This window comes from Perna viridis, chromosome 4 (genome assembly GCF_037379345.1).
Source record: "Perna viridis isolate PV_CMFRI_1.1 ecotype Kerala chromosome 4, ASM3737934v1, whole genome shotgun sequence".
NCBI classification, from domain to species: domain Eukaryota; kingdom Metazoa; phylum Mollusca; class Bivalvia; order Mytilida; family Mytilidae; genus Perna; species Perna viridis.
The window spans coordinates 27684545-27826656 of NC_142448.1; the positions used below are offsets into that span (position 1 = coordinate 27684545).

Here is a 142112-nt window from a genome sequence, read left to right on the forward strand (position 1 = left end):
GCAATTTTGATCCACAATTTTGTGCCTGTACTTACAATAATAAAACCAATAATACTTAATGGTTATCGTTAGAAATTTAGGGGTCATGACTTCTTTCGCCAAATATGATTGTTTCTCCTGTATTAAGTTTTTATTTTTTTTTATGTTTTTTATGTTTTTTTTTCGTCCAAACTTCATTTACTATATCATATTGTCATAAATGACTTCATTTAACCAAACAAAACATAAATGCTACTTTATATCAAGAACAATACATTTTTGGTCTCTCCAATTTGACTTTCAACACAAAAAAGAAAAATTAAAAAAAATAGTCCACGAAAATGAGGTCAATGGGCTTTCGATTTCATAAATAACAAAAACAAAACAACAACAACAACAAAATAAGATAAAACTATAAAACGCATGATAAGTTTTTAATATAGTTCATAGGGGTCGCTAAATTAACTTGTTTCCTGTTCGGAAACTGACTCACATACCCGTAGAACATTCCACCTCCAATTATCTATCATAGAAAGTATTTTTTAAATGAATGTTTTTAAGTAAAAGACCTTTTACAATAATATATACTGAATATTACATGTCAAAGTCTTAATCCCATATTGTATCAACCCGAGGCTCCTATATTACCCAAGGGCCACTGGCTTGCGGGGTGATATACATGTATATAGGTCGAGGGTTGATACTGCATGTGATACAGATTTTGACATGTCATATATTTTAACTATACTTCAAGTCTAGGGGTGTGATGTAGGTCTATAGGTGTGATATACGGTATACAATATAGATTTTGATTAACACTTATAATGCATGTACAAAAAATATATTTTAATCTAAATGGGATATATAGTTCCAACGCCACTTACCATTAGCTCATTGGAAATATATATTTCTATAAGAATTTGCAAGATGATCGAAGAAATACCTTAGTAAAAGTCTTATTATTATATATTTCAAAAATCTGTGTGTCGTAAGCAGAATAAGAGGAAAAAAAGATCCCAATCATCATCATCATATAAAAAAAGTCGCAATGGATTTGGTATTATTTTGCTCACAATTTTTGTTATGAAATTAGGTATAACTGGGAAAAGTTACCTTATAGCTCCATTGAAAAATAAGCTTCGATTGATTTCTTTATTTCTATGATTTTATTTACTACTAATACTAGAACCGAAAAAAGTCTCATCTGTGAACCAAATTCATATTTAAAAAATATATTTTTTTTTCTGGAATACATGTGCTTCCCAATGTATTTTATTTAAAATTTCTTCGCGGCATATAAGAATTTTACCCTTTTCTGTGTAGTGAAACCATTTTCATAGGAAGTAAATATGAATTTTGGCATCATTGGTACATGTACATGTATATATGATTCGAGTATAGAAAAGGAAACAATCAATAAGAGAAAATCAAATAAAAAGTAAAATATTTATTATAAAAAGAAGACCAACCGGAATATTGAACAAAATTGTGATCTTTATAATTATGAATTATGAAAAGCTAGCGGTCCCAAACCAAAATATGTATATTATTGTGTGCTACCTTTAAGTGAGAAGGTACATGTATAATAACAGATTAAAACGAAAATGCAGATGCAATCATTTCAATTGATATACGGGAATATCACAGACCAACCCAACCAAGTGACTATCGATAGCAAAATATATCTTCTTTGCGATTACATTTTTAAGACATTTCTTTTATCTTATATTTTACTACTAAAGACCTTCAACGACCATATTTGTAAGCTTTTACATTTTTTTCGAAAGATGGTACGTACTGCGTAATGTTTTAACACTTCACTTAATATGTGTCTTCACTTATTTAACCAATGGATGTGCATCAATTTGTTCTAAAAAATTTTTTCTCTCATCATTACTGTAAGTTACGATTAGGCAAAAGATCCTCATCCGGAAATATAACTTTTTACGCAAATTTTCCTGTCTATTCTGGATAAACGGTACTTGATAGTGAAATCTGAGAAGAATGTTCCGTATGTGTAATATACCACATGTATATACAAATGCCCGCGCCTACTTAATTTTTGAAGGGTTAAAAAAGTAACTTTTATTTTGTTCACGCCTCTCTGATACACGCATACAGAACATGTATATAGCTAGTTAACGCCTACCAAAATTTTAAAAGTTATTCCAAACACCATGTGACAAGCATATCTATCTATATTTCATTTTAGATGAAACGTTTACAGACCCAGCAAGCTGAACACGCACATGCTTTGGGTACTATCGGTCATTAAATCAAAAATCCTATTTTAGAGTCATAGGAAAATCAGCTTGAACCATTCACATTTGACCGCATCTTGATATTTTGATTTTTTCTTTAACTTGAATTCTGAATACACAAATTTAACGCGTAAAACCGCAAGTATTATATATATTGTCCATTCGTTCATTGCTCTGTTTGTCCATTATCATCTTATCGCAATTCCTATCGAATATATCCGCTCTTCAAAAAGCTCTCTTCTAAATATAGGATGAATGCTCTAATTTTATATTAAAATGAAGTATCTTGTTTCTCAATTGGGAATTGTTATCTCCAATGTCGAGTTATCAATGAGAAAAGCAACTAAACAGGGTTACAACATAGCCAAGAAGGATTACACTATCTTTGTATTGGGTATTGGGTGCAGATCCAATCTTAAGGGTCTTACGTTTGTCCAGAACATCCCCCTTGTCTAAATTAATAATAAAATTCGGTGTTCCGATTGGCTGGAATAGACACGTCAATCCATTGTTGGAAAAGCTTTATAATTCTTGCTCTCCCCCCGAGAACCAATATTATGAAACCAAAGAGAGCTTTCAATTGTATCAAAAAAATATTTCTAATTGTCATTTACGCATCAAATATGTTTGCAAGTATCGTTAGTTTTCTGGAAGTAAACAATATCTTTCTTTGCCTGCTCATTGCTGTTGTTGTTGCTATTCGCTGGTAAGTGTTTTCTGTTTTTTTTTTTTTAACATTTTAACTGTATTTTTCTGTATGTAAGATTTCACACTGAAAAAAAAACAATACCAAAATTATTGAAATAATATTACAAAACAATAACTTTTTGCGTGACTTCTTGTCTAAAATAATGAAAATAATCCCTCTAGATTTTTGTAGCAAATACTTTGAAATAGGACATATTAACTGTCATTTTTAATTTCAAAATTCAGGCAACTGAAGAAACACTACAGTGTGTTTGAGATGTTAGGAATTCCTGGACCAAAACCGAGTTTACTCTGTGGGAACTTGAAAGAAATTCTAGAAAAGGTAAACATATAATTATATGTCACATACAACTGCGTTTTGCTCTATTCCAATGATTTCTTCACATTAATGATGTGCTATTATATTATTATGATATTTCTATGAAAATTTGTTTTAATAGAATGGTCCATTTCACCCAAATATAAACAGTTATCCAACCAAATACAGAAATACAGAAAAAAGCGCTAGTGATGAAAAGACTTTTATTTCATATTGATAAGATTCCGGATTTATTCATTGTAGGGTCAATTAGAGGCAGTGAAAGAATGGAGAAAAGATTTTGGTCGGGTTTTTGGGTAAGTACCTAAATAATACTAAGTATATACATTAAAACAAAGTGTAATTGTTTTATATGTTGAATTACTTAGGCGGTTTGTATATTTTTTTTCAAATCCTAAAACATATCAAATGGAAACTTTCACCAAAAAATAAAACAAAAACGAACAAAAAAAACAAAAAAACAAAAAAAAAAAACACTGTAGTACAAGCTTTTAAAATAATTTAAAGGATTTTTCTAGAACATTTTATAGAAAAAAGACTTTGGTATAATTAAAAGACCATCTTGCTATTTCAGCTACTTCGAAGGTTACACCCCAGTTTTATCAGTAGCTGATCCAGAAATTGTAAGAGAAGTTTTGGTCAAAGATTTTCAAAACTTCTCACATAGAAAAGTTAGTATCATAAATATATCATTAATGAAATGTAAACATAGTTTTATTTCGGTTCAAATTTTGAATAATGATAGCAAGATTTAGTTTTTAACTGAAAAAAAATGAATTATTTTTTTTCGTATTGCTTTTACTAACTTAATCATACAATTTAATCCATGTTTCTAATATTGTAGTCCTTTCTTTTTTGCAGCCTTTTCCACTAGCACCTCGTAAAAGCCTTGGTCTTTTTCTGGAAAACGGTTCTCAGTGGAAACGCAGTCGAACAATCCTGACGCCTGCTTTCAGCACAGGTAAACTGAAACAGATGTACGGCACCATGGCTGATGGAGTGGATAAGTTGATGACAAACCTTGATAGGAACGAAACTCAGACTTCTGTTGATATTTATGAGTATCTATTTTTATGTCTTTTATCCCTCTATTTCTTTCCAATATGACACGTTTGTTGTCTTTGATAATTTAAAATGTACGTGAATATTGATTTTACGGTATTTGATCATTGTCGAACATTGGATAGTTTTGGGTGCTTAATGTGGGTCTGTGCAAGTATGATATTGTCAGACATTGTTGCAATTACTTACCTCAAGTCAAATGAAATCTCCTTGAAGAGGACATGCCAATGTATTTTCAATCTGGTATTCAACTGTAGATAGTTACCATCTCTGTCATTGTTTCCATAATGTTTTCTTTTTTACAGTTTGTTCCAATGTCTTACGCTTGACGTGATTGGCCGATGTGCCTTTGGTTTACAGACAAATGCCCAGAGTGACACCAATGATCCATTTCTGGTTAATATCAGAAGTTTATTTGGGACACTTAGCAAGACCCTTATTCTTCCATTAGTCAGTAAGTGTCAGGAGTAATACATATCTTTTAAAAAACCGCAAATATTACAAAGTATACAGTATAGGAAACAAGTACTATCTTCAAAAAAAGGTAGCCGACGCAGTAAAATTTTGTTCTTTATATTTTTCAACATTTCATTCAACGAAATATCACATACCCCGCAATTTCAATTTTCTATACTTTTTTTTCTCGAATGCCACTGAGTTATCAGTATTTGACCAATCGGGAAACAGATTTGCGATCGGGTGACTTGGGTTTCCATAGAGGAGCGTCTTTAAGGTCAAATGGTAAAAAGCGAAATTATACCGACTGCGTCGGAAAAAACTATAGTTTATTATAGCTTTACCATATGGACCCATAGCCATATAATGTTTTGTATTACCAATGTAAAAAGCACACTTTTTCTTATCAATTTTGTTGCTTAATAAAATGCAAATGAAATATGGAAGGGAATTATACAAATCAATCATGATTTGTATATTAATAATTCTTATAACTATTTACAGTGTTGATCCCATTTGTGCAGCATTTTATCTTTGCTCTGAAGAACGTTGTTATGTTATTTGGTATGAACCCAGTGGTTTGGATTAGACTGCAGATGAAAGAGGTCATTGGAATTAGGAAGAGCATCGGGGTAAGCTTTAACTGTAATTTTGTAAGAGTCAGGCAAAATGGAAAAAAAGCAGAAACATGCACGTAAAAAAAAACCACCAATCTGACAATGTAGTTTCACTCAAGGATGACTTTTGTATTTATAAAGACCACTTTTTGATCTGTGCATCATTAGATTTGATCAGGAATTTTTAATTAGAATGTTAGAAAGTTGAGATTTTTTGACAGAGTTATCTACCTTGAAATATTCATTCTATTGAAGTGCATTTCAATGAAATTATAACTCAATTTACCAAAATGATATGGAAAATCTTGTCTTATTTCTTGAATCTGATGGTGCAAATAGTCAAATTAACTTTTATAATGGTGTTTATTCTCATAACATGCTTCATTCACTGCCTGATTCTTATAGTGACTGACACTTAACTGAACAAAACTTTCAGTCCTAAAACAGGTTTCACTGCGCTGTACTTGGAATCATGGTAAACAGTATATGTCTCTTCATTTCGGTTATGATTTGTCTCCATAAATAATAAAGAGATCGATCTATTTTAATCCATAACTTTGAAAATGTTGAAAATGGTCAGTTAATTGCGTTAAAGCTTGCAGTTCAAAAACCTAAATTATATCATCGCGAATAGAACACTCATTACTGAGAGAGATTCTTTATGTCTTCATAAAAAATAACCATAAAATATTCATCTTTTTAATAAGAAACATTCAAATAGTGAGATAGATAATTCAATATTTGGCGTTTCATTGCAGACGACTGGCCAAGATTTCGATTTAGTGCATCAAATGATGTTCGCCGACTGTAAAGAAGACAATAAGATGACAGAGCGAGAGATTGTTGCTCAAAGTATGACTTTCCTGCTAGCCGGATACGAAACCACCAGTGCGGTGTTGGCTTTTTACACTCATTTACTGGCAGCTTATCCACATGTCCAGTCACGTTTGTTTGAAGAAATAGAGCAAACAATTAGCGATGTAAGTCCAACGTTACGAAAACAAAACATTTTGCTAATTTAATGAAGTCCTAACCATACAATATTCTTTTTTGACAAAAATTAGCATAGACCCATTTGTGATAAGTTTATGAGCATGATCACTATGCACTTCCGCGAGGTAGGGCTTAAGTAGAACAAAAGAATTTTCCTCGCGGAAGTGTATATTGAGCATGCTCCTCGACTATCCGATCTATTTGATTAAATGTACAGGGATGTGTTTCAAATTGTAAATATTATCTTTGTTTTACAGGGCCCGGTGACATATGACTGTTTGTCAGACATGTCTTACTTCAACATGGTGTTCAACGAAGTTTGTCGACTCTACCCAACAGCATCGCAGTGAGTTTAGTCATATATACTTATTAGTATCATTTTCTGTAAGCATTTTAATACTTAATAAAGGTGTCTTAATTTTATCTATTAAATCATGTTGGAGTATTCCAGGTTTTCTTAAATGAATCGTAACCTTGATTATTCCTTTCATCGTGCTACATACAAGTATCATCTTTCCTTTTCCTCAATGCTCTTCATTCTCATTCAGACTTGTTACCAGAAAAGCTGCACTAACCAGGATTTACAATGATATAACAATTCCTGCTGGAATGAATGTACTGGTAGATGTCTGGGGACTTCATCGCGACCCTGACCTCTGGGAGGACCCTGACACCTTTGACCCTGAGAGGTATCCATTTTACTTTTCAAGAAGTACAACATAAAAGCGCTTGGCATCTGATGGCACACTTATGAAATTCATATAAAAAAAGAGTCCATTGACCGAATTACATAGAATGTATACTGCTTTTTAAGCCTTTAGAATACACAAAAGTCCTATTTTTCCTGGAAAAATTGTCACCTATGATGAACATGTTTGTGTTAATTAAATTTTCTATAATGAAAAAAAAAACCTAGAAAACTTAAATGTAATTTTTTGTCAAATAATGAAAATATAACAAAAGCAAAAATAGTTATATGGGAAATATTTTAGGCGTTGATATATTACGAAATTGACAGGGCTAAAATGTGAACAAAATTTGTTCAATGGCCTAAGCAAAATATTTTAATATATTGTTAAAAAGAATTTCTTTTTTTTGTATAACTTCATACGCTGAAACTTTTAATAAATACGGTAATTGGTTACAATGCGTCAACATTTAATTTAACATGTTTTTAAAGGTTTTCTGTAAAGAACAAAAACAACATCAAACCGTTTTCCTTCCTACCATTCGGAGCAGGACCAAGAAGTTGTATTGGAGCTAGGTTTGCCATGTTAGAGTCTAAAACAGCCATTTTGAGGATGCTACAAAAATATATATTGGAGATACCAAAAAATGAAAAGGTTTGTAGAATTATTTCATTGACGTCCAGAAATTACAATTACCATTTATAAGATAATATTAGCATACTATAACATGTATCTTTTATGAAAGTTATTATAATTACTGGTACAGTTCGTTTAGATGTCGAGCAAAAAGTCGTAGAAATTCAGCTATGTTTCTGGAGACAGATCGGATCCAATATCCCAGGTTATGGGTTGGGACATTTACGAACGCCATCAATTGCTAGCGAAGCAAATCTGAAAAATTTTTTCGGAAACTCATGATTTCAGACAAAATTAAGATTTTTTTTATAGATTTGACGGATTTGCGTAAAGTATATATTTTGTTCATTAAAATGTGGAGTGAACACCCCCTCTCAAAATCCGCTACAAAACACGTACTTGCTCATAATAGAGACAAGTTTTTACTATATAATTAGAACTTGTGAAATGTTTGTTCCATTTTTGTACTTTTATTTATTTTAGGAAGACGTAGAATTAATTTGCCGTGGGGCCATAGTGCCAAAGAATGGTGTTCATGTCAGTCTGAAGCGCAGAGGATCTTGTCCATTCTAATAACTTCAATGATAATGTTTCCAATTCAAGGATGCAATATGAAGACGTTAGTTAATACAAAGAGAAACTCCTTCAATCTGTCATGCGCCGTTACTAGAGGATAATTTACTAGGAACATTGATGTTGACATTGAAAGTGACAAACTGATGTTTACATCCAAAGTATTGCTCCATTCTAAAGGGTTCCAAGATAAGTTTATACAGGGTAACGAACTGTTTGACAGCAATGTCGTGTGAAGGCTATTATTGACAGAGTATAAATACTCATTTTTGTATGCAAAAAGAATCTCATTTCTGGTCAGCTTTTATCATGACTGTATATATGTATTTTCTGTGGATTGTGAACCAGCTACATGAACTCGGTTTTATCATGACTGTATACATGTATTTTTCTGTGGATTGTGAACCAGCTACATGAACTCGGTTTGAATGTTTTTACCACTATAACCACCATTAAAACAATAGTTGCATTATTGTTCTTAGTACCTTAATTTATTGACCAGCTGTCGTATTCATGTATTTCGTTAAATGTAAATCTGTAATACGTGTAATTGTATTTTACTTAATTTATGAATTGATATCAGTATAAATAATATATACTAAAAGTATTTTTCCATGATCATGTGAATACTGATAATTTTATGTGTAATATCCAAAAAGGGTGACAACAAAATTACCGAACATTAATCCGTTTCATAATCAGGTCAGATCCAAAATAAATCTGGCAAAATAGATATTACACCACCGGAGCATCCGGTACCGCAATGGTCCAAGATACTTACACGACATAATCCCTTCTACTAGAAAACTAAAAGAACCGAAAAACGATCACTGTGTTCGGGTGCACAGTGTCATGTTATTTTATCGTTGAACCCCATTCGTCTTGATGAAGTTTTTTAACGGATTTGTTTGTCACTATCATTGTTTATTTTTGTTGGATAGTTTCAGATTTCCGGTTGTACTAATAATAAGTATTATAAGTAGAAAAGCAGTTTACAAAGTGTAAAACAAATTGAACTGATAAATTTTACAACACACTTTTTCTAACATTTTTATAGTAAATAAAAATGAACAATACAAAATAAAAAAAGACGGTTTAAGAACAATTCACCGGGTATTATAGTATCGGTTTTACTTGCTGTCTTGAGAATTCTTTCACTTTTAAGGGCGTGGCTGTAAAATAAATAAATTCTAATTAAATAAAGCAATAATATATAGCACATATATAATTCTCTACAAAATAATAGTGTGAATCACACACACACACACACACACACACACACACACACACACCAGTTTAAGATGTTTCCCTATCTCATGTCGATACAAGATATAGATCTTTCATTGTTTCTTGTATCAATCCATCTTGTTACAATTAAGTTGAGGTCAATTTAACGAAAACGGGTCGACTTGTTCTTCTAATATGATGTACTTCTAAGCTCTAGGCCACAACCATTGTAAAAAAAAAATTGATAAAGACACGACCAACATATCGTGCAACTCATGGGCTGCTTCTATTAAAAATATCAAAGATATGAAAAAATTTGTCTTATTAGAATCGAAATAAATCACGGAAACTCCATTTTATTATTTGTTTTACCACGGAAACTCCATTTTATCATTGTTTTACCACGGAAACTCCATTTTATCATTGTTTTACCACGGAAACTCCATTTTATTATTTGTTTTACCACGGAAACTCCATTTTATTATTTGTTTTACCACGGGCTGGCCATTTATGTAGCATTGTAAAATAACAACATAAATGGTTAGCCCGTGGTAAATCAATGATAAAATGGACTTTCCGTGATTTATTTCGCGTCTGTTAAAAATATGAAGAAACTAGTCCTGCCAGAATCAAAATAAAGTACATTGATCGTTGTCTGTAGGATTCTGATCTTATGCAAGGTAGTATTTCTAAAACTGTCTGGATTTCGTAGGAAAACAGTACAAAACAAACTCATTTAAATATTCATAATTATTTACCACATTTTTCATCTTAAAGAATATAATACTTAAACCATATGTAACACCCCTTTCGAAGTACTGGTCGCGTGTATACGACGAGCGGAATCGTTGATCAGCCATTGTGACAGATTTCACGAAAAACTTATTGGCGGATCCAGGGGGATTCCTGGGGCTAGACCTCTCCTTTTGTTGGAAATTTTGTGTTGATTTTGCCAAAATGAGTAAATTATAGTTTGGATTTTTTTCAGGACCTCTTTCCGAAATCTCTGTGTCCGAGGCTTACAGCTCAATCATATTTGTATACACTGTTTGCCTATTCGATTTTTGCTTCTGATGAAAAACACGCATAACGCGTGCAGTTATTTTATACTGTCTTTTTTTTTAAACCAATGATGATATCCAACGGAGAAGAAACCACATAAGCCGAAACTATCTTCCATAAGGCGAAAACACTTCAGAGGGTTGGAGTGTATTTGATATTTCACATAAGGGAGCATCATATAGACCTTTTCGTGTTAACTATTGGGTGATCCATGAGCATATTCAATATACACTTCTGCAAGGAAAATTCGTTTGTTCTACCCAAGCCCTACGTCGCAGAAGTATCTCTCACACATGTTCATTGATTAAGTTAAACACGAAGAGTCTGTTATATTGAGGTCGTCGCAGAGACGTAGATGAACAAGTAGAAAGTATAAGTTCGATATTGCTAAGCTGTGTTGAAACGGTTTACTGTATAAGTGATCATAACTCGTGCTGCAGCAGAATCTTTTCTGTCAGTAAGATATCCAAAACCATAGTATAGTCGGCCATCCAATCACTCTAGTTTTCGCTTCTAGTACGACACTTACCCAAAACGCTGACAAACAAGAATCCACAATTAACGATTGTTATGTTCATCCGGAAATTTTAGCTGAATGAAAGTTGTAGTAAAGTCGATGCTTACTGATACATATATATGATAAATATAAATTCGGACATACCCTTGCACACAATGCGGGATCTTCATCACTCCTATCATCACAATCCGCATCGCCATCACAACGCCAATAGACTGGTATGCATCTTCGGTGATGGGGGTCGTTGCATGGATGCTCATGTTCATCACAAGCTAAGTCGCCTGAAATACGAAAAGATGTTGGCGGTTATAGAAGTGATCATAAATAAGTGATCGCTTACAAAAAAAACGTATTATCGGTTCTGCAGATTTTCGTAAATCATTGAGTATCGTTATTTCAATTATCTTTCTTAGCATGAAAATTTCCTGTTAGAAAAGGGAATATGTAATATATAACCCTTTTTTCGATTACACTTTTGTGCTCATGTAAATTTGTTCACTTGCGTCATGAAAACCACTCATTATTTTTTAAAATGACACAAGTAAAGATGATTAAGTCATACGTTTGTTTTATCCCATTCTATCAACAGTCTATTACAGACGGAATGCTGGACACAACTGTTGTTAATTTTATATTTCACTCACCACAGCCTTTCTCGTCTTTTCTATTATTACAGTCAAAATCCCCGTCACATCTCCAGTCATTGGGTATGCATTGTCCGCGACGTCCGCATGAAAACTCACCTGGACCACATCGGGATGCTTGAAAAACACAGAAAAAGTAAGAATTTTAGTAAGAAATCAAGTGGTCCTCGAAACAGTCTGCGATTTCAGGCTCCCATAGAAGTAATTCGTACATTATGTTAGAATTGCAATAATCAATTTGATGTAATCTCTACTTAGTAGTACTTTATTTCTTACCTTCAATAAGAGCAAGCGAGGAAATAATAACCAAAGAAACAACAGCTATTCCATGATAAGTAGCGAGTTTGGACATAGTAGCTTCGTTTAAACGGAACAACAGGGCAACACAATAGTTTGTCGTGGTAATATGTGTCAATGGGACCGACTTTAATACTAATGACTTCAAAATGGTTATATTACAAGATAAAAAGTGTATCTTTGGAGGAAACGACCGCTTGAATAATTCAAATGATATTTAAAATAGGATAGGATGAGGTGACACTGAACTGTATGTAATCTGGTACAGTTTTGATATAACTGCATGTATATCTATATACATGTTCAAAAAGAAAAGATAATTGTAGATCATGAACAAAGTTCGATGACATCAGTTTAACATTCTTGTAATTTTATTTAAGTATAGATGACATTTCGGTCATTGACGATGGTAAAAAAAATCACAACAATGGTTCTTTTGAGCGTTTTTTTTTAAAATAAGAAGTACAAAAAATGCGAAAAGGTAGAATTACAGTTTTAGTGTTTGAATTTGGAAAAGCTTTAAGACGTTCGGTTTGTAGATCGGTTTCTACAAAACTACAACTGAAAGGAATATACAGAACAGGAGCAGGTTTATTAATAAAAATCTCAAATTGAGATTTTCCTTAAAATCTTCCTCAACTCAAATTTCAACCAATCAGATCGCTTGAAATTGAAGATTTGAGGAAAACCCAAGGATTTTAGGAAAATTTCAATTTGAGATTCTTTTTTTTATGAAACCGGGCCTTCCATCTTGAAAACAAAGTAAGGATTTGCTATCCCGTCTTTTTTATAACTTTTTTCCCGAATTATTATTACAATAAGTTTTTGGTCTGTTTTTGTTTACTTTCTAATACATGTTAAAAATGAGACATGATTGACAAAACAATGAAAATCCTATCTCAAACTATAAGATATAAATTGTACATTTTTATGTATATTTGTCTTATTCGGCTAGAGCAAAAAAATATATGAAACCAAAAAAAAAAAAAGCATTTTTTCCGGGACGTAAACTTTTCTATATTTTAATTCATCGTATTATATTTTTTTTGAAAGTTTATAGGGATCCACTGTTCATTTCCTGAGAAAAAAATATATGGTAATTATTTCAAATAAGATAAAAGACCAGAGTTTGCGCTCGATCATCGAAATAGAATACCGCAGCCGTTATTACATATATTAACTTGATCTAGACGAGTTCAGTAGTCGACCGGGTATTGTAATTGTAGCCGATAGTGAGCTACCGTAGACCGTTACCAAAAGAATACAACAACTGCTGTATCAAAACTCGATATTGCTATAAAGGTTACAGACCACCAATTCAACCAATGAGCATTTGGAACGTACGCAAAAATAGTCCTACGCAGAAATTACCCCTGTTCCTCATAGTGCTGTGAAAAAAGTTCTCATATCATTTAAAAAATTTAAACAGTTTCTGAAAGGAAAAACATTTCTGTACATTTTATAGGTGCATTTTGCTTCTTGTGATGTGAAGCCTAATCTCCATAATGATGAAAACACTGGGATTTCCCATGCTATTTATAGACACTTCACTTCCGGTGACCAGTACTGCACTGCAAGTCTGCTAACCCCACATGCCATTCTGAGGATTGTGAGCTGACATATGTAGAATCATGCTGATATATAGTCCTCTGCAGGTTAAAGTTAAGGTAAAGTCCAGAGAAGCCATTGAATATTGTGAAATTAGCATAGAAGCCTATGGGAAGTGGAATTAGTGGTTTCTAGCCTAAAAGGGTAATTAAGGGAACCAAGATTCTAGCGGAAATAAAAAGAATGTATTCCAGGGACAAGACCAGACATGGAAAACAGACACACCCAACAAAGAACATAAAATAACCAAAATAATACACACAAAGTAACAACAGTAAATGAGTAACTCGGACTCCACTAAAAGCTGTGAGTATGGACTAGGTGCTCCGAAAGGTGTAAGCGTCCTTTCATTTTCTAGATACATCCGCCAAGTACTCATAAAAAGTCAAGTCCGGGGTAGACGAAAGATGAAAGGAAAAATATGACAAGTTGAACAAAACATAAACTTCGTCCTCCTCGACGGCCTGATAAAATAGAATGAAAGCGAATGCTACACTAGACCTCGTCTACAGTGCCTGATCTCAAACAGATCGTCAACCTTGTCCTGAAAAGTATTCACTATGCAAACCAACATCAACTTTAAACAATAAATTAAATAGTCACAACACATTTTAACTCGAATCACCTATGATCTATATCTATAAAAAGGGTGCGAGATCCTTAATTGGATAGACGTGAATACTTCTCATTAATGTGTAGTAGTGTTTTGCTGCAGTTCAACATTTCTGATTCTCAAAGAGACATTTAATGTGTAAGTAAATATAAAGAGTTCAAAAACACAAAATCTGAATCTCGTGTTTTATTATACCGTAATGTTTTATTATTCGGAGGTCATCATCACTTGAACTTTAACCCTCGTATGACATTTATCTGAACATATCATTCACCAAAGATTCTTATTGTTGTCGTAGACAGGTAAATTTAAGAATAGGGTGATATAAATAACCTGGGGTTCATTTCATAAAACATTCGTAATACGTAGGTATGTGCGAATCAATGAAATTTACGTGCACATAAGTCTTACGTAAGCTTCTTGAAATGGAGCCTCTGGTTTGCTCAGAGAGGCGACCAACCAGAATCAAATATAATTGTATCAAAATGTCATACTTTCCATAGAAAACACGTTCAACAGTGCAATCCATCACATTGATTCATTTGTAAATCATATTATGTTGTTTTGATTTATTCATAATTTGCGTGCGTAGATATGGACTTGCTTGTGTTCTTGAAAAAAAAAACACATGTGCTTCAAATCACATGATAATCATTGCACTCATTTTTTTACAATTCTTATATGAATAGTTTTGCCTTTTGAATATGGAGTGACTGTATGAGGCACATATATGACAAAAATACATAAAACACACACACGCACACACATTATAACAGTTTTCTGTCTTATTTTTTGTTCCCCATGTTATTACCGCATTACCCTTGCGTTGACTGGTACTTTAGTCGTCATGCGATATCTCTTATCGGATAACAAGTAGTTGTTCATTCCACTTATGATAAAATGGTTGTGACGAAAGTTAATTGAACGAATGTCAGTCCTAAATATTAGAAATATAAACCCTTATATATTTATGTGCATGTAGTATGTAAGAGTTCATTGTCCTTCCATTATGGGTGATGAACAGTTAAGATTCACTGCAATTTTCGTGAGCAACAAAGGTATGTTTCACACCGATAACCAATAAATTCATGTTCATACCTTTCATCAATCTCCCAAGAGAGGGAGCGAAAGAGTAATCAAGGGAACCAAGGTTGAAAACAATCCAGGGACAAAGACCAGACATGGAAAACAGACATACACAACAAAGAACATCAAGTAACTAAACTAATACAAAGTAACAGCAGCAAATGAGCAACTCGGACCCATTAAAAACTGGGAGCATGGACCAGGTGCACCCGCCGAGTTGCTCATAAAAGGTCAAGTCCGGGGTAGACGAAAGAGGAAAGGAAAACTATGACACGATGAACAAATCAGTTTTCATGGTGCAGATGGATACATCATAACGATCCATGAATTCATGATGGCGACCATAAAAGCAAAGGTATACTCAAATCCCGGACTATGAAGCATGGTCCTTCATTTGTAAAGAAAAATGGTCCTTCATTTGTAAAGAAAAATGGTCCTTCACTTGTAAAGAAGAATGGTCCTTCATTTGCAAAGAAGAATGGTCCTTCATTTGTAAAGAAGAATGATCCTTCATTTGTAAACTATATGTTTTTGAAAGGTTATTTCATGCACAGCAAACTTAATAATGCATGTTTTGTAATCCTGTAAATAACGTACAATTGTGATGGTTTATACATGAAATCAAGATAACTGCTATTCAAGTTTTGTCCCTATTCCAATGCACCCTACAAGCCTGTATACATTACATAGAAGTAGATGTATTTAAGGGTCGAAAGATACGTCAAGAAACAATATTCTGACTCATAGCAGTCTTCATCTTCACAGAGGCCCATTTACACTTTTCATGTGTTTTTTCAGTAAAACCTTTAGGTACAAAAAATGATAACTAGAAAATAAATATCACGAACTGGAAAAATGACGATCACCCCCTTCATACCACGGTAGCTGGAACTTAATTCTAATGGCCAACATTAATTTAGAATGAGATTCCAGCAATGTTATTGGCCCATGTTTTGCGGGTAAAAAAGCTGTAACTTATAAAGTTTAGTAATACTTTGTGTTAAACAGTCGAGTAACACAAAATGATGACAACGTGTGCCATTCCCTCTGTTTGAATATACTATAAGGAACGAACTTCAATTTTGTTTATGGTGTACGGTGCGATGTTATGGAATGGTATGATATTCTAATAACGTTTTTGGTATCGATTGTAGTTTTCCGTTTCATTTTCTGTTAAACAGTCTGAAATCGCTTGCATCGATTCTCAAAACTTCTGGTAATGTGCAGATATCTTATCAGTCTATCCTGTCTTACCCACAACATGCAATCAGCAATAACCTGTTTTAAAAGTTATGATTATAATATCCTGATGTAGTACATTCTAATATATTCTATTGAAATTGATTGTATTCAAAGACCAGTCCACCCGTCGACCACGATTTTGATTTCCCTTGGAAGGTCACTTAAGACCAGTTTGACAATATGCACTGAGTCCCAACCATCCTTGGGTAGCTGTAGTACTGATATTGAAATACATCTAGTTCAGGTCAACACAATAGCAAATAAACAAAAAAAAACTATAAAAACAAAAATAATAATACGAAAAATAAACTAAAACAACAACAGTAGAAATTTTGACAGAAAAGTTTAAATTAAAATGAGAATAACTGTGCATACATGTAGCTTATCAGAAAACAACATTTGGGGTTTGTCACGAAACTAAATAAACTACTTTCACAAAAAAACTGTTCATAAGAAACACATCGTATACGTAAGACATTTTTTAAAAAATGTAATTAATATGGTTCTAACTAATTTATAAATCTTTTCAAACAAAAACTATTACTGCATTTGGTGCCAAAAAATTAAGCAAAAAAAAAGAAACAAAAACAAAACAAAACAAAACAAAAACAAAAACAAAACAAAACAATGCTAAACAAAAAAACCCCAAAAAACAAAAAACAAAAACAACAAAAAACATAAACAAAACAAAACCAAACCGACCTGTCTAATGTAATCAATTGTAGCAATTATAGCAAGAAGTATATAACAAAACTTTGTTAGTATCTGTCCAATTCAACAAATAAGTGTCCTTAGGGTAAAACAGCAGGTTTCTTACATCTTCATGTCTGAGAAAAATACATACATGTACATGCTATTATTACTACTAATTATGTTGTCATATAAACAATTACATGTATTTATTGGCGTAATATACCTTATGTTGTGTCCTTCACAATTATATAATACAATAAATGCTATAAAGAGGTTGAAACTTGAAATAACCAAGTTAAACATTACCGACTGAACACTTCGGATATGGGAAACTTCTTTCTGCTATCGTTGGCGCTGGTTCTTTTCATTGCATTGTGTTATGGTAAGCTTATCATGGGTCTATTTTTTCTTGAAAAAATATTTTGACAAATTTTTTTTTTTTTGTTTTTGTTAAGATTAAATGGTTCTTTCATAATTATTTAAGTTAAAGGCTTATTTTTTTTCTCTCTTTTTAAAAGTTGTGGTATGTTTTTGTTTTTGTTGTAAATGTAAATTTCTAACACCCAAAAGTCCTTTATGATATACACAAAATTTGTCAAATCATTAGATTTGTTATTTTGTTTTAGAAAGTTTATACACCCAAATTTCAAAATCAATGCCAGGTATAAGGTTTAAATTACAACAAATTGCAACTGAGTTTTATTGATATAATACATTTTTATTACTATTCTGTCACCAATTGTTTCCTTTTTAGGACAAGAGACACAGGTAATCAATATTTGTTCACTGAAAAGTGAAACAGGGAACTGCAAAGCCCGGATGACACGATACTTCTACAACGAAAAGACTACACACTGTGAGCAATTTACGTATGGTGGTTGTGGTGGAAACCAGAATAACTTTGAAACTATATTTGAATGCCGTAAAACATGTAAGCACACATTATATCATACTTTTTCCTATTCAAATCTCAGTCTCTATAAGAATCAGGCAGTTGGTGAAACATGGTATAAAAAACCACCATTTTGAAAGTTTTAGTTGACTATTTGTACTATCAGAATCAAGGAAAAGAGATATGACAAAATTTTCCACATCACTTCGGTAAACTGAGTTATAATTTCATTGAAATGCGTGAAAATGAAGATTTCTAGGACACGCCACTCAGTCAAAAACCTTATTTTTCTAATATTCCATTGATTTTTTTTAACAAATCAAGTGCTGCACAGACCAAATAGTTTGGGTTTTTTTTTCAAGTAGAGAAATGTTCCCTAAGTGAAGTTAAATTGTCAGGTCGGTGGTGTTTCGACATGCATGTTTCTGATATTTTCCATTTTGCCTGATTATTACAAAAACTAACTTTTAATTGCTTTGCTTTGCATTTATTCATTTATAGAGAGCAAGATTTATCAAAAGCATCTTTTCTTCATCTTTGTCTTCGTTTCTAACTATAACAGAAGAAAAAGAAACATCGTCTTGTTTGTCTGGTTCTTCAACACGGTGTTGATCCATAGATCCTCGTTTATACCTTTGGTTCTGATACCTATTCTTTTTCTATATTGACATATTAAGAGTTTGTTTTTGACCTTGATGTGATTAAGATTGATTTTTCTGTGAAGAGAAGAATGATAAGCATGTCGTATATCGTGCTGTTCACTTGGAAATAATATCCCAATTAACCAATGCTTCCCAAGATCTTTCTGAGCAATTCTATATTCAATTTGAAAAAAAACCTAATATTTATGATATTCTTAATAAAAAAACAATTTGTATTATTTTTAATGAAAACAAGTGTGAAACGTAAAAAATCCCATTTGATTTTAAGGTGGACAAACAATGCCAGCTAATACTATAGGTGTTGGAGTTCCAGTCCTGTGAGAAGCCTAGCCTGTACTTAATCGGAGTTCCAGTCCTATGAGAAACCTGTACTTTATCTAAGCATCAACAAGGAGAACTATGGAACTTGCAAATAAAGATCAAGTTTTGATATTTGTCATTTATCATGAATGGACTAGAAATAATATCTTTCTTCCCTATTTAAAAAAAAAACAGTGAAATATAGGTAGTGCATTATTTTTACACGCATACGCGTTCAATTCACATTAATTTAACGAGTAGATCTATACTCAAAGGTTCATTAATAAATGACCTAACATTGATAAGCAAGATCCATATGAAATTTGATTAAACATGTTGGAGGGTTATAGTGGCAAAGGATGGTTTCCAAATTCTGATTTTATATATCTGATTTGCATGTTTACATACTTATGTAAAGCACTAAAATAATGGCAAATATTGATATTCGACAAATCGTTAAACATAAAAATTAAAAAAATAATTTGTAGTGTTTTCTTCGTAAATATTTATGAATTATCTCCCTTAAACGAAACAATAACGACCCAATATGAATTGTGCACAATTATCTTAACAAGACAATTATTTTAACAAGACTTGCAAGCACCAAATGTTTGGGCCGGGTAAAAGATATTTTTTGACACAGAAAAGGAATTGGGATTTTTTAAGCTATAACTTTAGAAAAGTTTGTTGGTAATCATTAGTGACTTGCAGATTGGGATTTCACATTTGGTAATAGAGGACGAAGTCGTCATAATGGTAATAAATGTGAATTAACCTTTGACCTAAGAAGCCCTGAGAGCCTGATTTCAGTTTGACAGAAAGTTAACCTGTTATACCAAGAGTAATATAAAGCAAGGATCTTTCAGTTTCATATCGGTAACAAATGTTTATAGCTCACATCTTTAATAAGGGTTTATTAAAATATGAAGGAAATAAATCCTAATTGTAAAACTGTATATGGTATTATAATTTAAAAATATTAATGATTTACTTTGTCCTAGTTACACCTGCCTCATATTAGTTCTCAATGGCATGGGTACTACATTTTTTAATATAACACTCACCAATTAAGAAGTTGGAATTTAGGTAACATTTGTCATTGAAACTATAGATGATGTCTCAAAGTGGCATGTTTTGCCAAGAAGTATCGAAAAACATACTTAAAATATGTATTACTGTTGCTGAGAATTAACTTAAATGTAGAAAATGTGGTGCAAGTCACTCAAGTGTCAAACTGAGAAAGGTAAGTCCACTGTTGTCGGATTGTTGATGACATGTAACCACATAGATTTAGAATGGTGTGTCAGGGTAATAGTTGCAGAGATTTTGACTTATGTAAAATGTGACGCATGTCAGTCATCAGCCAAATGGAGGTCAATATCAGGTGAATGTTGTTCGACTCAAGCACCAAAAAGTATGAGATCAAATATATACCCACCAAGAAGGATACATAGACCGAAAATGGCATTTAGTGTATTAAGTTTTAAGACGGTGTGCATGCACAAACCTAATAGTTGGTGGTACATGACAAATTATAATGTCACTTTTTTGTTATATTTTTGGCAAGGAAATTATGTCCACACCCAAACAACAACTTAATATTTGGTAAATACATTCATTATGACATAGTTTATCATATGTGAAAATATACAGTTGCTTCTTTAGTGGGAAGATATTTTTGTGGATGTAAATATGTCAAAATAATAAAAAAAAAACCAAAAATTTACCATTCTTGACTGTTTATGTTAAATAACGTCAAATTTGTTGCACCATTTTAACATCATTTAAACACATCGTTAAAAAATTGGGGCATTTCATATCACGAATGCATCCTTTCTCAAAGTTGAATGATACTTTTGATTAATTGCTACAATTTACAAAATATGAAGAAAGCATGGAAATTTATTGAAAAATGGGAGATTACTCTTTAATTTTGTTGTTTTGTAGTAGGTAACTTTAAAATACATTTTCTGAGCCACCCATAGTCAATATGAAACAAACTTTATATTATCTGGCATAAATATGATGTTAACATTACATAAAAAAATATGTTCAGTAGGGTGACATTTACCCCGTGTCATCCATGTCAAAGGATCTGCATGATTCTTACATGGACAGTTATCAAATAGAGACTACACTGCTATCGATGTTGCTCCAAGAAAGAATTCATATGTGTTTCATATCAGGTGAGACAAAAATTAATAAAGAATTAAAGTACCAAAAAAAAAAAACACTTTTAAAAAAACTTTATTAGTAACTATTTATACTAAAAAATAAACATCATAAAACAATCAATACGTCATAACTCTCCAACTTACATCATGAAAATATCAGATAACTAGAATATTATATGTAATACTGAGAAAAAAAATTGGCAAAATTAAGTGCAGGCAAAAGCTTTTTTGCCTAACGGCAGCTACGTGCCTGAAAGAAAATAATTGCAAGACAATCCATATTTACTTCTAAAGCCCGCGAAATGTTCGCTCCAACGACCTATACATACTCCTGAGATAATTCGAATGATTAACATAACATCTATTTTTTAGAGCTTCGAATTTGCATCGTCATTGTTAAACCAATATATTAAACAACATAAAAAAGAAAAGGCGGGAAAAAAGTGTCATATTCAACTCACCCATGCAATGAGGCATTTATAATCGGACTAATATTTTATAAAGTCTGCAGTAAATAAAAGCAGGTTCACAGTAACTCATGCAGCATCTTTAAAATCATATCATATTACCAATTCAACAATAACCTAAGTGACTGTCCTTATGATATATCAATAACCTAAGTGTCATTTTATATTATCTCTCTTATTAAATAATGATGTCACTTTCCGTATATCCGTTACACCCTTCATTTCGTGCGTTATAAAGCTAGGGTATCGTGGCTTCGAGCAGATTATTTGACTGTTTTTAAGATACAAACCACTAAAATCCCCAAAATCTTTCGTAACACAGTGTTAGCCAATCAATTGCACAATATGAGTGACATTCATAGGTACGAGGCCTCATTTAATTTCGTAGCGCATTTCAACAGACCCATCTGACATATAAATAAAATTCCACCGCTTCAAACTCAATAAAACTTCACCAATATGGAAGCATGTATAAAAGCAGATTTCTACAAGAGTGCTAGAAAAATTCACCATCATTTTTTCATTTATAGCAACTTTGCTTCGGAGACCCCGTGGACATGAAAAGTGAACACTGCCAAATGTTCTAAATTTTGACCTTCAATAGGACCAAATCATAACTTCCACATAAAATTACAGAATGAAAAAAGATGCCCTCTAAATTTGATCCTTGCCCTACATTTCTGCAGTAAATACTAAGCAATATAGTTTATGACAGCAAAGAAAAAAATCAGGAAGAAACACACTAAAAGTGGAAGTCAAGGGGAATTAATTGTGATCTCGTACCATCAGCTGACTGTTCCTATACTTGGTTTAATTGTCGTCTTGGTGCTAACATATATATACTCAATACTGTTAAACCAGGTTTGCACTTATATGTGGTATTTGTAATATACGACGGACTGAGGGGTTGCTTGAAGTCATTGGCTATCATTTAAGGTCCCTTACGGACGGTGTAAAGCATCAAAGCGTTTACACAGTCCCCCGGCATAGTCATACCCGTGAATGTGGGTCATGGAGTATTCGGGGTGGGGATTAGTTGTCATGTGACCACGTTCATTCATTAAATTCATTAAAAGCAGCACACGTGATTTAATGTCGATCCGTGACCTAGTGATCCAATTCGTGATCTGCACAGCCTACAGCATTTGCCGATTCTTTGACCCAGCAAAATACTATTTGGGATAAAATCAACTTTCCAGTGCAAAAAATAACACTGTGTTTTCGATCACCATTCTCAAATTTTGTAGAGTCGGAAGGAAAGGATTTATTTTCATTTTTATTTAAATTTTGAAACGAAATAAGTCATAGTTACACCAAATCAGAATACAATGAAAACCAAATCTGCAAAGACTAAACATGTTATAGACTTAGTCGATGGCCTAATCTCTTTTGGGATTCGGCGCTGGAGATATTTTTTTGTTTTGACGGTGTTGGTCAAAACATAATAAAATATATCCAGCGCAGAATCTTAAACAGGGATTATCCACGGCCAAGAACATACTATCGGCATGTGTGTTTACTATCAATTATAAATATAAACAACCATTATTTCTAACTCTTTGTTTCCATCAAGGATAGACAAAAAGTCTTTGGCTTTATTTTCTTCTTCAAAATTGCATTTTATTACTTAAAGTTGAATATGGTCCATATTTCTTTACATTTTGCTGGAGGAAAAACTTGGGTCCAAGGTTAAATAGGACCTTCCTTTTACATATCTTTTATGAGTTTATGTTCCATACACGTATGCGTATATCATACATATGAACTTTTTGACGTTTTGTTGCAAAACACATGGCATTAAGGAATATGTTAAGTTGGGGTAGTTTCCATTAGCTGCCCATTACTGTACCGTGAAGTTTCGGGGACTCTACTTTGTACATATAGAGGTTATGTACACGTAAAAGTACAGTGTACATGTAAGAGCTTTTAGTTTTGCTATATATGTACATGTCAGACTGCATGTACTGACAATTCTTTATATGATTTTTAATTTAACCATTTTCTGTTTATGACTTCGTGCCAATAAAGTGAAGTTTGTACATGTACATAAAAATATAATTGAAAAATATATATTTAAATATTGTACACGTAAAGTAACTAAGTTTTGTTAAATTGTGAAGAAGATTAACAGGATTTAATGAAATAAAGATTCTAAAGAAAAGTTAATGACAGTGTTGGGAAGTGTTGAATGTTCATACAGGTTGGGTTGGTTCTGAAACCAAATAATACTGGCAGTACCTCTGGATATATTGCTGCAAAACAAGTAATGTAGTATACAGTTTTTGTCAACGGAAATATTTTTCAGGCTACAAATGTATATAACTATTTAGTAGTTGATGAAATTGTTTTGTACAAGTTTTAGTTGAAATGTTGATTTTGAAGCGTTAGCTGTGAGCCAGTATCGAAGGATTTAGCTTTAAAGTCCTTCGTATACCGGCATTGTAATTTTGTTTCATAAGAGTTTCGAATGTTTATCTGTTGAGTACATGACTGTAACTGAGAATTTTTTCCATTATGCAGTTTTATTCTCTTTTGCTAGAGAACTGTTTTAACTAGGGCGAATGTAAAAACAAAGACCTTCTAGATGTAAATTCTTAGCAAATCACACAGTACCAAGTTGGTCCTAAGGAAGAGTAATTGACAGACTTTTTAAGGAATTGGAAATGGAGCATGTCCAATCCCGGAATCTGCTGCATATATATGTATATATTTAATATAATAGTGTCACCATAAAAAAAATTGCGATCGTACATGTATATTGGTATAGTGTTCACAGCGATGTCCGTGTCGTCGTCGTCCATATTCACCTGGTTTTCGTGCGATGACCTTAGTTATGGTTGATATCTTTTTTTTATGAAATTTATATTATAACTACTAAAGGAAGGCTCGTATTTAATTTGGAGTCATGGTTCCAACTATTTAAAAAATAGGGCCATTCATGTACTTGACAGATACCGCAACGTTGGTTTCTGCTAATCTAAAAAAAAATCTGAGAATCTAGAATTAAAGCAACAAATTTTACCGTTTTAACCTACATAAAGTGAAATGGGCAAGTTCAACACATGCAAGTACACCTTCAAGAAAGAAGCATTGTAATATGTATATGACTTGTCTTTTGGTTATGGTAAGCCATTGTGGAGTTTATTCTCCATTTATTGATATCAGTAGATATTTAGTAATATATGTTAATGGATATTTATCAACATGTGTATAATTCAATTATTGATAACAATAAATGGAGGAGTTTTCTAGATAATGCAAACACGTTCAAGACAAAATGTAAGTATGTTCAAATCTGCTCTTTGGGCAGTACCAGTCTGCGTCCATACTTGCCCATCGGGCAATACCAGTCTGTGTCCACACTTGTACCATTAAAAAAATAAATGAAAATAAAATTGACGTGTATATTTATATAAAGTACTTTAACGTATAAGTTTCAAAGCTTAATTAGGCTAATTACTTTATAATGTGTTGAATTATCCGTGGATATAGTAGAAATAATCCTTTTTAGATATGTAACCAGTTAGTGTTATCTTGCCAGTTTAGGAGTTAACCGAGAAAAAATATATAATTGTATTCCAAAGTGTAACTTAGAATACTTAGGTGAATTGTCCATATTAAAATCGCGTTTATTTAAGAAATAAATCACGGAAACTCCATCTTATCATTTTTTTTTACCACGGGCTGGATATTCATGCCCGTCGTTATTTACAATGCGACATAAATGACCAGCCCGTGGTAAAACACTGATAAAATGGAGTTTTCGTGATTTATTTCGGTTCTAATAGGACTAGTTTCTTCATATTTTTGATAGACGAAGCCCATGAATTACACGAAATGTTGGTCATGTGTTTATCCCTTTTTTTACCATGGCTGTGGTCTAAAGAGCTTTGAAGTACGTTATATTAGAATATTTCTTCCTGAAACCCACTTTGTATAGTGACTGCAAAAGCAAATAAACAAACAAATAAAACCAAACCAAAACAGGTGCGACCTTGCAAGACCAATTCATTCCTCTTAAATGTGTCTGTGCATGCAAAATTTCAAACGGTTGTCTTTCCAAGCACAAAGTACTATTGGACGATGTCAATATTTTCGTTAAAAAGGAAACATGAAGAAGTTTTTATTTTCGAAGAAATTAAGGTAATGTCATTTAAAATGTGTAAATATTTCAAAAAATAAAAATTAATTGTTATTCTTTTCCATTTATTTACGTCTGTTCACTTTTCAATTGAACAGTTGATAATGTCTAAATCTTTTTATATTGAAGGTTCAGAACTATAATGATCCATCCAAGTACGGGAGAACTTGGAACTGACCTACTATGACAATATAAGCAATCATTCCCTTTACATTTTTCATATTTCAATTAAAATTTTATTTGTTATGATCCTCGTATTAATGAAAGAGTAATCAAGGGAACCAAGATTATAGCGGAAATAAAAAGCACGTAATCCAGGGACAAAGACCAGACATGTAAAACAGACGCACACAAGAAAAAACATAAAATAACCAAAATAATACATACAAAATAACAAGAGTAAATGAGCAACTCGGACTCCAGTATAGACCAGGTGCACGGTAAGTTAAGCATCCTCTGTTTTTCTAGAAACACCCGCCGAGTTACTCATAAAATGTCAAGTCCAGGGTAGACGAAATAGGAAAAGAAAACTATGACGCGTTGAACAAATCAATTTTCATGATACATTTGGATACACCTTAGCGACCCACGAGTTCATAGTGACGACCACAAAACATCTGTAGTGGTGACTTTAATCTTGGAGCAACACAACCATGTTCCAGAGGCCTAATTGTAAGAAATCTAGAGCGATAGAAAAAGTGTGCGTTGTTACGACAAGCTATGTCATAACGTATGAGTTGTGATATGAAAATTCTTTACGCAGGTGCTGAAGGGGTGTTGCCTCAGATGAAAGGAAAGTGGACAATACGGAATGAATATTCATCGCGTTTGTCGTATGGTTTGGCTAATAGTTTTCCTTTATCACCGATCTCTAAGTGTAGGTCAACCCTACCGGTGCACCTGGTCCATGCTCCCAGTTTTTAGTGGAGTCCGAGTTGCTCATTTACTTTTGTTAATTTGTATATATTATTTTAGTTACTTTATGTTCTTTGTTGTGTATGTCTGTTTTCCACGTCTGGTCTTTGTCCCTGGATTACATTCTTTTGATTTTCGCTAGAACCTTGATTCCCTTGATTACTTTTTCAAGTTATTAGGCTGACTTCACAGTGTCTGTAGTAGCCATTATCTCAAGTTCTTTGGGGGTAGATGCTATGTATAAAACACCCGAACGTTTAAACCGTATAGAGGAACGTTTATACCGTATAGTGGGAAAGTTTTGCAAGGTTTTAATTTTTGATATATTCGCGAGGTTTGGGAAATCCCGAATTTAAAAGATGGCCAAGTTTAAATCCAGATATTTTATACATCGCATATAACTTTCATTCCCTTTAATATGAAACGCAAAAAATAAAATTTGAAGAGAAAATTTGACTCCTCTATTCATAGAGCAAATCGCGGATTTTGGCGCGAAAATAACTGGCTATACGGTATTATTGTCGTGTTATTTTCTCACACACCTCGGTCTTATCAGCGTGTCATCAATTCAGAATGAAATCTCACCATGTCTAACCATAAACGCACGTTTTACGGTTTTAACGCTAGCGTTTCTGTTTTTCTATCGGCTAGTTTAGTTATTTAACGGACATTTTGTGTGGTAAGCCGCATTGGGTGGCGTAAGTAAGTTACTCTGAATGAATGAACACAAAACTTAATCTATGTTCCAACATGAACATTCAGCGCTTAAATGATAAACCTTAAGCCTTAGTCAGTCTCAAGAGACACAAGTCCACCGATTTCTTAATCAGTAGTGAGAAGCAAATGTTAATACAGCAGTTGTTGTCCCTTTTTGAAAACGATTTTTAATTACTCCATTTCGATCACAAAATAAAAGAAAAACTAAAATTGTAGAAAAAAATTTAGATTGTCCACTTTAAAAATACAGGTGGACAGATCATTCCATTTCCTCTTTTATATGAACAAAAAAAACAAGCGCTTCGCGTTATTACGCGAAATTGTTTTAAGTCAATGAAAACGATCGCAGTGGGCTGCCGTACGTTCGTGGCTGACGATAACTTATTTGATAAAGAACTTGTGTTCAGAATTTGTCAATTCTTTGAAAAAGTTGATTATTCACATTTCTTTTCTCTTCAAAATAAAAATAAGGACTACTTGTTTTAAATTATATGATGGCTATATTTATTGGTGTTTAAAAAAGGTAGAACGATTTCCTTTATGCACTTTCTAAATTAAAGATCTTGATGTAAAGTTTTTTATTTATAGAATTTTTGACACCTATGAGAATGCATAATCTCAAACGTCCCCGTTGGTCAGTAATAATCTTGAAGTATTTACTGTGATAATCTATCAGTATGCTTTTCAATACCAAATAATATGTATTAATCTTCAGACCTTAATATATAGAGAGCTTAACATTACTGTTCAAACTTAAATGCTTTCAATTTATTCCAGTTACCTGGATTTCTGAACGTATACACGGACAGTAAGCATCAAATTCTATGATGTATTTGATATCACAGATATACAATGGGTAGCGTCACCATCCATTTAAAAAGAAGAGTATTCATTGACAATAAAAGTCAATGAATATACTTAAATACTGGAATTAAATCCTCTAGAAAAGCAGAGAACGCTAACCCTACCAGTGCACCTAGTCTATGCTCCCAGTTTTTAGTGGAGTTCGAGTTGCTCATTTACTTTTGTTACTGTGTATGCATTATTTTGGTTATTTTATGTTCTTTTTGTGTGTGTCTGTTTTCCATGTCTGGTCTTTGTCCCTGGATTATATTCTTTTGGTTTCCACTATAATCTTGGTTCCCTTGATTACTCTTTTACGTATTGATTAATGCATAGGTTTTGGTCTTCCCCAGTTCGTTTCGAAAACGTACTTCGATTGGCGAATTAAAATTAACGAAGTTATATTTACTTCATATAAAAGTCATGGTTTGAACACATTGCATTAATGATGTTCAACTCTAAACTCATCTTTTGATTCTGAAGCTTTTTTCAAAGGAGGTTATGGACTTTAAAAAAAGAAGAAAATCCTCTACATCACATCGGGTGTCAATTTCGTGATGGTAATTCGTGCATTTTTTTAAACAAGGTATCATTTTAATTCAGAATAACACGCATGAAAAAGTAGTAGGTCAGAAAGGGGAGACGGAAAGAAGACATTGGAACTTACCTGTCTGTTGAAGAACATGTGTGCTTAAGTGCTGCACTTAAATGTAAAGATCATGTCTAGAAGGTTCGGTATCAATATTGATCTGTTCTTCCAGAAATCCATCTACTTGTTTGTATGTTAAGGTTGTCAATTACGTTCGCACCAACGTGAACAGAAATGAAAGATTGTGCAAAGGCTTATGTTTTTCTGATACTAAATCAAGAGAATTTTAGTTATTAGCCGTCAAAATATATAAATCGTTGAAAAGATAATATATTTTGATTTTCTCAATTTTATTACACCTGTATCTGTAAGGCCAGCAGAAAATTGCAATGTTTCTTAAATATTTGTCACGTCCTAAAATCGAATCTATCCTGTGATTATCAGTATTGACGGTTGAATATTTTGTTTCTGTTCTGTTTTTGTTTTTTATTCCAAAGTACATGTCCCATGAAAAACAACACGCAAATACACATACATGAATGGAAATAATAATAATTCATCCTTTTCATAACAAAGATTGTACTGTATGAAGATTGTATTGTAGGAAGTATGAAACAAGACTTATTGCCTTTCTTAGTCTAACACTTGGTATGATCAGTGCTTTAGAATCATTTTATAAAATCAGGGTAAAACCTTGACGCGGTTTTTGTCCTCGCTCTAAACATTAATTTTGTCTTACACCTGGACCCTATTATGTTGTAAATTTATGATGGGACCAGTTCCTATAAGATCATAAAAACGTTCTTTGTTAATAATTAGATGAAAAATAAAATAAATCATTTAATATTATTGTCATTTAATGATCGTGGACTTGTTTCTTTGAATAAAAAACATACGGGTAAGTGTCGTTAGGACTTGAACATATAACATTAAGAAGCAGATCGTTGCTCCTGAAGCACTTTATTGATAACAGACTAAGAGCACATGTTCTTGGATAAATAGTTCGTGCCAAAACTTTGAGGCATGTATGACAAGTAACTAAGAAGTGATTTTTCCCATTGGCGGCCAACATAATCTACAAGTACTTTTGTTTTAATCTTAAGATGATAATTATTTAAGTGAAAGAATTATACATATTAATCTTTTGATCCTATTATATAATTGCTGTAATATTACAGTACAAAGGTTAACATAACTTATTGTATAAGGTTAATTCGTTTCAAATTAAGTTTAATCCACGTTCCCTAGATTTTTAATTGCACACATTCAAGTACTAAGTTCTAGAACGCATTTAAAATAAGTCTTAAGTCAACAAAAGGACACGTGCTCTTGATATCAAAATATGTCTCGCATTGGGCTATAAATTCCAGAAAATAAAGTATATGTTTTCTTCTTTTCTTATTTCAATTAAGTTTTGTGAATAAAAAAGAAATTAATGAGGCCATTATTTATTTCTGTAACAAAAGATGCTGATTTACCAGTAGTCATACTCGTCTGAATCCGAATTATATCAGGTTTTATTTATCATATTTATCAGAATTTGCAGCATTGTAAATTTCAAAATACATAAAACTACTTGTATACTATTAATGTCTGGGTTTAAATCTTCCTATATGTTTGATTTTAATGCAGTTAATGTGAGGTTACTCCTTGAAACACGAGTACAGTATATTGGAATTTGTAATTTATTTGTAATTATATATATATATATATATACATATATATGATTGGTATTTTTGTGTGTTATATATTATATTCATAAAATTTGATTTTCCAAAATAATTATCTGTGAACAAAATTGACTTATTAACCATGTCGTCCAATGCTTTAAAAGCATTTTGACATAAATTTGTGAAACACTAACCGTTAAAGGAAATCTGTTCAGTAATAAAATAATGCCAAAAATACACTAATTATAGGAGTCATATGCAGTTCTGAGGTGTACAAGGATGGGCGTTGTGTGGTTCGTATCTCTGTGGGTATAATTATTTTTATATTTCCTTTTTTGTCGTTGTCAATTTATTTGTTATCGGATATGTGTATACAATTTTGAAGTATTCATAAATCGATAGCCTTTTCATTGGGATTTCGGTATTTCTTCTGTTCTGTTCTTTTTCATTCTTTTCTGACCTAAATTTGTGTGTAACATTTCATTTCTTCTTTCTTAATATCACTCTTTAATGTTAGTTGACCGTCATCTTTTCTAAACTTTGTTTTCTAAAACCTTTATTTAGCATCATTGTTGTTTCTGTCATCATCTTAAAAATATGTAGGAATATTATATAGTCAACTTTTATATTATAACCTTTATATTCACTCTTTCGTTCCTAATAATTACAATGTTTATTTTCATTTCAGTAAAGTAAAATATATTTAAGTAGTTGTCTTTTAAGAAGCATGTAAATGCTGTAATATGTAATACCCCAAATAGGATACACATTTGTATTCATGTTATTAAGTTGCTTTTTTAAGTCTTTATAATGAAGTGTAAAGTTATTCATTCCAATCTGTTTGCTTTTAGGAGATGATCCACTTTAGATTATCTCCCCGAATTTTGAATTATATATTTTGTACCTCAGAAGAGCGATGGTTATCTTAAAAGCCACATATTGATTTCTGTTTACTATAAAAAAAAATTAAAGAAAATAAAAATAAAAATGTTTAGGCTTTCCAACAATTCATATTTTGCATGATCCTTATCTTGAGTGCTACTTAAATTCAAACTTAAGAAGAACTACAAGGCATAGTGCCTTAATTCCGAAGTCTTGATACGTAATTTGATCGAATTAATTAAACTCGAATTAAACATTGACCCTGTTTTTCTAAAGTTATTAAAAATGTTAATAAATTAATTCACTATAGATAATCTATATTAAACAGACCATTTTTTCATACAGTATTGAACAATAATTAGATTAATCTTTTAAATATGATACACTTTTAAAAGTACTCAATGTAGTTGTTTTCTCGGGAATTGTAAATACCCAAATCGAGGAGTGTATCATGTGTTAACAATGTTTATTTGGTTGAAGTATAATCCTAATGGTAATGGAGATAATATCTCTCGAAAGTGGTTGATAATTTTTAAAGTGTAGTTGGTGTTTCCAAGAGTAAACTACATTATCTGTCTAAAACTACAACAGTTTAAGGAATTTTTAAAAGTTTGTTTTCTAAGTTTTGTTTTCAAATTTTGTTTTCAAATTTTGTTTTCACAACTCATAGACAGCATTGTTGATACAATTTTTGACAAGTAATACTAATAATTAAGCTGATATTTTCTAATACAACGTCTTTAAAATGTTGAACGATAATTCTTTTTTACATTTAATATGTATAAATCATAGATAATAACTAGAGGTAAAAAAGACAAATCATTGTAAACTTGTTACTTTGTTTTATTATAAACAAAATACAAGTTTTGCTATGCTGCACAAACACTTAAACGGTTTAAAATAAAAACAACAACGAACAAGTAACAAATTAAAAAAAAAACCAACATAAAATGTACCAAAAGCAATCACAGGTTATACTAAAATTTGCTTAGTCTGCAGCTGGCAAACATGTCGAAATGATGGATAATATTTGTTAAAAATGAATATCATAATGCAACAAGTAATATTAATCCAAAATGATAACTAATAACATTTCAAAATATCATCAGAAAATTCCTTCACACAAAACCATTTTGAATATGAAATCAACAATGGTTGCATGTGAATGCTATGCTATTGTCCAATAATGCCTTTCAAAGTTCGTTACCGCTGTCCCATTGTATTGATATGCCTATGATCGGTTGGTGAACCATGCTGTAATCGTTGCTGATACAACAAGGAGAATCATCATTGGGAAGGAATTAATGACTGAAAGTAAATGATTTAAAAAATTACGGTTGTGTATACTAGCAAGAACTAGTAATATCCCTAACGAATCCTTACAAATGATCAATTCTTAGACATTAGCAAACATTCGTACTTAACGCGCCGGCGTAAACATCTCTTAAGGACGTGTAGACGTTCGCAAGCAGTCGTTTCGATTAGTAAAAGGAAATGAAATTTACACGAATGTCCACGAATCTTGTTAACAACAATCTAAATTTGATATTTTTCAATATATATAAACATGTCCAGAATAAAGTACGACAATTGCGTAGTTATTTTACTTTTTTCCTCCAAAATCTACATCGCTTACGTTTTGATTTAGGAATGTTCGTAAATTGAAAAAAAAGTTTCAGTTATAAAAAGTATCAAAATATCGATTTGTCTTTGGTATGTGTTATCTAGAAAGTAAAGCATTGAAATATGAAATAAGTCAGTTGAGACCACTTACTGTGGGCTGAGCTTGGACACTGGGTCATAAGTGCTGCATCACATGTGGCATATCCTGTTGTTTCATCACTTCCATCATCACAATCATTATCACAGTCACAAACGAAGGCTTGATCAATGCAGGATACTGCGCCAGACTGACAAGTGAACCAACCGGATGGACATCTCTGTAATCAAAGTCATGTGTCAATGTTTGAATTAGGTTTGACATAGCACTTGTTAATATTTCTGCAAAAGGCTGGTAACTCATGGTCCTTGGGGTATCTATATGTAATGAAATACACTTTTCTTGACTATTGTCTGGAGTTTTTGCCTATTAGTTAGGTAGTTTTGTTATTACACTTCATTGTTATATATAATTTGACGTTTCAATTAATGTTTTTTTTGTAATTTTCAGGAATCTTAAAATATTATTAATACCTGAACGTATGCTCCCGGTGCTGCAGTGGGACATGCGTTACTGTTACAGTTGCCAAACTCACTGGAATCTCCAGAGCAAGGAAGACCACCGTTGGCTGGATATGGATTCGAGCATGTCCTAGCACGTGAATATTGACCTCCACCACAGGTTACGGAGCATGCACCCCAAGATCCCCACGAACCCCAAGCACCATCAACTAAAATGGAAGAAAAACAATCATGGTAAGGGTTCTAATACAATTAAAACTAGGTTCGTATAAAATTAAACATTTAGATAACATTCTAACAACTATAGTGTGATGATAGTCTGTCTTAAGCCAGTCCCTACTATCCACTACAGTTTGTGTTCAGTAAAGACTGACCTTAATCAGACTGGTTTGATGGAAGACATGTTTCACAAGACTCTTAATAAAATTCAAGTTTAGAATTTGTTTGGAGGATTTTTTGTCCCTTTTTGTTTCGTTGTGTTTTCTATAATCACTTGAAAGTTTAGTATTCTACAACTCTGATATATTGGTAGGAGCTCACTGTTAAAATGAGCTCAATCCTGAGTTTAGACCATCCTCTTGCTGATTTATATCATTTTAATTTAATTACCCGGTCATAGTTTCTCAGACATTGTACTTGTTTTTCTTTTCTTTTCTAACCATAATTAAAACTTAAAAAGTCAGTTGCAACTCCAGAGAATCACGACGACAAATATAACGCATGGTTTTAATTCAAAGCTGACCTAGATATACTCATTCACTTACTTATACAAACTTGTGTGTTGCAGGTTTGAGTTTGAGAGGAATCTCCAGCACAGTTAGCACCACCATACTGAGGAGCGGGGTTTGTACATGTTCTTGTTCGATCTTGACTTCCGCCTCCACACGTGACTGTGCAAGTAGCCCAGTTAGTCCAATTGGTCCAATCTCCATCGACTAAAATTGGAAAAAAAATACCCTAAATGCATGGAAATATAGAAAATCATGACTGTGCCTATTTCCTGTATTAGACTACAAGTTTTTTTTTTAAACATAAAACCTTGGGCAAGCTTTACTGATAAAAAATATTTTGCAAGCAGACCAAAAAAAAATAAATAAATAAAAAAATCAAAGCAATATGTCATGATGAGAAGAAATATGCGAGACATCCGTATACATGCTAAACATTTTTGATGTGGTGACTTACGGAAGACGGATTGATATATCTTTTTTAATATGAATAAGTTAATATGAATAAGTACAGAAATAAATAATGCAAAAACACTACGTAGTCCTTACTTGGGCAGTGATGAGTGTTACAGTTCTGTCTGTCAGACCTTGCACCAGAGCAATCATTTCCTCCGTACTGGGGTGTAGGGTTTGTACATGTCCTACTTCTGTCCTGAGTACCTCCGCCACATGTTACCGTGCAGGTATCCCAGCTCGTCCAGGAAGTAAATCCACCATGTACTAATGAACAATAAAGAAATAGTTAACAGTAGAGAGGACGGACTAAAGCTAAAAGATGTTTAATTGATTATTTCCTATTGCTCGAATTTCCTGTTAAAGTTTAATTGTTCGGTCGATGCTTGGCATTTGGTTGAAGACTCAAGTTGTAATCATACCGCATCTCATATTTTCATATTATTTAACATTATTAAACATTACAACAACAGTTCTGATAACTTACTTCAATAATTTTTTTGCAAAAAACAAATTAACATTTATTGAGTGCAACGAAATTCAAATATTTGCGATGATATGAGATTATTTTTCAAACAGGGTATGTTCAGAACAAATGTCATAAACACTGTTTATATACTAATAGTATCAGTAATCACCAACAAATATTTACAAACATGTAAGGTTTTAGAAACTTTTGGTAAGCTCTCATTATTATGATAATGAACTGATCACTGTAGAAGTATTTTATTGTGTATATACCTTTTTACGGTTTCAAAGTACTTTTGTTGTTAGTAACTGTGAAGTACACACTTCTAGTGCACCCATTAAACGACTTTAATTACAAAACATAAAGAAATAGCACTAATATATGCAATGCAATCTTGAAGTTACTTAATGTGCAATCGTTACATGTGGATAACAGATATTTTCCTTGTAAATATTAATTGTACAAAATAATCCTTTTCCAATAGAAAATTGTTTTTCTCGGTTCCTTCTGTATGTGTATTCGCGCGCGCCCCCGTGTGTGTGTATGTGTATGTGTGAATTCATTGTTTGATATTTGTTTAAATATGAACTGTTTCCGTGGGTTTTTTGTTATTTTAGTCTGCGTTTAAGTAAAAAAAGACATAAAATTACGTTACTTAAGACGTATTATATCATTGATATCATGATATCTTACTTGGACAGTTGTGTGTGTTACAGGCTTGTGTACCAGAGCTTGCTCCAGAACACTGCAATCCACCATACTGTGGTGCGGGGTTGGTGCATGACCTTGATCTAGATTGAGAACCACCACCACAGCTGACAGAACATGACCCCCATGACGACCAAGATGTATATCCTCCATTTACTAGGTAAAGGAATAATTTATTTTATTTACTTTCTTTTCAAATTAGTTTTTAAGACATTTGTATAGGAAAACTGCAAGACCGAAAATTCTCATTAAATATTTTCATTTGGATCTAATAAAGGCTAATATTACTTGCAAAGAAGGTTAAAAATGATTCGGATAATTTTGATATTCTACTGAATCCAACAGCCTTTACATGGAGTAGACAATTTTAATTGAATAAAATTTTACCATATAAAATGCTTTGACGCCATCACCCATAATAAATATTTATTATAATCGTTTTCCTTACGTACTTGGACAGTTATGGGTGTTACAAGCTTGTGTACTAGAGCTTGCTCCAGAACACTGATTCCCGCCATATTGAGGTGCTGGGTTTGTACATGATCTTGACTTTGATTGCGAACCTCCTCCACATGTAACAGAACATGAACCCCAAGACGTCCATGACGTATATCCTCCATGAACTAAGACAAAAGAAACCCAAAGCATTGTAATAATCTTAAATGATGTATGGAAAATACAGGGAAAGTAACCACCTTATTAATATCTAACATTTTGTCATCGTAATCATTGAAAGGGGTTTTGCTACAAGTTTGAATTAAATTTCATGTAGCTAAATCAAAACACATCCTCACACTCATAATCGAAGGATTGAGAAAAATTAGCTGTTCTTCGCGTGTTTCGTCAATTAACATATTGTTTCACTTAAAATGTTTAAACTATCATCGGTTCCTTACATTTGGTTCTTTAACGTAGTTTTAATTTGCTATTAAGTTTTGTTCAAAATATTACCTACTAATTACTTTGCACATTTTAACCACATTAGTTGCCAATATCACTTTTCATTTTTTAAACAAAACAAAAACAAATAAAAATCATTTAAACAACTGTCGAAAACAATAAAGGCAAATGTTTATCTATGATTCCTTACTATTTTAATGTCAATAAAGTCTCAGAAAATTGAGAAAATATTGCTCGAATTTCCTGTTAAAGTTTAATTGTTCGGTCGATGCTTGGCATTTGGTTGAAGACTCAAGTTGTAATCATACCGCATCTCATATTTTCATATTATTTAACATTATTAAACATTACAACAACAGTTCTGATAACTTACTTTAATAAATTTTTTGCAAAAAAAAATTAACATATATTGAGTGCAACGAAATTCAAATATTTGCGATGATATGAGATTATTTTTCAAACAGGGTATGTTCAGAACAAATGTCATAAACACTGTTTATATACTAATAGTATCAGTAATCACCAACAAACATTTACAAACATGTAAGGTTTGAGAAACTTTTGGTAAGCTCTCATTATTATGATAATGAACTGATCGCTGTAGAAGTATTTTATTGTGTATATACCTTTTTACGGTTTCAAAGTACTTTTGTTGTTAGTAACTGTGAAGTACACACTTCTAGTGCACCCATTAAACGACTTTAATTACAAAACATAAAGAAATAGCACTAATATATGCAATGCAATCTTGAAGTTACTTAATGTGCAATCGTTACATGTGGATAACAAATATTTTCCTTGTAAATATTAATTGTACAAAATAATCCTTTTCCAATAGAAAATTGTTTTTCTCGGTTCCTTCTGTATGTGTATTCGCGCGCGCCCCCGTGTGTGTGTATGTGTGAATTCATTGTTTGATATTTGTTTAAATATGAACTGTTTCCGTTTTTTTTTATTCTAGTCTGCGTTTAAGTAAAAAATATATAAAATTACGTTACTTAAGACGTATTATATCATTAATATCATGAAATCTTACTTGGACAGTTGTGTGTGTTACAGGCTTGTGTACCAGAGCTTGCTCCAGAACACTGCAATCCACCATACTGTGGTGCGGGGTTGGTGCATGACCTTGATTTAGATTGAGAACCACCACCACAGCTGACAGAACATGACCCCCATGACGACCAAGATGTATATCCTCCATTTACTAGGTAAAGGAATAATTTATTTTATTTACTTTCTTTTCAAATTAGTTTTTAAGACATTTGTATAGGAAAACTACAATACCAAATATTCTCATTAAATATTTTCATTTGGATCTAATAAAGGCTAATATTACTTGCAAGGAAGGTTAAAAATGATTCGGATAATTTTGATATTCTACTGAATCCAACAGTCTTTACATGGAGTAGACAATTTTAATTGAATAAAATTTTACCATATAAAATGCTTTGAAGCCACCACCCATAATAAATATTTATAATAATCGTTTTCCTTACGTACTTGGACAGTTGTGGGTGTTACAAGCTTGTGTACTAGAGCTTGCTCCAGAACACTGATTCCCGCCATATTGAGGTGCTGGGTTTGTACATGATCTTGACTTTGATTGCGAACCTCCTCCACATGTAACAGAACATGAACCCCAAGACGTCCATGACGTATATCCTCCATGAACTAAGACAAAAGAAACCCAAAGCATTGTAATAATCTTAAATGATGTATGGAAAATACAGGGAAAGTAACCACTTTATTAATATCTAAAATTTTGTCATCGTAATCATTGAAAGGGGTTTTGCTACAAGTTTGAATTAAATTTCATGTAGCTAAATTAAAATACATCCTCACACTCATTATTTAAAGATTGAGAAAAATTAGTTGTTCTTCGCGTGTTTCGTCAATTAACATATTGTTTCACTTAAAATGTTTAAACTATCATCGGTTCCTTACATTTGGTTCTTTAACGTAGTTTTAATTTGCTATTAAGTTTTGTTCAAAATATTACCTACTAATTACTTTGCACATTTTAACCACATTAGTTGCCAATATCACTTTTCATTTTTTAAACAAAATAAAAGCAAATAAAATCATTTAAACAATTGTCGAAAACAATAAAGGCAAATATTTATCTATGATTCCTTACTATTTTCATGTCAGTAAGGTCTCAGAAAATTGTGTTGATTAAATTGTATGTTATTGAATGAGTTGACATCAGTGAGTTGCTTTTGATACTAATTGTGATCTTAACAAAACCGCTTGTATGGGTCCACGGTATGTCGTTTTCCAAACAAGTATGTCTTACTAGGACGGTTGTGTGTATTAGTCTTATCTTGGAGCAAGATCCCCATGAGCTCCAAGCAGAAAATCCACCATTAACTATCGAAATATAAGGGTATCAGGCCCCAGCCTTACAAAACTTATGAATTACCTAAGTCTGAGAAAATTCTTAACTGCCATGGTAACTCCAGTCAAAGTCATTGAAATTAATGACGTCAAAAACCGTTAAGAATTTTCTCGGACAAGTAATTTTCAAGTGTTGTGACGCTGGGCAAAATGATTGTATTTAGTTTGTTGCTCGTCTGATCAGTCGACAGATATTGTATATTGTATCCCATACCCATATAGCAGATATCTTTGATTAAGCCCTGCATTTTACAAGATCACCATTCTAAAACAATAATTTTGAAATACCCCAACGTGGCAGCGGCCATAAGAAAGAAAATGTTGTCAGTCATACCAAACTCATAGTCATGGCATGACGCCGATGGATGGAAAGATTTCAATATCGAGGAAGCATCTTGTGTTCCTTTGTTAAACTATCAATATTACATTATTTTTGAAATTGATAAACTTTTTTCATTCCAAGTCCGTTTGTGACATCAAACTATTGTTTTATCAGTATTTATTTACTTTTAAATGCATTGCTGTTTACAGGTGTTAAAAAAACGGAAACGTTCTCTTATCTTAAGAGGATATTTTATTTTAAAGGGGATGTCATCGATCTTCCAGTTGCAGAGACGTTATGTTTCCAGTAATTTCATGTGTGTGTTTAACTAACAACTACATCTTTGGTAAGGTTATTCGAGCGTTACTTTTAATATGAAGAAAGCAACAGTTCAAGTTTTTTTCGTTAGCAATTAGTTAATACACTCTTCGTGAGACAATAAAACAAAAGTTATATGTGTATTGTTTTTAAGTAAAGGTCTTCCACTGAATCAATTATGGTTGTTAGAATTCGGTGACAGATAGTATAACATCATTGTCTTCACATGTACAGATTCAAATTGAACACAACTTTTTACGACAGTCTAACACTATAATAATGTCGGGTAAACATATTGGCGTGTATAAATTTAGAGATTTTAAATAATTATCGCCCCACAGCGTAAAAACAAATATCATGTAGTATTTTTCGTTCATATTTATATCTATCGTGGAAATAGCGAACAGTGGAATGTTTCAAAGGAAGCCAAGACCGATTCCAAAATAAAACTTTTTTTACACTTAGACAATAAGGTGAGTGACATTGACGAGCGATTGTATAAGTCACAAAATTCACCTATACCAATATGGTTAGTGTTTTATACAGTCTAATACAATATGTAGTACTTCTTAAAGTATAGATTCTATGGTTTCATATAAACAATGAACCTTTCAGATCTACCTTATATGTTTTTCTTGGACAATATCAAATACATGAATCTATAACTCTAACTACAGGAAGACAATTACTTTAACATATAGCACATTCATCATCAGTAACAAGTTAATACTACACAACAAATAAACACTACAACTTAATTCTGAGAACTGTTTGCAATTATTAAGCAAATGTTAAAATGTGATACTTAGAATAAAAGACAAGACACATTCACACTTACTTGGACAGTTGTGTGTATTACAAGCCTGTGTACCAGAACTGGCTCCAGAACATGGGGCACCTCCATGGGCAGGGGCTGGATTAGTACATGACCTTGATTTTGACTGCGACCCTCCTCCACATGTTTTGGAACAAGATCCCCATGATGACCATGACGAGTAGCCACCATTAACTAGAATAACAAATCAATATTGTATTCTTTACCGTTGATATATAAAGTTGTAATCATCATTTGCTTAATGGAGAAAAAAAAACAAACTTCAATAGTCAGTTTGGTAATAGTTTAATATGAATAATTCTAATTTCTACATACTAGGACATGCGCTCTTGGTGCACGATTGTGATGCAGTTCCACTTCCCGAACAAGGAGATCCACCATACTGAGCAGCTGGGTTGTTACATGACCTTGTTCTTGTCATGGTTCCACTTGCACAGGTCACAGAGCAACTTCCCCAGGAACCCCAACTACCCCAGTTTCCATTGACTGAAATGGAAAAAAATAAGTGCAATTCACTGAAAAATTCCTGTCTTGTGGTATTTCGTACACTGGATTGTGTTTGAATAGTTCAATCAAGATTATTTTTCCACAAAAAAAGCAGGCAAAGACCATATAAAGGTTCATAGAAAAGAAGCCAATTGAAAGAAAATGGATATGGTACATATGTCAAGGAGACAACATCCCCACCGGGATAAAAAAAAAAGTCAGCTCAAGGCCACCCATAGGTCTTCAATGAATGACGAGGAAAACATCACACCACTGGGCGGGCTGCAGCTGCCCCCAAAACAACATTATAGACAGGTACAGCGAAATAGCATATTTCAATCGAATTATAAAAAAGTTTGTTAATTTTATTGACCCGTATATATGTCAAGACTACATTAGTTTAAAAGAATGATATTTGAACAAATCAATTCTTGGATGTTGCTTTTTCTTTTGTAGTTGAAGCACGATAACCGCATTGAAATAAATGACCTAGAACATTTATCTTAATCTTGTCATTTAATTTGATTGACGGCGTAAATCAAGTTTGACACATTGATTTATGTAGTTTACATTAAGTTAAAGCTTACTTGGGCAGTAGGTGGCGGAAGTACAAGATGCAGTGGCGGTGGCGCTACCTGCGCACTGCTTGCCGTCATATTTTGGTGTTGGGTTGGTACACGTCCTCGTTTTTGTTTTAGTTCCAGTGGCTGAAGAGCCAGAAACTGTACAAGAAGTTGAACAGGCTCCGTAACTTCCCCAACTAGCCCAACCACCATCAACTGTAATAAAGAAATTTTATATAAATGAGACAATAAAATAAACATAATCAGCTAAATTTATGTCCTTCGTTCAAGTTTTGTAAACGTCTAAAATTTGATAATTTAAACTTTGAATTAAATACTTTTATAAAACAAAACAACAAATCTTGCAGAGTCAGAGTTTATTTAACTCCCGAAATGTCCCAGTAAACAACCTGGGTAAATGCCCGAGCTGGTAGGCTTTAGTAAAAAAAAGAACTTATGTCCGAAAATATACACGTACATGCATCACTGGAAAAACTTAATAATACTTACTTGGAGGTGGAGTGGCGCAATCCTCTTCTGCCACACCGTCACCATCGTCATCTGTAAATTGTATGTACAACATGTTAATCTAAAATCGTACCTTTCCGCGGTGTACTGAAGTTCAATTTCTGTTTTAAGGAATTTAAAAGTAACGCTGTTAACCCCCATCTTTTTTTTCATTAAGTATCTTTATAAGAGATATTTGAGTCCTAATTGCGGAAACTTGTTTTTTTTTAATTTTTAATCCTTAATTCAAATATATACCATATGACTTCTCGACACAAACCTTTTCCTCTGTTTTCTGTTGTACATAATTCCTCGTCGATTTTTCCGTCACAGTCATTATCAATTCCGTCACCGACTACAGTTGGAGTAGGCACGCAAATCTTAAAGTAAAAGCATCATAAAATTTTAACAGCATATAGTTTAAGGGAACAAGGTGAAATGTCATCATTTGTACAACAATAACACGCCTGAAGATAAAAGACAAAATGCATTATTTTGATATGAAACCCAATAACGCATACAAACAACGATAATAACGATAAGAAAAATGAGGAATCCATGATCAGAACAGTGATCAAAACCCATCTTTATGGAAAATTTCAACGCCATAGAAAGGGAAAAAAAGGAAACGCGTCGATTAAAATAAAAATTACTAGCATAGGTTTTATTTCAGTCGATTTTGTCGAGTTAAACCAATAATTAGAAAGAAAAAAAAACAGATTAGAAAGGAATTAATAGGACGATATCTATTCTTATTGTGAAGATTTCATTTGAATGTTAACAAATCCATCTTATGACGGTCTATATTCGGATAGTGTCTTGAGAGAATCTTAAACTGGCCTTTACGTGAGAGGACCAAAAACTACTAAAGAAAAATTAATATCTCATCGTTAATTTTTGATACCAGATAGCATTACTGGCACTCCCTTTTTCAAGTCATTAAGAGAAAAGAAGGAGCAAATCTGTACAATTAGTTCTATTCTGGTTCCTTACGATGGGTAGTCATAGTAATCAGTTAAAAGGTAAAAGGGAACCGTCATAATCACCAAAGAAACTAATCAGTAACAATGCTATAAGTGCAATACTTTTTATCTACATAGATGCTGCCTAGAACAAGATTACAATAGATCATGAGGAATAATTAAAAATTGATTTAAAGTATCAAAAACGAATTGTCGTAAGTACTTTTATCTTATCGCTTATTAGTAGTTTTATGACAGTACATAGCGAAATGATATAAGACGACTGTATAGCTTACCGTATTTACGGGTGCCATTCTCATACCAGTTGGGAAACCATAAGTCTCATATTTTGCTTGACCGTACAAATAACCTCCAAAGATTGAAATAGGAGAAGTATGTCGGATGACATGAGATCCCTCTGGAATCTTAATATACCCTGCCACGTAGTCAGTTCCCGAAATTGAATGATATGATGTGCTTGATGGAAAGGCATTTCCGTTGTGTCGAAGACCACTCTTTTCGTTTTTCTTCACGACAAACATGAAGTAACTGCTGTAGGACCCGTATGAATATTTAGGAGTGCTGAATGTGTAATCAGCACCGTATTGTTCCATGGGTGGTATCAACATAAGCATAGGATCAGACTCTTCGCTTGACGATTGCTGACTCATGCAGAACTGGAAGACACTTATAGGTTTGTCAGCAACAACCTTGTTGTATCTTCCTGATGGAATAGTTTTTTGTACAAAGGTTCCTTTCTTTGAGATGGTGAATGAAGAACTGTATCCACCAGAGATTGTCACTCTGGTGTTGTCCTCGCTGGCAATAAATTTAAAGTAATCTCCAGTTGTTCTCAAAGGGATTGGTACTGTAATGAAGTTCTTTCCCCATGTATCAACAGGAGTCAACATTTCTACAATGTGATCGGATGATCCTCCACTACCAATGTTGGTTCTTTGGTTACCTCCTAAAACTCCAATCTTTTTGTTTGCTATAATCTTACTGCCGGTCAGATCTCCATAAGTTTGTATCTGCCAAACTTCGTATTTGTTCAAAGATGTTGTTAGGGTGTTGCCTTTGTAGTAATTTTTTCCGCTCCAAGTGACGTATCTAGATCCTATATGATCTGACAGGGTAATTGAAACGGAGGTAGAATCTTCTACACCAAATACAACGATCTGGCATTTGTAGGATGAAGGATACCAGGATACTGTATAATATTCCATACCAAGAACATCAACAGGAAGTGCTAAGTATGCGTCACATGAGTAATACTCTTTATTTACTCCATAAACGATGACTTCATTGTCTGCCTTTACTTGGATACCTACAAGTTAATTTTCAAATAAAGACTTATGATTGACTGATGTTCCGGATTTTGAATAACATATTAATAATGTACCAGGATTACCTTACATGTTTTATCAGTTACATATATCTGTAGAGGATAAAGACCATGTGTCAATTTCACAAAAAGTGGTAAGTATGAAATTGATCGTAAATTATGACGTCATAATGCTATTTTTGGTTGTGACGTTATTACTTACGATCAACTTTACACTTACGACTTTTTGTGAAATCGACGCCAGTGGTTTATGCAATATTTGTTATATACCCACTTACAAAGAGGGAGTTCTTAGTGATAGAGGTATATGCTTCGTTTACCTAAAGAAAAGGACAATTCAAGAAAAAAAAGATAAATTCCTTAATTAAATGTAATCACAAACTGATTGAATTATACAAATTAATTTGGACAGAGGCTGCGTACAGAGGATGACTGAGTACCCACTTTACTAATGGTAGTTGACAAATATTTTGTTACTGGGTTATGTAATGAGATAAATAATGTCAACCGTGGCAAATCTGCACTATCGAAAAGGTCATTTAATTTTTATTGTCATAATATCTTTTGTTGGATATAAAATCTGTGGTGCAAAGAAAGGAAAATAAACAACAACAACAAAAAATGAAGACAAAGGCAAAGTACAAAGACAATCATAAACAAAATAAAGGGACACTTTCATTGGAAGAATTCCGATCAGTTGACAACATATTATTTTTTTTAATAAATCCGAGACCTTTAAGTGCTATTTTTTCAGCGATTTATAATCTTACAAAAATGACTGCAATGGAAAAATGGAAGAAAAATATCTAAAGAATACTCAATATATTGGGGAAAACTAAGGGAGATAGAAACAGTATTAAACTCTTACCTTTGTTGGATTTGACAGTGCCAAACATTCTAAGATTGTTATCCATTTTAAGCTGTTTGACTGTCCCTGCCGTAACAGTAAATTGGTAATTTATGCTTGATGAATACAAGGGAGCTGTTACGACAACATTTACGTTTGTGGTACGGGGAGTTGTAACGAAAAGTTCTGTTTGCAAACTTTTGCCGCTGTTTTCGCCAAATCCAATGATAAAAAGTGTGCCTCTGTTGTCAGGAGCTAAAATCAACAACAAAAAATGGATTGAACAGAGATCTAGACGATCGATATCATTAAATAAAATATAAAAAATAAAACTTTCAAAGTCAAATTTCGTACACTTTTTGATCGAACATGCAGATATTTTTCACTTGAAATTCATGTGGTAGTCGATGTTCACATGAAATTCATGTAAACTTTATATGAAAGTAACGTGATTTTCACATAAAATTCACGAATCTTTTGTGAACAATTCACGTAAATGTCACTTGAAGGCTTGTTTCACCCGAGTTTCACGTAAACATTTTGTGAAATTCGTGTGAAAATCATGTGAAACAATTTTACCTGTGTATGATATAAATATTACATGGGAACAAAAAAATCCTGAGGCTGGAATTTACCATGTACCATCCGTATTATAGGAACTGCTTGGTTCCTACATGGACAACCTCTAAATTTGACACTATTGATTTTATCATACGTACCATTTTGCGACGATATCTCATCGATAAAAGTCCCACAGACTAACAGCAGAAACGCTGCAGCCTTTGCACCTGAAGGAGAACAGAATTTATTATTTTATTATTGCTTTGAAAACATTTTGAAAAAAACAACCTTAAGATCGCATTTTTGTGATTAGTATGCAATAATAGAATTTGTTATTTGGTTGTTACAGAAAAAAAACCGGTACGTTTTTTTAGTTATCAGAAAGCAATACTTTCACTATAATCTGATACTTTCAGATGAAATGCTGCGTTGATATCATAATAAACGATAGTATTGCCCATATGACTTATATTTAAGGGTATTCATGATTTTAAAAAAAATCTCTTCTTGGAAAGATAATATTTTGAGCGAAGAAGAACTTCTTTCTATTATGTTCTTTAAAGGTTTATAAAATAGCCTTTAGTAATAGCCATATTTCTTTTTTTTTCCCGTTTATTTTAAGTATTAGCTTAAAGACTGAATTGCTCATATTTCAGTTTCCTACCTGCTTTCATAATTATTAACAGATGTCAAACGTTACAGACGTTAGTATCTGTTCTCTCCTTCTCGGCCTTTTTTCTGGTTACCATAACTTCTAGTGCTCTATTTATACCAAGATTACCGGATTATTGTATTATGGTCACCCTTACTTAAATTCATCGTTATACCTGCTTTTTTAAATCTCAGATTGACCCAATAAAATATTCACAAATAGAAACTTTTGATGCCCTTCCAATATTTGATTTTGGTACTAATTTAATTTTAGAAATGTGTTACTGATTATTTATTAAAGATTTACAATCTCTGGTGCAATCGTCGGTGTACTTTAGCACTTAATGTCGAATGGAAAAAATAGTTTTATTGGAGGAAATTGTGCGAGTTTTATTGGTGGAAATTGTAATGTCTGTGCGTTTTCTTGATAACTTAACTTGATAAATAATGTATTTTGAATGTTAAATGCCATTTTTATTTATTATGCCAAGTATTAGATGTTCAGAATTTTGGCTGTTTATTTTTTTTCAATCATGTTCAAGAGTATTTTAACCTATGTATATTTCCTCAGCATTCTTTTCACAATTTTTTTTTTGAATAACAGAAAAAAGTGAAAGCTTTGGGCAAAACAAGTTGATTTGTTGATTAAAAAAAAGAAACACAACGTCAAACCACAAACATACTGGGTAAGTATGTACAGTATTCTAGCTCTTGATTTTTTATAGCTGCTTTCGTTTTTTTTTTTTTTTTTTTTCCATGAACCTAAATATGGTTAACAACAAAATGACAGAACACTTATCCGATTCATAATCAAGTCAAGTCCAAAATAAATCTGGCAAAATAGATATAGATGGTCATGATTAAGTGCAAACACTTTCATCGAAATGGTGGGTTAAATATAGGTTTTACAGCGCGCTTAACCACACGTTTAAAATATTATTGACCGGTTTGTTTTATTTGAAACGTGAAACTTTTGGTTGTACTGCAAGGGATCAAATTCTTTACATAACAAAACTAATCTACAGAAAACATTGTAAGTCTTTTTGCCTTACCAAAATCTAAGAAGAAAAGGACAAGATAATCATTTGAAATAGTTTTATAATTACAACAATAATTATCAAAACATAGTTTAGTCCAAATACGACCTCTTATGCTTTGCCGGATAAAGTCACAAGCATTTTCAGGGGTATGAATTAAACACAATGTATTTGAAATAGGATATATTACAATCAAACTTTTTTGATTTTATGTTTCTTTTCTTTTCTTTGATTTTATCTTATTAGATTTATTTTTGCTTATTTGCGATTTAAAACATTAACGTTTCATATAATGGTGCAATACATGCGTTTAGGGTGTTGGTTGAAAACCGATACAATTTTCCAAATCATGAAAAGTCAAGTCCGGGATAGACAAACGAGGAAAGAAAAACTATGACCCGTGGATTAAATTAGTTTTCATGGAGAAGATGGATACACTATAACGATCCATGAGTTCATGATGACGACCATAAAACTTCTGTAGTGATGACTTCAATCTTGTAGCAACATAACCGTATCCCAGAAGACTATTTGTTAGAGTTCTAGCGATACAAAAAGTCTGCGTAGTTTCGGCAAGCTCTGGCATAACGTATGAATTGTGATATGAACACTCCATACACAGATGCTGAAGGGATGTTGCCACAGATGAAAGGAAAGTTGACAATTCTAAATGAAAAGTCATCACGTTTGTCGTAAAGTTTGGTCAATAGTTTTCCTTTACCATCAATTTGTAAGTGTAGGTCACGATATGAGGCTGACTTCATAAAATAATTTCATTGATCATTACTGAAACGAGTACACTTTTTCGTCCAATATAAGCTTTATCAAGACTAGCTTTATACTATGAAGGTATCTATGTTTTTATTCTCAATGGAATCGTGTAGTGATTAAAAATAGGTTAAAGAGTAATCAAGGGAACCAAGGTTATAGCGGTAATCAAAAGAATGTAATCCAGGGACAAAGACCAGACATGGAAAAGACATACACAACAAAGAACATAAAGTAATTAAAATCATACATACAAAGTAACAAAAGTAAATGAGCAACTCGGACTCCACTAAAAACTGGGAGCATGGACCAGGTGCACCGGTAGGGTAAGCGTTCTCTGCTTTTCTAGAAACACCCGCCGAGTTGCTCATAAAAAGTCAAGTCCGGGGTAGACAAACGAGGGAAGGAAAACTATGACCCGTTGAATAAATCAGTTCTCATGGTGCTGATGGATACACCATAACGATCCACGAGTTCATGATAACGACCATAAAACTTCTGTAGTGATGACTTCAATCATGCATGCATATTCGTCATTAACCTACTATTGAGTTCAGTATTAAAAGTGTATTAAAAGCTAAACATCTTTTCGTGTAAAAATACGGATATAAATGACAATTGTCAAATTCTACATGATAAGAATGTTAGGAAAAGCATACAATAGAAAATTTTGCATTGTAATGTAGGTTTAGTGATCCCGGAAATAAACAATAAAATGCAGATCGGTATTCGGATTTCAATACCTTCTCCATCTCGGAAATTCCGAAAATGAAAGCAAAACTAGAACAAGACCCATAAAAAACTGTCGAAAGCGAACCCTACAATGTCTTAAAACCTTTCAAAACCAGACACTTGTCAAAAACTCTTTGTATCAGTTAAATAGTGTATTGTGAACCTTGATAACCCAAAAACTTGCCTAAATCAAACCAATTTCAATGTCCAAAGAGGCGCTCAGTTCAAATAGATTTCTGAAGGCGTTTGTTTTCAGTTGCATTATTCTCTTTAGAGACATTAAAATTCAAGGTCCCATCAAAGTATACCAACTCGCTAAGATATTGGAAAGTGGTCAACCAGACCAAAGAATGAACGCTGATTCACTGCATACATGTTTTATCTAAAACAAAGTACAAGTGATGCTATGCTTCTTAAGAATACAACAACAAAAATTAACAATGGTTTAAAAAAAATAAATCGTTAAAAAAGTTTTTCTTCTCAGACGTAACGTTTCGGTTGTCGCCGGCAATCATGTTTGAAATAGTGAACACTAATACAATATGATGATGTGGTTTCACAATCAACAAAATAATTTCCTTCAACATTTTAAATAAAATTTCTTTAATATTAGACTGTGAAGTAATGCCATTGTCCAGTTCTGTACTTGTTCGATACCAATGTTCCATTATACTGACACGTTTATAAATTATGAATGAACCATGAAGTTATTCCCGCCAAAATACAAAGAAGAACCATTACTGGATTGGTTGTTTTAACTGAAAGGAAATATGTAGACATATATGATTGTTTTGTTATAAATAAGTACATTATGCATTGGTAATTTTTTTTGTAGTTGTTGCAAATATAACAACAATTCTGTCTGTACATTTTACATAACGCTTGGTTAGTGAACCATTACAGCTTTCTCGCTTTTTAGTGGTATGATACCGAGTTCAGTCATTTCCTGAGAAATTGATTACTTTAAACTATTTTATCATATTATTATTCGAGTGCTACATACTACATTCCAATACATTCCAGTTTCGACGGAACTTCTATAAATCTATCTCCTGAAATTGTTTAGACTACACTGTAATATTACTCATATGGTAGTTAAACAATAAATTAACACATATTTATTTCGTTCACTTAAACAGATGCAAGACTGAAAATAGATAATAGTTAATAATAAGAAATAAAAAAATCAACAAAAAAAAACAAAACAAAAAAACAAAAACAAAAAAATACGGGTATACGGAGAAAATCTGAGTACAAATAAATACAAGTTCAATAAACCATTTTTGATTTACAAATAAAAAAAACTTCTTTTTTCGCATAAAACTTTCAAAGCAAATTAAATAATTTAATTAAATAACTTAAAATACCTTTGCTTAAATTGGGACCACTTACTGTGCGCTGAACTTCGACATGCTATTAAAATCTGTGGGTCACACGAACCATATGATGATGATTCATCACTTCCGTCATCACAATCAGAGTCGCAGTCACAAACAAATGCTTCATCAATACATGACACTGCTCCAGCTTGGCAAGTAAACCAGCCGGTAGGACATCTCTGTGATATAATACAGGTTTGTAACAATGTTATTCAAAATACGACACATCAAAAGATGGACAATTCTGAGGCATTGATTAAGTGCATTTCCAAATTGTGAAAGGAGGGTCTAAAAGCGCAATGCAGATAATCGAAACTTTTAAGCCATATTTGTTGAAATGCATTGTCATACTTTATCGGTTTTTAGTCATATTATTTTCACCAATTGAGTCTGGTCTCATTAATTACAAATTGTAACTTTTTGAATGCTAAATATCCAATTCTAATATTTTTTATTCTAAAATGAATATCTGATTTTTTGCAATGCAAAATCGATTGAATTTTAAGACGAATAATATAAAAATAAAAGAAAGAGCTTGGTGGATTAGGGTATTTAAGGAAGTGTATTATACATATTGCGTTTTTGTCTCGAAGTCCACAATTTAATATGTTGAAGTATAGATATAATGACATCTTAACATATCTAATAAAATAATGACAACAATAGTACCTGAACATATGCTCCCGGTGCTGCAGTGGGACAAGCATTATTGTTACAGTTACTGAATTGACTTGAATCCCCAGAGCAAGGAAGACCACCGTTGGCTGGGTATGGATCAGAGCATGTTCTGGCACGTGAATATTGTCCTCCACCACAAGTGACAGAGCATGAGCCCCAAGACCCCCATGATCCCCAGGCACCGTCAACTGAAAATACATAAAAAAAAACAACTATGCCATATGCAATGACTTAATGAAATACAAATGTTTACAAATTTAAACATGTCAATGTCTTTGCAACAAATTTAATTTAGATTAAATTCTGACATACAAATAAGAACCACCTAAAGTGGCTTAATGTAAAGTATATTTTAGTCATAATTTTATGCTTACTTATACAAACTTGTGTGTTACAGGTTTGAGTTTGAGAAGAATCTCCGACACAGTTAGCGCCACCATACTGAGGGGTGGGGTTTGTACATGTTCTTGTTCGATCTTGACTTCCGCCTCCACACGTGACTGTGCAAGTAGCCCAGTTAGTCCAAGTGGTCCAAGCACCATCGACTGAAATTCAAAATGTGATTTGTTACTTTAACTATAAAAATGGCATTGCATTGGACAAATGCATACCATTCATAAGAGACGTTAAATCCAAAATAAAAATATTTCAGTTTAACAACGAAACTTTATTAGTAAATTAAGACCATTACTTTGCAGATATCAGCAAATATAGAGAACACATTCAACTGTTTACGAAGATGTTTGGAAAAGATATTTGTTAAAGTTGATAATGAACAAAACACGTAGTCCTTACTGGGGCAGTGATGAGTGTTACAGTTCTGTCTGTCAGTCCTTGCACCAGAGCAATCATTTCCTCCATACTGGGGTGTGGGGTTTGTACATGTCCTACTTCTGTCCTGAGTACCTCCGCCACATGTTACCGTACAGGTATCCCAGCTCGTCCAGGAAGTAAATCCACCATGAACTAATGAAATTATACAATATAGGATCAAAGGTTAAATAAAACATAGCTATATTAATCTAGTGAGCCAATCTGCTCGATTTAAATGTGTGTGCTTTTTCTTGCTTAGGGCGAAACATCAGCGTTAGTTGTATATCGTTGAGAATTAGAAAATCCACAAATTGAAAATGAGGAAACATTGATTTGTTATTCATCCAAGCAATATATTTTATGGTATGTTATTATGAAAGTATCATATTAAATTTTGGTTGGCTTGACATTTGGCTAGGTATCAAATATTTACATTCAATCAAACGATACAATTTAGAAATAGTGCAATTATTTGCAAGATTGGAATATGTCTTTGACATAAGAAGTTCTGGCAATGCTTTGAATGAGTATAACAAAGAATATACTACATTGTTATCCTCTACATAATAGTTCTAATAATTCATTTATACAGTTTATAATGACAATTGAATTCCGCAAAATCCAATCATTTTTTCTTATGACCTGTGAATGAAGTACATATGTATTTTCTCTATAAAGATTACTGTCGAGCCAGTTATCCGTACATGGATACTTCTAAAACAGGAGTATATGCAGTTTTTTCACAGTCTGATTGACATCTACCAGTTCTATATATTCAATTAGATCTTTCAGATTGACTAACCATCATGACACCGTCTAGCCGCAATAATGTAGCTCATTTGACAAAAAGTCCTAGTGGCTAGGTCATTGCTAGGATCAACTTCGGTTCACTTTTTCAATTAATAATTAACCACTGTCATGAGAGTCCGTTAAAACTACCAAATGTTTAATTAAAGTTTACATGTCCATTCCTTGAGAGACTGATGCGTCTGATATTGATTTTTTTCTAATCATGCATACTTCAATATGTTAATGACTTTGCTCTTGCAGTAATGACATGCAGTAATTTACAATAGTAAGTAAGTTAATTTGAATTTTATAACAATAACTAAGATAATCAAATAAATAGTTATCACCATTCACCATTACAAACGACAATCAATTCGCATTAATTGCTGAAGTAAAATTGATAAAACAATGCAAACCTCATAAATCTTATTTGGTTCATTAAAATCTAATTTTTGTAGTACCAGTAATCCAATAGCTTTTCGAGGAGATTAAAATGCAGTTTTTTTTTCTTCTTTTTTTTTTGGTGGGGGTTGTAGTTGTTCATAGAGCTGTCGCTAAGTGTGTGATGTGAGATTGCATATATACTAAAATGAATTATGGTATATTTAAGGACACGACATTGCATCTGAAATAATAGTTTCTTACTTGGGCAATTATGTGTATTACAAACTTGGGTACCAAAACTCGCTCCAGAACACTGATTCCCACCATATTGTGGTGCAGGGTTGGTACATGACCTTGACCTAGATTGAGAACCACCTCCACAGCTGACTGAACATGACCCCCATGAAGACCACGACGCATATCCTCCGTGAACTGTGTAATAATACTTTTTTTGACTGATTGATTCAAGTTTCAAGTTTCAAATACAAAAAAGTAATTAACCCTGATGCAGTAACAAATCATTACAAAATATAATATTTTCTTGCTTAGAATTGCTATTGCCTCCTAGTATTTTATCAAGTGTGAAATGTTTAATTTGAAAGAACTATCTTTATTTCATAGAAAAAGGTATTCTGATTTTTAAGCAATGAACCACCTTCTAATCATATATATTAGCTATTTCTTACGTACTTGGGCAGTTGTGTGTGTTACATGATTGTGTACCAGAACTTGCTCCAGAACACTGACTCCCGCCATATTGTGGTGCAGGGTTGCTACATGACCTTGACCTGGACTGAGAGCCGCCTCCACAGCTAACGGAACAAGATCCCCACGAAGACCACGATGAATATCCTCCATTTACTGGGAAAGAAAATACCTTTATTATTATAAAACTGTTATCTATGGAAATTTGAATGCAATTCAAAAGATGTTTAGTTCGCTTCTTCCATTGATAATCTGTACACACCCTAGTTCCACTTACCAGTAAACTGAATTGATTATGTCATAGACAAATTATCGAAATTTGAAAAAAAAAAAAACAAATTTAATCTCCTAAAACACTGTTGTTTCATTGTATCGTACATGGTAAAACATTGCTTGATTTGTTTACCCATTTCGATGTATTTGATTATGAGTACTTCTAGTACTCATAAGATTTCGGGGATATATGTAATACATACTTTAACGTTTATAATGTTTAAGTCATGGATATGCATATTTGAACTATTTCATATGTCAAGAATCTTATTAATATTGTGCGCGAAAACAATATAATTCTAACCAGACCGTACTATTATTTTTAACGATAAAGACATTTCTGTATACTTTAAAAATTAAGTATAACCCTTCACAAGTTTGTGTAAGAATACACGTCATAATAACATTATGCCGCAGACGATTCACACAATAAGTAAAACACAAAAATAACTATTATGAACAATTCTACTTACTTGGGCAGTTTTGTGTATTACAAGCCTGTGTATTAGAACTTGCTCCAGAACATTGGGCACCTCCATTGGCAGGAGCTGGATTGGAACAAGATCTTGTCCTTGACTGCGATCCTCCACCACATGTCTTGGAGCAAGATCCCCATGACAACCATGATGTGTAGCCCCCATTGACTATGAATGAAAAAGTTTTATGAAAGAAATAAGAAATTATAGAGTTTTATAGAGAGGGCGTGAAAATTCTTTGTTAATAATGCAATTACATGGATAGTTTTGTTTTTGAGAACACAAATGGCACATAGAAATCAGTTTGTACTTACCAGGACATGCACTTAAAGAGCATGATTTTGAATCAGTTCCACCTCCACTACATGCAGAACCTCCATACTGAGCACTTGGATTGTTACATGACCTTGTTCTTGTGCTGGTTCCACTTGCGCATGTCACCGAGCAACTTCCCCATGAACCCCAACTCCCCCAGTTTCCATTAACTGAAAAGATACCACAATACCAATATTACAAACTTGCAATAAAAATTCATGCATGATACGCTTGATGATTATTGTTGCATTAAAAGGGTTAAAGATAAGTGCATGTTATAGACATTTGTCCAAAATGTATTTGTTTCGGCCATTTAGAAGTTTGTGGAAAAGCTCAGTTTAAGACAAGGTAGTGGAGTATACATGGTTGTTCTATAAGACAAGATAGTGTAGTATACATGGTGGTTCTATAAGACAAGATAGTGGAGTATACATGGCTGTTCTATAAGACAAGATAGTAGAGTATACATGGTTGTTCTATAAAAAGCTTTATTGATTTATAGCCCTGTAGTGATGGTTGATTTCAAAAGCCGGCAAAATAATTTTTTCATTGTTTGTGAAGAACATTCCAGAAACAAGCTTACTTGGACAATATGCAGAAGTTGTACATGAGGTGCTTGTAGTAGCGCTTCCTGAGCACTGCTTCCCATTATACTTGGGTTCCGGATCGGAACAAGTTCTAGTTCTGCTCTTTGTTCCGGTAGCTGAAGAACCTGAGGCTGTACAGGATATAGAACACGTTCCCCAGCTTGCCCAGTCAGCCCAATTACCATCAACTGTAAGTATATAATAAAAGGATAATTAATTGGAATGAGTGAATAACCAAAATAATATCACGAGTGCAGAAGAACACCTAGATTTAAAAAGTGTGCGGAACTTGTTCCGCGCACGAGTTGAATCCTCAAGCGTTCTTGGCACGAGTGATAATATTTTGGTATTCACAATAACCAATTGATTACCCTATTTCTTATATAGATTTTTTCATAATTTATCGATATTTTCAATATGAATGTTAAATTCTGTGGTTGATGGATTGATATCAAAGTTGTGACGTTTTGGCTGGGGAAAGCGCGAGAGTGAAATTAACGAATATTCTTCACAGTGTGAATTACCGAACTTTATTATACTGGGAACAACAACTTTGTATTACTATATTTGTTTGATCTTATCCATCTTGCTTATATGTTTTTGTACTTTTTTTCAAAATATTACTTTTCTAATAAATTGTTAATTATTGAGTAATATGCATTTCAATATGTATTTTGATTTGAAGTGGCTATATATCTTACTTGGAGGAGGAGTTGCACAATCCTCTTCTGCAACGCCATCGCCATCATCATCTGCAAAATGCAAGTGGTTACATTTTAATCTCTTAACGGCAACTTTATAATGAGGCAACTGTGATTTTTTTTCCATTCAGATGTAAAAAGAGACGAAATTGAAGTTACTGCAACATATAAAACATCGACTAAATGACCAAGATGTGATTTTACCATATGTTTCTAGTATTTGGAACACTGTTCATATATGGTGAAATCATACGTTATCTATATTTTTGTACAAACCTGCTCCCTTGTTTTCTGTTGTACACAGCTCTTCGTCTATTTTGCCGTCACAGTCATTGTCTAAACCGTCACCGACAACTGTAGGAGACGGTACGCATACCTTTTTTATGAAATAAAAATCAAAATACCATGATCAAATGTATTTTTATGACCACAAATAATGACTACACAAAGAGAGCAGACAAAACACCCCACTTAATACAAATTAAGCAAATGGATACAGACGAATCGGTGGTTTCTCTAACTTTATTTTACAACACAATATGTTATTCGTAATGCTCAAAGTATCTAAGTATTAGTAAAAGATTTTAAAAAAAATAGTAGAAGTTATTTGAATAGTTGACGAGCAATCTACAAATGACCAGTTAATAAAAACAAGTATTATCTTTAAAAAAAAAGATAGCCGACGCCGTAAAATTTTGTTCTTTTTTATTTCTAAGTTTCTACATTTCTTTCAAGAAAATAACAAATGGCACGCAATTTTTAAGGTTCCGATAAAGTTTTTTTCGAACGCAATTCCAAATTTTCGATACAGATTTTTCGAACGCCACTAAGTTATCAGTATTTGGCCAATTGGGAAAAAGAACTGCGATCAGGTGACTTGCGTTTCCATAGAAGAGCGTCCTTAAGTTCAAAGGATGAAAAGCGAAACTATACCGACTGCGTTGGAAAAATACTATTGCTTCTAAATGAAACATGGATAAGATTCGGTAAATGGAACAGTAGAAAGATTCTCTAACCTCAAAGAAAATATATGAACCAATTTATAGTGTCAGTTATAAAGATAGATGTGCAGTAGACCACTATTATGGCAGTTGTGCTTGAAAAGTGCACGGTAAAATCTAGTGATACACTATATCCATGTCGGTTTTTTTTTTTAAATTTCCTTCAATTTGAGTATCTCAATAAATTCTGTACATCAATAAATAAAATATGTGACCAAATAAACCACATGGACTATTATTACCAAATTTCACAAATTTAAAAAAAGTGATTTCTTTGACAGAAAAAAACGTAAAGGCCTTATTTTTTAACTAATATACAAACTTTAGGTAAGATTAATGGAAATCCCTATTTAAAGCATAATGTTATCTTACCGTATTAATTGGTGCGATTCTCATACCAGTCGGAAATCCATAGGTCTCATACTTAGCTTGACCATATAAATAACCTCCAAAGATAGAAATAGGAGAAGTATGTCGGATGACATGAGATCCCTCTGGAATATTAATGTATCCTGCAACGTAATCGGTTCCAGAAATTGAGTGATATGATGTACTTGATGGGAAGGCATTTCCATTGTGACGAAGACCACTCTTTTCGCTACTCTTTACGACGAACATGAAGTAACTGTTGTAGGACCCGTATGAATATTTAGGTGTACTGAATGTGTAATCAGCACCGAATTGTTCCATGGGTGGTATCAACATAAGCATGGGATCAGATTCTTCTCTTGACGATTGCTCACTCATACAGAACTGGAAGACACTAATAGGTTTGTCAGCAACTACCTTGTTGTATCTTCCTGATGGAATAGTTTTTTGTACAAAAGTTCCTTTCTTTGAGATGGTGAATGAAGAACTGTATCCACCAGAGATTGTCACTCTGGTGTTGTCCTCGCTGGCAATAAATTTAAAGTAATCTCCAGTTGTTCTCAAAGGGATTGGTACTGTAATGAAGTTTTTTCCCCAAGTACCAACTGGAGTCAACATTTCTACAATGTGATCGGATGATCCTCCACTGCCAATGTTGGTTCTTTGGTTGCCTCCTAGAACTCCAACTTTTTTGTTTGATACAATTTTACTTCCGGTTAAGTCACCAGACGTCTGTACCTGCCAAACTTCGTATTTATTCAAAGTTGTTGTCATAGTGTTGCCTTTGTAGTACTTTGTACCACTCCAAGTGACGTATTGTGAACCCATATGGTCCGAAAGAGTTATCGAAACAGAAGTAGAGTCTTCAACACCAATGACAACGATCTGGCATTTGTAAGAAGATGGGTACCAGGAGACAGTATAATATTCCATACCAAGAACATCAACAGGAAGTGCTAAGTATGCGTCACAGGAATAATACTCTTTATTTACACCGTAAACAATAACTTCGTAGTCAGCTTCCACTTGGATACCTACAAGTTTCATTTGAAGTAGATGTTTAAACAATTCATAGTTTACTATTTGTTCTTTATTTTCTTCATTTCATTTTTCAATTATGTTTTCAAAAATAGGTCTTTATTCAAATTGAGTATTTATTTTATAGTGGAAAGAAGTGTATAATTTTGTTATAGATTCTTTTTTCGTCTATTCAAAATAAAGACATGCCTACTCGTGCTTAAAATCAAGATGAGCCACACGTTAGTTAAAATACAATTTTATATTCGGTTGAAGGAACCTTATATTTATATCCTTATATTTTTGCTTTAACAGAATTCAATTTGCACTTCGTATATAAATAAGATAAATTGTATACATTTACATAAATTTCTAAAACTAAAAGAAAACATGTCAAATCAGCCAGAAATGACATTGAATTCACATTCTGATTTCTTAGACAAATTCATAAACACACAAAACTTCAAATTTCTGTATACAAATCGTATGGCTAAATAAATGCTGGTGGTCATAAAAGTAAACTTCATTAAAGTTTTTGTCGAAATATTAACCCCCCAAAAATAACAAAAAATATAAAGAAAAATGAGAAAGAGTAATCAAGGGAACCAAGGTTATAGGGTAATCAAAAGAATGTAATCCATGGACAACGACCAGACATGGAAAACAGACATTCACAACAAAGAGCATAAAGCAACTAAAATCATACATACAAAGTAACAAAAGTAAATGAGCAACTCGGACTCCACTAAAAAAAGGAGCATGGACCAAGTGCACCGGTAGGGTAAGCATCCTCTGCTTTTCTAGAAACACCCGCCGAGTTGCTCATAAGAAGTCAAGTCCGGAGTAGACAAACGAGGAAAGAAAAACTATGACCACCCGTTGAATACATCAGTTTTCATGGTGCTGATGATACACCATAACGATCCACGAGTTCATGATGACGACCATAAAACTTCAGTAGTGATGACTTCAATCTTGTAGGAACATAACCCTGTTCCATAAGCCTATTTGTTAGATTTCTAGCGCGATACAAAAAGTATGCGTAGTTTCGGCAAGCTCTGGCATAACGTATGAGTTGTGATATGAACACTCCATACGCAGGAGCCGAAGGGATGTTGCCACAGATGAAAGGAAAGTTAACAATTCTGAATGAAAAGTCATCACGTTTGTCGTAAAGTTTGGTCAATATTTTTCCTTTACCATCGATTTCTAAGTGTAGGTCAAGATATGAGGCTGACTTCACAGTGTCTGTAGTATCCTTTATCTCAAGTTCTTTTGGGTAGATGCGATGTATCAAATCCCCAAAATTAGGATTGTTTAAAGATAATACGTCATCTATATAGCGGAAACTGAGATTGAAGGATCTAGCCAAACGATATTCTTTCTTTCTGATCAGATCAGCTATAAAGTCAGCCTCATAAGAGTGAAGGAATAGGTCAGCAAGTAAAGGGGCACACTTTGTTCCCATTGGAATGCCGACCGTTTGTTGAAAAACACGTCCACCACACTGGACAAATATGTTGTCGATTAAAAATTCCAGCATTTTGTAAACATCTTCCTCTGTATATTTGGAAGATGATTTGGAATTATTTCTTACAAAGTATGAGGAATCTCTACCAAGAATTATACATTTGTTTCTAGGTGTACCAGCTTTTTTGGAAAAACAACGATGTATAATGTTTTTAAGTCGGGATTTTAACTGAGTATGGGGAATAGAAGTATACAGTGTTGAAAAATCATAGGTTTTAATGCTATTATATTCAGATAATAGTCTTGAACTGATTGTCTCCAAAAGATCTTTCGAATTTTTCAGGATCCACATTGAATTAATACCACTACGGGAGTAACAAGTGTTGTGGTAGGACTGTAGACCCTCTTTGACAGTTGTGAGTATAGAAGTCAAAAGTTTTGAAATAGGTTTGGTGGTACATTTTGCAGATCCAGCTATGAAACGTTGTTATAAACAAACGCGTATTGGACATGTAATTAGGGGTATGCCTACAGTCTATTACTCACCTTTATTGGACTTCACAGTACCAAACATTCTAAGATTGTTGTCCATTTTAAGTTGCTTGACTGTCCCTGCCGTAACAGTAAATTGGTAATTGATGCTCGCAGAATACTTTGGAGCCGTAACGACAACATTTACGGTTGATGTACGGGGAGTGGTGATAAAAAGTTCTGTTTCCAAACTTTTGCCGCTGTTTTCTCCGAAACCAATGATGAATAATGTGCCTCTGTTGTCGGGAGCTGGAATTAAGAGAACTAACTACAGCACGAGTCTTGATATAAGTAGTATTGATGTGAGATGCTGGAATGATTATTCAAATGATAAAAATAAACTTTACTTTGATATCTGAATTCCGTTGACTTTAACAACCATTAAATACTAGCTACAATTCAACTACTAGTACATAGTTTAAACAAGGAAACTAAAACGCTGAGTACATTTTAATTAACTTCAATACTTGAATTTTGCTCCTTAGTTTAACACAAGATTTTTTTGTATATGAACTTACCATTTTGCAACAATGATTCATCGATAAAAGTTCCGAAGATCAACAGCAGAAACGCTGCAGCCTTGGCACCTAAAGAGAAATGAAACAATGTTAGGTTATTCAAATTTTCATTGATGAGTTTTATTCATTTATTCAAATATCTAATGACATTGTATATTCGCATATTAATATGACATTGAGTGATCTTCTTTATTTGCAGTTACGTGTCTGTGTTTCCCTAGATATGTGCTTCTCATGTACACATTATCGCAAATATAAAACTGAATCAGAATGAATTTTTTATTTAAAAATTACAAGTTGTTGTTGTGTTAGCTACAAAGTTTATAGCACTACGTTTCAAATGTTTGTTATGATTTTTTATATAATTTTCTGTTCGATTTTTTTAAATACTGCATAAAAATGAAATGTGTTGATTGCCATGAGTGTTAATTACATATTGCTTTCTATCCCTTATCTAACTTGACCAAAACAAAAACAAAGAAAAACTCCAGAGCAAATGTATTATAGCCTTGACGTACAAATAAAAATGCATCAAAGGCGTAAATCAAAATTACTAGTATTCCGGAATGGTTATAAGTCTTCCTCATTACATTCGATTTAAGGATGCTTTCTGGTCATGTTCAACTATTTTGTCAGATTTTCCTAGATTAATCCTACGAGGAGGAATGACCCGGCCAGGGAAAGCTATATTTTTATATAGCCTAGCTGGCCGAGTGGTCTAGGGCGCTGGACTTTGTGCAGGCGGTGTTGCCATAGATGTCACAGCAGTACGAGTTCGAGTCCCGCGGAGGGAACGACCAAAAATTTGACAGTTCTAACATCGTTGGGAATTTTTCAGACCTTTCTATACGTTTATATATCTTCCCTGTATCAATTTGATCCGATGGAGCAGTGTAGCAAATAGAGTCGTCACATTCTGAGACGTTGTATATTTGCCCAATTACCCCACTTTTCTTTTCATAATTTCATTAAAACACCTTAAAATGTTATTTGGGAAGTTTTTATGAAATCCTAGTTATTTCTTCAGTGTTTTAATAGATAACAGCCAACTGATAATTTAATAGGAAGTGTATATAGATGTGCCCTATAAAAGGGATTCAGTTTCAGATTCGAGGGACATGAACTTTCTGTTTTAAAAAATATTTTGTCCAGATTTCTTGTTACAGTTTTCTTTGCAGCTGCTAATTAAAGACATTTGATATTTTTAACAGAACTTAACATATGTATGCAAGTTGGAATTTAGTTTCAGACTCCTGTTTGAAAAGTTTGTTTATATTTTGCTCATATTGTTTTGGAGTTTGGAGTAAGTGTATTTAATAGTGTGTATTTTAATTTTTTTTCAGTCTGACCTCATTCATTGTTGTTTCAAGAAGGTACAAGGTCCATATTTAGCCTCCAGCATGACTGGAAACTAGAAACTTGATATGGAGTTTTTCGACTGTTTAAACTCTCAGATGATTGATTGGGCATGTTATCAATAAGTATTTCATCTGTCATTGGTTGAAAATTTGATGTCCCAAAGCGAATTTCCGAATTGCCCCCCATTTTTATCGAAATTGGACAGTTTTTGGAACATAATTTCAATTTTTGTTTGGCTTCGCCAAATTGTTCGAATTTCTTCTTTAATGATTACTAAATGCGATTTTGTTGGGAGTTCAAATCAGTTAAGATATCCCTGATTTTTGGAAATAACAAGTTAACCATTCAAATTGGCATTTTTCCTCTTGTATGAGTGGACTGAGATTTTCTGTTTCAATAAAACTGAAAATTGATGAAATGTCGAAAATTTAAAACCATATTATCTTAGTTTCTTCATCCATTGAACAATGCATATCATTTTTTTATTTACTTAAGACTTATTTTACCCGTAAAATAGGGGCAAATTTTGACCCTCATCGTGTCATGACCTTTCAGAGGTTCAGATATGGTTGTCCTGCAGTGATTATCTAATTTACAAATTATTTGCTACCAAAATAAATAAAATTTGTTTAATTTTTAGTTGGTGCTAATTGCTTATGTTGTCTTTTACACACACACACATACATATATTTTCTTCTAAAAAAAAACTACTTAGACAAAAGAGAAAAGCATGTCAGTTATATGAAAAAAAATATGATATGCCTACGTGGCATGATTACATTGGAAATGTGTAAATCGCGATTAAACTGTCTTTAATACACGATATCAACATGAAAGTGAACAACAGCTTGATAGAAAATGGAACAGATATAGTGAAACGCAACAAATGTGCCATTGCATTACCTTTATAAAGATAGTGAATACTATCAGAGATCCCCACAAGGTCTTCAATAATGTAAACACACCTTTTAGTAAGCTCTGAAAGGCCTCCGACAACAAAAGTAATAAAATCCACGGTAACAAAACGACAATTTAAAAAAAAAAACATAAAAAGTCAAATAACGACACGAGGACATATCAATTGCCAACATTTCCTGACTGTTGACAGGCGCATGTCTGTTGTGGAGTTAAACTAGTTTTATAAGGCCTTAAACTTTAATGTAAGGTAAAAGATGAACTGAAACAACAAATAAACACACCATAAAATTCACTTAGTAATATATCTTATTGTCCTTTATGGGGTACCTCAACATACAACATAAAAAAGGAGATTTCCAATTAAAGAACGGTCGCAGTAACTGAATGCTAGCTAAGAACATAGTAAAGAATGACAATACCACCAAAATTACCAGCGTTAGAAATTATCGGTCACTACAACTCCAGAGAACTAGAATTCGAGTAGTAACGTCAAGTACTGAAATGGTAAGATCTGATGTAGTGTAATATTATATTTACGTATTGTTGCAATTAGGGGTCGAATATCTATTTGTGAAAACAAGGTTCAAAGAATAGACAATGATTTGAATTTAAAGAATAATCAAGGGAACCAAACTGTTCAATGAATGAAAAAACAAAATTAATGACTGATACTCGTGTAACGCTCGATTCATATTCTTTTTATCTATTTTTTCTAAACTATTGTGTTAAGTTAAGAAATCATTTCGGAGTGGCCTTATTTGAATTTCTTACCTGCTTTCATAGTTATTAACAGATGTCAAATGTTACAGACGTTAGTATCTGTTACCTCTTTCCCTTTCTAAGTTTGGGTATCAGAGATTCCGATGTTCGCCTTATATTGGGATTAAAAGATTACTGCGTTCATGGTTAGACTTGCGTAAATCAAATATAACTAAATTCATCTCGAGGTCAGCGATGAACTTGTGGTTAACTCTAACACTGTATTTTAGCTATAATACCTATCACACTGCATTATACATTATACTTTTAGGTTAATTACAACTTCAAAACTGACCCTGTTTATTTGACCGATTCAAATGATAATATATCATATTGAGCCATCTAATTCATACATAACTCAATTTGTTTTGTTTTGCAATGGTTTTTTTTGTACAATGACCATTAATATTAAATTCAATTTACCATGGAAAGCGATTTGAAGTAGCTTTCAATTCCAGAGAATATAGTCATCCAAAAACGAGAAAGAATCCTTTCAGATTTTTTTTTCAAAGAAACTGACGCGTTTCATTATACCTGAATTGGGAATCATGCCTCCCACCATTTATGAAAATAAATATACCTTTCAAACTTGAAAGACGGGTCTGTACTAGGGTCAAACTTGAAAGACGGGTCTGTACTAGGGTGAAACATCCAAAGACGGGTCTGTACTAGGGTGAAACATCCAAATGTCACGGAAAGAAGACATAACAAATCAAATATCTATGTAAAATTTCAAGAACGTCAAGGACAGCTAAATTATATAGACACTTCTAGAGCAAACCATATTCCGAAAGAAGTGGCAAGAAGACAGAAACCACCAAAGAGGAATGTAATACTCTTCCATTTATCATTACATACAATCAATTAAATTAAAAATATCAAAATCTTTATTCAACAAAACAAATACCTTCCTGTACCTCGTCAATTATCTATAGCTAACAGTCGACAACAATCTCTGAACACAGGATGATTACACATAAAACCCTGCTCTCCATTAGTTTGAGGCACAAAGGAAACTTCAAAGTGTGATAATATAGTCGCTGCGGTGCATATGAACTATTTGAAGAATGGGAAAAATAGTCTTTTAAGCTGTAGACTCCCTTCCAAATCAATTCAAGAATGAATTATAAACACAAAACTTAATTGATTGTGCTAATGTTAAACATGCAAGGAGAACTACATCGGGCATGCAGGAAACTCATTAACAAAAAGAGTCCGAATGTATGAACATCAAGTTAGAGAAACTTCCGTCCTCAAGTCTCCGTGAATGAAGGATTATATTAAAGTTACCGATTAATAAACTCTAAGCAATAGTCAAAAACAAAAGTAAAAAAAGAAGGTCCGTAAAACGATTAGCAATATCAAGGCAAAAACTCAAAAATTAAAAAAAAACCGCAATAGTCCTGACTTGGAAATGGTGGGTTAAACCAAGTTTTATAGCACGATAAGTTTCGCGCGTTAATTGTTTCTGGTATATTGCAATACAAACAGGCAGTATGAAATAATTTACATCTAGTTTTTGTGAACGAGACGAGTCGGTTTTGTTATAGTGGTAGTTCTAAGTTTCTGCTGTTCGTACGTTCGCGTTACGGTCGAGTGAATATTTTCTTGTCAATGTTGGTTTTGTATTTGTACTAAATTGCCTGGAAAATTTCTCTTGAAACAAAATTGATGGACTACGATAGATCAGAAAGATTTGCGATATACTCGGGCGCATTTCAACGGTTTGCTCAAGCATTGAATAAGTGGGTTCCTAACACTTTCTTAAAACCGTATTTGGCTTGTTCATATTTCTTGAAATTGTATTCAGTGTTTTACTTTGATAAGAAATTTTAAACCAAATGTTTCATGGGAATAATTTCAATGCTTCGTCAACAAAAACTTATGATCAATAAGATGCTTTGAGTTTGATATCAGAATGTCACAAAATAAAACATTTTGCTGATTTGTACAGATTTGCCACCTGATGTGATGTGTTGTGTACCCCCTTAAATAATACGAAAATCAACATTCGAGACGAAACAGGCTTCTTAAAGGTCACGAATCGAAAGCAAAACCGGAAAGCGAGTAATCTTAGACACAATGTTACATTATGAACACTTGCCAGACTGTATGTGAACAAATTTTTTTGACAAGCTGCCGAGTTCTACTTTACAGTAATCTGTATTATAAGGTTAACTTATAGGCATTTACATGTTGCGTTTGTTTCTTTTTTGTAGAATTAGTTGGAGTTCTGACCGGTATGTCCCGGTTTTTCTACTTTCAATAAACCTGCTTGATTTCTATCCATATTTATTCCTAGGACTTGACATCTTAATCATTGATCTTAGTTATTGTACTCGTCTTGAAAGGACTTTATAAATCCAATTGTTCTACTTTATTTGCCTAAAATGGTATTAAACCTATGAATTGAATGAATATCTGCGTCATTATCGGATTTTGTACAACTTAACATTATTTTCTTGAGAAAAAAATCTATTCTTTCTCATACAAGGAGTTTCTTAGGTGCATAAGTACGCACATAAAGATTTATTATATCACTCATGCAACATTTGATTCTTATAGTGAAATAAATGTCGGCAAAAATAAACCGATGCGTCAATCATGGGTCAATGAAGCTAGACCAAAATCCATATAATGGCCTGAAAGTGAAAACAGAAAACAAAAACGATCCACATATACAATATTGCTAGCAGAATAAAGATTTCACATAAACATAGAAGATGAGGGAAACAAGACGTAACATAAAAACTTTTAAATGATGGTATGCTAGAATGATGTTTTTATACGTGATTCTTTAAAATGTAACGTCTTTTACTGTTTACAGACTTTAATTTATAGATTAAAAACAGCAGTTAATTTATTTTTAATCAATCTAATTAGTCTAGCTATTTAATCCTGATTTACGTTTCGAATTTGATTGATTGATTGATTGTTGGGGTTTAACGCCCGAGCAGCAATATTTCAGCTATATTCAGGCGATGAACATGAAATGGATGATAAAATGAACATGAATGATGATGAAATGAAACAAGAGATGGGGCACAAGGACAATAGGGTCGACAAACTTTGGTTGCCACTAGAAAAAGGGAGGATGGTTAGGATCGGGCAATGTAGCCTCCTGTGGCGGAGCGCAAAGGTTCATACTCCTATCGAATACCACAGAAGGGTTCTTTAAAGTGCGAGGAACATGACATTTTTCCCAACACGGTGCACCACTATGGTTTGCGGTCAGGTTTTCCGTATCGTAGCCTGACAACCCAAGCATGTAACACGCCAGGGGTACCCCATTCCACCACCTGGGGCACACATCCCAGATGCTCTGTGGGCAGAGCGCCTAGCCCCCGGCTAAATTTCTGAGCACTATTTAGTCGCCTTTTACGACAAGCTTAGCGCTGCTGCAGGCCTATTCTTTTGACACCCGGGCCTGCACGGGGCTTGAATTTGATCTCGGTGTCTAAAATAAAATTTTTACCGTTAAATCTAATTTTAAAAAATATATATGTCATGTCCTGTTTTGTATTAAAAAAAGAAATTACCAATCTGTATATATAGTTTCGAACAGAAGCAGTTGTATGTACATATCAGTATACAATTAATATTTCAAATAGATAAAAAATAAAACAAATTAAATTGTTGAATAATTTTTGGAATGTATCCAAATAAAAAAAAATATGCCAAAGGTAACAAGTTTAATGTTCTACTTATATTGTTGAGGTAACCAAACGTTCTACTTACATATAAATTAATTTGAGATAAATACTGTAATCTGATTAGTTAAAATAATTTTGTTATATCTCAAAGAATGAAAAAAATATTGACACGCCCCTATTCAGTTAAATTCAGAGCTACTTTTCTCATGTTTAAAGATGAAAATATGTTTTAAAATTAATTTATAAGAATTGGCTATGATAAAAATTTTTGTCTGTTGAAAAATAACATAAATTTTCCATGTGCATATTTTGTTTTATTGCATTTCGCGCAATAAACAATATGCCAATATGCACATGTAAAATTTATGTTATTTTTCAATAGACAATTTTTGTTATTGTTGTCAATTCTTAAATGAAAGGTAAAACAATCTTAAAGATGTGCAAGTTGGGTTAAGTTTAGTATATAAAAATCGATATTATTCTTATTGCTTGTAAAGTTGACTATAACATCAAAGTACAGCAAATCCTCACTTTATAATTAATATTGATTTTCCAAATACCCTATTTCTGAGATATTGTATACTTCATAATTTTATTTAATTCCTATATAACATTCTTTGAGTATACTACCATTTTGTCAACCCTTAAGAGAATAAAAGTAAAAAGTGATAATGAAAAAAAAAATTATTTTATTTATTTTATTTTTTTTTGTGGGGGGGGGGTATATTTCATATCGGAATTTTCGTTTTTCTTTTTTCCGATTTTTGTTCCAGGTTATTAGACTTATAAACCCAAGAAAAGGGGCAGGCATATCATGTACATAAGAATCTTTTTTTTAATTTCTTCATACTGCAAACGTTAGACTTCTGTCATAAAAAACAAATCAGAAATTGATAAAATAACTAGAAGAAGTAATATTTTATTTTGTGTGAATAATTCCTAATTTCTACCTATAGTGTAGGAAAATACGAAGTTATAAAAACAAATGAAAATATTAATCAAGTGGGCACAGAACATTTGAGAGAATTTTTTTTTTAAATGCACATATGGTCATAACATTTACAATGACTGTAAGTATATTTTTTATTTTAATAATTATCACCCTAGGTTTTTTTACCACACAAATTCGGGTCCCGTCTCTAATTTCAAATATAATCATATCCCCTAAATTCAAATACTAACTATCCTGGCTACAAAAATTAATCCTATTCTGTTCTTAGTGGAACGAATTCTTTTATTGACCATGTTCGTTATATACAATTTGATGAAAGTTGAAGAACAATAACGAATTCTTCACCAATATTGGCCTAATTTCAGACCATTAAAGCTAAGGGAACAAAGGTAACAATCATAATCCCTTACACAGGACTGGTTATGAACTCAGGTATACCAGCTTTACAATTGTGTTGTAGTATGACGTACTCCAAAGCTCTTTAAACCGCAGGCATGAGGAAAAGTGATAAACACTTGAACAAAATTTCCTGGAACACATGGGCTGTGTTAGATACGATAACGTAACCCACCTCCCCCCGTAGGATAAAATGAAGTAATTAACTTCATATTTCCTTCATACATCATCTTAAATTTCTCGGTTTCTTCTTCTAAGATATACAATTTTTGATTTTGTATCACCATGAAGTTGAATAATAAGGTATTTTGAATATTTGTATTGTTAAGTACCAGTCCACATACGATTCAGACGCTGCAAATGTTGTGTAAAGTTCAGAATATTTAGCGGGAAAGTTCTTCTGGAGAACTGGTGATATAAGATATTTAGATCCTAAAGGATCAAAAGCCGAAAAAGGCACAACACACTTTGTAGAGGTTTAAACCTTAATGACATAGCAATTCTTTCCTTATCACACAAAACCAAACGCATGATTGACTGACGAACAAATAAGAGGCTCTTTATGTATATGTGAGGAAGGTTTAAAAAAAAATTCAAATAATTGCAAACTTCCATACCATAGTCTTAATTTGAAGTGAATTGAACAATACAATAAAAGTCCATTTCCAAAGGGAAGTGCCGAAATTTAATAATCAGCTAAGTGTAGTACTGATTTTTTATGGTGATATGGTCTAGGTAGAAATTGTCTACATGAAATTAGTAATTGACTGCTGGTCAAGATACATGTGAATTAAATCTCATTAATATTTCAATAACTAAATGTCAAGGTTTGTTGGATGACTAACAGGAACAAGTTTTTAAGCCGCTAATATAGTTAGCATACTTCATATTCGCATATGATTTGCATAATTTTATAATACTACTCCATGTTATGCTGCAGATCTGTACCATGTTTACCACCATAGCATCATAGTTCTAGCTTCGTAGGAGATAAATATGATCCTCTTAAATATTATACATGTGTGTTCTACGTGTGTTTCTTGCTTGTATGAGAACGGGAATTTTTCATGAAATGATCAGTTATCACAGAACATTACACAGTTCCTGATTCAGGCACAGAGGACTATTTAGTCATAAATATCAGGGCTCGATATCTATAAATATTCATTGCCAGTTGTTTAATCTGGTTTTATGGTCTTTATCATAATCGACCAAAAGATTGCTAAGATGTACCTCTTTTAAAAAATATCATACAGGCATCGATTTCACAAAAAGTCATAAGTATAAAGTTGATCGTAAGTAGTGACGTCACAACCTAAATAGCATTGTGACGTCATAATTTACGATCCACTTCACACTTACGACTTTAGTGAAATCGACGCTAGATGTCTATGTGTGGTCTTGAAGTGTGGCTTGTATGAGAACATGTTTATATTTAATGATAAAATGATCAGTTAACATTGAATTAATGTAATAATATGATGAAGGTGAAACCTTTTAGCGCTCCCGAAGAAACGTTAATAAAAACTAATTTTTTGTCAGCTCTCATTTGATATGTGATACCTTCAAGTATGGTAAATTTTGTAATGATATATATTTGCCCTAAAGCATTATACTAATTGTCATGGTCTGATATGTCTATTGGCCGAAATGTCCGGCATTCATAAAGAATTATTGGTTTTCGTGGTCCGAAATGTCTTTGGGTTGAATTGTCCGGCACTGGTTAACAATATGGTTCTTAAAATTTGTGAAACGTCTTAAAAGATTTCTTTTATTGTATTTAGTTTCGCTCCATTCTGTTTCATTTAGTATAGTTTAATTATGTTTTTATTGCTCTGTCTGCATACAAAAAGAAACACACCTGAATTTCAAATTTATTGAAAGCAAATATGCGTAGAAGATTTACAAATAATAATAATTTCAAAGAGTATCAAAAATAAAAAATAAAATTGAAGTAACAAAAATAGATAAGCACATGAAACATCTAATCTAAAAGTATGTTAACTGTAATACATATTTGTACTTCTTGTTTTAGGAATCCTTTCAGTGATAATTGCAAAAATAAACTATTGTTCATAAAATTGCTTAAGAACACTGCATTAATGACTGCCATATTGCAAAAAATAAAATTAAATTGCAAAAATATCCACAGGAATGTTCAGTTATGATATAATTTTCACAAAAATAATAACATATATACAATAATCAAAGTGCTGTTAGCAATGGAGATTTTTTATTCTTGTGAAATAGTACTGTACACCCAGTTTTAATGATTACATGATGTAAAATAAAACTGTAATCCAAAATTTACATTTCCCACATAATGAATCCTCCCAAGTCAGGGATTTGAGCCCACCTTCGCTCCCTCAAACCCCTGACATCACTCATTCATATTTAGTGGGTATCGTCCAGCGCCATCTAGTGAGTTACCTAAATTTAACCCCGATCCAACATCCAATCAAATCACTTGAAATAGAAACTCTGCGATATAACTTACAAAATGGCTACACAGTACTTCTATCTTTTTCGGTAAAGACTCAAAACATAATCTACTGTTATCATTTTTGCTCATATTGAATCATTTGAGACAAATACAACTACCAGCTACTATATCGGATCGTCCATTACCTCATTGTTGTCCTTTCCACTGACATTATATGTTAAATTGATTTTTGTTGGTGCTTCGCAGCTGGAGAAGCAAACAATTGGAATTGGCTGAACCATACCCGCAAAATATGAATGAGTGATGTCAGAGGTTTGAGGGAGCAAAGGTGGACTAAAAACCCTGACTTGGGAGGATTACATAATATTTAACTGTTTTTCTTATCTTAATTGTTTTAACTTCATTTTAATCTTTAATACTGAATTCAGAAATATGCATACCTGTTAACCTTTGGAACAGTTCATGTGGGAGATTCTTTCCAATTGACACTGTCTCCTGTGGGAGATTTTAACCATTATCATATCATTTTCACAAAAACAGTAACATATACACTATAACAAAATAACAGATCAAGTAATGAATACCAATGTATCTGATGTGAAATCAAATGTTATAAAGGCAGTCAATGCTCTTTATTTTTTAACAAAGTCTTATTAATACAATAGACATAAATACTATTATGTTCAAGTAAAGTGCTCAATTAAACTCAGTATTAGTAATATATATACTAAAAAATCTACACACACAGTCAAACCTGTATTAAGCAGTCATCTCTAGGGTATACTCCTTTATAGAGAGGTGACCTTTGAAATTCATTCATGAACTGATCTTCCAAGTCCATAGCAGTGCCTAACAAGCTTTTTCCCAAGATGTTTCAAAAACTTCTTTGCTCTTTCTATGAATTCAGTAAAATCAAATATGCTCATAATATCTTCCTTTTCACATTCAGTGTCATTTTTTTTTTCACAAAATTTTCCATTTCTGAGACATTCTGCCCCAACTCAAACTTCCATAATTAAAATGAAAACTGAAGTTTTTGTGACTTAATCACTGACTAGTGAGTAAATTTCACACCTTTACTAACAAATCTTTAATTTTGTTTTTATTGCAATATTGATTTAATCCCTTCTGCAATCTAATTATCCAAATTTACATGTACTAAATATAATTATATCATGTGACATGGTACTGTTATCGGGTCATGTGATAAACAAAATGGCCAGTATAAGAAGTCACAAAGACAATTTCGACTGAAAAATGGGTGACTGTTGGCTGCATTAGGGAGGTGACCGCTAATTTGAGTTAAAATATATAGAGAAAACAGTAGGGTGGGTTTTTTAAAAGTTAAGTGAAGGTGACCCTGATGATTTAAGCTAATCGGCTGAGCAGGTTTGACTGTATATTATATAAAAAAAACACACTTAACCCCTCACTTTTACAAATTAAGATCTCTGAAAACTTTGTAGAAACAATTTTTGATGATATTGTTCTGACAAACTGTACACTATGTAGTCCAAGATTCAGTAGTCATTTACTTTTGAAATATGAAGCAAAAAATGCTTTTCAAAAGTAAGTCAAAAGTTTCACAAAATAAGAAAGCAATATCACAGAAAAAAAATTAACAGCTAAAACAAATTGAGCAATATAGATATACATGTATATTGATATGCACTAAACAAAAAATACCATCAAGAAGTGTTCTTAAAACAAGAATCTCAATCTTGATACAAAAAAAAAAAAACAAAATAAGGACATTACTCAGGATTTCTTAATTAAATAAAAATATAATTAAATGATATTAATTCTTTAAATGGCATATTCACATGTAAGGATTTAATGTAAAAGAGTAATATAACATAAAAAGACATAAGTTCATGTATTTCCTAGATAAACTTGTCATCATCCTGATAAAAAAAACTTTCACCTTTTAAACAAACCCTACCTTGTTACTTAGTAAATTTTGATTAACAACTTAACATAAACAAAAGTCTCCAAGGAGCCTGAATTGCTCACCTGTTTCAATTTTGTCTTTCAAGGGCAATAAATTGAACAAGGAGTTGTTCAAAATTTTGACTCAAGAAAACTTTGGTAGGACTTATCATAATGATCATTTCAGCAATTGAAAGTTTCCTTCTATCTATTATAGTTCTCAGGATATTGGCTGAAAACTGTAAAAAAAAAAAAACAAACAAAAAAAAAACCTGTCATTTTCATATTTCAAGGGCAATTACTCTTACAATGAGTCTTCTGATAACTTTGAACTCTAAGAGAATTTTGTAGACCTTACATTAAGGATCATTTCAGCAATTGAAAGAAATTAGCTAAACCAAACAGTTTTGGATATATAACAAGCAAAAAACTACTGTCTGACCCCTATGTTCTTTTAGTAACAGCAGCCACGTTTTTTTGACAGGTCAAAAATCCCCACACCAGTTCTATCCAGGATACCCTAAGACACATTCATACCAAGTTTGGTTCCAATTGGTCAAGTAGTGTCAGAGGAGATGATTTTTGACAGAAATAACATTAAAAAAAGTAAAAAAAAACTTTGAAAAAGGGCAGTAACTTCAATATTCATATTAAGTTTGCTTCCAATCGGTCAAGTAGTGTCAGAGACGATTTTTGAAAGAAATAACATTTAATAATAAAAAGCAAAATAAAAAACTCAAACATGGCTTAACAGATTAAAATGAAAATTTGACCACAGATAGATCTCATCATGCTGAACACTGTTATCCATATCAGATTTTGGCTAAACCTAATGGGATTAGAGATATATGCAGAAAACCTGTCTGACCCCTATATTCTTTTTTCAGTAAGGGCGACCATGTGTTCGACAGATCAAAAATCCCTACATCAGTTCTATGCAAGATACCCAAAGGAACATTCATATCAAGTTTGATTCCAATTTGTCGAGTAGTACCAGAGGAGAAGAGTTTTGAAAAATTGTTAACGATGACGAGGAAGACAGACAATTGATGGATGCCAAGTGATGGCAATAGCTCACATGGCCTTGAGCCAGGTGAGCTAAAAAGGGCATTAATGAAAAGTGTTACACCGACATACAATGCTGAAAAAATAGGCAAAATTTTCAAATGGCCTATGGTACTGAACAATTGTGATAATTATAAAAAAAATCATTGATCTGTTCTCAGACAATCATCTGGAAACCATTGGGGGTATGGACAGACAGACATGCAACTTTTTGGAGGGTATCACATAAATCTTGCAACTTCATGAGGCAGGATATAAAAATAAAAATACTGTAACAGTAAAAGAAGGGGATTTCATAAATGCAGCCATGCAAAACTCAAATTAATAAGGCAAACTCTGTATTGCTACTGGGCAATAACATCAGCAGTTCGGGAAGATAATGGCTTTGGCAGAAAACTTTATGATCTACATATCAGTGTTGCCTTCTGTTTGACTGTTAGTCTGTGTTTTAGGCATGTTCTCTTCAGCTGCTTCTAATTCATACAGACTCTTCATAAAGTCATCAAAATCTTGCTGTAGAATGAAACACTTTACTGCTCCTCTAAGAACTGTAAAACTAAAAGATAAAGTTACCACATATTATTTCATTATTTTTTTCTATACTTTAGGCATAACTGTAATTTAATCATGTTATTTTCAAATGCACACCATGGAAATTGAGGTTAATACTATTGACAGAAAAAGTAACAGTCATTCCTTAATATTCATTTTTATTTCTGAGATAAAATTATCCTGCTATAAATAATGACTATGATAATAGTAAAAAAGGGTTGTAGTGAAACATAACAAATTCACCAGTGTATTACCTAAATACTTTCAGCAAAAGGTCTTTAAAACCTACTAACCTCCTTTTAAAGATATCATATTTTTTCTTCAAGAATGTCATAAACCTTGTGACAGCTGGTGTTTCCATTTTTTGCTGACGTTCTTCCTTCTTATGTATTTTCTCTTCATACAAGCTTTTCAACACATCATTGTCATATGTTATGGTAAATCTTGATTGAACACTTTCACAATCATCTGCAATATAGACAGTAGTAGGGAAATGTCTAGACAAGAGTAATTGCAATGTATTATTTTACTCTTTTAAATGCTATGTTTAAAAACTCAACTGTAAAATATCTTGACAAAAAATTTACAAAACAGTGTAACCTTCTATTGGTCTAAAATAAGTAAACATGCAAGAAGTCCAGCAGTCAGTTTCACTTAAAGTTGTAAGTAGAGAATCTATTGTAAGCTTGATGTCAGAACTAACATACATGTACAACTTTCTGCGATTTCAATTACTTAGACCCTGTAATTATAATTTTAAAAGACTTATCAAGACAGTAAGTATAATTGATCTTATAGTGTCAGACAGAACATTCTGATTTTACAAGAAAAAGTGATGAGAGCTCTTGACAACAAGCAATTAGAATTTGATGATGTTTTGTCCAGTATATGGTTTTTTGGCACAATTAATTTTGACACACTTGCCAGTTATTTTAGATAACCACATGTCTCCATGGAAGCTAGGAGTATCCTTACCAGAGCAATTTAATGTCTGATTCTTCAAATCTTGATACTCTGTGAAATTTTTCTCAAATTCAATATCTGTGGTATTAACAAACATGTACATGTAACAGGACGGAACATCAGACACAGTATGGACATTGTGGAACTGTCCTGGAGGAATCTAAAAATAGAGTAGAATGATGGTATGTAAATACAAAAGCATGCAACAGCATGGCATCTCTGTAAAAAACAAAGCTAAATAAACACAAAACCAGTATAAATCTTTTAAATAGCATGGAAGGTACCATCTGCCATATTGTTTTTCTTTTATGATAACATAAGTGTGTAATATAACTTTGCAATGTATAATTAGTAGTTGAGTGCTAGATGATCACTTTGTCCTTAGAAGTACATGTAATTCAAACATGATTTAAAAAAAACAAACCTGTAATGATTCATTCACCCCTAACGTAAAATTTTTCTTGTCATCAACAAATTCCACTACTATTTCTCCAGACAAGACAGAAATACTTGTGTTACCTAGGTCTTCCTGGACAAAGTTCTCAAGATATAACCCTGAAAAAGAACAAATATTGTAAAGAAAAACTTATATAAAGCATTCTGTTAAACTAATTGAATAATATGATTTATTTGAATCACTTCTTTTATAGCAGATGGAGTCTTCTAAATTACCTGGAAAATCAGCAACAAAGACAACTTCAGTATGGTTCTCCAGCTGATGATGTATTTCATCCAGCTTTTGTCTCCAACCAGACAAATCTACTAGTAATGGCAAGGAAAATTTCATCTCTTTAAATGGATGCCACTCAGCCTCTAGTATATTAACTCTCGGGTCAAACATTCTGCAAAATTCACTTACTGCCTTAGTTAGTTCATTTAGAGTTTTTCTTGAACTATACAGAGAGTTATTTGTCAATTCAAATAATTCAAAGGTAACAAATCTATCATTCAATTTAAGTTCCTATGAGAGTGATCATACTGGATTTTTATACCCTAGTCCTGCCTTTTATTTCTAACTGTATCCTACCACCTATCCCACAATAAAATCAAATGGTTGTTCCAATATCACAAATATAATTATTTAGCTTCAATTAACAGCTGTGTTTAAAAACATCAGAACCTTCCCCCTCCCTCCTTTCTGTGTTTATAGTCCCTTAAATTCAGAAATGAAAAAAAATAAAAAAGCAATGAAAAAGAAAGAAATTCCTTTCATCAAACCAAATTCAATAAACTCCCTTAGAGTATTTTTTGAGTCAATGGTCAATGTATTGACAAATGGACAAGTAGATGGACAGACAGCAGTATACCTCAAAATGTATGTCTAAAGATGATCACATAAAAAGATAAAAATATTTGCCACAATTATACCAATGATAAAAAACTAGACTGCTTTGGCAAAAATTTAAACTTTAAGCATTGAACTTAAAACAATCCACTATTCTGACAAACCTCTGTTGAAATCTCTGATTCATAGATTTCCACACATCAAAGTATAATTCAATGTCATGCAGATCATATTTCTTCAGTTTTTCAGCCAAACATGTCCCATACTGCTTCAGCATGTCACCATGGGAACTCCACCTTAATGTTCTTTCATTGTTAAATGCCTGTTTAGAAAATCCATAATACATGAAGAAAGAATTCAATTTTTTTTTTGTACTGGGTAATGCAAAAACACATGGCTTTTTTGTAAAAGAATCTATATTTGGTTGATACATTTGTTTGTTTTGTTTTAATTAATCTATTTGATGTTGGGATGTTGATTCTTGAGTGCTCTCAAAGGTGTTACAGAAAGAAAGCAAAAAGATGGATAAATTGACAGAAGTGAAACTGCATCCTACACAACCTGGCTTGCAAGGGGATTAAAACTTTTAATAAAATGTTTCACAGGGTGCAGCTTGATACAACCACATTGGCCAACCCAAGAAAAATGATGAAGTCAATCAATAAACAGGAAATAGACGAGTGAGAAACCTGAAAAGAGGAGAAACTGTACAAGTCATCATGCAAAAGCAATATATCAAATATAAAAGCTTTCCCTCCAATAAAATACAAATGTGTAACAGATGGACAGACAGATAGATAAGGTGATTGCAAAATAGCCCTAAACAAATCAAAGAATACCCAGAGTTTCATTTCCATAAGACCACAATGGGTATATCTTTGAGATCTGTGAACACTTAACAGTGTTAAGTAGCACTCCAGCTAAGGATCATGCAAAATGTGATTCATGGGTAAAAAGCCTACATATTTTTATTTTTGATATTTTGTTTGAAATGTCAAAGTAAACAGAAATTAACATGTGGTTTTTCATATAGCCCGTGCTCTTAGGAGATAAAAATTATGTAGAATGCACTGTAGATTTCAAAATGAAGGGAGATAACTGTAAATGACGCTCAAATAAAATAGAATCTACTGGATTTTCAATGTCGATTATCTCCTAAGAGCAGGCAGATTTGAATGAATAATTACACAATTCATAGTATAGACCCATAAAACAACTTAATTACAAAAATAAAAATATGTAGCCCTTTTTTGGGTACATCACATTTTTCAGATTTTGCATGATTCTTACAGAGACAAAAAAAGAGAAATTTATTGACCTATACACTGTTTCATTTCTGAGTATTTTTCAGATTTTGACAAATTAAAAAACACTTTTTCAATTTCATAAAAGGTTGGGTAAGGCTATCTCCTCCTTCCCCTGGATCAACCTATAAAATATACAAATGTACCTAGTAATAAAAAGAGAATAATAAATGTATTTCTTATTATATAAATTTGTTAGTAACTGGTTGTAGAAATTAAAAAAAAATCAATAAATTTCTCATCACATATTATACAATAATCATATTAAAAATTCAATTCAATGAACCCTATTTACAACAGATAAACATGTTAAAAAGTATGCAACTATATTGAGTAAGACCTAAAAAAATAATCATTTGTGTGCTGTACAATTCCAACCAGGTATTTTTACTTTATCTCATGAAGAAAAACATGCATTATAGTATAATTAACACACACTATTGATATAGATTTGAACATGTTTAAATTCCAACAAGTATGGGAACAACATTCAGTTTTAACTGATACAGCTCTGGAAAATGTTTGTTCTTGGTTCCTTTTTTGGCCCCAAACGCCAAAAGGGTTCAAGTCACAACTTCCACAAATCAATCCCAGGCTTCCTTTTGTGGTATGGCACCTTGTGGTATAATTGCACTTGAACTCAAGTTATTGTATGCATATCATGAAAATGCCTGTTTGTGGTCCTTTTTGTCTCCTAATTTCTAATTGTTAAAGTCACAAGCCCAACAATCAATCCAAGACTTCCTATTGTGATATGGCACCTTGTGATTTAATTTCATAAATATCTATACAGTTATACCCAAGTTTTTGAGTGGACATGGTGGTGTCTATGGATGATGACGACGACAGCATGGTACCTTTACACGACCCCAAAATTTTGAGGTCATATAAAAACTACAAGTAATCTTGATAAAGAATTGTCTCTCTCCCAATTTTTCACACAGTTTCTCAACTTTTTATCTAGTTCACCAAAATGTAAATCATTGCATTGTATGCAGATATTCTGTATAAATGATAAACAAAAAGGAGTCGAAATAAAGGTAAGCAAAAATATTTTTGAAATATATTTGTTATTTGTTAACTACATGTATGTGTATGAATATTGATTAGATTTGAAAGCAAATTGTCCCCATTATGTTGGTCAGCATAAAAGGTTAAAGTGGAGATTTTTTCCTTTCGTCCATTTGTGAAAAATGCCTACACTCATTGTAAACCATTTATGAGACTGCCCATGTAGAAACCAGATACTATGATATGGGTTGCACATTGTAAAATTTTTTGGTTCCAAAGTACCATGAAACACATCATGATATCAGAGAAAACATGGAGTTTCATGAATCAAAAGTGGGTAACTAAGAATATATGTTCAAAGTTTCGTAACAAATCAAAGTTATGGGTCTCACTAACCACTTCCGGGTCAAATGGCCACCCCCCTATGTAGTACCAAAAACACACTGAACCTAGACATATGCATTGTAAGTGCATTATGTGTGTGTATTATGATTAAAAGTAGTCAAAATGAAGCTGAGAATGTGTACTTTAAAATCATATATGTAATTAACTACAAAAGTGTATGAATATTGTTTACATGTGTGAGTAATTTGCCTCCATGCTGTCAGTTAGCAGAACAGGTAAAAATGTGGATTTTCAGTATTATTTATTCAAGTAAATTTTGTGAAGAATTTCTACTATCATCGTACCATTAGCATAGTGATTTTGGAAGCCTTTTTTTCCAAGCTTCGCAACGGTATGCAACTTCAAGATGTCCTTTGTCCTGGGAATTCACAGTGAGACTTTGAAAATTACTTTTTTAACATGTAAAGTAATGGAAATGTTAGAAGTGGTTAGTGAGACCTATGGCCAGATCAATGAGTTATTTCCCTTTATTTTAAATTTTCTAATGCATTTATTCATTGATTTCATTCTAACCATTTCAGTAAATAACAAACCAATATTCATTTTTAGAAATCATGACCTTGTCATCTCCAAAGAATGAAAATTATTTTTAAAAAAAATTGGCATGTGCTACCCACTTTTTGGTTAATCCATGGACATCCTCTATCATTGGGGTTCTGCTAATTATCTGTGTTTTTCAAACTTCAGTGTGCAATGCACTTTAAGATAGACTTGAACGTTTTGAATTCACAGTCAAACTTGAATTATAATGTTAACACTAGAAGTGATTGAAAGGGAGGTAATCAAAGTTTCAAAAAAGTAGCTCACATTAGGAGAAAGATATCCCACATCTCCAGTTTTCTTATCCTTATATGTTATCCTAATATGTTGTGTGCTCCAGCTATGTACCATCATGTCCCAGGAGTAACCATAAAGACCATTTGTCCAGTTGTTATAACCCTAAAAGTGGAATAAAAAAATAACTTCTAGATGATTTCTGCTATTATTTTTGAAATGTTAGTATTTACCAGCTTAAACATTTCCTTATAGTGATACAATATAATATGGATAACCAATCGTGAAGCGTGAATAACCAAATTATGATCACAAGTGTTAAAGAATGCATAAATGTAATGATCATGCTTAAATTATTCAATGCACAAGTAAAATCTTCCTGGTTCTTGGCATGATTGATTACAATTTAATTATTCACAAAAACAAAATGATTACCATTATAAATTTAATCTATGGTTGTTATTTTAAACAATAATCAGCTTGATTTTAGAATGATGTACAAATTACCTATAAACCATCAGTGACTTCTATTAACAAGTATGTCACGTAAGACAATATGGCATTTTGATACTACATAGTCTGGCCTGGGTTTCATAAAAAAAATCTTAAGTTGAGAACTTCCTCAAGTCCTGTGTTTTTCCTCAAATCTTCCATTTCAAGTGATCTGATTGGTCGAAATTTGAGTTTAGGAAGGATTTGAGGAAAATCTCAATTTGAGATGTTAAATGAAACCGGACACTGATAGGGAAAAACAAAAAGTTATTTCCAATGTGACATATGAAAATTATTACACCAAGAACATTCGATGTATCACCACAATCCATATAATAATTTGGGAAAGTAATCAAGGAACCAAGATTCTAGAGGAAATCAAAAGAATGTAATCCAGGGACAAAGACCAGACATGGAAAACAGACAAACGCAACAAAGGACATAAAGTAACTAAAATAATACATAAAAAGTAACAAAAGTAAATGAGCAATTCGGACTCCACTAAAAATTGGGAGCATGGACCAGATGCACCAGTAGGGTAAGAGGAAGGAAAAACTATGACACGTTGAACAAATCAGTTTTCATGGAGCAGATAGATACATTGCAACAACCCATGAGTTCATGATGGCAACCATAAAACTTCTGTAGTGATGACTTCAATCTTGTAGCAACATAACCCTGTTCGAGAAGTCTAACTGTAAGAAGTCTAGCATGATACAAAAAGTCTGCGTAGTTACGGCAAGCTCTGGCATAACGTATGAGTTGTGATATGAAAATTCCATACACAGGTGCTGAAGGGATGTTGCCACAGATGAAAGGAAAGTTGACAATACTGAATGAGAAGTCATCACGTTTGACGTAAAGTTTGGTCAATAGTTTTCCCTTACCTACTTTGATCTCTTAGTGTAGGTCAAGATACGAGGCTGACTTCACAGAGTCTGTAGTATCATTTATCTCAAGTTTTTTGACATAGATGCGATGTACCAAATCATCGAAACTAGGATTGTTTAACGATAATACGTCATCTATATAGCGGAAACTGTGATTAAAGGATCTAGCTAAACGGTCTTCTTTCTCTTGGATCAGATCAGCTATAAAGTCAGCTTCATATTGTTCCCATCGGAATGCAGACCGTTTGTTGAAAAATGTGTCAACCAAACTGGACAAATATGTTGTCTATCAAAAATTCCATCACTTTGAAAACATCTCCTTCTGTATATTTGGAAGATGATTTGGAATTATTTTTCACAAAGTACGAGGAATTTCTACCAAGAACTTTATATTTGCATCTAGGTGTACCATCTTCTTTTGAGAAACAACGAATGTTTTCAAGTCTGGATTTTAACTGAATATGGGGAATAGAAGTATACAGTGTTGAAAAATCATTGATTTAATGATATTATATTCTTATACATGTAATAATCTTGAATTGAGGGTCTCCAAAAGATCTTTTGATTTTTTCAGGATCCACACCGATTTAATACCACTACAGGAGTAACAAGTGTTGTGGTGAGGCTGGAGACCCTTTTTTATGCTTTGTAAGTTTACCTGAAATAGGATGAAAATGTATTTGTTCAAGGCATAGGCCCACTCATGGAGAAAGTTAATATCAAAGAACAACCAAAATCATTTACCATGTATGCTGCATCTATATAGAGCTACACACAAAATTTATATAAATCAATCCACAGGGAGACGAGATAATTGCGACAAAATTCAAATGGACAGAATGACAAGTTAATTCCAACATACAAACCCATCATTGATTGGTAATATAAGTACATATAAGCATAATTACAATCTTTATAGTACTATCTGTACACATACAGCACTTAAATCTCATATAAGAATAGTGTTAAGCAAATAGTAATGTTTACCTTAGTGACTCCATGTGAGTATGGTAGAAACATTTGGATAGCTACGTAGCAAAGCACTATGATGACCCAGAACTGATGGCCGTAACCAGGCGATGTAGGTGGGGGTTTGGTTGGTAATGATGTGGGGACTGTTTTGGCTTTGGTGTTTGGCTAAATTAGAAATCAGTTAATTTTCAAAAAGTTTTATCTTAATTCAAATCATTTTCTGATAGAGTGGTCATTGATGTCACCTTAATAATAGGAATGAACACATCCAGTAATTTAATTTTGGTTAAGACAAATTCATTCCACCTATAGGCTTATTAAACAAATATTTCAATAGTAATGTGGCAACAATTATATAAAAAAATGTTTGAAATGGAACTGCGTTTTTAATCTTCTTAGCAAGTTTTTTTACTTTTGATACTAAAGTTTCTTCAATGAATATTGAAAAAGAAATGTGAACTTCCAACATATATCAGTCCTAGTAAAAATTGGTATGTTTACATAAACAGCAACTATTTCTTCAACTGAACCCTCACCTTTTTACTGTCTGGTTTAATATCTTCCTTACTATATACACAACAGGAACTGGTCTGTGGCAACCCATCACTGGGTAGAACCATCTTCATCCAAGATGGACACCTACAGAAAATCCATTTAGGCCAGTCGGTATAACAGAATATAAACATGGTGCCTAACATTGTGTAGGAAAACATACCTGAAATCATAGAAAGATCCTTTTGTTGTTTGACCAACTAAAGAACATTAGTAAGCATTTTCGTAACACCCCACACACCCACATTTGCACTCTGTAAAATTGTCAAGTCCTTGTACCAAAAAAGTGGTTTCAATTCAATTTGAAGTTTTTATAGGTACATACCATTCACTAAAGATTGAAGGAAATTGGTAAAAAAATTAAATTTTAAGCACTGTCTAAATAATAAATTTTTAAATAGGTCCCCTTGACTAATTTCTGTGAAAATCAAACCAATTCAAGCTTTTATAGATATTCACCATTCACTACAGTTTGAAGAAAATCGGTAAAAAATAAAAATCTATCCAGGCAACAGCATGCTTCGTAAAAAATAAAGATGTTATCCAGGCAACAGCATGCTTTGTTGGACAGGCAGACTGATAGATGGGTTAAGAACATTACACTCCTTGCAGTTTGTTATGTTGGGTTTTACTACTTTATCTTCAATCAACTACTGTTTGAAATGTCCTAAATATCTTTAAATCAGCACTTCAAACGAAATAAAATTAGCAATAAGAAATTTCGTTACATATCTCCTTTCAATATCTAGTATAACCAACTCCTTATGTTTGTTACTTATTACATGTAAGAAAAAAATACCTTTCATAAAAAATCTCAAAAGAGCAAATACTGTATTGTGTGTTACTTTGGTGGGTGTAAAATTTGATCTTTTTGAGGCAAATAGGTATATGAAAAAAATATCTGCATTTCTGATTTTTAGCAGATGCAAAGTGGTCCCCTTAGTACCTAACCCCAATGGAAATATTTTGCAGAATTTATTTTTAGTTTTCATGAAGACCACTAAAATACATCAAAATTAGCACCAGGTGAAAATTACCCACAATACAACAGTTGCAATACCAGTGAATTTATCTTCTAGCTATAAATTTACCGATGCTAAACATTTGTGAGTTCATTAAATGGAATGATCCAACAAAGAAGAATCCAAATGGGCGTGTCTTGTCAAAAAACAAGAGAAATCCTGCCACCAGATCTAACGTAAGTCCTCCAAGATGTACTATATATAAATCTATCTGTTCATTGGTTAATAAAAATCTGAAGTCAGAAAAAAAATTATTTGAACAAAATTACATTCCTGAAAAAATTTTGGCACACAAATATTAAAGCATTAAAACTGTAAAACAATACAGAGACATCAAATCAGACTAAAAGGCCAAAACATGAAAACAGGGCCAATCTACCATACTTAATGTAGATAACAGCACTGAAAATGTTAATTTGATGGATTCAAAATTAACACATTTTAAAAAATGTTTAAGTGTACAGATTCAACAGTACTGTTAGTTTTTGTCGTTTTTTAAATAATTTTTACTGGGTAATACAGAACTAAATTACAGATATGATGTTTTGAAAGAAATAGTAAATTTTATGGCCAGCAGAAAAACAAGTCGATTTTTATGGCTATTTTGTTTGCTTTGTTTTGTAGATTTCAAGGAAATAACCGCCTCACTTTCAATAAAATGAAGTTTTCCTGTGGAAGATGTACCTACCTGAATGGATCAAATACCCACTTCCTAGAAAGATTTGTCATAGAATATCCTGACATCCAATCAAAATCTATTTTCTTTAAACCAGCATAGAAATAAACAAGAAATACCTGAAGAAAAGAGTATGTGCAAGATCACAAGACAAAAATCCTCACTTGGATATTCTTTATACATTGTAAATTAGTAATATGTCATGTTTCAAAGGTCTTTAGACCACAGTCGTGACAAATCATTGATTTATAAATGACCAACATCATAGACATATGACAGCAGTGTTCAAGCTAGGATCTGAAAGTAGAAGGGCACTGGGAAGAGGGCACTTTAATGTGTAGCATATTTTTTCAACCAAAATGGGAAATTGATCAAAGATGTATGTTTGCACCAAGTCAGAAATATCTTCCTTCGTTTTTCTTTTTTTTCTTTTCACTTTTCTTGAATGTTTGTACTCTTATTGTGTATCTGCCAACTTTTGAAAATTAAGGTAGGACAATGTGTGAATGGACAGTGTCACATCATTTTGATAATTGAATAAGTTCTACTTTGTTAATGTATGCATGACACTCTTATTGTATTAAAAGACCATTCTAAGTTGACCAAGTGCTTTATGTAAACATATGTACATTATATAAAAAATAGAATTTAATAAACCTTTCTTCCAATCCCAAATGAAATACTACACTACACCCGTTAAAAAATTTAAAACATCTACATGTATTCTATATTATCTGAATGCTGTGTTGATGAATAATATTGCTCTTGGAAGATAGATTATCCTAAAGTTTCCTATTTGATAAACAGAATTCAATCACATAATTCCAATAATTTGGGGAAATGCTTTTTTTTACATTTATCACATACTATAAGGTGAAATGTTTGCATGAAATGTAACAAATTCAATATTGCTGCAATTAAAATTACAAAAATATTATTTCCATTAACTGTTGCACACACAACTTTTGGTATATGTACAGTACTGTTAAATACAAAGAAGATTTTAATAATGTTGAAATTATAGGGGAGGTAACTGACATTTTGAATAAACAAATACATGCAACATGCAATTGTCTACCTTAGACCTGTTAAATTGACAGTATTTGTGGAATTTATTGTGCAGAAGAAATGTCTTATTAAGAAATGATTGGCTGTCTATAAAATGGCAATAGGTCAAATTGGATCCATTTTCTACTTGTCAATTGTCATTGATAACCCTGATCAGCTGATTCATTACCAAAAATTACCTGATGTTTACCTGGGGTTTAATTACAACAGGCCACAGTAAAATTTTACTTCACAATGGTCAACATTTTGAGCAACACATAGACTGCATCTTCTCATGAAGATGAAGAAACTATTACCATTAGAAATGTAATAATTAACAAATCACTAACACTTGTGACAAAATATTTAGCATGAAAAGCATGTCTGAGCTACATTGTTTTTAACAACAGCATACACATGTATTACACCATTCCATGATTTTATTCTAAAGCATATAGCCAGATTAAAAATGCATACTTCTTCCACCCCAGTAGCTACAAAGAGGTAGAAGTTAAAAAGTGCACTGATGACTGACCTGAAATCTAAACAGTGTATAATTCCACAAAGGAACATGGCTATTACGTATGGTCTTCCTGAACAACCCATCAATAGCCCAGTAACGATTGGCATCGCTGAAGAAAAATAATATAGATATGAGTCCATACAGGTAGGAATGATTGTTCCAAGCTGTCTTATCCAGGAAAAATATGTACCAATAGGGAATCAGAAACATCAGACAGCTGAAGCGGTACAAACAACCTAGCAGGATACCACAGGCACCTATGAATAAAAGAAATAATGTTCAAAAGTAGTAAATATCTATCATTATGTATGACAAAAGAAACTAACAACTGATGTCAAGAAAAACTGTCAGTTGTACTAGCACAATGTTTCATATTTTAGTCTATAATATGTTGATTCAGTTGAAGTTAGTGGTTTCCTTCTTAACAAATTTATTTTAAATTGAAATATTTCATATTAGAACCTTTTTTCTCCCATTTATATATGTAATATGCTAGCTACTAACAATATATGTTTGCTTTGTTATAATCAAGTTTAGAAAATATGAAGTATAGGAACAAATTTAGAATGAATATGGAATGCAGTTTTCTATAAAAGTGAAGTTGAATTTTCCTGATAAAATTATATAGGGCACTTTAATTACAATATTGAAATAATCCAGTTTTCATTTCTTGACTAGCTACTGTCCTACCTAGCCACATGACCCCATACACAATCATCATCCATTGTAAGGGAAGTGGCTTGAGGAAGTTAAACAAAGGGAAGTAACAATAATCCTGACCAAATCTGAATTCCACATTGCTCATTCCTCTCTCCTGAGGTATATCTATCACCATTAACAACCCTGCAAAACATCATAGTAGGTGATAATAAAGAAGTGAGCACTTATATTAATAAAATTTCGCTTCTTATTTTCTTCTACGTATCAACAACAAGCTAATTAGACATATACAAATAATCAATAACATTTAGCCTTATATTTATCTCCAAATGATTCCACTGTATTCAAATGACCTATTTCTGTTAGAGAAGCAATGGAAGGACAGGGTGTGATTAGTACTATATTTGGTCCCCTATTCAATAAAAAAGTAAATGACAAAAATGCATAAGCACTATTATATGGATGATTTATTTAATATGGTTTTAAATTTACACCATTTCATCAATTTTCAATTTCATCATGGAAGCCTAAAATCTGCCAAAAAAATGCAAATTTTTTAATGCTAATTTTGTTATTTTCAAAGGGTATCCATCAATACGACCCCTGGGTATCTTGATTTGGACTCCTTTAAAAGTGGAATTTAGAAATCATAACAATAATCTTGGATCAAGTTGGCGGAGGCCTTAAAAAATTGCAACAATGTTTCAAAAAGTGCCAAATTTCGGAATATTAAATAGAATATATTTATATATTTATACGCTTATCAATGTGGTTGAACATTCTAAGTTATTCATTTAACATTCTGAAGTACAGTAAAAAACCTTTTCAATATCAAATATTAATCATGCAGGAAGTCAAATATAGGCCTTACCATGCCTTAATCAATCCTGCATCAACACTTCCATTTCAAAGAGAATTCAGTATAAAAGAAAAGGAAATCAAAGTGCTATTAGCAATTGGGGTTTTTGATTCTTGTAAAAATTGTAGCATGAACAAAATTTAAAAGATTTCACGATGTGAAATATAACTATAATGATACATTTGCATTTCCCATATTATTTAGAACTGTTTTTTTCCTAATATTTGCAAACTGAATGTCAATCAATACTTTTGATTCTGATGTACAAAATGTAATAGATAGTTAAACAGTATCATACACAAATTTTGTTCCATTTCACCTTCTTCACATTTTTTTTAAAACCTGCCCAAAAATTAATTTGCAATCACATTAAAAACAATTTCAACACAGTATTATCCTACACCATAGTTAAACTTAAATGGAACCAATTTCAGCTAAAGAAAATAATTTCCTTGATCAATATAAGATTTTCATAACTAAACATGTTTTATCAATTTGAATGTTCCTGCCAAATTTAATTGGTTACATTTCCTGTTTATAAATCATAAAATGTTAATGATAGGATTGATATTTTGACTGAAAATTGTATTAAATAAAAAATGCTTAGCACACTTAATACTTCTTGACACATTATTGCAAGAACTTCATTCACTAAATGTGTATTTATTACTACGCATCTGTCAAGGCCAAAAAGGAGTCCCTCAAATTTTCAGTTCATTTGAAGATTATTAGATCTTAATTTTATTTGCAGAAACAAAACAAGTTACATAGAACTGAAGCATATTTACCGTTTTTAAAAGATGTATTGAATGAATTACATTTGGACTATATTTTTGTGTGGTGTTCAGGAACAGTAGGGTAAGTACCACGCACAAAACGGCGACATAAGGTTCAAAACCCCAAAAATTTCATTTAAGTGCTTATACATGTACATGTACATAATGACAAATCCATCAAACCTAAAGTGTACATATAACATACCAAACATTATTCTCATTATTCCTAGTGAGGCTGGGTCACTTGGACGACACATCAGTTTTACAAAGGACTTCCATGATCTTAGGTCATCTAAGGAAAAACCAAAGAGCTCCTCAAATGTTGTCTGCTTGTTTTCTTCTTTCTTTGCCTTCATCTTGATTAAAGGAAAAGCTTCACTACAGGATCATCTGTATTTCAAAGTAATTACCATTTGTACCACTACAAAACAATAGGCTCTTAAAAGCCTGAATCGCTCACCTACATGTAGTTTAAAGTTGGAATACATGCAAAACCTAAAATTAGTCAAACACCTTTGACCTAGTTTGCACAGAAGATACATGTACTTGTCATGATACTGAACATTTAAACATTAATCATCATATTCTACTTACATGTATGTTAACTGAATAATGTGCAGAAAGTGTAAAAATAAATCATAAAAAAATGTCATCAACAGATTTTTCCCGAATTTGCACCAAATATATACATGTATCTTTATATACTTTCACATGTACATGTATCTTTATATACTTTTACATGTACATGTATATGAGAAAACATAAAGACTTTGGATAATTTGTGCATTGAAAGGACAGAAAAATGCTTGAAGTATACCAATATTAAGATATTCTGTCAAATCATGTACTTTTTTGTCATTTTTCTGGTCATATTTGTGTCCACACCAAAGAAACAACATCATATTTAGTGAATACATTCATCCTTACATAGTTCATCATATGAGAAAGTATAAAGTAGTTTCTTGGGTGTGGACATAGTTTTCTTGATGTAAATATGTCCGAAGAAAGCAACAAAATTTACAATTCTCAGCAGTTTTTGCTAAATGACGTAAAACTGTTGAACCCTTATGACATCATAACAATGAACTAATGCCACAAAATATTAATTTTCCTTACATTTATATATTTTACTATGTTATGAGCAACCTTAATGTTAAAACAACAAAGTCAATATTTTTAAGCAATTTCTATAGCTTAATGCCCTACACATTTACATTACATGTAATTATCAAAATGCTGTTGTTTTGTTAGCATCAGACAAAAACAGGGAAAATGGTCAAAATGACACATTCTGGCACCATAATTCCAAGAAATGTCAACATATTTTTCTGTAATTTGCACCAAAAATAGATATTGAAATACTGAACATTTCATCAATTTACATTAATCATCAATCTGCTTTCTTTTTCTAAATAATAGGCAAAAGAAGCAAAAATTGATAAAACGTCAAAAAAGACAATTTGAAGGGCCATAACTCCAAGATTGGTCAACATGTTATTCTGACATTTGCAATAAAAATACATATTGAAATACTGAAGATTTGATCAATTCACATTAATCCTCAATCTGCTTTTGTTTTCTAAATAATAGGTAAAAACAGCCAAAAAAGGGTTAAATTAGGAAAAAAGGGCAATAACTCCAAAATTGGTAAGGTCTCAATTACAATTGTTCAACTTCTAGGTCAAATGGCCACGTCCTTACATAGTACCAAAAACACAGTGAAGCTAGATTTACGCATATTGTAAGTGCAATAGTCAAATTAAGCTGAGAATGTTTACTTTAATCATATTTGTAATTAACTACAAAAGTGTATGTATATTGTTCACTTGTGTAGTTTGTCTCCATGCTGTCAGTTAGCAGAAAAAGTAAAAATGTGGATTTTCAGTGTAATTTGTTCAAGTAAATTTTGTGAAGAATTTCTAAGATCATCATAATGATTTTGAAAGCCTTATTTTCAAAACTTCCCAAAGGTTTGTAACTAAGATGTCATTTGTCCTGGCAATTCACAGTTAAACTTTGAAAATTACTTTTTAACATGTAAAGTAAGTATTCAGTGAGACCTAAATCATTTATCTTGAAATTTTCTGGGTAGATAGATCTCTTCAAACCAAACAGCCTCAGATGCCTCAGAATATGGTTTTGAGATATACATGTACATGTAAACAAAAATATATGGTGTTACCCCTATGATCTTTTTTTAGTAACAGTGGCCATGTTTTTTGACAAGGGAACATAACAGAAAAAACTATTTGGGGTAGACAAGCCAAGGATGATTGTCACCGAGTTTTATCAAATTCTGTTCAGTGGTTTCAGAGAAAAAGATTTTTAAAGATGCCAAGTGATGAGAACAGCTAACAAGGCTTCATAGCTAGGTGTGCTCAAAAGTCAGATTATCTGTGGTCTTTGATAGCATTATTTTTTGCTAATAAATTAAGAATTTGTAATGCATTTTTGATAATTAGACTAGTGTACATGTGTGTAAAAATATCTCTGAATATCATTAATTAATAAACTTACGTATTTATTCAGATCTGATTTCCAGCCGAGACCACAATCTCTGATTAAACTTTTGTCCACATCATCCATGCTACTCAAAGGTTTCCAAAATGCAATTAAGTTTCTTTCATTATGACATGGAATCAATACCAATCTTAGTATAGCATTTGATGGGATTCTCTGATACAGCTTTATCTCCTTGATTTACAACAAAATTAATAAGAGCACAAGTCACATCTTTCAGCTGACATTTTCATCCTTGAAGGGTTGTTTTCTCTTTCAGTCTTCGACATATACATGTACATGTATACCATACCAATTCTCATTATATCATTCAAGTAAACAGTAATTCTCATTAACAAGTTTCTATAAGTGTCCAGTAAATTCAATTTGCAATACTAAAAAATGAAAATGTCCTCCGATTTTTTTTTTATATCTATGGTATTCCTTACAGGATGAAATAGTTAGGTTAAACAAAAAAATTGGTAAAAAAGTGACTAAAAAGTTACGTAATAAGTGAATAAAATTTTATCGTATCTTATAATTCTTATCTACCCATCGGCACCACATAAAACTTATCAGTCGTCTTATCTTATCTACCGATACATATTGCTATGGGCGAAGTCTCATTCATTGTGATGAATTTGTGTGAAACTTTCTTCTTGGAAAGCTTAATACATTACAACACAGCAAATAATTACTAATAAATAACAGAAAAAGGGTAGGTCAAAGTTCATGTCCTTGCGCACGCGCAAAATTTTTACCGTCAAGTTCAAATGACGGTCGGGGAACGTGAAATCTCCGGATGATCAACGTGTCGCCGGTATTTTTGTCATTACCTTGTGGCTAAATAATATTTGGAATTGAGGATGCCATATTTTATTCTGCAAAAATTCATTTAAACCAAAACGTTCATAAATAAACTGCATAATTTCAAAGTATATATAATTAATATGAAAACCGATATTCCGAAATTATGAAATATTGAAATAAATTCAATTTAGACAGAAACTAACCTACAGAAATACACTTGAGGTGGTGTCAGCCACTGCTCAAGTCAACGCTTTATAATGGAATGAATTTGAAGACAGGTTTAGTTAGGGTTGGACCAAGTTAGTTCATGCAAGGTGATACAATATCAGTCATTCGTCAATGAACATGCAAATGATGTATGATGAATGAATGTACGATAAATATGAATGAAAAATACAAATAATAAATACGATCAACGTATGCAAACACAAACAAGACATTTATTTTATATTTTCCGTGACAAACGCCCCTTTCCACATTTGGCATTTGGTCCACAAATTGTGCAAATTGGCATGCTTTATGAATAACACGAAGGCATCATAGTGAATAAACATATCATGTTTTATTTTTTAAAAACTTAATTTACTGGATCAAAAATCACTTAGATTTTCTAAGAAGTGCAGATTTGAAAATCAGTATGTGAAAGTATGGCATATGTAGACTGAAAAAGCATCTTTATTTGCTTGGTTTTTCTTTACCACGAATCACCTTACTATTGGCAGCGTAATTTTATATGGACCGGTACTTAATAGATTTAAATATAGATCTGGCATGGAAAACGGAATTCCAACCTCTTTGGTTGAAGAAGTTACAACAATTTCAAAAAGATATCAAGAATTAAAATTACACCATTTGTAATGTGCATCTAGTTTTATTGTAATAGAAGTTAAATAAATAATATTATGATATTTTCTACAGACAATCTTGTTTTTGCACTAGTCTAAATATAACAAAAAATTTAGAAAAATTATTAATCATAATATTTTACCACCAAAAAAAGAAGTTGAAAATCAGAGTTACCTTTCTTGCATTTAAAAAAAGATTAGAGTGAGATGATATAAATAAAATTGTGGCAACTTTGAAAACGAATAAATAACAAATAAGGGTATTCACTTTATTTAAAGTAGTATTTCCAGTGTATCATATTGTATCTATAACACAGACGTTATTCAAATATGAATAAATTTCACACTACTTACATCATTGGTATGCAAGCATGTTTAGGAAAATGAAAATAATGATATTTCTTTTTCAAGACATAGGTACATTCATTTGGTAATTATTTTATTGTTATTGAAAGCACACTAAGTCTTATTAAAAATAGCCATTGCCATTCAGCAGTTTTTTTTCTTTCATATGAAATTAATTTCGTTTTAATATTTGCAAATATTTCACAAACATTCAATAACAAATCATACTGTGTGAACCTTTAAAAAGTGAATTTTTGCTTTTTTGTCTAAAGAGACATAATTTTGTAGTCGAAACTATTCACATTCCTCTTATTTAGATATGTACAAAATATATGTTGCTATTCTCCAATCTTTTATCTTTAATTTGGGATATCACTCATAAAAATTCATCCAGTGTTTTTTTACAAATACCCTTAGCAAAGTTACTCTATTTTCAACAGAGAAATATGGGCCAATAAACAACCAAATAGCAACGACAGTTTTCTTAATAGATTATCACAAGTGACTTCTGCCTCTAATCAGAGACTTATACTCGAATATACACTCCCTGCATTTATTAACAACTAGTGATATCAAAAGGGATTTAATGCTGCAAATCTTGCGGTATTGATGTGTATATTTTTTAATTAATTAATTTAGAAAAAATATCTTATAAGAAAATTAACAACCGCTGTTTTTGTCATCCAAGTTGTGACCCATAGATTACCCACCGGGAATGCTTCCACTATGAACAAAACATTTTCAAATATGTGAAAACTTATTTGATAACAAGCAAATTGGTACTCAGCATTGCTCTTTTTCATTTCTATGATAGATGACTATTTACAGTCTTGCAGGGTTTTTATTTCTAGCTAAACATCAAGAGGAATAAAGCATTTGTAGGCAACTTGAATATATCGACATATCGAATATAATATAGTGAACGATTGGTTTATTCGGGTAAATGCATAGAAATGAACTGGTGAGGTTAAAGGTCAACTATTTTTAACTATTTTCAAACCAAATTTGGCAACTTATTTAGTTCGCAATAAAAGCTGTTTATTGGGTTTGCTTATTGGCAAAAATAGCATAGAATTTGATATGATATATTAGAAATACCTATAAAGATTAGATGATTTTTTTATTTGAACGACTGTAACGATGCTACATATTGGTTTCTATTTTTATTTGCATTATTCTAAGGGCTCGAAAGTCAAATTCGAAAGTCAGTATCTTCGGAAGAGTCGTTTATCCTCCGAGAAAATGACTTGGAAATTAAAAGGTGGCTGTGTTCTCATTTCATCGTTTGGTTTTACCAATTGAAGATGTAGCACTTGAAAAGGAGTAGTTTATCCTTCTAGGGTTCTGATCTTGAAGGAAGTAATCTACTCATTGAGTATCCCGTTGGCTTGGAAAGGAGAAATACATCTTTTGTGCCTTCTTGTTAAGTTGTATTACTGCCTATCTGTTCTTTGTTTGGTGGATTCTTGGCCGATTTTTCTCACTTTTAGGTTGCCCGCCAAGTTGCTGTTTCTCTTTGTTATTCATGTACTGTGTATTTCATATGTGTTATGTTTGTAATGCAAATGTTCACGTCATCCAAAATATTAAATTATATATACCAAATGTTGTCTTTATTCAGTCCTAATTATTAATTCAATATTCTGATTTCTACATTCGAAATTCTTAATTATTCATCCTTATTTTGAAATTTGTATTCTTTTATCCCCCAACTTTATGTTAAATAGTGCCACTGCCTTGTGGTTGATCGTTCTGTCTGGCTATGTGAGAAAAACCAGACAGAAAACCCGGACAGATGAAGTTCGTCAGCAATGGAATTGTAGTCGTCTTAGGGAAGGAAAACTCTGAAAGAAAACACGAACCTGGAGGTACTAGGTTAAGTGTAAGGCAAATTACCTCACATAGGAAAACATAGATGATTACTATGTTTATGAAACCTTAAACAAGTCGAAATTTACGAGAAAGAGGAGGTCATCAGACAAGCTTCAACTCAACAAGACGAAGATGTTTCAATGACGCATAAGGATGAAAGGCACATGGCTAAACCTAAGATCAACAGAAGGTTATATAGGCACATGGAATGTCCGAACCATGTATGTTACAGGTAAAACTGTACAAGTCATGAAGGAATAATCAAGGGAACCAAAGTTATAGCGGTAATCAAAAGAATGTAACCCAGGGACAAAGACCAGACATGGAAAACAGACATTCACAACAAAGAATATGAAGTAACTAAAATCATACATACAAAGTAATAAAAGCAAATGAGCAACTCGGACTCCACTAAAAACTGGGAGCGTGGACTAGGTTCACCGATAGGGTAAGCGTCTTCTGCTTTTCTAAAAACACCCGCCGAGTTGCTCATAAAAAGTCAAGTCCGGAGTAGTCAAACGAGGAATGAGACGGTATCGCTTGGGCATACTGGTGATAAACGAAGGTAGATGAATAGGGTCAGGGAAGACAAAAACCCAAACTGGAGAAACCATCATCTATTCTGGAAGATCTGATAACCACCACAAAGGAGTTGCCATCGCCATGACAAAGGAAACATCAAAATGTCTGTATGAATGGACGCCAATCAGCGATCGAATTATAACAGCTTGATTCTGGCCCAAATATATTAACAAAAATAATCATACAGATATGCACCCACAAACGATGCAGACGAAGAAGACAAGGGTATTTTTTATGAACGGCTGCAGAAAGTAGTCAATAAATCGCCATATCATAACATTTTGCTGCTTATAGGAGACCTTAATGCCAAAGTAGGAACATCACTTGAAGGAAAGGATGGAGTAGTAGGAAAACACGGCATATAAAGCGAAGGAAATGACAATGCAGGAAAGTATGTTGCTTTTTGCGACCTAAATAACCACCACAACAACCATATGTTCTCGCACAAAGATATCCACTTACATACATGGACCTCGCCTAACGGTGCACACAAAAACCAAATAGACCATGTTGTTATCAATAGAAAATTCAAACGATCTTTAATCGATGTAAGAGTCACGAGAGGAGCAAATGTAGAAAGCGATCCCAGCTTACTAATCATTAAACTCAAACTAAAGCTGCACGAGGTGCAAGGAAAAGAGACACCATCCAAAAGATACGAGTCCTGTAAGCTTAAAATATCAGAAATAAAGGAAAGATTCTCATTGGAACTGAGAAACAGATCAGCGCCCTCACTGACAACGAGGAACAAGCTATAGAAAAGGAATGTGGAATGAATTCAAGAACATCAACAGTCCAAAACACCCTTGATCCAAGAAAAAGATCTAACCAAGAATGGACAGGTGCAGACAGCTGGTCGACGATGAAAGGAAAACAATGAAAAACAAGATAGATGAAACAAGATCAGAGAGGGTCAAAGGTTAACTGCGGCAGCAATATAATATGAAAGACAAAGATGTAAAAAGAACACGAAAGAGGAAAAGAAACAGTGGTTTGAAGATCTTGTAACTGAGGCTGAAACAGCAGCCAGTAAAAGGAATGTGAAAGCAATGTATGACAAAACCAAAACCCTTTGCAAAGATAAATCAGAACAAATGGAACATAAAAACACAAAAGTGACACAATCCTGACAAAATAAAATAAATCGAAGGCCAGATGGATAGAAAATTTCACTGACATTTTAAATAGACTAGAACCACCAGAACAGGCTGAGATAGATATGGAATAAATCTACCAATCAGTGTAGAACCTCCAACAATAAATGAAGTAAAATCTGTCATTAAAGACCTACAGAAATGGAAAAGCCCCTGGGATTGACAACATTACCAGAGAACTAATAAGAGCTGACCCAGAAACATCCACAAAACAAATTCACAAACTCATGGCATTATGAAAAGATACCAACCGACTGGAAGAAAGGGTTAAAAAGAAGAAAAGCGACCTGACTAACCGTGGAAACTTGAGAGGCATAAATTTTTTGGCAAAACCATCATAAAAGAACAGCAGAAGAAGTTGATAAACACCTACGAGAAGAAAAAGCAAGATTTGAGAAGGACGCAAAAATATTAACACGTTTTGTTTCCAAATTTGAACAAAACATTTTCAAATATGTGCAAATTTATATTATAACAAGCCAATTGGTTCTCAGCATTGCTCTTTTCCATTTCCAAGATCGGTGACTATTAAAAGTCTTGCAGGGTTTTCATTTCTAGCTAAACATCAAGTGGAATAAAGCATTTGTAGGCAACTTGAATATTTCGACATACCGAATATAAAATAATGAACGATTGGTTTATTCGGGTAAATGCAAAGAAATGAACTTGGGACAAGGATTTTTTTAATCACAAAAATATTAAAACGTTTTGTTTCCATATTTGAGATAAATCCTAAGGAGATAGACGAAAAACTAGACATAGTACATGTATAACAACATTAAAAAGCAAGCGGACATGTCTGAGAACACACATAATAACTCAAATATGGAAAAAAATGATTTGATAATATATTTTTATATTTAAAATATTTCCAAATTTTCGTCAGAACTCAATTCTAAAGGTTAAAAACGATGTATTTTCGACTTTTTGAATGAAATTTAATTATACGAAAATTTTGCCATTTTCCGCAATTTGAACACCCCCCCCCTGATTTTCGTCAGAACTTGCTAATAATGGTTAAAACACTGTAATTTCGACTAAAAATAGGTTAAAAACAAAAAACCTGGACCCAAGCGCCTGTGCTTTAAAAGAAGTTTCTAAAAACCCTTCCGCGTTTTAGACACCCCCCAAAAAACCTAAATCAAAACAGGAAGTTAACATCTTAGCGATTACCTCGGACTTTTACTCTCTAATTCAGATCTCTCGGGTGTTTACTTAGATTTTTATGGCGATATTATGCTGCAAACAACTTGAAGCATGGTGAAAGAACAGTTCAGGGAAACTGATGTTGCTAAGAAAATGTAAATTTATGTACACTTTATATATCTACTGGTCATACGATAAGCCCTCTTTATTTTTACCTTATTTGATTTTGTACAAAACCAACCGAGATCGTTAGATAAAAAAGGGGGAGCTAGGTGATTATGGTCCTACATGTACAAAAATGTACGTGTCTCACTCTGTGGGCGTTAAGTAACTGGAGTTTGTTTAAGATTCTTCTTCTCCTTTCAAACTGTGCAGGACTGTGTGGACATCAATGCACTTCTATATTTAGAAGCACAAAAGGATAAGCCACTTAAAATTTCAGTTATGAAGAGTTAAGTTTACCTACTTCAGAATATCCCAGATACCATATGGTATGTTGTTTTAATCAATCCATGGAGTTGATGATAATGCTTGGATGAAATATGTTCTTACTAGCTTACTCCTAGAGGCCATTCTTTAAAATTTTTGTAAGAAGCCCTGCCAAATCACACAACATTTCCATTTCTTCTCTGTAAAATTTGTAGATCAGTGGAACAGTTTATCCAATTCCACCGTAAATGGGAAATTAGTGAATTCATCAAAATCAGTGTCAAAACAATGAGGATTGGAATCTGTACAAATATATTTATTCGTTTTAGAGCACACAGTCATATGTGTTTGCCTAATAAAAATTATATATATATATATCACCAGTATACCTTAAGGACGAGGGATCTGTATAAGACTAAGGCTAATCCATCGACCCAAAGGTCTAGGCAATCCATATATAGAAGTCTTGCTTTTCGTAGCTTTTGCAGTTTGCTGATTCCACCCTTGAAGGTGTGTAGGGAATCAGCATCTACCAGGTGTTGAGGCAGACTGTTCAAAAGTGGTATTGTTGCTGGAGAGAAAGAGTCTTGGTAACTCTTCATTTGGCAAAAGAGTTGTTGTATTGCATGGAGTGATCTCTTGTTGTTCCAGTTGGATTTTGCATCTGGGAAGATGGTACATGTACAGTCGAACCTGGATGTGTCGAACTCGGATGAGTTGAAATCTTGGATAACTGGAACTAATTTGACAATCCAGGCAAAAATTCTGTAACTCCAATACAATTTTACCTTTGATGACTTGAATTCGGATAAATTGAAATCTCTGTTAACTCGAGGTTATCAATCAGTCCCCTCGATAGGTCTTTGAGGTTAATTAACTTGGATGTCTCCAAGTGAACTAAATAGTAGGAACAATGATTGCTTTATTACAAACACTGACCAAAGTTTGTTTCACAACAATTAGCGTGGGTTATGTATTTACTCATTGACACCTTTATGGCCTGATTTGTGTATTTAATTACTGTAATCCAAGCTTGTGAAGCGATAAAGAAGACGCCACGAAGTACTCTGATAAAGTGAAGGACATGTAAAAATGTATGTACAAGCAATACAACATGTGTAAGTAATTAAATAAGTATAAACGATCACCGACCAATACATATCTGGATAATACTCTTGTAGGCCATGTGAGCTATTGCTATCACTTGGCCTCCGTTGTCGTCGTCGTCGTTCGTCGTCTCCATCGTTGTCCATAGTTTTCCTCAACAATTGTACAAAACTCTTCTTCTCTGAAACTACATGACTGATTAGAAGCAAACTTGGTATAAATGTTGCTTGGGGTGTCCTGCATAGAATTGATGTGGGGATTTTTATTCGTCGAAAAACATGGCCACCGTTACTAAATATAGAACTTAGGGGTCAGACAGTAGTTTTTCACATATATCTCCAAAACCTTTAGGTTTAGCTAAATTCAAATGAGATCTATGTCTGATCAAGTTTTGATCTTTTGCTATTTTTAATGTTATTTCTTCCAAAAATCTTCTCCTCTGACACTACTGGACCAATCGGAAGCAAATTTGGTATGAATGTTCCTTGGGGTATCCTGCATAGAAATGGTGTGGGAAATTTTGATTTGTCGAAAAACATGGCTGTCATTACTAAAATAGAACATAGGGGTCAGACAGTAGATTTTTTTAATATATCACCAAAATCGTTCGGTTTAGCTGAATTCTGACATGGGTTAAAGTGTTCAGCATGATGAGATCTATCTCTGGTCAAATTTTGGTTTTAAACCGTTAAGCTATGTCAGAGTTATTGCCTTTTTTTAACAATTTTTGCTATTTTTAATGTTATTTCTTTCAAAAATCTTCTTCTCTGACACTACTGGATCAATTGAAACCAAACTTGGTATGAATGTTCCTTGTGATATCCTGCATAGAACTGCTATGGGGATTTTTGATCCATCAAAAAACATGCCGGCCATTACTAAAAATAGAGCATAGAGGTCAGACAGTAGTTTTTCGCATACATCTCAAAACCGTTAGTTTTAGCCAAATTTGTTCAGTTGCTGAAATGATCCTTATTATTAGGTTTTCAAAAGTCTTCAGGGACCAAAGTTGTCAGACAACTCCTTGTTAGAGTTATTGCCCTTGAAATATAATTTTTTTATAAGTTTTCAGCCAATATCTTGAAACCTATAATAGATAGAAAAAAACTTTCTTCTGCTGAAATGATCCTTATGATAAGTCCTACCAAAGTGTTCTTGAGTCAGAATTGTTGGACATCTCCTTGTTAAATTTATTACCCATGAAAGACAAACTTTAACCATGTGAGCAATTCAGGCTCCTGGGAGCCTCTTGTTTATGGCCAAGATGATATCTGAAGTCTTTCACTATTGATCCACTGAATTTCCTTGACTACTGTTATTGAGTAATGTAAGTTGAAATGCATGTACATGTAAATGTTTTAAAATACAGTATTTTTTCGCAGAAGCCATGTTACCTTTGGCCTTTTGAATGCAAATGAGATTCAGCAGCTATCCCACCTACATGTTGTTAGTAAGAATTTGTACAGCCAAGATGGGCTTCATAAACCAGTCCAACATGGAGTTCTGGATCACAGAATGGTAAAGTTGATTTGTTAAAATTAACACTTTACAGTGTATTTCTGTTAATTGCATAGCCTATTTGCCAGAAAAAAATATGCAATTAACAGAAATGATCATTTCAAGGGAAAATACCAAATATTTTCAATGTTGAAGTGGGACCTATTCTGTTGTCATTTCTTATTAGATTTCTTCCATGGTGTCTAGTCTAAAGACAGAGAAGATATCGTTGTAAAAACAAAGTTCTTGGGAAAAATGAGGTATTTCACTAACTATGTATTGTTGTTTTACCCATTTAGGTATATATTTATGCAATTTATGCAATTTACTAAATTTTGGCCCTATGTTATGCAATTAAGGGGAATTTTTTACATGGATATTGGATAAGATGGGAAATGGTTTCTATGCAATTAATGGGAATATGCAATTAACAGGTATGTGATTAATTGGAATCCACTGTAGCAGGTATAATGGTGGAAAGCTGTACATCTACAACTAAGACTTATACTTTACTGCATTTTCCTAAGAGTACATGTATTTTCATTAATCATTTAAATTGTATGATAAAAGCTATGGAACTACACAATCATGTGTAGGCAGCTGTGGTTTTCAAGTTTTCCATCTGAATTATAGAGATGATGTTGTTACTTTGTAAAGTGTCCTAACTTCTTATATGAAATTAATGAAAGCACATAATGCTGCTGAACCCCTTGCTGAAAAGATTTCATATGTATCTAACATATTATTGATCACTGATGATAACACCAGATATGGCATCATAAAGGAGGATCTTTTTACATGTATATTTTTTTTCTGATATATACTGAACTTACCATAAGAAGAACTGTCATTTTACAACTAATGTTTAACAAGGTGCAAATGAGAAAGTCTCTACTTTGTATTCATAATTTTATATACCTATCTGAAAACAGGCATTTTATTCTCCAGGGAACCAGTGAGAAAGACAATAACTGTGAGACCTGTGGCAAGGGATTGGCCGATTGTGTTGGTCACTATGGTTACATTGACCTTGAACTTCCATGTTTCCACATTGGTTACTTTAGGGCAACTATTATGGTGCTACAGAGCATTTGTAAGGTAATGGTTAATCATTCTGTATTTATGCATATGTTTTTGCATTAAGAATAAAAGTTAATGTTCATTTTAGATAACTTGGGAAGATGGTTTTAGAAGCAGCTTTTTTTTATTTCCATGGATTATACACAATAGGCTTGTTATTTAGAATAAAATTAGTAATCAGTCTATGAAACGCAGTCTTCAGTAGTCCAATGTTTGAGGCTCACACAGGTAAAAATTTGATTTGTGTTGCAACTTTTATTGAAATTTTTGGTAAGATTTCATAATAATTATTTTTTTTCTCTGCAAATAATCTCCAAATCTGAATTATTTCAGACCTGTAGCAGAATACTCCTGCAAGAAGATATAAAACAGACCTATTTAGAGAAACTGAAAAGACCTATGTCATATCTACAGAGGAAAGCAACCAGAAAGAAAATCTACGAGAAATGTAGAAAACTAAATACTTGTCCATATTGTGGTGGTTATAATGGTAATTGCTTTTCATTGACAAATTAAAACATAAATTTTGAAGTTATATAAAAGGTCATCACAACAGGAACTAAACAAATATATACCTGTTAACCCTACCTCATTGAGGGAGACTCCTAAAAGGTTGAAAGGTAAAACAATCGCTTTCTTACTGCGTACATGTACAAACTATGTATTTTAAATTTAAATCTACTACTTACTATATAGTGCAGGTTGTTTATCCAACCACTCTCTAGAATAATGTTGTTTATCACCATTTGGTAGTAAAAGGGATATGTGCACTGTTAATGACTTGCTTTATTACAAAGATCAAGAGCAAAACACAAAAAAACAACTGTTAAAGTACAAAAAAGGAAATGAGTACCTCAGACTTAACAAAAAAAGTTTCACACAGGTGTTCCAGTAGAAATATCGCTGTCTATCTTGAACACAGGAATAAACCCGTTTACAATCCTTAGAATCAGTAGAATCTATTCATGCTAAAAAGCATTGAAGATTTCAGTTCATAAATTATTTCGAGTTTTAGATTGACAATAAAATAATAGAGCTGTTTAATTTACAGGTACTATAAAGAAATGTGGCTTACTGAAGATAGCCCATGACAAAAATAAAGCCAAGACAGATCCCAATGTCTTATTGGCACCATATATAAATGCTCTAGAGCATAATAAAGAAATTGAGGGTCTGATGGCCAAAAATTTGGTAAGATAAAAGTATTCTGAAGCTTTGGATTTATTTAGTTGCTCTATATACTGGTACAAATTGTTGGAATGGGTATTTTATCTTATTTCATTGATCAGATATAAATGTGTAATTCGGTAAAAGTTGGAGATTAAATTTCGTTTATTTCATTGATAAGAATTGTCAACAAAATTAAGACCCTGACAAAATCTTAACTGAAATGATAAAATATTCTTTGGTGTTAAGACAATGAAAATTAATCCCATGATATCAGTTTCTTATCAAAAACCCTGAAATTTTAACTACACAAAAAATTTATTTTCTTCAGTAGTAAGTTAATACAGGAAATGTTTTAAAGAAAAACTTTCCATTTTTATTTAATTAATGTTTGAATACCTACAAATAGTAAATTGTTTAGATTTTATTTTATACTGTAATAGATGCATCTGAATAATATGATTATTCTTTTTCAGGAAGTTTTAAATCCCATTGATGTTTTACATTTATTTCAAAGAATTCCAGACGAGGTAAAGATTGAGTATCAATATTTAATTCTTTTAAAAAGACAAAATACATTGTGCACTGAAATGTAGACTTCACAACAAAAACCTTTAGTACTTAAATGTCTGAAAATTTCATTAATGAATTTTTTTGGTTATCTTCTAATTCATGTGTTTTTATGGTATTATGGAGAGGTCATAATTTGTCATGCCTGTAGTATACAGTTTTGTATAAATTGACATAGCCATCATTTAATAAATATTTTGATTAAGCTTTAGTTTTTTGTGTTACATCTTGTTTTCCTTATCTTTTGTTTTTATGTGTAATCCATTTTATTTGGTTAACTTTATTTTGTATGTAGATTTTTTCCTGCCACTCAGGCCATGTCTTTGGATTTTGATGTATTTGAATTGTGCCATTGTTCATACTTCTGTATTTTTTTCTCCGAGATTTGATATTCATGAATCATGATATTTTTATCAATCTTATTTTCAGGAGTTACCACTGTTGATTATGAACCAGGAAGTAGGAAGACCATCTGACTTGATACAGACCAAGATTCTAGTCCCTCCCATCAGTATACGTCCATCAGTTGTGTCAGATCTTAAATCTGGAACGTTAGTATTAGTCATTTAAAAGTTACTAGTAATTACAAGGGACACAAAGATTAATGCTATAGTAGACTCTATTCTCTTTAACAGCTCAAATGGACCAAGTTTTTCTCAACTACTATTAAACTGCTTGATTAATTTTCAATCAACTTATTAGCATTGTTGTATGGGTAGGCTTCTACAAGAATCAGTTTTAAATCATGATTAATTTTTGGAATGAAAAAAAAACTACGAATTTAAGTCTACACCTATCTATTAAGAAAATAATACACTGTAAAGATATTTCTCTGGCTGGTGCTAAATTTTGAGATTGATGTGCAATTTTAGCAATATTAAATGCATTTTTTTCACAATGGAATATTTTAAATGGACCTTTTCAACTTGAAACAAAATGAATTTTACTAAAAAATGCAGCTTAACTATATTTTATTTTTTCTTCCTGAATTTTTTTTTATATTTCTAGAAATGAGGATGACATCACAATGAAATTGACAGAGATTATTCTATTGAATGATGTAATACAGAAACATAAAGCAACAGGAGCTAAAATGTCTATGATTATGGTAAGTTTAAACTGAACATCTAAAATATCTATGATTTTTGTAAGTTTAAATTGAACTTCTAAAATGTCTATGATTATGGTAAGTTTAAACTGAACATCTAAAATATCTATGATTTTTGTAAGTTTAAATTGAACTTCTAAAATGTCTATGATTATGGTAAGTTTAAACTGAACATCTAAAATATCTATGATTTTTGTAAGTTTAAATTGAACTTCTAAAATGTCTATGATTATGGTAAGTTTAAACTGAACACCTGGTTTAACAGAGCAAATCCTTTAGTCCTAATGGAGTTTGGTGTAAAAAGTTTTTTTAAATGATTGTAAAAAATTTGCAGCAGAATATTTCTAAAGAGTTGCTGTTGTTGTCCGTGTCATCATTTGTATACAATAGGTGTGATAACTTTAATATCACTTGCTTTATCTTTATAAAAAAATAAAAACAAAGTCCCAAACCACAAAGAGAAGGTTTTGGGGTTAAGAATTCGTATCTAATGTCTAATTGCAATCTTAATTCAAAGCTGTACCCAGCTTTTATGATGTGTGTTTTTTTCCCCATCTGTTCAGGATATGACCTTTGCAGCTGTATCAAAAGACATACTGCAAGGTATTTTACCTGTATACATAAAATATCTTCAACAATGTAACTGTAATAAAGTAATATGTTGCATATTACACAATTTAAAGATATAGCATTATAATGTGTAATTACAGGAAGATTGGGATTTTCTACAACTGCAAGTTGCCTTGTTGTATAACAGTGAAACATCAGGAATTCCTCTTCACATGATTGTAAGTACATGTAGTTTGCATTTTTAAAACAAGAGTAGAAATGAGAGAGAGTCTGGTTGCTTAATTTTTAGGAGGATTCCTCATTTTCAATATTTTATAGCCCTTAGGTCCATGACACTTTTGTTTAAAATTTATCTCAAAATTGAAAGAAGGAAAATCACATCAATGAATGTGGGCACTACTGAAACTTCTGAATATACAATATTTAAGTAGCACTCCAGCTAAGAATCATGCAAAATGTGATACATGGTTGGAAAGCCTACATATTTTTATTTTTTATATTTTGTTTAAAATGCTTTAGTAAACAAAAATATTGGGTTTTTCATATAACATGTGCTCATTGGAGATAAAAAATGTATAGAATGCACTGTATAATTCAAAATTAAGGGAGATAACTCTGTGAATAACACTCAAATACAATAGAATCCATTGAATTTTCAATGTTGATTATCTCCTAAGAGCAGGCAGACTTGAATGAATAATTACTCATTTTATAATATAGACCCATAAAACAACTTGATTACAAAAATAAAAAATATGTAGCCTTTTTTGGGGTGTATCACTTTTTTCAGATTTGCATGATTTTTACAAAGACAACTACTTAATAAAAAATTGAGGAAATCATTTAAATGTATGAGACAGCTTTTTTATTTTGTTGATTTATAGTATTTTTGTGTTTAAATCAAATGATAATTTTTCACTAGTAAAGTTTGCAATTTAATTTTTCAGCCACAAAAATCCACAAGAGGATTTGTCCAAAGATTAAAAGGTAAACAAGGTCGTTTCCGTGGAAACCTGTCAGGAAAAAGAGTTGATTATTCAGGAAGAACGGTGATTTCACCAGATCCTAACATGAGAATTGATCAGGTAAAAGAACAAACTGCATGCTTTGTAACTCACCAAAGATATCCATCTTTTCATCCATTGTAGTTAAAATAGTTGAAGTTGGAAGCCAAAAAAGTAAAAGAATTTTAATTCTGAGAATATTTTTAACTTCTTGGTAATTCAAAGTCTTTGGGTTTAATGGCCTCAAAATGTTTCTCAAACTAAAGCAGTTCTATTTTTGTGGCTTTTTGGTCTAGTACATTTTATTGTTTGTTTTCAGTAACTGGTTAGAAAGGAAATAGGAAATTTTCATACATTTTGTAAAAATTAAAATTTCACTAGGATCTATGCACTCTTTTATTAGCACAAGTCATTTTTTGTTAGACTTGAGGTTTGGGCTAATGGCTTAATACTACTATTTATAGAATGCAAACAATGTATATTACCTAATTACAGGTAGCTGTTCCTGTACATGTAGCCAAGATTTTAACATATCCTGAAAGGGTAACCAAATCTAACTTAAAATTCCTAAGAGGATTAGTGATGAATGGCTGTGATCAACATCCTGGGGCAAACTTTGTACAACAGAAAGAAACACAGCTTAAAAAGTAAGCAGAAACAGGTTTGGAATTGTGCTTTTCAATGAAGTGACATGCCTTACTAAGGGCTGTTGATCTGCTCACTAGATATTCTGGTTTATCATGTCTATTTCAAAGCTTGGTCTGCTTGATAGATACAACGTTTTTGTACTGCAATGCATGAATGATCTGACATTTTGCAATAGAATGATAAATAGGGATGAAGTGTCAGTGATGTCCTACATATGTAAATCTTCTGTCATAACATGAAATTGCCCAAAATCTTTCTGTTGGAAGTGACCTATTTCAGAAATTATGTATGCATTTTGGAAGTGACTGTTTGAAATTTTGATACAGCCACATAGCATTGTTATAGGATGTCTTGCAATTATTACTTTTGGTCTTGACATCAGTCATATAACATCATAGTGGTGCAGCATCCTGCTGGTCCGGGTGTCCAAATAATAGGCCTGCTGCAGTGCTAAGCATGTTGTAAAAGGTGACTAAATAGTGCTCAGAACCATGGCTTGGGTTAGGGTGTTCTGCCCACTGAGCAACTGAGTTGTATGCCCCAGGTGGTGGAATGTGCCTCATGCTGGGGTTGTCAGGCCATAATAAAAAAAATATGACTGCAAACCATAGTGGTACAATGTGTTGGGAAAGATGCCACGTTCCTTGCACGTATAAGATCCCTTCTGTGGTATTATCCTGGAGTAGGAGCCATTGGACTCCACCATAGGAAGCTAAATTGCCCGACCCTACCCACCTCTCCCTATTTCCAATGGCAATCAAAATTTATTGACCTCATTATCTTTGTGACCCATCCCGTCTTTCATTTCAGCTTGTGAACCATCCCATTTTTCATTTCATCATTATTTCATGTTCATTTTATTACCCTTTTCATATTCATTGCATGAAACCCCAACAATAAGTCAATCAATCAAAGTGGTGCACATCCATTCTGGCTATATTTCTAAGGAACAATCTTATTCATGCCATCTATTCATAGCATTTTTTTCTGCCTATCAGAAAAGTTAGTTGAAACATAGAACCATATTGGTAAACTACAGTCAACTAATGTAGTTTTGAAACTATAACTTTACTATTTGTGTCAATTTATATTTCTTTGTTTTTGGCACAGGTTTTTAAAGTATGGTAATAGAGAGAGGATTGCTAAAGACCTGAAGTATGGAGATATTGTAGAGAGACATCTTATAGATGGAGATGTGGTTTTATTCAATAGACAACCATCATTACATAAACTTAGTATTCAGGCATTCTATGTAAGTAAAATTGAGTTTTGATAGTACTATGCATTAACATGTACTGATTAGAGATTACTACCTTAGATAATTATCATAACTATTGCTGCAAATAGGAATGAAAATGAGATAAAAAGTGATAAAAATATGCTAATCAAATCTTAAATTTTTTTAAGTATATATTATCAATTGCCTTTTGAATTTGAAAACCTATAAAATATTCTTGAAAAACCAGGCAATGTAAAAATGATTAAAGTTGAAGCACCATCTATACAATTATTGAAAGAGTAAAAATTTAAAAAAATCAGAATATGTTTTTATTGATAGTACTGCTTCACAGATAAATGATGTTTGATATTGTATACCCGGTAAAATTTAGGTTACAGACCACCAATTCAACCAATGAGCATTTGGAACGTACGCAAAAATAGTCCTACGCAGAAATTACCCCTGTTCCTCATAGTGCTGTGAAAAAAGTTCTCATCTTATTCAAAAAATTTAAACAGTTTCTGAAAGGAAAAACATTTCTGTACATTTTAAAGGTGCATTTTGCTTCTTGTGATGTGAAGCCTAATCTCCATAATGATTTTTAAATATACCCCTATCTTGTGAAAACACTGGGATTTCCCATGCTATTAATAGACCCTTCACTTCCGGTGACCAGTACTGCACTGCAAGTCTGCTAACCCCACATGCCATTCTGAGGATTGTGAGCTGACATATGTAGAATCATGCTGATATATAGTCCTCTGCAGGTTAAAGTTAAGGTAAAGTCCAGAGAAGCCATTGAATATTGTGAAATTAGCATAGAAGCCTATGGAAAGTGGAATTAGTGGTTTTTAGCCTTAAGTTGAAGCCATGGCAAAATGAAAAGTTTCTTGAAATAGCTTTAAACTACTTGAAGATCTTGTTAACTTTGCCATGAGAGGAATACACTACAAAAATCCTTCAAAATATGCATTTTTTTAAGTTATAGGTCCAAATTATGGAAAATTGGTCTTTTTGGCTGATTTTTATGTCCTATCTTGTAAAAAGTGTAGAAAATTTAGTAAAAATATCAAATATTAAACTTTGAGGGCTATATTTACCTAAATATGGTGGTAATAAGCACTTGAAATCAAGTTTTGAGTAGATTTGAGCAAAAATTAGGTTAGAAATGAGGAAAAACTCACTTTCATTACTGCGGTTAAGGCCATATCAGCATTCCCCTATGGCCATATGGAAAATCCATTATTGAGTACTTTTTTTGCTTTAGGTGCCCTTTACTGGTCATGTTTTAATGTGAAAACACTGTATTTACAAATTTAAAGCCAAATATATCACATTTTGCGAAAATTTAAAGATTTAGGATTTTTGACATGTGATCAAGAAAAAGGGGGAGGCATGCCAGAAATAAATTTTTAAAAATAGACCAATTTCTCAGAAAATGATTACTTTTAAAACTATTTCTTCATTAATATTGTTAAAAAACAAGTTGTGATTGATATTTTTTATTTGAAAAGTCAGAAAAAGTTCTTTGCAAATATTTAATGCATTTAAGTATGGTAGAATATTGTCACTTTTTTGCTTGCACAACTTGGTTACCCTATATTTAAAAATCAAATATTTAAAAAAGTGCTTGTCACATTTCACTGAAACTTTGCAAATGCATTCAGTATGTGTGTAGGAAGATACCTGTATATTTATTTATTTTTTCTAAGACAGAAAGTGACTCTTTAGGTTACAGACCACCAATTCAACCAATGAGCATTTGGAACGTACGCAAAAATAGTCCTACGCAGAAATTACCCCTGTTCCTCATAGTGCTGTGAAAAAAGTTCTCATCTTATTCAAAAAATTTAAACAGTTTCTGAAAGGAAAAACATTTCTGTACATTTTATAGGTGCATTTTGCTTCTTGTGATGTGAAGCCTAATCTCCATAATGATTTTTAAATATACCCCTATCTTGTGAAAACACTGGGATTTCCCATGCTATTTATAGACCCTTCACTTCCGGTGACCAGTACTGCACTGCAAGTCTGCTAACCCCACATGCCATTCTGAGGATTGTGAGCTGACATATGTAGAATCATGCTGATATATAGTCCTCTGCAGGTTAAAGTTAAGGTAAAGTCCAGAGAAGCCATTGAATATTGTGAAATTAGCATAGAAGCCTATGGAAAGTGGAATTAGTGGTTTTTAGCCTAAAAAGGTTTCTCCCATCAAATTCTTGAACAGCTAAATCTTTAATATTGTTTCCATAAATGCATGCTATATGAGATTTTTAAAAAATTTCAGGCCAAAGTGATGCCACACAGAACTTTCAGATTCAATGAGTGCTGCTGTACACCATTCAATGCAGATTTTGATGGAGATGAAATGAATTTACATCTACCTCAAACAGAGGAGGCAAAGGCAGAGGCTTTGATATTAATGGGGGTAAATGATTTTGGTTTTCATGTTTATTCCACCTTGCCAGCAAATTCCTATTTCAATTATATTATTCTTCCATCTTGCTGCCTATCTGTTTATTGTTCTGTTAAATAACTATAAGCACCATTGAATTAAACTCCTTCAATGGATTAATTCAGTGATTGGTAAAATCTTGTGTCCCATTGATTTTCAAGTTCATAAGTCAAAGATGTTGTCTATCGCTGGACTGGTGGTTGATGCAATACAATGTACTTTTCTGTGGCTGGTTAAATTATTGTCTATGATTACTTTCACAACAAAAAGATTTCACTAGGAAAATAATTAAATTTTCATCTATACAGTAAGATATTGATCATACGGTAAAATGTATGTATGGTTACCTCATCTATTTATGGAGATGGAAGTATACATAATCCACCTACATCTATTTATGGAGATGGAAGTATACATAATCCACCTACATCTATTTATGGAGATGGAAGTATACATAATCCACCCACATTTTGTTTTGCTTATGTTATATTTTAGTCTAAATCTAATATAATAACACCAAGAAATGGAGAGCCACTGATAGCTGCTATTCAAGATTTTATTACAGGTGATGTATACAACAAGTTTTTTTCTATTATTTGTGGATCTAAAATTACTTTAGAAATATGAAAATCTTAAACATTTTAGGTTTACTTATTTTTTAAACCTTATTCTATACAAAATAAGTTATACAGGTAGAAAGAAAATTAAAAAAAATGTTATTTGGCTGATTTCTTGACAAGTGTATTATTCTTTATTATATAAAACTTATGTGTAAAACAATCCATGACACATAATGCTGATATTCTACCTTTTCTTTCAGGTCCTGAATGTAATGTCTTTTTGACCAATTCTATATAAAAAATTCTTAATGAAATTATGTACCAACATTTTGAATGCATATTATTATAGGTGCTTACTTATTGACACAGAAGGATGTATTCTTTGACAGAGCTAGAGCTTGTCAGTTGATTTCTGCCATGTTGACAGACATTGATAGCACTGTCAGAATAGATTTACCTCCCCCTGCTGTATTCAAGGTAAGTTATCTCCCTTTGTAACATGAACATTAAAATTCATAAACAAAAACAAAGAACCTTATACAACAAAAAAGAACCTGTTATTTCTAAATAACTGGGATATTTTTGTAACCTTTATAATTTTCCTTTTAATATGGGCATGTATTAAAATCATATGAGGAAGAGAAATTTATGTTCTATGTTTTACCTCCAGCCAACCAAACTGTGGACAGGGAAGCAGATATTCAGTGTTTTATTGAGACCAAACAAGGATTGTCCTGTAAGAGTAAATCTTAGAACTAAAGGAAAGAATTACTCCAATAATGAGGACCTGTGCTTTAATGATTCATGTATGTATAAAGCTTAGACAATAATAATTTTGCAAAACAAAAAAAAAGTAAACAATTTACATGTATGTGATAAAATATTTTAACTTGGCTGTCTATCATGTTGAAAATAATATATGAATTAACTGAAATATAAGCACTATTAAAGTACAAGTATTGATATTCTTCCTCAAGAATCAGAAAAAAACATGACTTGGAGTTTCAAAGACAATCAAATTGTGATAGTATACAATGACATGAATCAAAATTACTTTATAATGTTTTTTTGTTTCATGTATTTTTTTTTGTTGTTGAATGACTGTAATTTTCACAATGGCATTTTGTAAATAAATAGGGTCATGAAAAATACTTTATATTAGTGGTAGTTTGATTTACAATGGCAAGAATGCTTATTTGAAATGTGATTTAATATAAATACTATTTAAAGCAAAATTAACATACAAAATATGTTATTGATGTATAGCCAATAGAAAATTAATCAGTGTAATTTATAAAATTTTAGTTTTGATGAAAACTTGTAAAAATAAAGAATGCAAAGAAATTTTATTAGTACATGCATTTTTCTGTTTTTTTTTTTAATTATTTGTATTTGGAAAAATAGACAATAACATTGTCATGCTGTATGTTCCCCTTTTTTTGTGCATGAGGGATCACAGATATTTAAAACAAAATCAAACAAAAGTTTGGAACTTCCTGGTTAAGAAGTTTGAATATGTGGTAGACAGTAGTAGTTTGGTATAAAACCATTTTTAAGGAAATGAAGAGGATTTTATTATGAAAATGGGGCACAAAACATTTTGGCTACAGGGGGGTCAGCACTTCTTTTACCAATTTACAAAATATGGAGTGACTGTGTTACTTGTCAATGATTTCTGATGGTTAAACTAAGTTGTCAGTTCTTAAACTAATGCAATTTTAAATAGTTCACAGTTTAATGAACTTGTATTGGTTGAAAAACATCTGTTGAGGAAACACAGATCTATTTACAATGAAACCGTAAGTTTGCACAAGTACTGTAAGACAATTCTGATTGGTTGAGAAGTACCTTTAAGTCACATAGGGGTGTAAATGGGTTTCATGGCAGTATTTTCAAATTGGGCTTCACCTTGTAGTTGTTGTGTTAGATAAGAGGAGGAAAACTCTACTGCTTTGAATTATGTCGGAGTATGCTAGGAATCCAACGTCAGAAGGTCTGTTAATTATGATAATTGTTAGAGTTATTTTAGAAATTAAACTGTGGTTGTAATACAGGTGCTTCAACTTTCAGGGTGCCATCCCATTTATGTTGCAAATTCTCCCAATTCGGAGAGAAACTTTATTTGTGATTCTTTTATAAAATTTATACTTTGAAGGGAGACTATGCCCCTTTGATTGACTATAATGTTGTATTGAAACTACGGTTAATAGAGGTTAGTTACTCTGCCATTAGGTATTGTTGAAGTCTGAAGTTAGTTATTTATAAACCAAAATTATAGTGCAAGTTGGTTAAGAAATTGTTGGATGTCCGAAGTTAGGTTTAGTGCAAGTTGCTGTCTATTTCACCAAAAGGCTATAGTGGTATTTTCAGAGAACTTTAGCTATTTTTTGTTATCTTTTATGTATGTTAAACTTAATTGAATTACTATAATAAATTTATTTTTCGAACTGTTATTTTACTTTGTAGTAAATTCTGCTTCCTTTCAGTTAAAGACATAAATGCACCCATAGTTTGGATTTCTGTTACTCATGCCGGTCGTATTGTGACACTAGAGAAAGGTGATACAGGTACTTGTACCCATGTGACTAAGCACTAAACTTGTGTGCTCAGCAGTACAATACTAACTCTCACTTTGGACATCTTTGCTGATATACTTTCTTTCTATTTCAGTTGTTGTAATAAGAAACAGTGAGTTACTGTGTGGATCAATGGACAAAGCTACACTGGGCTCTGGATCTAAGAACAACATATTCTATATTATATTGAGAGACTATGGAGAATTGTACTCAGCCAACACTCTGTCAAGACTTGCCAGGCTATGCCCTGCTTTCTTATGTAAGTTCAGTTGGGTCTTTTTGATACTGTGTCTCAATAGTAAAAGTAGAAATTGTCTAAAGGGAACTCCTTTTGGAGTTTGGGTTCAGTTTAGGAGTTGGGTTTACTAAGATTCCCAATATGTTTAAATTGCTGTTTTTTTTACCTATGATATAATTACTTAATTTCAACCAAGGGGGAGAAAGAATTATTCCAATACATTTTTTTTTAAATTGCTGAATCTAAGTGATTATAACTAAATGTATATAATTAATAGCCCCTATCATAAGTTTTGGTAGATTTTGAGTTGGCACATACTCTTTCTTTAAAAATTTGCCATGTCACAATATTTCATTAAATGCTGATGTTAACCAGATGGAAATCACATGTACCCATTCAATGCCCATCTAGCTGCACAGTTATTGCAGAAGAATTTTTCGTTGGTTCAAATGTTAGATCAATTTTTGATATGCTAATTTATATTTCCAGCAAACCGTGGATTTTCCATTGGTATTGGGGATGTAACACCAGGCCAAGGACTTATCAATGCTAAAAACTTACTGTTAGATGATGGGTTAGTATTTGTACAGTAATTGTTTACCTTGGGTAAATCTTGACAATTAAAACATTATTATACCTAAGCATCTAGGGATTGATTTATGTTTTAAACTGCAGTTTACTAAGTCTCCAGTCTATTTTATTTAAACCTAGTCATCTATTAAGGACATACTTATAATTAATTTTGACTTGAAACATTAACTTATTATACCATGTGGTGAGAAATTTGGTGAAGGATTTGGAAAAGAAAATATAAAGCTTGCCAAACATTTGTTTGAATATCTCAGTCACCTATCAATTTCAAAATTAAACTTTGACATTACTTCAATTTTAGAAAAATAATTATTAAGTTTGGCACATGCGAAAATTATCCACTGCAAATGGTATTGCATAATTAATTTTTAAAGCAGGCAATATGAAATTTACATTGTTATATTCTGAATATTTGCATTATCTAGCATACTTAGATGTTATTGTATTTATGAATAATGGACAAGATTGACTATTTTTTATATAGATAGCAGTGTTTTATCTCATGTTACCAATGTAATAAATTTTTATAATCCACGCTGAAATAAATTCAGTAATTTCACACTCTCTCCCGCCAATCAGAGAATTTAAAATTCATGTTGAAAATGTCGATAAATAAAATCTATATAATAAATAGGATAATTAATTGGTTATCCTGAATAACCAAAATATGATCATTGGTGGCAACACCACTTGAGGATTTATCTCATGCGCTGAACAAGTTCCGCAAATTCGTTAAATCTAGGCATTCATCGGCACTTTTGATAATATTTTGGTTATTCACTCTTTCCAATTAATTATCCCATGATCATTTGACCATCATAGGTATAAAAAATGTGATGGCTACATACAAGATTTAGAGGAAGGTAAACTAAAGTCTCAACCAGGATGTACAGAAGAAGAAACACTGGAGGTATGACTCACATCTGAAACTTAGAGCTCACGCTACTGGGCAATTAGGGAAAAAGTCAGCCTAGTGTCGCTCACTTCACCCTCAGACAACTCCAAAGGTGCAGTTGCCACCTGTGAAAAAGAAAAAAAAATTAGTTTCCATGGAAATAACATTTTTTTTCAATAAATCTGTATAAAACCATTTGGTGCCAAGTATAGTCTACTAGTACATAAACCAAATTAATAATGGTGGATCCATGTATAGAGAAATACACCAACTTATATTATATTAGAGGTTGTATTTCCAACAACTTCAGTAGGTTGTTACAATAACTTTTTATTATACATACATGTATGTAAGTTTTCATTATATTGACATGTAATTAAGCAATGCTCAAGATGTTCAGAAGAGGCAAAAATCTGACATTTATGTTTTACATGTTTACAGCATTGAATCTTTTCCTATAGCATTGAGTGGATTTTGGTAACAATTTTCGAATCGTTAGTATTTCATGTTCATCATTTGTTTGTTTGTTTGTTTGTTGGGTTTAATGTCTGAGCAGCAATATTTCAGCTATATTCAGACGATGAACATGAAATGTTAAAAAAAAGGATGGGACACAAGGATAATAGGGTCAACAAATTTTGATTGCCACTAGAAAAAGGGGGGACGGGTTAGGTTGGGCAATTTAGCCTCCTATGGTGGAGGGCAAAGGTTGCTACTCCTATCGAATACCACAGCAGGGTTCTTTAACATGCAAGGAACGTGACATCTTTCCCAACACGGTGCATCACTATGGTTTGCGGTCAGGTTTTTCGTATTATAGCCTGACAAACCCAGCATGTAACACATCAGGGGTACCCCATTCCACCACCTGGGGCACACATCCCAGTTGCTCATTGGGTAGAGCGCCTAGCCCTCGCCTTTTTCAAGAAGCTTAGCGCTGCTGCAGGCCTATTCTTTTGACACCCGGACCTGCACGGGGCTCATGTTTATCGTAGATGTGCAATGAAGCAACTTTTATAACAAACAGAGACTTTAAATCAAATTCGGGTTACCATGTGTAGAGTTCACACGAAGTTGGGGTAATGTTTTTTTAAGTTTGAAATGAGAGAAGGAGTATATTTAACCTTGGCATTTTCATTACTCAGGCAATGATATTAAAAGAGTTGTCAGTGATTCGTGACCACACAGGAAAGGCCTGCCTCAGAGAGCTGGATAAAAGTAACAGTCCACTTAACATGGCTGTATGTGGATCTAAAGGTAAGCCAATGTCATGAATAATTGGAAATAGATGTATGAGGTCTTGCTAGGACATCTGGTAACTGACTGTAAGGTATGGTCTACATACAATTAGTCAGTACACTAATTATCAAAGTAATTGACTTAGCAGTCATTTCTTAACCCTTAAATTGATAATCGATTAAATACTTTGTTGTAGTATTGATGCATAAAAATCTTTTTTCTTCTAAAATTTGACAAGCTAAGGATTTTTTTTGAGATTCTTTGTTTTGTCATTTATTTCAATTTGCAAATTTCTATATTTCTGCTAAAAAATTGAATAATATGTAATTTTCTAAATTTAGGACATCAGTCACTTGAAATATTGATATTTGTTCCATTTAAGGTTCTTTTATTAACATATCTCAGATGATATCATGTGTTGGTCAGCAGGCTATCAGTGGAAAGAGAGTACCTAATGGGTTTGAAGACAGAGCTCTGCCTCACTTTGAGAAACATTGTAAGTACATGTATGCTTATGCTTTGATTGGCTTTGTATTGGTAACTTCTTCTACAAGTTTTTGAATTACTTATTTAAGTACATGTATAACTGAGAATGAAAGGTTCTCACATGAGTCCCTTTTTGAAGATCTGGGATTTCTTATAAAAGTGTTGAGATGTGCAGTGGAAAGGAAATAAAGGCAATGAATTTAACAAGTAGAAGAAGTCACAGTCTCATTTAGGATGAGTGGAAGTACATTGTACTTATTAATTCCATAAAACGCTGCATTTTTATAGGCAATCTACCTATAGTCAGGGAGAATATATCCATTTCCCACAACTGTCATTGTGATGTTAACTTGCAAAATCATAAATCACTGTCGTTGCCAATACCCTTGTTTTGATTGGTTTATATAACAAATAAAGACCAAAGCATGTGACCTTGTCTCACACTGGTCTTCTTGAATTGAAAATGCCCATTTATGGAAAAAATTATATACATAGTAGATTAATGGATAACATAGTATGATTTAATATGCCAAATACTGGCAGATTAGTGACAAAGTATATAGGAAATAATTAGTTACCAGTAAAAAAGGTGTTCTCATTTCTTGTAAAGACACTGTATACATTTTACTGGATTGTTCAATCCTTGATAATCTTCAAAGAACTCTGTCTAAATCAATTGTTCAAGAAAGGCATTTTGATGCTTTTTTTTTTTTTTTATATTTTTATATTTTTTTATTTTGTTTTTTTTAGAATTTCTATACCCACACATTCATGACAGAAAAAGGTGTCCATTTTAAAAAGTCACTATTTAGTTTTGTATGTATGATCAAGTAGAATCCTGTTTTGGTATTTTACAGCTAAGGATCCTGCTGCCAGAGGTTTTGTAGAGAATAGTTTTTACACAGGACTAACTCCTACTGAGTTTTTCTTCCACACCATGGCTGGGAGAGAAGGTCTGGTAGATACTGCTGTTAAAACTGCAGAAACAGGTTACATGCAGAGGAGACTTGTCAAGGTTTGTTTTACTGAATTAATACTTATTGGATTGTAGTTAATGCAGTTTTAAAAAAAAATATAGCATTGTTATCTTGTGCATCCATTGCAAATTTGTTTTAGTATATTTTATTAAAAAAAAATTGATAACTTCCACTTTATGGAAGGTATATAGTGATCGAGGTGCCTGTACCTTCTCTTTCTCACTTTTGATTTAACAGAAGCTTTATACAGGTATTCCATTTTCAGATTGAAGTGACATCAACTTTGTTTACATTTTGACTATGTCATTATAGGGGTGATGAATGGGGTTCAAAGTTTTTCTAGTTTTTTATATACATGTATATGTATGTAAATATTTAGATGTGTTGGTACAAAAGTCTTTTTTTATCCAACTGGTAAGAACATTTTCAGCACCAAATAAGTTTATGTTTTGTTTTCTCAGTCTTTGGAAGATCTTTGTGGTCACTATGACCTGACTGTAAGGTCATCTACCAATGATATTGTTCAATTTGTATATGGAGGTGATGGTCTAGATCCTGCACAGATGGAAGGAAAGGACCAACCTATGGACTTCAAGAGAGTTCTTGATCATATAAGGGTGATTATTTTTAATGAATATTAAAATAAATTGCTATTTATATACATGTATTTTAAATCAAACTAAACTTTAGGCTATTATTTTATTTTTAATTATAATTTTGCATTTAATGTTATATAACATGTATGATCGTAAAGTTTTTACTTCTGACAACTTTTTTTAAGAGAATTGTAAAAAAAAAAAAAAAATGAAATAAATTCTAGAATATTTCAACCATTTATTTTGATTTCTTTAAAAAAGATTGAAATTATGTGTAAATGATATATTTTTAAATGAATTGTTTCCCCAAATACACATGTACTATAATACCACTAATTCTACATATAGTTGTCTGTACTTGACTTTATTCAACTTTTCAGAACATTGGTAATGTAAGCATCTGGTGATTACCTCCCTTATATAAAATACACATCACTGGAAACTAGTGTGATTGATATGATACTAAGCCATCATTTGTTACATCATTATTTTATTATGAAAATAAGGACTTTGAATCTACTGCAATTTATTGTTTATTTTTTTTTTCTCATAATTTCTGAAACTACCAAATTCTGTAAATAAGTAAAAAATGAAGCAGCATCATTTAAAACCTAATTTTAATGAATTTTGGGAGATTTAAATTGGAAATTCAATTTCTCAAATATGGATTTTTCTGATACGTTTCTTTTTTTTACTGTGTATTTACTTCTGATTTTGTCATTTTCCAACTTTTTTTGGTGGCTTAGTAAAATCATGTCTGTGTTAATAATTTTGTGGGTGTAAATTTTATTAATTAAGATAAACTGAGGGTCTTTCTAATATCATTGGTAGGAAATTGTTTTTATGTGGATGTGCTTTTATTTCACCCTTACATATACAATTTTTGGGTGTGTAAGAGTCACCATGTCATTCCAACTGTTCATATTTCATGAAAGTGCTCCTCCTTAATCATTCAACTTAAAACCATATGTATATGTGGATCAAGGAATATTGTCAGATAATTACAAGGGGAGATAATCAATGATTAATGTTGACATGGTTTAAGTCTTAAATGGAAACAGGGGCAATCTTTTCCTGATTCTGCTCACAGTTCTAGTTTTTCAACTCTGTTATTTCAAATTTAAATGCAAATTCAATTTTTATTACTGCAAAAACTCCCAATTCCCCCTTAAAGGCACAGAATTTGATGTTTAAATCATAATGTTAGCAATTGAAAAAAAGATTTAATATCTGTTAGGCTAAACTTATTTTCATTGTTATGTCGGCTAGAATAGGTCAACATTTGATTGCTACACTTTTGTGTATTACAGTTTAACAACTATTTAATACAAATTATTTTTCATTAGCTAAGTAATGCAAATAATTTGTTCCATAACTATTGAATAACAGTGTTGATGGCTCTCTCTAACTTACTAGTAACCTTTTAATTGTGTGAATGTCACAGTTTATTTTGATATTATAAGTGCTGATTGATTGAAAAAGTAATGAAACATGATGTATACAGTAGTAAAATTATATACAGCTAATAATCTTAAAGGTTTTCTGGCTTTTCCATTAAACTTACTTTAAGACAAATCATCAAAGATAAATTTGTAAAAATAAAGCACCTGGCCAGCATTTTATTTCTATTTAGTTCAATATATACATTTGACATGAGGCTTGTTAATATACTTCTGAAGGCTAACACAAGAAATGAAGTTCATCAAGAACCTTCCTTGAGTGGACCACAGCTGATTAAATTTGTGGATGAAATATTGAATGAGGAAAGATTTAAAGATTGCAGTGAAGACTTCAAAAATGATCTTAGGTATTGGTTCATTAAATATTGTATATTACCAATGATGTGGGTGTCTTATGTAATTCTTGGACGGTGGGATATTTTGTGATATCACATCATTGGACAATGTGATATGATTAATTGGCTGTAATGATTGGTTTTTGTGTAATTGTACCACATAGTCAATGAAATCTGATTTGTCGAAAGCAATGTTTTGATGTTTCTTACCTTGTTCCCCTGTAAATACTGGTGACCTCATAGAGGGATGATCTTTTAAATTTTTGCCACGGTAGGTGCAAAATGTAAAAAAATCAGAGGAATCATAAAGAATAAGGTTTTATAAATCAAGTTGAGATAAATACTGTAATCTGATTGGTTAAAATAATTTTGTTATATCTCAATGGATAAAAAAATATTGACACGCCCCTATTCAGTTAAATTCAGAGCTACTTTTCTCATGTTTAAGGATAAAAATATGTTTTAAAATTAATTTATTAGAATTGGTGATAATAAAAATTTTGTCTTTTGAAAAATAACATAAATTTTCCATGTGCATATTTTGTTTATTGCACTTCGCACAATAAACAATATGCACATGGAAAATTTATGTTATTTTTCAATAGGCAAAATTTTTATTATTGCCAATTCTTAAATAACTTGTGAAATTTGAATATTGCAAAATACCAACTCTCATTATTTAATGTCTATACCATAACAAACTCTCTGAGGCTCGTTTGTTATAATGTTGAATTTGGATAGTTTGAGTTGATATTTTGCAATATTCAACTTTCACTCATTGTGAAACCAATAATTTAGAGTTGTTATAGTGGTAGAAATCACTACTTATATTTAATGCTGTTTATATTACATGTATTTAAAAATGTATGGGAAATCCTTATTTCTGACATATGTCAGAAAATGTTGGTGCATTATAAAGTGTGTTTATGTATACATGTATGTAAATGTAAATTTGCTTATTCAAAGGAATTTTTCCAAGTCAATAGCAGACAAGATTACAAAGATTCGACAGAAATATGGTGTAACTGATAAAAGGAACAAAACAGGAATGGGTAGGATATATAATAATCTTTCACCCCAATTTTATTATTAAATATAAGTTTTTTGCCAGCATATTTATGCAACAGTTTATATCAAAAGTTATGGCTGTCTTTAGTCACTGCTTTGAAGCTCATTGTGTACAATGCATGATTTTTTTTTTTTTTACAATTTACTTAGATTGGTAATAGGTTTTGTATGCTCAGGTATTTTAATGATTTTACTGAACAATGATCAATACAAACAATTCACTCATTGCCACTTATTTGATATATAATGTATTGGGAAACAGGCCATTTTAGGATGTGTTATAATTCTGTAGTTTTGCTTGTAGTGTTACATGAACTGGAGAGAATCACCAAGAGTCAGATGGATAAATTCCTGTATTGTTGTAAAGATAAGAAAATGAGGTCACAAATTGAACCTGGTAAGTTTATATTGTTTGAGGCGAAATATGGAAGTATAACAAGAGCATTGAGAATACATTACAACATTACAACTAAGTCACATGTCAAAATAGCTTTTAGTCATGTTATGGTCTCCAATTGTTAACGTCCTTATATTTAATGCTGATGATTTATTTTCAAAAATATTGTGGTGTAAATGATTGTGTTACTCTTGGTTGTATAGCAAAGTGGTGAAATATTTAGTGAAAGCTACAAATTATTTTTATACCTGTATGTATTTCATGGAATCAAAACTTTTAAAGCTTAGAGGTTGTTCACTAAGTTATCTAAATTTATCCACATTCCTATACTTACATATAGCATGTTAATGCTTATGGGATTTTAGATGTCATCTACTCAGAACTCTGGAATAACAGCTCTAACAAGCTGTTTTTTTTTAACTAATTCCTTTTTATTTGGAATTGAATTGGTATTGTCTTAAAGCATAAAAATTCAGAACAAAAAAATTAAAAAAATAAGTAAAATGTTTTTGTAAAATGAAATGCCTATCTACCTATTTATTTTTGCAGGTGAGGTGGGGGGGGGATAGAAATAGGAAAGACATAATTACATAATTTTGATCTTATATTGATATCAAACTCTTGGTTTTAGGTACAGCAGTTGGTGCTATAGCAGCTCAGAGTATAGGAGAACCTGGAACACAGATGACTCTGAAAACTTTCCATTTTGCTGGTGTTGCATCTATGAGTATCCTTTAATAGCAAACTATAGTAAAGTAAAAAAAAAAACTTTTATGAAAAATTCCCATGTGGCATTAACATCAGTAATTGAGTAGAAATACAACGGAGCTTTTCTAGTCTTCAAAGTAGAAGCAAGTGGACAATGACCAGAGCAAAGAAACATGATGACAGGGACTAGACCATGAAAACAGACAAACATTATAAACAACTCAAAAATAACTAATAGAATACCTACAAAAATTTAGGATAAATGAGCAACTTGGACTCTGATAAGAATGGGAGGATGGACTAGCACAGATAGTTTCTATCTGCTTTTTAAGAAACACACACCAAGTTGATCGAATGATGTCAGATCTTAGTAGAAAACAAAGAGGTTAACTGAGACATAGTGAACAAACAGGCAGACTTTTTCACAAAAAAATTCTAAGTGTAAAATTAGTCATAAGTTATGACATCACAATAGATCAAAGTACTGTGAAGTCATAACTTAAGGATTAATTTTACTCTTACATTTTTTGTGGAATTCACTACTGGTCTCATCAGCTGGATCATGAAGTCCACTAGTAAACTTATGAAGTGATGACTTCAACACAGTGAGAAGTAATATAACAAAACTAATATCCCTATAACGATCAAGTAAAAACAAACCATTAAAGAACAGAGACAGAACAAATAGCAATCAAATTCCTGATTTATTTCTGTAAAAAGAATAAGGTAACTCCTTATAGACCACAATGCTTAGTTCCTTAACCAGACTTCAGACATTACTCAGGGTGTACCTAGAATCAAGGAGATTATCAATGCAGCCAAGTTAATCAGCACTCCTATTATCACTGCTCAACTAGAAGTAGATAATGATTCAGAATTTGCCAGAGTTGTAAAGGGAAGAATAGAGAGAACTTGTCTTGGGGAGGTAGGTTAATCAGTTGAAAATGTGTCATATTATTGATATTTTTATACCAACACAAAAAATTGTAGTTATATGATAGTATGATGCTGTCATCTCTGGCATTGTTGTCTGTAGACACTTGGTTTTTGTTGAATACATTGAAGTATTTATTGGTTGATCGCAGAAGGTTGATAATGATTTTAGGGGTTATGGCCCAAACTGAAATATGTGCTTAAAAGAGCCAAATTTAATTTGAGGGTTAAGACTTGAACCGTTTATGAGTAAGGAGCCAAAAAATGGCCCAAGACATGCATTTCCTGAAGTCTAGACAATAAGTTGACCATAAAGAAATATATCTCTGAAATTGTACCACAAGGTTTCGTACTACCAAAGGAAGGCTGTGATTAGTTTTGGGCAATGTGACTTGAATAAATTAGGAATTTGGGTCCAAAAAGGGGCAAGAAAAAAATAATTCCTGGTATCTGTATGATAACGTGAGAAGAATTGAATAGGTTTTAATGGTAACCATTCTGGATTTAAAGTCCAAAAAGCAGCCATTTTGAGTCTGGTCAAATTCTTAAGGTGTGCCAAATTTCTTATCACTCTCAATATTCAAGGCTGTATCAAGTTTGAATGGTGTATCCATACTCACCTCAACTGTGCAGGGTTTAACCTGTGGAGCCATCAAACTGAAACCTGTGCAGTATTTTATTTAACAAACTTGCGAAAAAAAATAAGCCCTTTTGATCTTTAAAGTCTTAGGCTTTGGTCATATTTTGTACACACTTTTAGAAAAAAGTGCATTAGCCTTTACAGAAACCCAAAATACGATTTGATAATCAGAAATCAGAAAAAGAGTGAATTTAGGGCATTTATTGATTGAATAATGAATAGTCTTATAAATGAATTCTATGTAATACTATTTGTTTACTTTTATACATTTTTTATGCCCTTCTTTTAGATTTCTGAGTACTTAGAGGAGGTGTTTCTGCCTGATGACTGCTTCATTTTGATTAAACTTGACTTGGCCAGGATACGTCTACATAAGGTAAACTTAATTATATAGGGTTTATAAACTGCAGTATATACTTACAAGTTTGGCCAATTTCTAAAAGCTCAATCCTTTTTGAATTATATATGTCAATGGTTTGAATCTAGATAGGAATAATTGTGAAGTCTTCTACAAGTTATCCTCTGTGGATGCTATTGAGATGGCTTTTTAGTAGCTGTATCTGCTCATAGCTGCCTTCGAAATTCTTTGGGAATTATTGGGGTTAAAATCTTTGAATTTCATCTGTTTCTGTAACATTGATTGAAAATTTAAGTGAGCGATGCAGTGATGCAGGCTCTTACTAATTTGTATTTTTATTTTTTTCTGACTGATGTTCTTGCTCATTTTTGGGCTTTAAGCATTTGCACCAATTACAGCAGAAAATACGTAGAACTCATAAAAAATTGAAGTCTTTGTGGTTTACCCATTAGATTTTGATGACCAAGTACTAGATTTTTTTTCATAGTATACTAATTTGAAAGAAGGTTTTGGAAAACCCGGGTGCACCATTGTTGATTAATTGTTGTATATGTCATTTTAGCTGGAAGTCAATGCTGGTAGTATAAAGGAATCAATTTGCTGCTCTAAACTTAAAGTCAAAGCGCAGGTAATGATAATAAGAAATATATGACCTCGGCAGTAGTATTGCCTTGATTGCAAAAGGAAGTTGGTTCAATCTCTGGTCAAGTCACACCAAAGACTTTAAAATTGGTAGCCACCACTTCTCCTCCAATCACAGGCCATAAAGGGGTTAGAGTTACTACTGGTTGGCTCAAAGGCAGAATGATATGTCTGAGTGGGTGACATGCCTACCTATAGGTTGTTGCTACTGTGAGCTAGCACAATAAAAATCTGCCTCACAATTTGTCGGATCAGTACAATACCACATCTTTTCAACCAATCAAAAGTTCTCATCCTGAAATGCAATATGTCATTATACATGTATCTTGAAATTTTCTTGTCTTATAGGAAAAGGAATATGAAAGGTTTTTTTTTTTTATTATTGTACCAAGTACTGCCTGATGTTATAGGGACGCTTTCTTTGTTCTTTTTCAGCATGTTAAAGTTCACAGTAAGGCAGTTCTAACCGTTCATCCCCAGGAAACATCAAAGAGTTCTGTTTACTACATTCTACAGGTTCTAAAGAAGGAATTACCTAAAGTCATGATCAAGGTGAGGCAGGGATGTTGGATAAAAACAAATACTGAGCTACCACAATATATTTAAAGACATAATTGAGTTTCTTTTCTTTAAGCGTTCTAAATGTTCAATAACTTTGAATTTAGCCACATAATTGTGATATATATGAATGATCGATTTCACCAAATGTCATAAGTATAAAATTTATCTTAAGTAATGATGTCACAAACTCATTTTCAATTAAGCAGTTTTCTCAATTTATGACTAATTGTACTTTTGTGACTTTTTGGTAATATTTTGGTTCAATCTAACACTGATTGTTTAGATAACATTAATGAATGAAACAATTTTTTTCTTTCAGGGTATACCATCAGTGACAAGAGCAGTTATACATGTAGATGAGAAGAAGGAAGATCGATATAAACTGCTTGTAGAAGGAAATAACTTACAGGCAGTTATTGCTACTCCTGGTTAGTCAATGAAAAGAGAAGTAAAGGAGGTTTCTATATAATCTGCTTAGATACCATTCATTGTACTAAATTAATGTATGTCTTAGTAGGAATTGTGGTTTTTTTTTATGGATTCCTGAATTTTTAATCTTTACAAATCCAGGTTTTACAGTAATGATTCTTTATTTTACTACATATTTACTTCCTGGTATGGCAATTTCTGCATCCAAGTTGTTGGTCTTTACTCTCCCATGCCTTATTCTCATTACTTGAACAATTATGACCATTTTCTCCAAGTCTTAATTTAAAACTACCGTATCATAGAAAAAGTATTATGTACATTAAAATTTATTCACTGTTACTTATATATATTTGCTGGTCATAATATCATTTTCTCTTTGGTATATAGAACTTGAACATGATGAGTTATGCAATGTCTCCTATTTTCAGTTTTGTAAGACATTACAAACTTTATGTTCTCGAACTTGGTAGGATTTGAAAGGAGTGGAAGTATTTTTTGCACAACAAAATCCAGTTTTATTATGAAATAAATTACTAGTTATTTCATTTTAAATTTGAAGTCCTACAATGATATGGGTTTATCATTGTCATTGGCCATGCCATTGTCTGTGTCATTGTTGTCTGTAGACAAATGGCTTTGGTTTGATGACTTGATTATTAGTTCGTGTACTTGTTAAAGGCTCCAAACCTTAAGTATATGAATAAGTTCTAGTTAAATTTTAGGACATGCTTTGGATTACCACTATTCATTTTAGGCATCAAGGGTACTCATGTAACATCAAACAATACGTATGAGGTAGAGAAGTGCCTTGGTATAGAAGCAGCACGGACAACAATAATGGACGAGATCAACTACACAATGGTTAACCATGGCATGAGTATTGATGTTCGTCATGTCATGTTGCTAGCTGACCTTATGACCTTCAAGGTAACTGTGGTGCTATTTTTGTTTAAGTGTCTGTAAGAATAATAATGTGACTGTAGAATAATTTTGAAATAGAAAAGACATCTTGAATTTTTATTTTTTTCAATTTAGTCATTGCGATGATATTTTCAGGTAAAAACTGTGCATACAAACATATAGGAAATAAAATAAAAATGTATTTAAAAAAAGTCTATGGACATGAAAAGGTTATTTCTGCAGTGTAAAATTTTACCAAGGACAATATATATATACCAATCAGGACCATTGTGGTTGTTTCCAACTCTCTGGGGTTTTGCCTTGATGTTGCCATTTGTTTATATGGACTCGCTGCCTTTTGGCTATTGCTTAGAGTTAGTATATCAGTTTGGTAATTTTGTAATTACCTTTTATTTAGTAAAATACATGTTTTTAGGAATGGAAATTAACTATGTATATTGTCTGCAATATTTAACTGATTTTCTATGTTTTGTTTTTAGGGAGAAGTGTTAGGCATCACTAGGTTTGGCCTGGCTAAGATGAAGGAAAGTGTACTGATGTTAGCCTCAGTAAGTTCTTTAGAATTCTGTCATATTTTATCTTCCTCCTTTGCAAAACAATGCAAACCTGAAGTTATTGCAATACTTTTATTATTTTATGTGATGGACTTAAAATTACTAATGTTTACTGATGGTTGATACTTGACATTGACTTTCTGTTTCGTGAGACTTGTACGAGTGGGGAGTATACCTAGAATGACAAGAAAGAGTGCAACTTCATAGTAACATTATTTAAAAAAGATATTTAAGTCTGAATTAAAAAAAAAATTAAGACTGATTCCACCAAGAATGATGTTTATAAGCCTATCCTCCTATGTAATAGAATGGTTGGTGCCTAAATTTCCAAAGTTTCCAGAGTTTTAAAGGTTTTTATTTTTTTTATTTCAGTTTGAGAGAACTGGTGATCATTTGTTTGAAGCTGCATACCATGGACAAAAAGATACAATAAATGGTACAGTTATTCTCTGTACAGTAGTACAGTCAGTAGTTGGTACAGTTATTCTCTATACAGTAGTACAGTCAGTAGTTGGTACAGAATTCTGTACACAGTAGTATAGTCAGTAGTTGGTACAGTAATTCTGTACACAGTAGTACAGTCAGTAGTTGGTACAGTAATTCTGTAAAATGTAGTACAGTCAGTAGTACATTACATCAGTGTACAGTAGTGCAGTCAGTAGTACATTACATCAGTGTACAATAGTATTCAGTTGTACATTACATCAGTGTACAGTAGTGTAGTCAGTAGTACATTACATCAGTGTACAGTAGTATTCAGTAGTACATTACATCAGTGTACAGTAGTATTGAGTAGTGCATTACATCAGTGTACAGTAGTCAGTAGTACATTACATCAGTGTACAGTAGTTTTCAGTAGTACATTACATCAGTATACGGTAGTATTCAGTAGTACATTACATCAGTGTACAGTACATCAGTGTATTGTTATTATTGTTAATAGAAGGTAGTCAACAATAATTTTTATTCAGCTTTTTTATTCTTGGTTCATCTGTGTTTCAGTTTTATTTTTTATTCTTTATATTCTTGAATAAGCATTGAGTCACATACTTATGTTTCTTACAAGTTTCAATACTTCCTGTCTAGATATTTAGTTCATGGTGCCATTAGATGTATTTCATGTACTTTTAAATAACCTGGATAAAATTCAAATGAATCGGAGATTGTATTTCAAAAATGTTTTAATGTCAAGCTAACACATTTATTCGTTTTTATACTACTGAAACAATTATTTCGTTAGTATAATGGTATTACTGTTGTCTTTGGCGTCTGTTAACTTTTATTTAGCCAGATTAAGGATGTACAAAAAATAGAAAGGCCCAAATTTTTTGTACAACTTTTTGCCTAAAAAATTGCCAAATTTCATATCTGCCAAAATAACCTGCTATACAGTATAACAATATTTTTTCTAGGTGTGAGTGAATGTATCATCATGGGTATACCAATGGGGATAGGAACTGGACTCTTTAAACTCCTACATAAATATCCTTTTTGTAATAGCATCTGAAGAATATTACATTATAGCAAGTCACTGATATTAGTATTTTTAATGACCATAAAAGCAGGATGACCATTAATGACCACATACACAGGGTGACCATTAATGACCACATAAACAGGATGACCTTTAATGCTGTCAAATATTACACTTTCATTAAAAGAATTGATGGGTCCATTGAAGTAGCAGTCTTTCTAAAAATCAGACAGGAGGTGATTCAAACATGTCAAAAACCCACCAAATTCAATTTTATTTCTTGCTCAGAGATAGTTACTGATCACATAACCAGTCTTAGTTTTTCATTTGGTTGTTGCACTATTTAGAAAAAAATTATATAGATTGTACATGAAATTGCACTTTGCAAGAGTTACGGTTCTTAATTTGGCTACATTTGGTTGATTTTAGTGAAAAATACATGGATGATTTTCTAAAAAGTGCAGATCTGAATGCAGAAAAGCTTATCGTTATGTGAAGGTATAGCATATTAGACTGAAATGGTATCATTGCTTGGTGCATTTGCCACTTTACCATAGGCAGTGTCTGAATTTTATATGGACTGGTACATAAGTTCCAATCCATGTAAAATTCAGTCACTGATCATAGTAGATGGTGCTGAAAAACCACTGAACAAATAATATAGTTTTTCAATATACGTATGCAATGTTTTTACTTAAATTTATAGTCGTTTCTCTTTATTTTTGTGAAAACTATATTCATCTTCCACATAAAATTTTTAAAAAATCAAGAATTATTAAAAAGATAGAGTGTTTTATAGAATGTTCCCAGTGTAATAAATTTTGATAATGCACACTGTGAAATTAATTTCACTCTTGACTTTCTCCCACCAAATTGTCACAATTTTGATATCAATCTGCCAAGTACAGAATTTTAAAATTTATGTTATAAAATATCAATAAATTAGGAAGAAAATCTATGTAATAAATAGGATAATCAATCGGTTATCGTGAAAAACCAAAATAGGTTCACTTGTGCCAAGAACCTTAAAGGATCTAACTGGTGCGCGACACAAGTTCCACACACTCGTTAAATCTAGGCGTTCTTTGACACTCATGATAATATATTGGTTATTCACTCTTTCCAATGAATTATCTATTATTATTACTTGAGGTGCCAATTTCATACACAATCTATAAGTGCAACAACAGAATGACAAATAAGACTGGTCATGTGGTCTGTAACAGGATGACAAAGTAAGACTGGTCATGTGGCCTGTAACAGGATGACAAACTAAGACTGGTCATGTGGTCTGTAACAGAATGACAAACTAAGACTGGTTATGTGGTCTGTAACAGAATGACAAATTAAGACTGGTTCTGTGGTCTGTAATTGTTTCTAAATGAGAAATAGTGATGTTTTTTTACATGCTTGAATCACTTCCTTTCTGATTTTGTAGACTGCTACTGAACAATGAGAAAAAAAAAATATTTGGTAATTTACATCTGCAAAATTTACCCAGTATATGGTAATGTTATACATTTAACAACTTCATGGTTATTCTTATGCGAATGTGTTTTTAAATATGTATTGAAAAGATGATAGGCAAAAAAAAAATAAATTGTCTACAGGCAATATTGGCACAGATGGTTTTGACCACCCCCCTTTTTTCTCAAGAACCAATATATCTGTGTGATTCATTAATTTGATTAAAATTCAAATTTTTGTCAGTTTCTGGGCTCATTCATTGAAAATATCATAAAAAGAATGCAGCAATATTGGTTCTCGAGGAAAAAGGGGGTGGTAGAAACCATCCGTGCCCCCAGTGCTTGTGTACTAGTCATATAAGGTAATTAAAAAGATATTGCATGTCTATAACATATAATCTTTAAAAAAAATTGGGAACATTTTGTTTAAAGGTGAGTTTAAAAAATCTATTAAATATTGTTTTAAGAAACCAACAAGCTACATGTAAAACAGTATATATAGTGTGAACTTTTTTTTTTTTATGATTTGATATCACTTTATTTCCTTAACCCAAGCCACAGTAGAGAAGGACCCTCAATTACAAGGGAGACCACAGGTGTTTGACAATCCTTCATTTCATGTCTTCAGTTGATAACAATGTATGCCAATGGGGAACACCAAAAATGGAACAAGTGATGCTAAATGTGACAAATGAAAAGGCTTCATTACTAATTTAAAATAAATACAGCAGCTCCATCACTACAGTTAAAGATTCTTTCATTGACAGTTTTCTGGTCATTTTGTGTTGTTGTGGAAAAATATATGAAGCTATGTTTTGTCTGAGAATAAACATTTGTTTTCTACAAACTCAATATATATTTTTTTGGTTTTTCACAGATTCTTTTTTTTTCATTTTTTAGATTTAAGTGACTTTATGCCATTACCTAGCACCCATTGTCAATTATAATGGACATTTGAATTTAGAACATACCTGTAATTCATTATCAGTGAATGGATCCTTGTATATTTTATATAAAAGGTACATGAAAGCAAATGGAAAGATTCAGACAAAGTATAAATGTTGTGTCATGAAACAAATAACAAAATACCAAATTGTATACAAAACCAAGTAAAGTCCATAGATATTGGCATGACAACACATAAATTTATCTAAATAAAATAAAGGTTCTCCAGTGCAAAGAAGTGCACAATTTGTGTCCTAGTAACCTAATTATGTGACCAATTACATGCTAGTTATTACCTTGAAGTGTAACAATGAAGATATGAGACGGCCTAAACAAAACAAAATTGCAGTGCAAATCTTTATTTACATGTTAGTACATTTTATCTTCAAAGGATATCCCGTAATGAACTTCAAGTACATATCCTTAAGGGAAGTACTCTTGAAAAGTACTTAAAGGAATGTCTAAGTACACAACTGGTTTCTTGCTCAATTAATATTTCAAGTACATTTCCTTAGACTAAATTTTGTATACTATACTGTTGAATCACCAAAACCAACTCTGCAGCCTGCACCAACAGCAACTAGTCCAATTCCTTAGTCTAATTATAGTAAAGCTGTATCTGGAATCTTTTCTGAATGCCTCCAGTTTACTACATCAGTCATGGTGATAGGTTGTTTTTTTTTTATATATATAATATACTCCAGTTGGACAAAACACAAAAATTAATTCAAATGCCATAATCAGCTGTAAAGCAGTGAGGACTGCTCTTGTAATTTCCCTTGTTTTCTAAAATTCCTTGTGGTTCACAAATCCATGCATCTGATGTTACATGCTGCCACTTCAATAGCTGTTCTTTCAAGTAACTTATTACACTTTTGTACTTGTCATTCCCAAATTGGTTATGCAGTTCCTTTGGGTCATTTGTCAAATCAAAGAACTCCCACTGGTTCCTGTAATAATATTGTTTCAAGCTTTTGTACCAGTTAGTTGGTTGTCCATTTCTAGTTCTATTTAGCAGGTCCTGAAATGTGTTGGAAATGAAAAAATCCTGGTCTATTTGGAAAGGCATAAGAAAATTTAAATTGTGCAGAAGCTTGTAACTTTTAGTTCTAATTGACCGCATTGGGTAGTACATTGTCACTTCATGCAAGTTGTGACTTGTAAAAATAGCTTCATCTTGACTTTTGACCTGGTTGCTAAGCAACTGCAGCAATGATTTTCCCGTAAGACTGACTGGGTTATGAAGAAGATTATAATCTGGATATTGCAAGTTGAACCAATCAAGAACTGTAGGGACAATATCTACATGACTGATGAGGTTTTTATATTCCTGTTAAGAAGAAAAGAACACGTCTTGGTCCATGTTAAATTACACACACAATACACTTTACATGTAGTTATATAATTTAAATGCAACATTTTAAAGATTCTTTTTCAATTTTGCAATACCAGTTTTTACACCATTGGGACTAAAAAGTGAAATCTAAAGGAACGAAAGCTAACTTTTAATTTTTTTCCCCTAATTTTTGTTAATATACTAACATTGTGAAAGACATCATGAATATATATCTGTAATGACACTTTCACAGAACATTTATAAGGATGGAGTGTCTGTTGCATTCTATACATGTAGGGATCTGAATCATGAATGGCTCAAAACTGTTTTGTTGGAAATGGCACACATAATTTGAAAGTGACTGAACTTTCAATGCAGGTGCAATATGGGTTGTTAATAAAGTCTCACATACAACCATTGTCAAGACAGCCCATTTAACAACACTGCTATCATCCAATATCAACAAATTCATTATTATATATACAAATACCAACCAAAGCTTAAAATCATATCGGCTTGTATTTAAAAGAAAAAAAAAACTGCCAAAAGTGAAAGTGATGAAAAGAGCATTCAAGAACCAGATAACAGCTCTACTTTTACAAATTATACATTATATATGATACATACCATACCCCATGTATATTTATGTGCTGGTGAGGACATTAAGAATGGCTCCTCTATCCCTGAGTCATACAGGTTTGTACGACCATTAGGGAATGGTATACCATTATCTGATGTATAGAGAATCAATGTATCATCTAATACTCCAGCTGTTTCTAACTCAGATAAAACTAGGCCTATACCTAAAACATAATCCAAAATGTCAATTTAAGATATTTAAGGGTTACTTTTGATTTTTGAAGTACCGTACACTTGTAACAAAGAGTAATCAAGGGAACCAAGATTCTAGCAAAAATCAGAGGTATGTAATCTAGTGACGAAGACCAGACATGGAAAACAGACACACACATTGAACAAAGAACATAAAATAACCAAAATAATACATACAAAGTAACAAAAGTAAATGAACAACTTGGACGCCACTTTAAATTGGGTGCATGGACCAGGTGCACCAGCAGTAATTAAGTATCCTCTGCTTTTCTAGAAACACCTGCTGAGCTGCTCATAAAATGTCAAGTCTTGGGGTTGACGACACATTGAACAAAATTGTTTTTTCACGAACTACAGTTGTATAATTAGTTCCTGCTTTAGCCTTCACTTATGTTGTAGGGTAAGTTAAATACAGTCATTTTAACCAAAAACCTTCAACAAATCATACATTTGAGAGATTCTAAATTTTTCATTGATTTTGTCCCCCCACCTTAATTTGGAAGGAGTAATGGGTATAGGAATTGTGGCAAAATGAGAAAAAAATATCGGGATATTAGGATGGTAAGTTCAATAAATATTGACTATTTTTTTAAAAATTTTAGAGTAACCCTCATACCTACTTCTGGCATTTTGTAGATTTGCTTAACTCTAGTTTTCTTCTTTTTAACAAATAAAACTATACTGTAAACTGGAATATTTTGGCAGTTTCCTGATAAAACATGAATGTTTAGATTGGGTTTGTTTTATTTTGGCCTTTTCATCAGAGTTAAAACAATCCATCTAATTCTAATGCTACCAGTGGCACTAGTTTCTTAAGTTTTTCTGGATAAGATTTACAATAATAGTAAATACATTTATAACATTTTTAAAATAAAGTTAATGAGAGTCACTTTAGGCAAGCAAACAAAGCATTTGTTTCTACATCGTCTGTCGTTCGCTCAACAATGATAGTATGCGAATATGTATTGGCAGTCTAAATACCCGCATATGTTCTATTTTGGTGTGTTTAATTTTTGCACTTTTAAAGGAGGCGCCAAATAAACCAAAATAAAACTACAACCAAAGTATCTAAATTTACGGTAAGCAAACTCATAAAGAGAATACTGCTTCAAGCAGACTTAGATGTTGAACTCTTCTGTTTGATTATCTACTTGTTCAGGCATTTCATAAAAATTATTTTTATTCACACACAACTGCATATGACACCTTAACTACCAATAAATTTCCATCAAAATGTAAAACTTGGCTTAGAAAACCATGAAGTCGGATTATCTCCCTTTGGAAGTATCCAAGATATGTGTATTCCTGTATGCTCATCTACATATGATACCTAACATTCCTACAAAATTTCATCAATATCTCTTGAAAGGTATAGAAGAAACTGTGCTTACTGAATATTTAAACAGACAAACAAAATGGAAAGAATGACAGACAGACAGGCAGGATGATTCTTATACCTATCTAACTTCATTTGCTAGGGGTTAAAAAATTTGAAATATTTGCTACCAACCTTGGTCTAATCTGCTAATGGTTGTGTATTGTGCAGCAATGTCTCTTCTAGCGACAGGTGTGTCCTGGACAAAGTAGGGCACTGTGACATCACCTGGGTCATAGGTAACAGGAAACCAATCAGGTATGATCCCCATGTCTGTATATCTATTCCCAAATTTCTCACAGAACTGGCCATACTCAGGATGGGTGTGTCCACAACGATGAGGATCATGGAATCCAATATATAAGAAAAATGGACTGAAAGAAATTATGGGTTTATACTAGTGATTAATATGATCCTTATGGTTCAAAAACATTCATTTTTATATAGTGACTGCATCCAGTCATAAAATCAAGTCAGGAACAGATATCACTTTGGTCAGTAAAAAAATTGTAGAAGTATGTATTAATTAATCAATTCTAAAACAAAAAGAACCACCAAAAAAACTTCTTCTAGAAATATTAGTGCTAAAGAAAAAATAACCTCATCATTGATATCTTCTAGAAGTCAACTACTAGAATGAATTACCAGTGGCTCCTATTTACTGTGAACCTTTATTTCATAGGGTGTATACGGTGTTAACTGATAAGATTTCAACCTCCTGTGTACCAGCATAATATGACAAGATTTTATCCTAATTAGCTATATAAGTTTACAACAGTATACACTTTATATATAATAACAATGAAAATGTACCTAGACTTGTTTTGTTTGAGAAATTCTCTAACAAGAATCTTTATCTTTGTAATGTTCCTTCCCACTTGTAATATATTATTATTCTCCTCTGTTTCAGCAAAATCAAATGGATAAACTTTCTCTGGTCCCACATGTTTTTTGCCAATAATGCCTAGAATATAATAATCACTCATCAGAATAAAGAGCTTCACAGAGTGCAGTATGATAAGACTGAAGCATGTTGAACACTGATTACTTGGGGCAATTATGGACACAATATTAGTTTTTGACACAACAACTAATCTTGGGGACAGTTCATCATGAACACAACAACTATTTTGGACACAATACAGCACAAAATTTGAATAAACAAAAATAAACAAAAATTGAAATCTGTCCAAAAAAAGCTAATTTATTTGAGGTGTGGCCTCTTTGACCCCTTATGACTCAAAAACCATAGAAGATATCTGAAATCTGATGAAATTATCAAAAAGAATCCAATAAAAAAATCAAATTCAAACAGTCAAACAATAAAAAAGTAGATTTTTTTGCGGCGTGCCCCAATGTTGTACCCTTGTAACTCCAAAACGGTTATAAATAAGCCTACCCTGTAATTTTTTTTAAAAGAACAGCATAAAAATCATACCAACAATAAGCTATTCTTGTCAATTCTAATGATAATACCTGTTATCCACTTTTGGGCCCCTTATTTCCAAAAGGGGTAAGCCAAAAACTTTTGTATTCTGTTAGTATAGGCCCCTTTATAATATATAAGATTGGTTGATTTCCAAGACCAAATATGCACATTTGCACATTTAGACTACATTGTGTACTTTTCTTTTTTAAGTACCCATATAGTTCAAATAATTTGTGTATACAGATATACTTTTGATGCATGAAATATGTCAATATAAATTACTAGCTCCCATTCTGAGGTTTGAACTGTCTTGACCAGAAGTCATAAATCTTCTGATCTGTGTTTCAAGGTTTATAACACGTATGTTACAAAGCTCTGAAAAACAGCTTTTCTGCCTAAGTGTTCATATATGAGTCTATCTTGAAGGGAAACCTAGACACTTACCAGTTCTGATACCAGCTTTCTTTAATATTCTTGGAAGACTTTGCACTCCATCGAAGGACATAAAATGATGAATATCTTGGTGAAGGCCATACATACCATTCTGGTGCTGGGGTAGTCCTGAGAGAATGACAGACCTAAAAATGTGTTCAATAACAAAACTTCATGTCTAACATATCAAAAAGTAAATTTTTCTACTATCTTAAGAGAATTGGTGGTTGTTCCATGTCTTAGCTTTACATCAATAGAATGTTGTTTGCAAAAGCAACAGCATTTTTAGGCAAAAAAGTGCTATAACTCCAAAAATTAAAATAAGAAATTCATAAAAGTTGATAGGGTGATTTAATAAAAAATTCCTCAAAGTTTCATGGACTATTCTGGATACATTTTTTAATTATAGTCCAAAAACAACAAAACACCCTTTGTATGAATACAGTCCCATAACTCTAAAACAAAAAGTCAACTTAATATAAAAAAGGAAAAGAACTCACATCAAAGAAAGAAACAATTAAAGTTTCATGAAAATTGGTGGTGGTATTTTTAGTAATTGCGATAAGTGTAAAAAGGACAGATGCCAGTATAATATTTCCTGTGACCCAGTAAAAGAAATTAGCAGAAGACCTACGGACCGAGTCTATGTAAAATCAAGCAGGTCAATGTTGAAATTGGCTCCATTTCCTTTGAATTGTACAGTGCAGTCTGCATAAAATTATGATGGGTCTATGTTGACCAAAAATTAAGTTTCTAACACTAAGATGTGCCTAGAATGGATGTGTAAAAAAACCTGCCTGCTTGGTGAACAGCTACTGACTGATGTGAATGCATTAGAAAACACAGCACTCCTTTTTGCTAGCGCGGCTAGATTTGGAGTCTTACAAATGGTATTGTTGTAAACTGATGTCTCAAAACCTGCATCATCAGCTGTTGAAAAGAATTAAGAAAACGAATAACCAGGTTACAATAGTTTAATTATCAAGAACATGGGGGTGAACATGCCTCATAAATCATTAGATAAAGTCCATTGGTAACTTTTACACCTTAGTATTACATTTGACATTGAAAATCTGAAATTAAACAGATTAGTTCTGAAATCAAACAAGAAAAGCCACATATATCAATGTGACAATGAAAATGAAAATATCAAAGAAGGTAAAACCATGGGCAAAAACATGTGTAAGGATGTTCCCTGCTCATCTCCAGTCATTTATTGCCAGATTTTCCCACTCTTCCAATTTTATTTATTTCATAGATAAAGGAACAGATATTCTGAAACACAACAAAGGCACCATTGTACAACCTTTATAAAAATAGCTAATACTTACAGAGATCACCAAAAGGTGTTCTACACCTTCAAGTAAGCTCTGAAAGGCCATAACAACAAAAGTAATAAAATCCACAGTAACAGATTTTCATAGCATAAATATGTTTTGTCCAGTGAACCCCCACTCTTCTTTTCATAATTTAAGTAAACACACCTTGAATTGTTATTCTGACCCATCATTTTTTCCATTAATATTGCTCTAGCAAGAAAGATCTTAAAAGTTTACAACCCGTTGAAATCTTTTGTTATTTTTAAACAGAGCAACTAAACATCCTTAAGAACTTATAAACTGACAAAAACAAACAGCAAGGAAGACAAAACACTAAAATACAGACAGGGACAATTATAATTAATGTTTATAAATGTAGATAACTTATCTAAATTAGATGTATCATGCTTTCTGATCGGATAAAAAAAATGTCCATCATCTCATAGACCGAATTTTGTTATGTGACTGTAATGTCAGCATCCTTTTTTGATGATTTATTTGTTAAATTTTAATACTAAAATTAAAATATAAGGAATGACTGTCACATATTTTTTTCAGTCTATTAGAAATAACCTCTGTGCATGCCCGTGGTGCACACTTAAAAATAACCTAGCTGCTATGCAGGTTATTTAGTGTGCACCATGTGATTGAGATTACTTCTTCTTTGACCGAAAAAATATGACAGCCATTCCTTAAATGGTCCTTTCAAATTGTGAATATCTTTGAAAAATCCTGAAAATAGTCCCTTTTCAAAATTTTCTTCCCAACCATTGAACTTACCCTCCCGTACATCAAATCCTGTATCTGCCTCTAGAGAGGAAACTCATACTAATTTTAAGTAGTTTCCAAGCGGTTGTAAATCTTGGCATTGGTGCAAAAAGCTCTCCAGGCTATTGACTTCCTGGGACCGGGCTGACTTACACATGCACCAGAATTCACTTTAGGCTTAGCATTCACCAACATTCTTTTAACTAGTTAGGTCGTGCTATACTTACCAATCAATACAAGAACATTCCTTTCGCCATTGCTTTTGTTGTTAAAACCGAAAAACACGATCAGTAAACTCAAAGCAGTTCCTACTTTCATTTTCAAGTATACACTTTCAGTTTCACTTTAATTTTCTGCTATCAGGGTTTTTCTAAAACGCGAAAGAGAAAGATGGAACGGAAAATGGAAATGTATGTAAAATCAAGTACAGCTTTTTAATACATTTTTTTTTCAAATATAATTTTAACTAGATCTAGACTGCAAATTACATTATATATATAATATAGGAAATATTATGTATATACCTGAAAATGCTAGGAAGACTAGGGTTGATTTTTGGGGTTGTGACATAATTGAGCTAACTTAAGAATGAGGGGTCACAAAGGGACCAGAAACAATGATCACTTTAAAATTATACCACAAGGTAGCATACTCCTAAAGGAAGGTTCGGATTGATTTTGGAGATTTTGACTAGAACCATTTGGAAATAAGGGCCAACCCTTGGCAACTTCGATTCTGGGCAAATTCTAATCATGCGTCAAATGTCTAATCATAACCAAAATTCAATTGTGGGGAGACGTATACTCCTATAATATAAGCAGCTCGAATTCCGTTCTTCCATACCCCAAACAAATCAGAAAATAGCTTGCCAGACAACCTCTAGCACTGCTGGAGTAGGGAGGCGTATTGTCTGTATATGCTATCCGTCACACGCTTGTAAGCGCAGCTCCTCGAAAACTACTGCCACTAATTTCGAGAACGAGAAAATTTGTTGGTAATGAGAACACGATACATAGTGCATATTAGTTGAAACATATTTTATTCAGTAATAATACAATTACAATAATTATACAATCAATACAATAATTATATGGCAAGGATTCGGAAACAAGCAGAGCTTATACAAAGTCCGTCTCCTTAAAACAAGGACGTACTGAATTAACTGGTACTTAAGTATAAGGTTTTTTTTTTTGTTTTTTTTTTTAAATGTTTTATATAGAATAGGATATATGAAAAAAAAGAAATAGAAGATTGAAGTGCATTATATTTAGGTGTTCACAAATCTTTATACTGTCTATTATATACTTTTGCACATTAGTAAAAATCTGTATGTTTTGGTCTAAATTTAGAGCATCTGACTCATGAAGCAAGATTTTGGATGTTAATGGAATAGGAAGATCAAGGGAAAATAGATTCGTTTCTCGAATGGTTGCATACTTATTACAGTGAAGTAGATAATGAGCTTCCGATTGACCACAGGTACAGTTTGGGTTATCTATAACGTTTCGCGTAAATAAATGCGCATTCAAAGAACTGCTGTCCATACGCAACCTTACATGGATTACTTGACCAATTCTACTGTCGATGTAAAAATATGCCGGACATTTTACATTCTGAACTTTAGTAGTGTTCTTTAACGTTTCTATTGGGCGCTCTGTCCACAGAGCAACTGGGATGTGTGCCCCAGGTGGTGGAATGGGGTACCCCTGGCCTGTTACATGCTGGGGTTGTCAGGCTATAATACGGAAAACCTGACCGCAAACCATAGTAGTGCACCGTGTTGGGAAAGATGCCACGTTCCTCGCACGTTAAAGAACCCTACTGTGGTATTCTCCCGGAGTAGGAACCATAAGGCTCCGCCACAGGAGGCTAAATTGCCCGACCCTACCCACCTCTCCCTATTTCCAGTGGCA

General features: G+C 32.5%; 7 protein-coding genes across 14 annotated transcripts; 3 read left to right on the top strand and 4 right to left on the bottom strand.

Annotated features, from left to right (window-relative positions):
* Positions 1-2787: 2787 nt before the first annotated feature.
* On the top strand, positions 2788-8765 carry LOC148619576 (cytochrome P450 3A56-like). The gene is made up of 12 exons (XM_088579641.1): positions 2788-2946; positions 3174-3270; positions 3511-3563; positions 3842-3938; positions 4129-4328; positions 4635-4783; positions 5290-5417; positions 6161-6382; positions 6653-6741; positions 6944-7084; positions 7576-7738; positions 8204-8765. Exons 1-12 carry the CDS (start codon positions 2798-2800, stop codon positions 8291-8293), a joined length of 1578 nt encoding a protein of 525 aa, XP_088435767.1. The 5' UTR covers positions 2788-2797; the 3' UTR covers positions 8294-8765.
* Positions 8766-9330: 565 nt separating this feature from the next.
* LOC148619577 (integral membrane protein DGCR2/IDD-like) lies at positions 9331-12214 on the bottom strand. The gene is made up of 4 exons (XM_088579642.1): positions 12020-12214; positions 11744-11860; positions 11244-11380; positions 9331-9465 (listed from the first exon to the last, which is right to left on the bottom strand). Exons 1-4 carry the CDS (start codon positions 12093-12095, stop codon positions 9454-9456), a joined length of 342 nt encoding a protein of 113 aa, XP_088435768.1. The 5' UTR covers positions 12096-12214; the 3' UTR covers positions 9331-9453.
* A 5298-nt stretch (positions 12215-17512) lies between these two features.
* On the top strand, positions 17513-19266 carry LOC148619578 (PI-actitoxin-Axm2b-like). Its single transcript, XM_088576939.1, has 3 exons — positions 17513-17664; positions 18037-18213; positions 19105-19266. The coding sequence occupies exons 1-3, from the start codon at positions 17607-17609 to the stop codon at positions 19155-19157; spliced, it is 288 nt and encodes a 95-aa protein (XP_088433065.1). The 5' UTR covers positions 17513-17606; the 3' UTR covers positions 19158-19266.
* A 13118-nt stretch (positions 19267-32384) lies between these two features.
* Positions 32385-58811, bottom strand: LOC148619579 (SCO-spondin-like). Its single transcript, XM_088577045.1, has 28 exons — positions 57781-58811; positions 56684-56783; positions 56408-56458; positions 55703-55894; positions 55119-55289; positions 54802-54972; positions 54041-54211; positions 53612-53782; positions 52160-52330; positions 51739-51909; positions 51356-51552; positions 50700-50865; positions 45580-45813; positions 43663-44693; positions 42685-42784; positions 42408-42458; positions 41922-42113; positions 41164-41334; positions 40852-41022; positions 38477-38647; positions 38010-38180; positions 36526-36696; positions 36059-36229; positions 34993-35163; positions 34480-34650; positions 33728-33924; positions 33309-33474; positions 32385-32842 (listed from the first exon to the last, which is right to left on the bottom strand). Exons 1-28 carry the CDS (start codon positions 58708-58710, stop codon positions 32766-32768), a joined length of 6078 nt encoding a protein of 2025 aa, XP_088433171.1. The 5' UTR covers positions 58711-58811; the 3' UTR covers positions 32385-32765.
* Positions 58812-71212: 12401 nt separating this feature from the next.
* On the bottom strand, positions 71213-92782 carry LOC148619580 (vitamin K-dependent gamma-carboxylase-like). 7 transcript variants are annotated; one of them, XM_088579648.1, is made up of 16 exons: positions 92602-92782; positions 92068-92137; positions 89756-89906; positions 87946-88098; positions 87268-87512; positions 85698-85804; positions 85079-85242; positions 83972-84150; positions 83451-83600; positions 81115-81246; positions 77752-77909; positions 76975-77144; positions 76727-76857; positions 76315-76462; positions 75633-75807; positions 71213-75343 (listed from the first exon to the last, which is right to left on the bottom strand). In XM_088579648.1, the coding sequence occupies exons 2-16, from the start codon at positions 92134-92136 to the stop codon at positions 75193-75195; spliced, it is 2283 nt and encodes a 760-aa protein (XP_088435774.1). In that variant the 5' UTR covers position 92137; positions 92602-92782; the 3' UTR covers positions 71213-75192. The 7 variants fall into 7 exon arrangements, with proteins under 7 accessions (XP_088435774.1, XP_088435770.1, XP_088435772.1 ...); XM_088579644.1 differs by having other exon boundaries at positions 92068-92244; XM_088579646.1 differs by having other exon boundaries at positions 92068-92330.
* A 6030-nt stretch (positions 92783-98812) lies between these two features.
* Positions 98813-132642, top strand: LOC148619581 (DNA-directed RNA polymerase III subunit RPC1-like). 2 transcript variants are annotated; one of them, XM_088579651.1, is made up of 37 exons: positions 98813-98958; positions 101722-101857; positions 102785-102934; positions 103250-103406; positions 103968-104107; positions 104560-104613; positions 105083-105204; positions 105662-105761; positions 106472-106549; positions 107279-107416; positions 107831-107982; positions 109094-109235; positions 111493-111633; positions 112156-112225; positions 112570-112697; positions 112891-113026; positions 114891-115055; positions 115524-115608; positions 116448-116535; positions 117666-117777; positions 118142-118255; positions 119103-119260; positions 119684-119839; positions 121498-121625; positions 122580-122665; positions 122986-123078; positions 123710-123805; positions 124560-124711; positions 125649-125735; positions 126280-126345; positions 126795-126911; positions 127240-127348; positions 128104-128276; positions 128750-128818; positions 129197-129260; positions 130237-130306; positions 132324-132642. In XM_088579651.1, exons 1-37 carry the CDS (start codon positions 98915-98917, stop codon positions 132394-132396), a joined length of 4149 nt encoding a protein of 1382 aa, XP_088435777.1. In that variant the 5' UTR covers positions 98813-98914; the 3' UTR covers positions 132397-132642. The 2 variants fall into 2 exon arrangements, with proteins under 2 accessions (XP_088435777.1, XP_088435778.1); XM_088579652.1 differs by lacking the exons at positions 128750-128818; positions 129197-129260; positions 130237-130306; positions 132324-132642 and having other exon boundaries at positions 127240-127377; positions 128104-128237.
* Positions 132643-133052: 410 nt separating this feature from the next.
* Positions 133053-140587, bottom strand: LOC148619582 (N-sulfoglucosamine sulfohydrolase-like). Its single transcript, XM_088579653.1, has 7 exons — positions 140427-140587; positions 138910-139042; positions 138125-138258; positions 137065-137215; positions 136387-136625; positions 134673-134848; positions 133053-134039 (listed from the first exon to the last, which is right to left on the bottom strand). Exons 1-7 carry the CDS (start codon positions 140515-140517, stop codon positions 133437-133439), a joined length of 1527 nt encoding a protein of 508 aa, XP_088435779.1. The 5' UTR covers positions 140518-140587; the 3' UTR covers positions 133053-133436.
* Between the last annotated feature and the right edge of the window lie 1525 nt (positions 140588-142112).

What these genes read in the sequence shown, in the direction of transcription:
- LOC148619577 (XM_088579642.1), bottom strand. Translation starts at nt 12,095, where the DNA reads ATGTCCAAACTCGCTACTTATCATGGAATAGCTGTTGTTTCTTTGGTT. An exon ending in CTCGCTTGCTCTTATTGAAG is followed by an intron (nt 11,861 to 12,019) that starts GTAAGAAATAAA and finishes GTGTTTTTCAAG; the next exon opens with CATCCCGATGTGGTCCAGGT. An exon ending in AAAAGACGAGAAAGGCTGTG is followed by an intron (nt 11,381 to 11,743) that starts GTGAGTGAAATA and finishes TTCGTATTTCAG; the next exon opens with GCGACTTAGCTTGTGATGAA.
- LOC148619576 (XM_088579641.1), top strand. Translation starts at nt 2,798, where the DNA reads ATGAAACCAAAGAGAGCTTTCAATTGTATCAAAAAAATATTTCTAATT. An exon ending in TGAAAGAAATTCTAGAAAAG is followed by an intron (nt 3,271 to 3,510) that starts GTAAACATATAA and finishes TATTCATTGTAG; the next exon opens with GGTCAATTAGAGGCAGTGAA. An exon ending in TAGAGCAAACAATTAGCGAT is followed by an intron (nt 6,383 to 6,652) that starts GTAAGTCCAACG and finishes TTTGTTTTACAG; the next exon opens with GGCCCGGTGACATATGACTG.
- LOC148619582 (XM_088579653.1), bottom strand. Translation starts at nt 140,517, where the DNA reads ATGAAAGTAGGAACTGCTTTGAGTTTACTGATCGTGTTTTTCGGTTTT. An exon ending in AGTAGCTGTTCACCAAGCAG is followed by an intron (nt 138,259 to 138,909) that starts GCAGGTTTTTTT and finishes ACACATTTTTAG; the next exon opens with GTCTGTCATTCTCTCAGGAC. An exon ending in GAAAGCTGGTATCAGAACTG is followed by an intron (nt 137,216 to 138,124) that starts GTAAGTGTCTAG and finishes ATTATATTCTAG; the next exon opens with GCATTATTGGCAAAAAACAT.
- LOC148619578 (XM_088576939.1), top strand. Translation starts at nt 17,607, where the DNA reads ATGGGAAACTTCTTTCTGCTATCGTTGGCGCTGGTTCTTTTCATTGCA. An exon ending in TTTCATTGCATTGTGTTATG is followed by an intron (nt 17,665 to 18,036) that starts GTAAGCTTATCA and finishes TTTCCTTTTTAG; the next exon opens with GACAAGAGACACAGGTAATC. An exon ending in ATTTGAATGCCGTAAAACAT is followed by an intron (nt 18,214 to 19,104) that starts GTAAGCACACAT and finishes TTTGATTTTAAG; the next exon opens with GTGGACAAACAATGCCAGCT.
- LOC148619581 (XM_088579651.1), top strand. Translation starts at nt 98,915, where the DNA reads ATGGTGAAAGAACAGTTCAGGGAAACTGATGTTGCTAAGAAAAT. An exon ending in AAAGAAACACAGCTTAAAAA is followed by an intron (nt 107,983 to 109,093) that starts GTAAGCAGAAAC and finishes TTTTTGGCACAG; the next exon opens with GTTTTTAAAGTATGGTAATA. An exon ending in AACTTACTGTTAGATGATGG is followed by an intron (nt 115,609 to 116,447) that starts GTTAGTATTTGT and finishes TGACCATCATAG; the next exon opens with GTATAAAAAATGTGATGGCT.
- LOC148619580 (XM_088579644.1), bottom strand. An exon ending in GTATGGGGTCATGTGGCTAG is followed by an intron (nt 87,513 to 87,945) that starts GTAGGACAGTAG and finishes TTTTATTCATAG; the next exon opens with GTGCCTGTGGTATCCTGCTA. An exon ending in TTAAACCAGACAGTAAAAAG is followed by an intron (nt 83,601 to 83,971) that starts GTGAGGGTTCAG and finishes TTTCTAATTTAG; the next exon opens with CCAAACACCAAAGCCAAAAC.
- LOC148619579 (XM_088577045.1), bottom strand. Translation starts at nt 58,710, where the DNA reads ATGGAATATTATACTGTCTCCTGGTACCCATCTTCTTACAAATGCCAG. An exon ending in CACTGTCAAATCCAACAAAG is followed by an intron (nt 44,694 to 45,579) that starts GTAAGAGTTTAA and finishes ATTAACTTGTAG; the next exon opens with GTATCCAAGTAAAGGCAGAC. An exon ending in CACCGGGAGCATACGTTCAG is followed by an intron (nt 33,475 to 33,727) that starts GTATTAATAATA and finishes CTTTGATTACAG; the next exon opens with AGATGTCCATCCGGTTGGTT.